The sequence below is a fragment of the Erpetoichthys calabaricus genome, chromosome 2 (genome assembly GCF_900747795.2).
Source record: "Erpetoichthys calabaricus chromosome 2, fErpCal1.3, whole genome shotgun sequence".
NCBI lineage: Eukaryota > Metazoa > Chordata > Cladistia > Polypteriformes > Polypteridae > Erpetoichthys > Erpetoichthys calabaricus.
Genome location: NC_041395.2, coordinates 64,454,316 through 64,579,634, shown reverse-complemented (window position 1 = coordinate 64,579,634; position 125,319 = coordinate 64,454,316). Strand labels below are relative to the sequence as shown.

The 125,319-nt window shown below is 40.0% G+C and overlaps 2 protein-coding genes across 5 annotated transcripts; both read right to left on the bottom strand.

The window, feature by feature from the left end:
- Positions 1-4,379: 4,379 nt before the first annotated feature.
- csrp3 (cysteine and glycine-rich protein 3 (cardiac LIM protein)) lies at positions 4,380-43,582 on the bottom strand. Of its 2 annotated transcripts, XM_028793860.2 has the most exons (6): positions 43,439-43,582; positions 28,328-28,451; positions 16,073-16,241; positions 13,754-13,883; positions 7,751-7,844; positions 4,380-4,590 (listed from the first exon to the last, which is right to left on the bottom strand). In XM_028793860.2, exons 2-6 carry the CDS (start codon positions 28,437-28,439, stop codon positions 4,517-4,519), a joined length of 579 nt encoding a protein of 192 aa, XP_028649693.1. In that variant the 5' UTR covers positions 28,440-28,451; positions 43,439-43,582; the 3' UTR covers positions 4,380-4,516. The 2 variants fall into 2 exon arrangements, with proteins under 2 accessions (XP_028649693.1, XP_028649694.1); XM_028793861.2 differs by lacking the exon at positions 43,439-43,582 and having other exon boundaries at positions 28,328-28,559.
- Positions 43,583-49,623: 6,041 nt separating this feature from the next.
- On the bottom strand, positions 49,624-62,802 carry e2f8 (E2F transcription factor 8). 3 transcript variants are annotated; one of them, XM_028793859.2, is made up of 13 exons: positions 62,543-62,802; positions 59,389-59,655; positions 57,661-57,817; positions 57,237-57,557; positions 56,435-56,596; positions 55,619-55,756; positions 55,281-55,493; positions 55,133-55,202; positions 53,839-54,355; positions 52,179-52,460; positions 51,792-51,927; positions 51,337-51,677; positions 49,624-50,665 (listed from the first exon to the last, which is right to left on the bottom strand). In XM_028793859.2, exons 2-13 carry the CDS (start codon positions 59,650-59,652, stop codon positions 50,492-50,494), a joined length of 2,775 nt encoding a protein of 924 aa, XP_028649692.1. In that variant the 5' UTR covers positions 59,653-59,655; positions 62,543-62,802; the 3' UTR covers positions 49,624-50,491. The 3 variants fall into 3 exon arrangements, with proteins under 3 accessions (XP_028649692.1, XP_051778396.1, XP_028649691.1); XM_051922436.1 differs by lacking the exon at positions 62,543-62,802 and adding an exon at positions 60,011-60,275; XM_028793858.2 differs by lacking the exon at positions 62,543-62,802 and adding an exon at positions 61,402-62,315 and having other exon boundaries at positions 49,625-50,665.
- Positions 62,803-125,319: the final 62,517 nt, after the last annotated feature.

Here is a 125,319-nt window from a genome sequence, read left to right as displayed (position 1 = left end):
CGTGTGGTTCGTTCGTTTGACAGCATGTAGATCGGGGTAATTACATTGCAGGCATTCGTAGTCTGATTCACAATCTGATTGTATGGGTGGTTACCTACCAGGTAACGCTTGTGGTTGGTGAGCAAGTCGGCTAACTTCTGCCACGGTGCCCTCTTTCAGTTGCGAGAAGCAGATCATACAATGGTTGAAATAGTTTAATATATATAGCAAAATCACCGCGCTTCGCAGGGGCGAATATGGTATTGCAAACAACAGCGTTTCTATAAACTTAATTTGAAGTTACGGTTTATACCGTGCTTTGTTTCATATTCTTTTCCTACTTTATCAATTGTGTAATGTGTTTTTTGAACAGGTTTGATTCATGGAAGTGATCACTCCTGCTGCGTTCAGTCACTTCACGTGAGCCGCTCTCTTGTGTGATGTTGCGATGTCCACGGGTTTATTTAATGTTAGCTAAGACCCGGCAGTTAAAAGTTTCTCGCTACAGCAATTTTAACTCTGTTACAAAGTGATGCAAACTCTCGTTTATACCTCGTGTCTTCTCATTAAACTTGTATCTCGCGAATATGGCATTGCAAACGGCAGCGGGAGCGTTTCTATAAAGTTAATTTAAGGTTAGGTTTATACCATGCTTTTTTATACCTTGTGTCTTCTCATTAAACTTGTATCTCGCGAATATGGTATTGCAAACGGCAGCGGGAGCGTTTCTATAAAGTAAATTTAGACTTACGGTTTACACCGTGCTTTTTTATACCTCGTGTCTTATGAAGATGCTTGTATGCGTCACTCACTCGCTTCCTATTGTTTCGCTGCCTTGTCAATTGTGTAATGAGTGTTTTTTTCAGCGCTGTTTGGGGCTCCTCCTTCTTTTCTACGTACTGAGTTCACAGTCCGTTCACGTGATTACGTGGGAGGCGTGATGACGCGACATACAACTCAGTCTCCTACGGCCATCTTGCTGCCTTCCATTACAGTATATGGACAAAAAAGAGGTTCCAGTTATGACCATTACGCGTATAATTTTGAAATGAAACCTGCCCAACTTTTGTAAGTAAGCTGTAAGGAATGAGCCTGCCAAATTTCAGCCTTCCACCTACACGGGAAGTTGGACAATTAGTGATGAGTGAGTCAGTCAGTCAGTGAGTGAGTCAGTCAGTCAGTCAGTGAGGGCTTTGCCTTTTATTAGTATAGATAGATAATAATGTATTAAAAATATAAATACAGAAAGCAAAATATAATAATTTATTTTAAAGATAAATATGTGGCTTCATAGAACAACTGCCACCACATTCCTTCCAAACTTCAGATAGCTAACAGAGACATATGGGTCAGATAAAAAGAAAAGGGGGTGCACCAATACAACAGATCAAGAGATTGTCAAATCTGTAGTTAGATACGTACAAATGTGCAAAAATAACCACACTATTCACCCCAATACCCTCATTTGTTTATACATCATGTATAATGCGACAGAATGTATGAAAGCAATAGTATAAGTGCAGACTGTGAGGATTTTAAAAGTAATTCAGATCAATTTACGTTTCATGGCCTCACATTTTGGTCTCGTGGCCTCGGGACCCCTGCAGATTTTATTTTTTTCTCCATCCGTCTGGAGTTTTTTTTTTTTTTTTTTTTTCTGTCCTCCCTGGCCATCTGACCATACTTTTATTCTATGTTAATTAATGTTCTCTAATTCTATTTCCTAATTTATTTAGTTTTTTTTCTCTTTCTTCATTATGTAAATCACTTTGAGCTACATCATTTGTATGAAAATGTGCTATATAAATAAGTGTTGCTGTTGTTGTTTTCTCACCGCCATCCACACCAAATGTCTTCATGTGGACTTATACTGTGCATAAGACCATGTTCTCATAAAAACAGGACAGACAGAAAATGGTTTTCTTACCATGAGGAAATGCACATCCTCATTACTGTGTGTGTTTAACATTTTCTATGTGTGTCAATGTATTTAGGATAGAAAAGCATGAGAGCAGCAGTGCATTTGGAGTTTCTGTGGATCATCCAGATCAAGTCTTACTTCTCTGCAGCTCTTTGATGGTATTTTAAAATTATTGTGACGTAAGGACTTAGTCACAGGCATATGCGACGAGAGAAGTTATTTTATTTGCTACTAGCTGACTGATTGTAGGTGTAGATGTGGCTTATCACTAAAAGCAGCCAGTTGAAATTGAATAAATAGTGTGACAACACTAGAGGGCATAGCAGCCACTCAGCCAGACACAGACAGAGAGACACAAGAGGCACACTTATAAAAACACAAGCTTTTTATTTGGTTTCTTCACTTGTGGGCAAAACATCTTCCCCCGTTCCCACAAGCCACAACACAGTCACAAAGCATAAACAGCACACCTTAAACACAATACTCTTTTCTTTTCTGTCTTTTTCTTTCTCCTCCCGACTCTGGCTCCTTTTTTTACATAACCCAGAAGTGCTCCACATACTTGATGACCTACGGCAGCACTTCCGGACACCCATACGGGCTCTGGAGCAGCTGCGGCACCCCCGGATCCCAACAGGACAGTATCCAAGTCCATCTCCCATGAAGCCCTACGGGAGTCCAAGGCACTGCTGCCACCCAGGGGGGCCGGGAGAGGTAACACTCTATCCACACTTGCTCCACCGGTCCTTCCAAGGAAGAGGCGACAATAGATTTTAAATTAACAAATGATCTACTGCTGTCATCGCACACCTATGCACTGGCTTGGCTCAATTGCCTTTCGCAAGGATGTGAACTTGAGAGAAGTTACAGGGAGAGCAAAGAGGATCTGAAGGCTACCTTAGTTGCAGATGTAAGAGACTCTGACAAATAAAAAGTGGGGTGTACTTGGTATTCCTGTAATCGGCTAGCACTGTGATCCTGAGTGCCTAAGCAGCTCTGTTTCACCCTGCCACAGGAACCGTTCCTTTGAAGATTAGGAAGGCAGAAAGACTGAGCACGAGTTATAGCAGGACAGGAAGGATTCATAACTGGCCTGCCATCCGCTATATCGGGCAGTGTTTGAGCGCCTCCAAATACTCAAAGTGAGTCACGGCATGCTCTGGTACTGTAGCATTCATCGTGTACATTCCGGAGCACTGGCTTGAACAGGATATATACTTTTAGTGAATTGGGGGGGGGGACTCTTGTTGTTCTTAAACAAAAAATATCAAAAAAACTAAAAATTTATGGGAAGCAATGTTTTATTACAACTGAATAAAGAAGGTTTCAGGTCGGAGGCAAAACATAACAAATGAGCCAGTAAAGCAAAAATCAAAAGACCCTTCACACCTCCCCCTGTCTACACCTTCTACCTTTCTCTCTTCCTGCACCTGTCTTCTTCTTCTTCTTCTTCTTCTTCTTCCTCCTGCTAAGCGAACTTTCATCTGCACTCCACCTGATTCCAAGTTCACTGAAGCAATGGCCACTGGCCTCCTTCATACCCGATCCCTGTATGTCCGAGGTCAGTTCTGGGCTCCTCTGAAGTACCTCTAGGTCAGGCCTAGCCCTACAGAACCCCTGGGGTAGTCTACCCAGAGCTCTCTTTGCTGGGCCCAGGTATCCCTGCCAAACTGCTGGCCATTTGTTAAACAAAAGGCTAGAAAACTCTGTAGAGGCCTCAATAGCAGCCTCCCGCTGCCAGCAACTACAGGGCTTGGGTATACTCTTTTATTGTGCATTCCCCAATGTCCTTTCACTATATTTACAAACTTTGAATAACTAAAGGGATGCTTTTTAGTGCATCTCCACCTAGTATCCCTGCCGAGGTAGGTTATGGGTGGCCTCCCATCGCCTTTACACCTTGTGCTGTTTTACTGCTTGATGGATTTCATCTGAGCAGACAGAGACCTGGAACTGAGTAGAAAAAAGATGGCCAGTTCCACTCTGGCCTATGCATGTATGGAATTGTGTAAAAGGAAGTATATTACAATTGAAATGTGAATTCTAGACATTGACATACTGGCTGTAGGCATTCCTCATTGTTACCTGCCTAGCAAGATGAGTTACATAATTCTCATTAATGTTTATATTCATCTCTCTGCAAATGAGGACTTGCCACAGAAATTATTCACTTTGTTACTCTAATGATGATTCATTCCAACACTGCAGACATAATATGTGGTGACTTCACTCATGTGACTTCCATCAGTACGTGCCATGTTCCACTTCTGGGCACAACAAGCTGGATCTGCTTTATTCAAATGCTAAAGATGCTTTTAAATGTAAACCTGTGGCACCATTTGGCAGGTCTGACCACAATCTGATCCATCGCACTCTCACTTGCAAATGGAAATCATTCTCAGTCTTTCTCATGCTTAACAGAATGACAGTCAAAAAGAACTGAAGTTCTGTGTCAAGAATCAATTCATTCACTGATGGGAATTTTTGAATCTCTTTAATAAATACTGAATGTTTATAGATGTGTATGGTTCTTACTGCATACAGAGGTTTACAGTGATACACAATTTGACTGGATTTGTACAAAACAACTTGTGGCACAACAGCACACGGAGGAGTTCAATCCTTCTGTTCAGCAGTTCCAAGATTCCCAAGACCCATTCCTTTGGGACCAAAGTTCTTTGCGTAGCAGACTGGAAAAAAAAATACATTGTTTTTCGTGATATTTTGTTATGACAAGGATATGGGCTAGGATGATGACATTCCAAATATTTCATCATCATCAGTATGGTGAACATCACACAGCACAGGAGACAGTCAAGCAGTGTGCAGGTCAAATGAGCAGAATGTCAAACCATTGTCTTTAAAGAGCTCCTTTCATTGTGAGTAGTTGGGAAAAATTCTAAGAGGAATTTATTAATTACAAGGAAAGGTGCTGCTAGACTTTAAAACACGTCCAGGCTACATACTGTGTATCTACCATTTCCATCCGCACATTTCAATTCCTTATGAATGTACTGTATCTGTGTACTTATTGAGCTGGTATTCTTTAGCCTTCTGACTATTCTTTATGTAGATACCAGCAAGCCCGCAATTCTCAAAAGAATTGCAAATCCAAGAATGGCAATCACTTTCTGTTCCCTCCGATATGTGGAGGGATGAAATATCATGGAGGGTGGGTGCGTCCTGGGAAAGTTCATTTAATTAAATAAACATATTTGTACTAAAGCGGTTTCTTTTTGGAGCTGTGACTCATCTGATTCTGGTGTTTCAGAAGCGCGTTGTAGGCGCCTTCGTTTATTGTTTTTATCCATGCAGTCTCTTTTTTTGTTTTTCTATGGCTGTGTCGTCAGCGAGAAGTCGTTTGCTGACGGCGGCGGATTCGCGTGCTGAAGTGACCATGGTGGCGGATCCGGGCATGGAGGGCTACATTACTAAACAAACGTGGTATATGCGGTGGTGTGGGCGGTCGCATTCGGGCGGCTGTACAACCTGGCGTGCACGCTTTACGTCAGGTTTAGTTCACAGGTCGTAGCCATGGTAAGGTTTTCATTTAATTAAATAAACCCATTTGTACTAAAGCGGTTTCTTTGTGTGGGCGCCTTCGTTCATTGTTTTTATCCATACGGGCTCGTTTACAGGTCGTAGCCATACGGGCTCGTGTTTGTATTACTAATCGCTGAGCTCCTTCCATTTGGAGCCGTGCCTCCTTTGCCTCTGCTGTGTCAGAAGCGCGTTGTGGGTGCGTTCGTTCGTTGTGTTTATCCATACGGGCTCATTTTGTATTTTCGTTAGTTGAGCTCTTTCATCGTGGAGCCGTGACGTCTTTGCTTCTGGTGTGTCTGTAGCGCGTTGTAGGAGCCTCCGTGTATTGTTTTTATCCATGCGGTCTCATCTTTGTTGTTCTGTGGCTGTGTCGTTAGGTGGACGTCGTTTACTGTTAGGAATCATAATTGAACTTACTTTTAATACTGAATTACCGTCATGTGATCCAAATATGCCACACTGACTGCTGGCACAGTGGATTAGAGCAAGTTTAGTTTACAGGTTGTATTGTTTGGGCGCCCCCTACTGACTCTGGGAAGCCGCTGGGTTTGACTCTGGGGCGCCGAGGCGCTGTGCGCATGCGCCTTGGTGCGTCAGCCGTGCATAAATTAAACTGTCATTTAGTAATATAGATTTTTATGTATATACATTTATAGGGTCGTTACTGACCAGTGTGCAGAGTACAGTGAAATTGTTTACTTGGTATGTCTAAATGCTGTGAATCTATCTATCAATCATAAAGCACTTTTCATGTCTGTCTGTTCATCTGTTATAAAGCACCTTCTGTGTGTGTCTGTCTAATACAGAAAATATTCACACTTATAAGAGACGGCCTGCAGCCCAACCCGTCCTGGACACCCAAGAGATGGAAGGATGGAGGAAGGCAGCTTCTTTAGGACACTGCCTCCCCCCAGAACGCTCCCCTGGATTGCAGCGGTGCCCCGGATTCCCACAGGGCACCATGGGACTTGGAGTTCTATATCTTAGCCATGTTGGGTACTGTGCGTGCCGCCGGGGGGTGCTGGGAAAGTGGAGTAGCCATATGGCATGAGGTTTCTGCCGAACCCACAAGTGCTTGCAGACCACGTGGGTGGAAGAGCAGAAGCACTTCTGGGTTGGCCAGTATAAGAGGACTTGACCAACCTCACAGGAAGGAGCCAGAGTCGGGTGGAAGGTGGATGAAGCTTGCTGGGAGGAGTGGAGGAGAAAGAATCAGAGAAAAAAGAATAGTTGTGTGCTGAGCCTGTTGTTTACTTGTGGCTTTGATGGTGGGAAATGCTTGCTGAAGAGCTTTCCCTAAAATAAATGAGATCTTTGTGCTTTTAAACTGTGCTCTGTGTCTGTTGTGATGGGTTTGAGGAGCAACAATGCCCTCTAGTGTCCACACACTACACTTTAATTGTATAATGGCTCTATATCTCGGAATCAACAGTGCTTCAGGATTCACTCCTTCTTCAACAAAAATATTTGTTGGTTTGAAATATTAAATAAATGTGCCCTTTGGACAGCAAGGTAAGACAGTGGTGTGCAGAGCTGCCTCAAAGCTCCAAGGTTCAATTCTGGGCCTGCTCACTCTCTATGTGGTCTCTATGTTCCCCCTGGTTTTGCCCGAGGTGTTCTGGCTTGTTCCCCACTTCTCAAACACATGCACTTTAGGATAATTGCTGACTTTATATTGTCTCATTGTGTGTGAGTTTGTCCTGGGATGTATTGGCATCCTGTCCAGGAGTGGTTCCTGCCTTGAGAGTCTCGAGAATGAATGCATGGAAGGCCGAGTGCATTTTACTAATTATTTGGGTAGTTTGGTTGGGGTGCTCATGCAGTTCAAAGACTCAGAATCCATCACAGTAGAAGTAAAACACAAGGCAAAACCAAACTGGTGGTATGCCAGCAAATCATTGCTGCTCAGATACTTAACACCTGGGTAACTTAGCATAACCAGTCAGTCTGTAAACGCCACTGATGAAAAAGATACGTAAACTGAGAACATTCAGCCCAAGGATTCTGAGTGGCAGCTTTTCCCCCTTTTAACTTCGGGCTGTCCCTCAAGTAGTTACTTGTGTAAAATTCCAACCCTAATAATCAAGATTTAAAATCAGATTTAAAAAGCTGAAGGGTGTATTTTCTTAATGAAGTATTGTGCAGGTTAGAAAGCTCAAAGGCAGACCTCTCGATAGCATGAATGCTAATGTCACACTTGAAACTGAGAAGGGATTTTCAAAATGAATACGTCTCCCAAACTGGTGGAACAAAGAAAAGAATCACTGATGAGATCTTAAATGTCTATGTTGAACATTTTCGACTCACCCTTACAGTAGATTTCTCCATCTTTATCTGTCACAGTTGTAGATTCCAGGCTTTTCCCACAGAGAGCACAGCGAAAGCAGCTTTTATGCCAAGGCTACAAAAGATGAATAAGAGTAACATATTGTGAGATGAGTCATGAACAACCTGTTCTTACATAGTTAAAAAAGTAAGATTCGTTTAGTGTGTGTATGTATGTATTTATTTAATTGTTTACTCACTTTATATCTGTATGTGTTTTTACATTTCATATCATGTCAGCTTTTAAAATTGATGATCCACCTCATAGATAGATAGATAGATAGATAGATAGATAGATAGATAGATAGATAGATAGATAGATAGGACTTTATTTGGGGAAAGGTGGAAAATTTTGCGAAAGAAAGTTTTCTTTCTAACTAACTAACTAACTATATTTATCCCCAGCAGGAAATTTGGCATTTTACAGGAGCTCTATTGATAGTTCGACACTATATTCTGAACACATACACCAGAATGACTAAGAAGGAAGAAAATTAAAAAGAAAGAAAACTTCTGACCTGTCAGTTTCAACAAATGCCTTCTCTGTGGCCAAGGTCTTTTACATATAAATATCTCTATATGTCTATCTCTCTCTCTCTCTCTCTATATATATATATTATATATATATATATATATATATATATATGTATATATATATGTATACACAGTATATATGTCTATATTCTCTCTATTATATAAAAAAATCTTGGGACAAGACAAGACTTTCTCAGAGAGACACTTTCACGTCCCAAAGAGTAGATGACAAAGTAGAACGTCGTAAAGAATTCAAAAACATTGGCGCAATACACATGCAGAGCAGGTTAGATATAACGGAAGTACGAAAATTTGAAAGTCTCCAAAAACTTATAGTAATCGCATTAGCGCAAACAAATGGAAATTATTACTCTGTGAAATAACGGAACAGCAAAAAGAGATTGAATATATTGTTCGGATTTAAACTTAAAGTCGGAGACTTGTAGATCGTCTAATTCATGTTCCCATCAGGAAAAGTAGTGTTTCTTCCCAATGAAGAAGCATATCCACGAGAATTAAAAGATTTGTTGTTTGCTGAAAGTGAAATCCACATACACTGTCACACTTGGGTCACAGAGTTGCACAGATACACAGGAGATTTTAGAGACAGAAACATTATTCAAACACTTCAAACAAACATAAGTCTCCTTCAGGAGTGAATTGAGCTCTGTGTGTAGTCGGAGGGGACAGTTCTGTCTCTCAATTAAAAGAATAGAAAATCTTCATCTTCATAGGGGCACATCTCGGGAGCAGGACCCCCAACAGAAGCAGAGGATGTCTGGGGGAGAAGAGAGACAAGGCAGTGAGACAGCGCAGGTCAGGTGGGATGGCAAGCAAAGCAAGCAGGGGGCAAAGCCCCCTAGTATAGACATTTTATATATATATCGTGATATATGGCCGGCCGTTCATCCTGGCCAATACCCCCAGGCCGCCAGGTGGAGCTCTCCCTGCAGCATGGAGGTACCCCAAATACCAGCAGGGAATCATGGACAGTGGAGTTTTTCTTTACAGCCCTGCTGGATACCTTGGGTATCAGTAAAGGGGCTCTCTTTAATAAATAGAGAGACTCAGACTGTGAGAAAGCCCCAGAGTAAGCAGGAGATCCCTAAAATAAAACGGGGGTCTCCTGACAAAATAGAAAAGGGAACTGAGACCTCGAGGGCGGCGGTGGAATCCGGGTAAAGGGGTGGAGCTGACATTTCCTGAATGTTTTCAGTTCCGCAGAGGGAGAATAGCAGGAGGACGGAGGCAGTGCTATGGATGCCGAAGGCCGGGCCACATTTGGCGATATTGTCCTTGGAGAAAACTCCTGGAGGAAGTCACCCTCTCGGGGCAGGCCACTCCAAATCACGATTCTTCGCTTGGGGGGGGGGGGGGAGTACTGTGATATATGGCCGACCGTTCATCCTGGCCAATACCCCCAGGCCGCCAGGTGGAGCTCTCCCTGCAGCATGGAGGTGCCCCCAAATACCAGCAGGGAATCATGGGCAGTGGAGTTTTCCTTTACAGCCCTGCTGGATACGTTAGGGGCCAACAGAGGATGCTGCAGGGAGGCCCAGAGACTCATACATGCACTATAACCCGGAAGTACGTCTTAGTCACAGCGACAGGAGGAATGACGTTCTTCCGGGATGAAGAAGAAGAATTTTTATCTGACCCGGAAGAGTTCCTAGTCACATGGACAGAGAGAGTGAAACACTTCCGGGTCAAGGACTATAAAAAGACTGTGGGAAATCCTAGACGTTGAGCTGAGCTGGGTGGAAGGGTGGCAACGCATCTGGGAGTGTGGAGGATTATTGTATTGGTTATTGTTATTGAGAATTGATTGTTTATTGAAGTATAGTGGAGGTGGAGGTGCTTTGTGCACTGTATTATTATAATAAACCATTATTTGGACTTTTATCTCGTGTCTGGCGTGGTGTCCGAGGGTTCAAGGGAGCATATATACATATATATATATATATAGAGAGAGAGACATATAGAGATATATATATATTATATTTTGGTTATTTTTTTTTTCATTTTTCATATTTAAATTGTTACTCCATCTCAAAGAGGCTATTGTGATGTGAAATATGGTAAAATAGAAATATACAGTACATTAAGCTGTCATTTGTATTTTGCATCTTTTTATATTTTGCATCATTCAGCTCATAGTTACTGTTGGAGGTCCAACCTAATTTCAGTAATTTATTTTTGTAATATACTTTTGTAAATTACTTATTAGTGCTCCTATATGTCATGAGATGGATTTATTTTTTTGCATGGTTACAATATAATGAGAGTCAGTCTTCCCGAAGAGGCAAAGCAGATCGGTTTGTTTTTTTAACAGCTGACATTATGGAAGTTTTCATCTCAGAGTTAAATAAAAGGTCTGTGGTATCGTGACTTGCACTGGTCTCTTTTTAAGCAGGTTCACAGTTAAGTAGGACCCCCATCTTCACTTTGTTAAAATAGGATGATGCTGATGTTGCCAGTATAGGTTTTGAATCTCCATGAGCCTTTTATTGGAATAAAACTGAATTCGTAAAGTGCACACGGGGGCTGATGTTTTTGTGAAAATAAAGTTTTGGCGAGAGTGTAAGCATGACATCATACACATAGCCAAATTCTGAGTCAGTGCTCCAGTGAGTGTCTGCGTGAGTCAGTCTCACTCGGTCTCAAGACTTCATTCAACATAGGAGCTGCGATAAGGGTAACCATCCTGCTTTAGCTCCCATCTTCAGATCAGAACAACACCAGTGGCTTGGAATCATCGCTGTGGTAGACCAGGAGAGTATGAGGAAGAGCAAGTCAAAGCCCGGGGTTAAACGTTCTAAACATCATGTGACAAGCACGTTACGTGGTAACCCTCATTCTGCACAGGATAACCAGTTACTTTGCCCTTTGTTTACTGTTTACCAGACACAGCAGAGCAGCTATGGAGCTGTCCTTGTGCCACTGCCATTAGAGATGGTGAATTGCCGGCGACCCTGCTCACAATGGTATATGTATTTTTCCCATATTTGTTATGATAAAATTTCTGTTATAACAAAATATTTTTATGGTCCCATCAGTTTCGTTATAATAGGATTCCACCTGTAATATGTTTTATAACATGGCAGTTGTTGACATCTGCTTATATTGGATGCTCAGTGTTTAAAGTATTATTTATCAGCATAAATATTTTGTAAACCAGTGTTACCATAGATTTCATGTGATAAGGAGACATCTTGTTTTTGATGTTCCAGTCCTAGCAATAAACATGCAGTGGTTATAAAAAGTATTCACCTTGGAAGTTTCACATATTATTGATTACATTTAAATCACATTGGATTTAATTTGAAACTGATCAGCCGAAAAAGCCATCTAAATTAATGATTTGTTTGATCTATCACATAAATATTCACTTCTCCCTAATATGACAGCCCTAAACCTTCACTGGGACTGCCAATGAGTTTTAGAAGTCACAGAATTAGTTAATGGCGATCACCTGTCCAAAGTGTCTGTCGAGTGCGGTATAAATGCCCCTATATCTGCATAATGGCCTAACCTACACAATGGAGACAAAGAAAAGTTGAATCTCATGGACTGGAGACAAAAATATCCACTGAATATCCCTTGGAGTTTAGATGAATCAACCATTGAGAAATGGAAAGAGTATGGCACAGCTATAAATGTGATAGAGCAGGCCGTCCACAAAAACTGAAGAAGCTGAGTGAGGAAGACCACCAAGAGACCTCTGAGAAGGAGTTCCAACCTACAGTGGACAAGACTAGAGAGAGAAAACAACTGTTGGGTGCTTCACCAGTTGCAGCCTTATGGGAGTGTGGCAAAGAGAAAAAAAACACATGTGACATATCGACTAGAGCAGGGGTTCTTAACCTGAGGTCCGTAGACCCCTAGGGGGTCCATGGATGGGTTTCAGTGGGTCTGTGAGGGTCAGATAAAAATTAACATTTACTGTATATTCACTATACAGCCCAGTACTGTTGATTTAGAGTAGTTGGAATAGTAGTAGTAGTAATGGTGGTAGCATTAGTAGATCTGTTTTAATTTGCACAAGAGGATTGTATTTCATAATTATAAATAGCGGCCATTACTTTTTGCATAAAAAAACAAGTGTTTTTTTCGATTGTTCACTTTAAAGTTTAATAATACTTTGTGTATGTCATGTATGTATGAGACAATCAAATCTCGATAAAGCACATTATATTTGTTGTATGTAAAGTTGTGTTTATGTGAATATTTCTGGGGAAGGGGGTCCATAGCTTTCATCAGATTCTTAAAGGGGTCCATGACTCAAAAACAGGTTAAGAATCATCGGACTAGAGTTTGCCAGGAGGCACACAAAGTCATCTGACAGCACAATTGAGCTTTTTCCCCATCAGAACAGACTCCACGTTGGGTTAAGCCAAACACTGCACATCATCAAAAACACACCATCCTCACTGTGACACATCACGCTGTGGAGATGGCTCTCTGCAAGGCTTGTGAGGTCGGAGGGGAACATGAATGCAGTAAAATGCGGGCAAATCCTGGAGGAAGACCTGATGCAGTCTGCAAGAAACCCGCACCTTGGGAGACGATTTCATTTGTAACAAGGCAACGACCATAAGCATAAAGTCAAAGCTAAACAAGCATGGCTTAAAAATAGCAATGTTAATGTCCTGCAGTGGCTGACTCAGAGTCCGGATCTCAATCCAATTCAGAATTTATGACTTGAGGAAAGCCTTTCACTCGCGATCAGCATGACACGTGATCGAAAAATGGAAAAAAAATGTCAGTACCCAAATGTGCAAAGCTGAGCACACAGACTGAAGGCTGTCATCTACTAAATTCGGACTCGGAGGAAATGAATACTTATGGGGTCAATTATTTGGTGTTTTATACTCGTAAGTAATTTAGACCCCTTTACAGAGACATTGAAGAGTCTTTTTCTGTTGCTCGGTGTCACAAAAGTCAATTTAAATCCAATGTGATTCAATGTTGTATAACAATAAAATGTAAAAACTTTAAGTGGTGAATATATTTTATAGGCACTATAGACTATTACAGGTCTCTTTTTTCAAAACAATATATATATTTTTTTGATTTCTAGTTTTTGTTCTGTGTATTACTGTATATTACTCCTGGGTCAATCAATCCTTGTTTTTTTGCAATAGTCCTTGTTGATTTTCTTGTTTGTGTATCCCGAGCATTTAAATTATTGCAGTGCTAGAATCTTTTATTTGTTCTTTGCTTTATACTCAACGTAGGATTCATTTTTACTGAATTACACATTTTAAGAAGGTTACTTGCTTAAGCACGTGTTAAATTGGACTGCAAAATTCTTACAGTTTTTAGGTCGCTGGAAACAATACTGTTACAATTGCAACTTCTACAACCTCCTTGAACAATTTCTCACGCTAGATGTGTAACCCCAAGGTCCACTGCAAGTTGGGTTCACGTAACTGGCTACTTCATACAAACCTTCCCACCTCCAATGACTCTCTCAGCAGCGTAGACGGATTTGGAGCACCGAGAACATCTCTCTGCACCGCCGAACTTCTGCGCAAATTTGCCCGATGTTGGGTTGCTGGTGGGTTTCTGAGGCTTTAATCTAATAGTGAACAGAATGAAAGCACAAAAACAGTTTCCAGTGATATTTTCTAACTGCATTGCTCGTGTGGTATTTCTGTTTATAATAGTTTTGTTGTAGCCAGATTTGAAGAAGACCCTGGACTACAGACTACCAAACGCTCAGTTCAGTTGCCATCTATGTGTGACACTGAGCAGTCACTTACCTTCCTGTGATGAAAATGTAGATGGTGGAGTCCTACCCTCCACCGCCCTACTTGGTAATTTATTCCATGTCCATGTGGTTCTCTTTGAAAAGGAAAACCTTCTAATGTTTGTGAAAAATTTACGTGTAACAATATTCCATCTTTGTTTTCTTTTGAATAGTTTATTTTAGAGTAACGGCCTGGATTCGCTGTACTAACTCCATTCCTAATGTTAAACTCTTCAGCCATGTCAGCACTAAATTTGTGTTTGCAGCCCCTTCAGTCTCTCCTCATAGCTCATACCACTTATTCCCAGAATCAGCCAAGTCACTCTTCTTTGGACTTTCTCAAGCGCTGCTATGTCTTTTTTTGTAATATGGAGACCAAAACCTCAGTGATTAACAAAGTATATCAAACAAAATAAAATAAAAACTGTACACAGTGCTCCAGGTGAGGCCTCACTAGTGTATTATAACTTAGACATAACCATCCTCGACTTGTACTCCACACATCATGCTATAGAACATAACGTCCTATTAGCCTTTGTAATGGCTTCTGTACACTGTGGATGTTGATAGTGACAAGTCCACTATGACTTCCAGGTCCTTCTTATGAGGCGTGTTTTCAACTTTCAGTCTCCCATTGTGTATTCAAATCTAACATTTCTAATAGCTATTTGTAGTTTTATTTAATGTTTTCTTACAGTACAATAACAAATTTGTCCAATTCTATATGTTCCACAAATCCCATTTTAAGGATTCATCTGATTCTGCATTATCTGACCTTCTTGTTAGTTTAGTATAATCTAAAAACTCGGCCAGCTTTTTCTTTGTATTCTTCTACGGATCGTTTATGTATTATTAGAGCCAGGCAGGATTGTCTGACATCCCGGCCAGGATGAGTATGGGACTCTTACCCAAATGTGAGGACAAGATGAAGGAGCAGTAGGGGAAAGCTCCAATTTTGTGTATTTTTATCCCCCATCAGCTAGATAGCAGTATCCCAGGACCATGGTAGCCATGTGGAGTCCTGCCAGGCATGATGGGAGTTGTAGTGCCAAGAGTCAGCCCTGCTATCCCAGGGTTGCCACCAGGGGGTACTACAGTAATTCACAATCCTTACTTTTCGGGACTTCTTTTTTTTTTTTTTAGGTTTTGGGTAGCCACCCCCTTATACTTGAAAATCTATCAATGAGAGTACAAAAATAATGTGTTTTCAGACCAAGCTCAATACAGAACTGTATAACAGACATGATGGATGCTATATATGGTCTGGACAGGAAATTTGGTTAGGAGAGCCAGGACTGGAAGTGAGGATGAGGTCATCAGGTGGGACTTCCTTCAGATAGTCTTTTCCATTTTTCCTACTTCTGTTAAATATGGCCCATTTTTACTCAGCATAATGACATACTGCTTTGCAACTGAAGGAAAGTGACAGCCAGTGAACTTTTCAGGACTTCTGCTTAACCCATAAATGCTTCCATCAGGCTTTGCTTCTGGCACCAAAGGTATTCCCAGATCCAACATATAAAAGGAAGCTGTCCAGCCCCCTTCAGAGAGTCAGAGTTGGGCAGAAGGAAGGCAAAACTCATCTACACATCCACCCATCCATTATCCAACCTGCTATATCCTAACTTACAGGGTCACGGGGGTCTGCTGGAGCCAATCCCAGCCAACACAGGGCGCAAGGCAGGAAACAAACCCCGGGCAGGACGCCAGCCCACCGCACTCATTTACACATCAGGCCTTAAATTCCTCTTAACTTCCAGTTTTTATATATTGGGATAATACTTGCTAGCTTGCAATCATGAATTTCTCCAGTGTGTAGAAATGTTTCTAAAATACTTATCAATGATTTATAGACTAGCTAAACTCCTTAAGCACTTCAGCGTAAACATGCCATTATGACATAATTATATGATAATTGTCTATTTACTTATTGGGATTTATTGTTACCACAAATAAATGCACTTAACTAAAATAAGCACAAACTGAAAGTTTAATATTAATTTTTTAAGTCTGCTTACCCTTGAGGATCGATGCCCAGGTGCTCCCCAGTATCCGAGCTGAGTACTCCAGCGCCCTGTCCGTAGCCATAGCCTTTTGGACCGTACTTCTTACCATAGCAGGTCTTACAGTAAATCTCAGACTCGTGTGCCGCCACCGTGGTACTGTCCAGACCCTTCCTGCAGGCCACTGGGACAAAGAGATCACACGCTGAACCGTTAAATGGAAATGTTAACAGCATAAAGAAGACCATACAGTTTATGTATGAAAACCATTTTGACAAATGTAACGAGTGTTGGCAGCAATGAAGTTCAATCAAAATATCACTGTGTGCTGTGTATTCAGTAGGCCTTGTGCACATTTACTGTACATTGTCTGCTTATGAAATATTATTCTTCATATACAGTATTTGTCTTGTTTCATTTCTTATTATTATTATGTTACATGATTTTTTTTCGTATGTTACACATTCTTGTTTTATAAAATAATATGTAGACATGAAAGGCATCCATCCATCCATTTTCCAACCCGCTGAATCCGAACGCAGGGTCACGGAGGTCTGCTGGAGCCAATCCCAGCCAACACAGGGCACAAGGCAGGAACCAATCCCGGGCAGGGTGCCAACCCACCGCAATGACATGGAAGGCAATATATGATAAATACTTGAACTAAAAGGTGTTATAAAGGATAGATAGATAGATAGATGCTTCTTCTTCTCCTTTGTCCCGTCACATCACATTTTTTAAAATGATCTGAAACTGCTGTCTGTAACTGTTTCTAAAAATACTGGTGAAGTAAATGAAATGGAAAGGACAAATGCGGCTGTTAAAGGTAATGGCTTATCTCAAAGTGCTGCTGATAATGCTCTAAGCTGTTCACTACTGCCTCACGTAAATGTGATGCCATCATTCCTTTTTCCACTCCATCTCCGTCTCCGTTTGCATGTCCATTGTCCCTGCTGCTAGGGTAAGATTTGGATAACCCAAACCCAGATGTGTGCAAGTGAAATCATAAAATGGATGAATGGAATATTTAAGGGATGGCAGAATTGTACGCTGGTTTGTACTGCTGCTGCACAGTTCCAAAGTGTCATCACCGTCACTGTCTATCTGGAGTCTGCATGTTCTCCACATGTCTAGATGACTTTCCTTCTAGTAAGGCACCACCAACCCCAACCCAAAATCATCCCGAAGGCTTTTAGGTATGGTTAACTTAGAGCAGAAAATGAACTCAGCCTAGCTGGGTTTGACCTACTGCCCCTGATTATAGAATATTGGCGTTTTCTATTTAAAGTTCATATAAAATTTTATTTTTAACCCTTTTGTCCTTTGACATAACTAGATATTCATTTTTCTGAGCCTGAACAATAGAACATTACAAACATGTTGACAAGAACAGGCCATTCAGCCCAGCAGAGCTCACCAGTCCTATTGATCAGCACAAGTGAAGAGCTCTGAACAAAATATGAGCGAGTTACAGTTCCATTTCCTAGGTTACAAAACAACAGCAGCTAACATCACACACACTTCTGTGTAAAGAAGAACTTCCTAATGTCTGCAAAATTTACCCTTAACAAGTTTCCAACTGTGTCCCCGTGTTCTTGATGAGCTCATTTTAAAATAACAGTCTCGAGCCACTGTACTGATTCCCTTCATACTTTTAAACACTTCAATCATGTCACCTCTAGATCTTCTTTTGCTTAAACTGAAAAGGCTCAGCTCTTGTCCTCTTTCCTCATAACGCATCCTCTGTAACCCTGGAATCAGCCTGCAGAAACTGAATGTAGTGCCTCATCAGTCATTTATGGCTTCCAGCACAGCAGGCATGACGCTTGCCTGAGATATTCCTGACCTTTTAGCAATTCCCTCTGGTAGGTGCCCATTGCCAGAAAGCCAACCGTTGAATATGAACAGGTGTAGCCTGATTTTGGGCACTCTGTCCTGCTAATGCCAAGTCCAACTCAGCGCAGAGTTCCTAGAGGAGGTCTCTTGACAGTCTAAATCGACACGTAATCCTGTCATCACCATGGGCAAAAGAAATCTGACCGGTCCCTAAAAGTTTGTTTTCTTCATATATGACCATCTCTAAATAAGCCATGTTAGGGCTACAGAGATTTACAGCTTTCTACACACAGGGAGTAAGTCACGCCAGTGTTTTTACAGCCCTTTGGTTTCTAATCCTTAGAAGTGACACCTGAACTGTAAACTGATGAAAAAAAAACTTCTTCAGTGCCAATACGCAGCACTGGCCCTCTTAAAAAGAGTCAGCACATCATATTCATCAGTTTTAAGGTTTAATATGTCTGCCACGTTAACACATTTTATAATAACTGCTCAGTGAATATGAATCACTGTATGTGTAGCTCCCTACTTGATCAAGGGTGTCCACATTTCCCAGTTCCTCTGAACTGTTACATACGAATGGGTCAGAGGTGCCGTAAATCCTGACGTTTGTATGGGACATTCCATATACACATTTGAGCATATGCAAGTTTTATAAATCAGACCCCAGGATTTGAAGGTAATTGACACAGGAACAGGAACTCACCGTAGATGGGATGCCAGTCCAGCACAAGATACGCTTACACAAACACCTACGCTTTTACATCCCAAGGCAGCCTCACAGTGCTGACTGAATTCCTCACTGCAGTGCCTTCTGTGTGTAGCTTTAATGTTCTCCTTATGTTCTTTGGATGCATACTCGTATATCTACTAGTTTAATTAAGGTAATATTTATTAGTTAATGTGATGCAGATTTCTTTGTATTTCTTTTATGATGTCCACGCACCCATTTTCAAATGTAGCCTGCTGTGGCACATAAAGAGTATTACTCACTTAAGGCTGCCCTTCTACTCCAAGGCCCAGGCACTTATAGCTACCCAAGAGTAAGGATATTGTAGGACCACGTGGTCTACAAACGTGCAGTACTGAATTACAGTGCTATTCTCAGTCTGATTACTACTGCAGGCAACTCCATGCCACAGGCACACAAAGACACCTAACGTTCAACACACAGTACCACCAGAGTCTTACCAGACCTGCGCACACACGACTGTTACAAGGTGGCTGCTTGTTCAAACACCCAACTTAAAGCTCACCTCCACACAGGCTCCAGTACATCTCACTGAAATAGGGCCTCAACCTGTTTAAACGTAGACTTCACAAGGCCCGTTAAAATTCCAGACCTTCAAAATCGACATATTCTTAAACTCTCCTCACCCAATACCCAAATACAGGTCTGCACACCAAAAAGAACGGACTACTAATCTGTAAATTTAAGGCCTGTGCTAACATAAAGGCCCTAAGTTAAACAAGACCCCCTCACTTCCAACTTCTACAATGCCTATAGCTGTAAACCAGACACAACTTCAATATCCTTCACCTCCAAACTTAAGGTCTGTAGCAGCACAAAATCCTTTAGGCCTGCAAATACCCAAACTACACAGGCCCAGCATCAAATCCATCCCTACTGTGTCTGCACAGACTAACTCTGCAAATCCTCAAGCTTATGTTCTAGACCTGCATGAGCCTCAAAGCCACCCCATTGACACTAAACAAGGCTGCCGTCAAATCAATCACCAAACCCGAAGTTTGTGTCTGCACAAAGCTGCTAACTCCCAAACCACTAACTGCACAAGGTCTTTATACACTCACAATCCAACTCCATGAGTCCAACTATAGTTCTACAGAGTGTACACGTACACTAGTCAGCCAGTCTCCATACTAAAGGTCTATGCCAGCGCAAACTCCATAAAATTAAACAACACCTTCAAATCTCCCAAACTCTCAACTCCACCAGCCTAAACCTGCTCACCCAATATCCAAGTTCATGACCTTTACCTGACTAATTGTAAAGTGTGCATGACATTTCCATTCTTGATCATCATGTAAATGTTTAACAATATCCTAAGAATGGGTGATTATTCCAGTTTCCTACCACTTAATGTTCTGGAATTCAGATTCAAGACGATACCCTACTTGTGATTAGCACGTCAAAGTCCCACTTACTCCATCATGATAACAGTGACCCTGTTTATGTGGGTAATGATACCTTTTCATACACCAGGCTTTCATTTCTTCAGTGTCCTGTTTATCTTCCTTTTCAAGGGTTTAGGGTTTTTCATCTAAAATCACGTCCTTGAGGACACCAGTGGGAAAGTGCATTTAGGACTGAAGTCAGGAAGCCCTTCTCTACACAAAGAGTTGCGGAAACACGGAACAAACTACCGAGACATGTAGTAGAAGCAGAAACCTGAACAACATGTAAGAAGAATCTGGATGAGATATTGAGACAGCTTAGTTGTTAGCTAAACAAATGTTACACTATCAATCACTCAAACTCTGAACTCCACCAGCCTGCACATCTAAACTAAACAAAGCCTCAAGCCATCTAGTCTCCAAACTTGGGCTTTCTCCAAATCTAACTCAATAAAGTTTTAACATAAAAACTAAGTAAGATTTCTACATACCCAAACCTGAAGGTCTTCACACTGAAACTAAACACAGAGTTTTGACTTAGCAAACTCTAAAATTAAAGCTGCAACTTCTAGCCATGGGATTTGCCCCTTCTTGTGACAGCCAATAGCATGCTGCCTAACAGACCCACAGATGTACAAAGGGTTATCAGGTATGGCGAGTTCAGCCGCAGTCCTCGCTATTTTTTTTCATTCTGTTGTAGCACGTAAAAGAGGTGTCATCAGGCAGACGAGCCTTGTGATGCCTGGGTTGCCCGCAGCTGGCATACTCCTCTTGAAGCTGGGTCATTGATAGTCATGAATCGGTGCAAGAAGGACATGTAGCAAGCAAGAAGAAATGGTGCAAAGTGCATTGTGCAAATGTATTTAACAATGAAGTGTTGAAACAAAGTGTGGTGTTGTCTTCCATTAATAAAAAAAATAAATAATCTGCTAAAGACAATGTTCAGGTGGAGGTTAAAATCCAATAATAAATACGATCCCTAAACATTTTAAAATCAAGAATAAAATCACAGGATCCTTTCATTAAAAAAAGAAAACCATGAGCCACAGTACTCCTTCCACTACCACATTTCTGCTGCTCACCCTCAGGGTCTGCTAAGCTCACAGAGATACACTCTGCCAAGTGTGGTCGACCCTTTTCAGCTCATGTCCCCACCACCATCCCACAAGACCTGCTTTCTTCTCCCACTGCTGTTCCTTGAAGTCCATGAGACTTCTCAGTGTGCTCAGATGCTTCTGCTCCACTCCATTGCTCACGCAGGACTGTTGCTTTACTGGGGTGTTCGAAAAATTAAGCATTTTCTATAAATTTTCAAAAATATCTTTACCATAAAGGATAATTGGGAATGGGGCACCACTGAAACATAAAAGCCTAAGGCCGGGTTTATACTTCACGCGACACAACAGCAGTGGACGTTCCTGCTGCGCAAGCATTGTACTGTTTATACTTGTGCGTGTACTTTACGCAAATCTGGAGGAATCTGCCAGGTGGCAGTGCGAGATATTATCACGGTCAGAACATGTTCGGCTTCTCTGTGTTGTGAATTGCCAAGAGCACCCATTAAATTCCAATGACACCTTACCGCAATATCTCTGAAAAGGATGTTTTTTTGATTAAATCCTGAGATGTGTCCATGAGATGTGTCCATTCCAGCAAGCATTGTGCACAAGTGAGAAACAATCCCTGGACGAGGCCTCAGTTCATCGCAAGGTGAGTACAAGCACACACATACACTAGCGTCATTTTAGCGGCACCAAATCCCAAAATCTGCATATCTTTGGAAGGAAACTGGAGCACACTGAGGAAACCCAGCAGGAAAACATGTAAACTCCAGGCAGGGAATATCAATGACGTGACTCCCTGCAAAACAGCAGCACTAACACTCCGCCACTGTGTCACCCCCATGTGTGTAATTATTAACAGTATTCATTATTTAAACGAAATTATCGATTTATCTGTAAAATGTAATATACATATTTTAATGCTTTTCATCATGAAAGTGATATCAAGTATAAATCTAAGGATTCTAAATGTGCAGAGAGTTGAATATCATACATTTAATGTGCTCAGTGTGGCGATCTATTGCTGGCAATCCGCTGTTGTCAGGACCGGATGGAAGCCCTAGAAAAAAAGACGGCACAGAAGACGGTATGTGAGACTTTTAAAACATATCGTGTCATTACCATCGGGAATATGCGATGCTTGAATATAAAAGCACCACGAATGCATCTGTATGTCTGCATTTTGGTTCACCACATCGAACCATTCATCAAACATCAAAGCACACACACCGATCTCATAGGATCCGCAAAGCGGCTTTCTGTCATATGTAGATAGTAAACAGAGACTCTGACGTCACATTTCAACTTTTAGCACTCTGCGGCCCCCGACTTTTTGCTGGTACTGCAACTCGCGCACGCGTCGCGTTAATTTCTGAGGACCTGCTCAGAGGACGCATCAAATGAACGCTGAGAATGCGTGGCAGCCGTGATGCAGGCGTGTACACGTTCTGAGCGTAAAGTATAAACAAGCCCTAAAAGTGAAGTGGCAAAAGTTTCAATATAAGAAAACATGCCCTCCATGTTTCCAACACATGTTTGTGACAGCAAAAGGGATCTGAAGATAATCATTTTATTGCATATTCCTGGTACTGTTTCTCTACGTTTTCTATTTGCTTGTTTGAGTTCTCACATAGATGTGGTAGTATGTCAAAACAAAACCAACCATGTGGCACAAAAAGTTTACTGTGATTTGGTCTTTCAAAAGGAAACCAGGCCTGCGGGTGGGGGTGTAAGATTATTGCACAAGAAGATAAATGTTGAGATGGCCTGCACACAGGTCTTCATGCAAAATGGCTGAAACTCATAATATTGGTATTTTGTTGTTCAAAAATGACATGTGTAGGCTATTTTATTGTACAATGTGTGTGTAATCGTGATCAATGCTCAACAACTGTCTTGGACTTTTCAAGTAAGATTTTTAGCTTATGCCCCATAAGCCTCTATTGTGAAGCACCAGTGAGGACAAGGTACTTTTTGAAATTTATAGGAAAAGCTTAACTTCAGAACACAATTTTGTGTGGCAAATGCATATACTGTGTTTGTGTAGAAATAACTTGGCCCTGAAACATACCAAACTTATCCTTTAAGTTGAGATCTTTGATACTTGCCTACAGAGTAGTCAGTGGGTCTGCACCCATACATATGGAGACACTTGTGAGGTCCTACGCTCCTTCTCATCCACTCAGAACTGCCGATTATCTACATGGTATCGAGTTGTAGCGGTCCGGTGCTGCTCAGATACCAGGAATGCACCTAGCCTTGACTCGACCCACACACACTCACAGAGACACGAAACAAACGAATAAATAATAAATTAAATGGAAAATCAAATACAAACAACAAAAAGTAGACAACCCTCCCCTTCGGCGATACAATTTTAACACGACAGTCAACCACAACAATAAACACTCACGACAATGTCCTTATACAGTTCAAATGCAGCAGAAACGGATGAAATGTTATGGAGTAAAGATGATGATGACAGTCCCAGGAACAGCTTCCATAATAAATTAAATAAACAGTCCCACCGGTAGTCCTAAGCGGCAAGGGGTGAGATTTGCGGAAGCGACTAATCCACCACTATTCACACGACGAGCCAGTCCATTCATCCTTGTGAGAAACGATCCAGGGAACAAATGATGTTGCAGTGGTTACGTAGGACAGGACACATGGGCTACACAGAACACAGATCTCCTTCTTGCTGCTTCGCTGGTCCCTTTTCAAGTTTCCCACTGGCCCTTCTTGTCCCTAGCAGCCCCTGTGCCCATTTCAGACGTCCAGTGAGGGCAATCCCCATTGGGGCTGCTGGGAAATAGAGTCCCTCCAGCGATAGCACTGCCACAAAGTCTCAGTCCAGAATCTTTTCGTGTGTAGTTCCTGGCTGATGGAACAAGCTTCTCACCTCCATAAGAAATTCTGACCACCAGTGGGAGCTCCAGCTCTTCAATACCCGATACAACAGACACCAGGCAAAAGTTCAAGCACAACACACATTTTATTTTCAGGTGGGAAACGCTTCCCAAACCGTTCCAACAAGCAACACCGTACAATAAGTACAGCACAATAAAAGAAGCATGCCGTAATTCTTCTCTCTTTCCTTCCACCTCCATTCCTCCTCAGGCAAGCGTCGTCCTCACCCTTCCAATTCTGGCTCCCTGAATGAAGAAAGGTGGCTCCTCATATTCAGAATCCTGGGAATACTTCCGGTGTTGCATAATTGTGGCCTAGGAGCACTTCACAGTAAGGTGGGAGCCCCATGTGAAAGGGCTCAGCAGTTCCTACAGTACTAATTCCCATATACCCCTGTGGGAATCTGAGGTTCTGTTGCAACCCACGGGGGGCTGCCAAATAGCAGTCTGGGGAGATAGCACCCTTCATAAGCCATCTCCCCCCCGTCCTTCCATTAAGGAGGCGTCCTGGCCAGGTAATGCTCCCCATCGTCCCTCACAGTGTTTAAGAAGCGTTTGAAGACTTGATATTTGGAGAGTTTTCTTTTAACTTAGCTGTTAGGTCTTTGCAACTTAAGCATTGTAACTCGCTTGTATTTTGTTCTGAGCTCTTCACTTGTGATAGTCATTTTTTGTGCCCTTGTCCCATAACATTTGTTCCCAAACGGTCCCTCCAGATTGATATTTACTTGAATATGTTCACCTCTTTTGTAAGTCACTTTGGATAAAAGTGCCTGCTAACAAAAACATATACTGTAATTGTAAATGATCAATTTTCTAGTTAATGTTCTCAATATTCTAATCCACTGCCTGTCTTCTCACTTCTCATGTCATGTCCTTGCTGGTTACTCATTTCCATTTTTCAGCATTGGGTATACTCCTCTCCATCTTGTACATAATAACTGATACTTTATAGTTTGGAAGAGAATTTCGCTTTCAGAATTTGAAACCCCTGAAATCTGTGCTCCACGGGTTTAATTTCTCACCACCCTGAGCAGCTGCCAGTATCTAACTGATAACCGCGGAATAAATCAAAGTGCCGTGGCGTGCTTCCCATGAGGTGCAGCTTTCTATTTCGGTCAGAGTGCGTTGTGTGATGGGCTGACAGCAGGATTCACTTAATGCAGTAGATGGAATTCCACACAATACTTTCCATAGTGACGCTTCATAAAGACCAGATGTGCATGACGACGGTTCGTGAAAGGCAGCCATCTTCTGACAACAATAGAAAGCCATTTTATTGATTTATTGCTCGACTGTACAGTGATTTGTTTTTCCTTCAGTAAATAGGAAATAAAAATCAGCTGTCATTTTCTTTTTATTTCAGCACAGGTGCAGTGTTTCACCAGTTTATAGTGAGTTCAAACGGAGATCATGTGGCATTTCTCCACCAGACACGACTTTACTAAAAATACTTTTTGATATTTTTTTTTCTATAACACATTTAGAAGAAGAATTACTTTAATGTTCTTTTATTACTTAATATTTACTATCTGTTTTCTTCCAACTAACTTTTGTAAAAGGTCTTGACTTTGTAGATGCCACATGGGCTGGACGGACATCCAGGCCGGGAGAGGGGATGGTTCCTTTCCCAGACATGAGGCCCAAAAAGGGATGGACAGACATCTCACTAGGAAAGAAGGACATCGATGGAAGCTTTTTATTCCCCCAGCACACTAGATGGCAGCAGCTCCAGATGTCAGTGCCCCCTAGGAAACCAGCAAGGCATTCCGGGAGATGCAGTTCGGCAGAGCAAACCTGCTGGAGTCACTGGGGGCCATGAGAGGGTGTTGCAGGGAGACAAGCTCCCTGTTATGATGGACTTCCATGTGACCCAGAAGTGCTTCCTTCGGGCAATCGGAAGTACTCTTGGGTCTGTAATAAAAGGGGCCGCACTCCGTTATCCAAGCGAGTCGTTGCTGGGAGGTAGTGGAGCAATGCTTGAGTGGAGGAGGGTTATGCGGTAGGAAGAAAGTATTGGGGAGAGAAAACTTGTGTTTTGTGCTTGTGGTGACATATGGGAGAGGATTTGATTCATAAATCAACTTTTATTTGAACCTGGGACTGTGCTTGTGTGTTCATGTTACGGTTTGGGCTGGCTGACACCCGGGGGTCGGTCCATTACATGATCACAGTCTCACTAGATATACAGTGTTTTCAGAAAGTATTCAGACCCCTTTCATATTTTTCACATTTTGTTATGTTGCAGCCTTGTGCTAAAATCATTCATTTTTTCCCTAATCAAACAACTCTCAATACCCTGGGATGACAAAGCGAAAACAGGACTTATTATTGAAAATGAAAAATTGAAATATCACATTGACACAAATATTCAGACCCTTTGCTATGACACTTTGCATCCCATTCTGTTAATCATCAGTGAGATGTTTCTACACTTTGTTTGGAGTCTACCTGTGGTCAGTTCTATTGATTGGACATCATTAGCAAAAAGCAAACACCTCTCTATAGAAGGTCCCATACCTGACAATGTGTATCAAAGCAAAAACCAAACCATGAGGTCAAAGAAACTGCCTACAGAGTTTAGAGGAAGGATTGTGTCAAGGCAGAGAACTGGGACAGGCTACAAAAAATTCTTGTAAGAACACACTGGACTCCATAATTCTTAAATTGAAGAAGTTTGGACTACTCGTCCTAGAGCTGGCCGAACATCCAAACTGAGCGATTGTGGGAGAAGGCCAAAATTAAGAGAGGTGACAAAGAACCTGATGGTTACACTGAGCTCCAGAGAACCTGTGTGACGATGGGAGAAACCTACAGAAGGACCACCACCACTGCAACACTCTACTAGTCTGGGTTTTATTGCAGAGTGGCCAGACAACACATGAAAACCTGCTGGGAGTTTCCATAAAGGCACCTTAGGGACCCTCAAACAATGAGATACAAGATTCATTGATGTGGTTAAACCAAAACTGAACTTTTTAGCCTTAATTGTAAGCACCAAGTCTGGAAGAAACCAGGCAGCTCTCATCACCTGTGTAGTACCATTCCAATAGTGAAGTATGGTGGTGACAGCATCATGCTACAGGATTGTTTTTAAGCACTTTGGACATCTTGAGAAGATCTGTAGAGATGAATGGTAGAAGTCCCCCAAATCCAGATGTGCACAGCTTGTCATGTCACACCTAAGAAGACTCAGGCTGTCAATGCTGCCAAAGGGGCTTCAGCTAAGTACGGAGTAAATGGTCTCAACACCTGTGTCAGCGTGATATTTGTTTTTTTATTTTAAATAAATTTGCAGAAATTTTTAAAATCCTGTTTTCACTTTGTTCTATTGAGGTATTGAGTGTTACTTGATGTTTATGGAAAAAGATGATCCGCTGTGGCAATCCCAAAAGGGAGCAGCCGAAAGAAGAAGAAGAAGAAAAAGAGTGTTACTTGATGTTGCAAAAAAAAAATTAATTTAAATGATTTTAGCATAAGGCTGTAACATAACAAAATGTGAAAAAAGTGAAGGGGTCTGAGTACTTTCTAGAGGCACTGCATTCTGGGAAATGTGGCCTGGTAATGTGGTTCACATAGCGATTTACTCTGATTAGCCACAGCATTCAGATCACTGACAGGTGAAGTGAAGAGCATTGATTATCTCGTTACAATGGCGCAGCAAGTGAACAGTCAGTTCTTCAAGGTGGTGTGTTGGAAGCAGCAAAAACAGGCATGCGTAAGGATCTGTGCGACATTGACCAGGGTCAGAACATCTCTAAAATGGCAGGTCTTGTGGTGGGTTCTGAAGTTGCCCAAGGAAAGACAATTAGTGAGCTGGTGACAGGTTGTGAGCACCCAAGGCTCATTGAAATAGCAGGGTTGTGACAAAAAGATCCAAGAATTTACTATATAATAAAACACTAAGGTCTGTGTGTTCTGTCACTCTGAGCCATCTGATCGGTCAGTTTGGCTTTGGTGTGTTGGGTGAATTTGGCTTTGTCAACACAACAAAAGAAGAAGTGTGTGTGTTAAACGTGAGTAATAGTAAAAGCGTATAAGGCATGCTGGGAAAGTTGCCTTCAAAGACGGCAAGTATAAAACCATCTGAGAAGCAGGCTTTACATGAATGCGCTCAAGAGAGGGAGCGCCAGTGAAGATACGTATGTGTGTGTGTGTGTTCACCCTGTGATGGACTGATATCCCATCCATTGTTTGTTTCTGCCTTGAGCCCTGTGCTAGCTGGGATAGGCCCAACCCCGAAGACACTGGTCTGGATAAAGCAGGCTAAATAAATGACGTGATTTTAAGTGTTTTTTTAAGAGAAAAGCAGATTGGATAAAACTCACTGCAGATGAAGCACGTTTTGTGGAAGCTTCTCCCGTTGCACTGCATTTCTTCTGCATGGTAAACAGTCTTCTCGCAGGCTGCACATTTCGCTCCTCCTCCCCAGTTCGGCATGCTGGACTGTGTCTGCTGTGAACAAATAAATTAGTAAATACAAAGCAGACTACCGACGAGGCCACTTGACGTTATTAAGCAGGATAAACTCAACAATCTGTGTAGCTATTTAAGCCGTTCAGTACAGACTAATGTGGTCGGCTCAGCTTTAACGTGTATGATGATTATTAGAATGTTCTTAGCTGTACTCCAATTTTTCACCTTCTTATAACACTTTTTACTGTTATTTTATTTTGTTATTTTGCATGCACCTTTTTATCACTTGCAATGCCATTTTGGTTTTCACTCGGGTCTTACTGGCCACACTGTGCATAGCAGTATGCTACTACGTGTTATCAGGAAGTCCTTGTCATCTTGCAGAAAGTATTTAAGGTGGCATCCAAGATTCTGGACACAAAGTGATTAAGCTTTCTCGCCGTTTTTTAAAGAATTCAGGGTTTAGTAATTAGTTCATACTTTTTCAAGTTCATCTTTGCTTTAAAATATTGAACTTCAATATTTGTTAGTATTATCTGCATTTTATAACGAGTACAAGTCTTGCCTCTTTCATCTTCTGGCCTTTTCTTAAATACATAAGAATGTCAGTTGTGGCCAGGAGTGTGAGCCCCAAATCTCTGACACAATTGCACCAGTTCAGTCACGAGTTCAAATCAAAGGGCTTTTATTATAAACAGTTTCTTATAACAAATATGTACATTATCATCCTATATTCCCTCTTCCTTTATGCCTTCCTTTACTCCTCCAGCATGTGTTGTCCTCTTCCACCCAATTCCAACCTTCTCAGTGAGGTAAGTGGCTTCTTTTATTCTTCCAGTGCCATAACATTAAAACCAAGAAGCACTTCTGGGCCAGCCTGAAGCTCCATGGACAGTGAAGTTCTCTTCTGGCAACACCCAAGGAAACCAACAGGGGTGCAAGTCCCATGTAGTCCTATGGAGGTCCAAACTGGAGGCAGTCTAGGTGAACACTGCACTAAATGTACTTAGGGAATGACTGTTTTTTGCTGGCCGTGTCCCCCTGACTAGGAAAGACACCAGGAACTACCTTGGTTGAGATGTGCCTCCACCCAAGATGTCCTTCCATAATGGCCTCCACCCTCCATCCCAGTCAGAATGCCAGTCCATCCACTGTGGCATTCACAAAGTACAACATGTGTTTTGTCACAATCAGTCTAAAAAGTTAGGTCAGATTCAGTGTGAATTTTCCAGTTTTGAGAATGTTTGGATAGTGTTGAATGAACCAAAAAAATCATACCAGTGTGTAACATAACTGTTAGGAAGTTGTGTTGCTGTTTTGTTACCATATGTTGCAAAGATAACAGAGTTGTTTTTCACCTTGACAAGCATGGTCATATATTGGGCTGCCTTTTCACCTTCTAGAGGTCAGATCGTAGTCTAACAAGTCCTGGATCGTCTGCTGTTCTGCACGAGTCTCATATCTCACAGTAATAAAAGTCTTCAGAAGTGATTGATTGCCTAATGCAAGCAGCTCTTCCCCAGGCTGGGATCCTTGAGTCTTGCAGACCACTTATGGAGCTTGTGAACCCAATCCTCTGCAGTTTAACATCTTTAAGGGAGACAATTTTGACTCCTTTAAATTCCAAGAAGACAATCACAAAGTCAAACATCTCTGAAAGTTTGTTACGATTGGTGTCTGCTTTTTGAAAGACTCCAACGTTGTTTCTACAATTCCAAAAATATAGTGTATTTAAAAGGACCATTCTGAACCCAAAATGCAACAAGTATGTTCTCTCTGGAACTGAACCGGCTTTAAAAACGAAAAAGCAATTCTGGTACGTGGCAGCATACATCATGACAGGATGAATGTCAGAGCACATCCTGGTCATCCGAGATTACAGATAGAACCTTTGAGGTTTGGAAATCTGTTTCGGGTTTTGTTCCTCGTTTAAAGAATTTTTGACTTTGACTTTAGACAACATATTTAGGGTATTGTTCTGGACTTGATGACAGATCAGTTTGAATTTTTGGTTAATCAGCATGGCTTGCCTTTAGATTAATGTTTCGTTTTCTGGTTCCTTGCTTAAAATTCCATCTGCCATTGTCCTTAGTATAAATAATAGCTTCCAGAACATACTATGCACAACAGTACAGTACTGAAATTAATCCATACGTTATTCAGCAGTCCATCGGTACTAACTTTGATGTTACCTGTCAGTTGAGGTCCAGCACAACCTCAAATGACAAAAGACAATACCTTATGATGGTTCCCGTGACAGCAGGAGCCAATATGCTGAGACGGAAAAGTAACAAGACGAGGACACAAATAGGACCTAAAGGGTTAAAGGTTATCTCCATGCTGGAAAGTCAAGAACTTTAAAGACATTAGGTGTTTTAACTAAAAAGGGAAGAGCAGGTAATATATATAGGAGGGGAAGGAGGGAACAAAGCCAGGATAGACAAAGGAGAAAAATGAGAATAGGTGAGAAAAAGCTGCCATTAAAGAAGATAAAGGGAGAGGTTAAAATATTAGGTGGTCATTAAGACCTGGAGAAATATGTGATCTTAGGGTGAGAAGGAGCTCAGCTTCTTCTGATTTTCTTTTTCAGAAGTGTATTTGAAGTCCTGTGAAATAATACAAACAGAAAGATCAGTGTGACGATGATCAAGGGATGTGGGCGGAATAAGAAAGGGAGGAATCAAAAATGACACCAAGATTCCTTGCATCAGAAGAAGGTCTGATGAGATCACTGCCAAGATGGACTGAAAAGGAGCTCATTTTCTTAAGTAGCACTTTAGTGCCAATTTGCAGGAGTTCAGTTTTGTTGCAATTTAATTTTAAAGAGTTCTGTTTCATCCAGGTTTTAATTTCACTGAGGCAAGTTGTGAGCTGAGAAAACTCTGATGAAGTTGCACTTTTGACATTGAAATAAAGTTGAATATCGTCTGCATAAAAATGATAACCCAGTCCATAGCTATGAATAATATGGTCAAGGGGAAGCATGTAAATACAGAAGAGAAGAGGGCAGAGGACAGAGCCCTGAGGAACTCCTTGTGTGACAGTCCAATGCATGTAAAATTGATTCATTGTCACACATGCGTGCATAGGAGACGGCTATTTCTCAGTCGGACCGGGGGCTGGTGCTGTCACCTGATCCTTTCTCCTTTTGTCCCTCTGCAGACCAGCCAAAGAACCTGACTCCCAAAGACATCACCACCTGTCCAGCCCCTGTTGACGTCACTTCCAGCCCCCTCCGATGATGTGATACCCAGCGCTCAGAACCCCTCTTCCTGCTATGTCAGTTCCTGTTCCTTCCTTCCTGATGCCACCTCTTCCTCCGTTCAGCCACATTTACAGACAGCTTTTCAACCTGTTAGTCTGTTCTGTTTTGGACTCCAGTCTGTAAAGACGTGTTTATTTTTTTTCCTGCCAGTTTCTTCAAGTATACGGGGTGGCCATCCCCAAACCTTTTTGTGACTCCATTTGTCCTTATTACATCATATAAATGCTTCAAGTTGAGAAGTAAATGCCATTCCTCTTGCGTCAATTGTACAAATTTTGCTGGAAGCGAAACAAAATTTTGAATTTTTTTGCCAAGTCAGAACACAGATCAAAGCAGCACCTGCACACTGGCATTCATTCCTTAGGACAGTAGTGACCACCACAGCTGTGTGAGGCCTGCCATTGTGCTGCGGCCGTAGAGTTGGGCATCTAGGAAGTGTGAGAGAATGGCCTCTGACAGGTTGGCCAGCAGGATGGAGCCTACACCTCACTGTTCTGTCATTAATACAGTTATTGCATCTGCCTGCTAGTTCAGCAACACTTTGATCTCACAGATCAGCCAGTCTGATGAGTCACCTCAGGGCCAGTCGAGCATGGACGGTCATTTGTCCTGCTGGTTTGCTGAAACATTACCTGCAGTCAGCACACAACATCTTAATCTATGGTTACTGGCAGTGCTGGCACACGGCATGTTTACCCGCAGTATTCCAATGGCCCTTTCCATTCCTTCTGAGGACGTCTGAGGCACACAGTGACATGATGAGGATATTGTTCTTTGTCTTCTCTAGTGCTTTCAACACCTTAGAGCTCAAACTGCTGGAAGAGAAGCTCCAGTCAATGATGGCTGATGCTGCCACCATGTCCTGTGTAATGGACTACCAAACTGGTAGGCCACAGTTTGTGCAGCACTCTGGTAACATTTTAGTGTAGGTACTGCACAAATGCATCTATCAATCATTTAGTATTATGTAACAAGGCCTTAACAAACTCTTCTTTGGGTCTTCATAAAACTTATAAAGCATCAGTGAAGTGTTTATTCATCTCTGTATTGTGACCTACTAAGAAAACTTCACTTTGGAGTGGTCTATGGTGGCTTCACTGAAATTACACATATAGTGTGAAACCTTCTTATTAATAAGTAGCTTTACTGTCATGTCAATATGCCACACTGCACAGAGACGAAGAACCGATCTACTGATGTTTTATAAGTGTTATGAAGACCAAAAGAAGCCATTGCTATGGTCTTGTCTCTCTATTATAAAAGAAAATCTTGAGACGAGACAAGAGATTTTTTCAAGTCCCGCCCTCCTCTCAACCATTTACGGTTAACGGCCCACGCCCGAGATCCTTTCACCTCTCATTCGTGTGAATGCTTTTGACAGACACAGTTCCTACGCTCTCAGCTCTTATTAATTTTTATGTTTTCCTCATTTTAAGTTCCCAATAAAAGAAGACTTATTATGTCCAAACCTTATTGAAGAATTTCACCACAAAGGGTTATCAACAGAAGAAATGAGTACATGGGCAATCCTAGCACCGAGAAACGATGAAGTCAAACGTATTAATGTAAAAATTGATGATCAGTTACACTGCAAATTGATTAATTGCGTATCAATAGACTATGCTGAAACAGTTGGTGGTGATGGTGTGGAAGATGAAAACATCAACTTACAATATCCCGTATAATATCTACAACTGTTAACACCATCCGGTCTTCCACCGGCCGAATTACCATTGAAAGAAGGATGTATCATAATGTTATTGCATAATTTATGTATGAGTGATGGGCTATGCAATAGGACAAGATTAGTTGTATTCAAAATTGGTCAAAAAATTTTGTCATATAAAATTTTAACAGGCGACAAGAAATGTAATGTAATACTTCTTCCGCGGATAACATTAGACACCAAAGGAGATCTTGCTATGCCATTCGTATTAAAACGTTTACAGTTTCCCGTGAGAATAGCTTTTGCTATGACAATTAACAAATCACAGGGACAAACATTCGAAAAAGTCGGTTCATTTATTTGAGAGAACGAAACGATATTCACTCACGGGCAGTTATACGTTGCATTGTCACGATGTAAGTCCAAACACGAAATTCAATTCGATATTAACGAAAATTTAATTCCAAATATTGTTTTTACTGAAGTTTTACAGTAAAAGTGTAAGATTAAAAAGAATTTGCGTGTTAATTTCAAAGCCAAATTGAATGAAAATGTATAACGCAACGAATACCTCTAACGCAACATGAAACATAATTTTCTTTCAATTTATTACGTTTTACTATTTTTAACTATGGTTAATTACTCGCTGTGATATAAAATAGTTAGTTCTATTATGCATATGTAACAATTCCCATGAAAATAACAATCTGTTTAAATTGTACATCCACTTCCCCATTCGCGAGCGGCAGAGCTGTGAAGTGGCTGGCACATGGCGTCCACATGGGGGTTGGCAAGTGAAGCGAGCAGGGGGCAGAGCCCCCTAGTTACATAAAAGTAAATGAGTAGTAGATGCATTTTTTGCAGTACTTAAGCTAAAGTGTTACCAGAACCGTGTACCAGGAATGGTCACGAGCAGCACACAGGGCTTCAACAGGGAACTGTGTCAGCTCCATTCCTGTTTACCCTGTAAATCTCACGCTTCAGATACAATAGTGAATCTGGTCATCTGCAGAAGTTTTCCAACAATGACACAGCCATAGTGGGGTGTATCAACAGGGGGCAGAAGAACAAATGCAGGACACGAGTGAAAGACTTGGTACAAACTGAACTACCTGAAGCTGAATATCAGTAAGACAATAGGAGAATATCACAGACTTCAGGAAGGTCAAACCCACTCTTCCCCCGGTTCACATTGATGGTGAAGATGTGGAGTTGGTGAGGAGATACAAATACCATGAGGTGTATCTGAACGGCAGGCTTGAGAAGACTATCAACACAGAGGCTGAATAAAAGAAGGGTCAGAATGGCTTCTATTTCCAGAGAAGGCTGAGCTCACTTGATGTATGCAGGCTGTTCTTACACATTTTCTACCCATCTACAATGGCCAGTGCAGTTGTCTCTGCAGAAATGTGTTGAGGAAATGGCATTAGTGCAGGTGATACCAGCAGACTAACAAACTTTTTTAAAATGCCAGTTCAATCTTTGGAATCATGTTGGACTGAACATATCATTTAGCGAGCTGCTTACCATCCCAGACAATGACTCACACCCCCTATGAGGCTTCGGCTAAACAGAGGAGCACAATTAGTAACAGACTGAGACAACTGTGCTGCTCCAAGGAGTGCTACGTGAGGTCACTTCTACCCTCGGCTGTCAGGATCTATGAGTCACCCGTCCGTCCTCCTAAAGAGGTGTTATTCCCTGTGCTGAAGGGTACTGAGCTGGTCTAGCAGACAGCTTAACAGACAATGACGCCATGTGCAATATACAGTGGAATTGGAGGACACCCTGTGCTGTGAATTTGTAACTTACAAGGATGTGCGATTCTAATAACACTTAGTGAATACTGCACCTACATTTGGTTAATCTATTTCTAGAAAATTCATGTTGTATGTGTATTTCTTTCTTCTACCTTATTAGCATTCCTAAGACTATTATTCTTGTTTACAATGCAACCAGTAGAGGGCACTGCTGAGCCCCAAACCTCAAATCACAATTGCTCCCAAATTAGTCACGGGTTCAGATAAAGTCGCTTTTGATTAACACATGTTATCTAACAGACAGACTACCACTGTCAAAGTACAAAGAGCACAGGACGAACACAATCCTCTTCCTCCACACTCCCCTCACCAAGCCTCATCCACATCCTCCGGACTCTGACTGCCTGGTCAAGATGACGCGGCTCCTTTTAACTTTGGCCCAGTAGTACTTGGGCTAGGAGATGGTCTGTTGGAAGCACTTCTGGGTCAGACAGGAGTCCCACAAAGTAGGGGCCGTATCTCCCTGCAGCCCCCATTGGTGGCACCCACAGAACACAACAGGACTGTAATCTGGGACTCCAATTCCCATGATGTCCTGTTGGTATCTGAAGGGGACCCGAATCCCAGGGATGCTGCCCCCTAGTGTATCAGGAGACATAGTACATGTTTGCTGGTGTCTCTCCCAGTCCTCCCAACATACTGGATTCCTATTCTCCTCTGGTCAGAGAGCCTGTCCTTTCATTTTCTTTTACCATGGTGTCCCTTCTGGGAAAGAAATCTGTCTCTGGGATGCCCATCCATGCCCTGTGGTATTCACAATGTATATTCATGCATTTTTACTTTCTAGTATACAAAGTACTGTAATTGTCCAAAGATGTCAAGGTTTTGATGAATCTTGACATTTTAGACCGGAGTCTGAAAATAGCATTTTTGGAATTATGTCTGTGTGTGTGTCTGAGTGTCTGTGTGTGTAAACATGATATGCTTTCACTTTGGTCAACCAAAGTTTGCATACAAGTATTAGGTGCAAAACGTAGATTTCTGTCAACGTTTGGGCTATTTCCGTTAACTGGAAGTGGTACTTTACCTTTTATTCATGCAGCTGCAGAGTCCAATTTATTCAACTTTACTTCTATAATAATTGTTCAATATATTATTCATGTGATTTGATTTGTTGTTGATGATTCTTTAATGTACAAAATATAAACATATAATCATTCTCTTGCAGTTTAATACTCAAATATCCATCCCCATATCCGAGTATATGAGAATGTCTAGGGGAGACCACTCCCAATTTTTTTTATCTTTCATTTGGGATTAAAGTTGGGATTAGACAGATAGAATAACGTTTCTGTTTATCTGTTTCTCATTGTCCCCTGAGGCTTCGCCGGCATAGAAGTGAAACAGGCCAGTGAGGAGGACCCCGCCTGGCACCCCACTCCTGACGTCACGCTTCCCCCTCCCCTCGGCCCGTAGCCTCTGTCTCGGATTAGCGTGAATATATCACTCCTGCAAGCCAACTATGATACTTATCGTGATGAGAGAAGTCGCAAAATCAACCGGAATGTTCAAGCAAATTATGGAAAAAGCCAGATCTAAATCCGTAGTGGTTCTCACGTGAAAAGTGGACAGACATATAGACAGACTGACATTGGATTTTATATATATACCAGTAACGACACACTGCACGATAACGTGCAGTGAATACACTTGACTTGAGCATTCATATAGGGTGTCCCAAAATTCACACAAGATTTGAATTTGGCGCCATTTATGCGGTAAAGTGTTGCCAACGAAAAAAAAAGACAGCGTGACAGCTCACAGTTCAGGGTTATTAAAAATGGAGCGCTACAGGAAAGAACAACGCGTTTTCATTGTTGAGCAATATTTTAAAAATAATGAAGGTTTGGCAGCTACAGTTCGCAATTTTCGTACAAAATATGGTCGGAATAGTGAATTAACTTCATCAACTGTGAAGAGATTAATTAAAGAATTCAGGGAGATTGGATCAATTAGTGATCTTAGACACTCTGGCCGTCCTTCAACAAGTCGATCAACACAAAACATCGAAGCAGTTCGTGAGAGTGATGCTGAGAGTCCAGGAACATCAATTCAGCACCGTGCTCAAGAATTGAACATTTCCAGAAGCTCTCTACAGCGTATTCTCACGCAAGATTTGCATCTTCATGCTTACAAAGTTCAACTGAGTCAAGCACTGAAGCCTACTGACCACGCACAGCGAAGAGAGTTCGTTGAATGGATTTTGGAACAACAAGTGAATGCCGATTTTTCGAACAAAATCATCTTCAGTGATGAGGCTCATTTTCATCTTGATGGCTTCGTTAATCGTAAAAATTGTTGCATTTGGGGTTCAGAAAATCCACGAGTGATTGTTTGAAGTCTAAGGTTTATGCCATCAAGCCCACGACCACCCATGCCTTGAAGGAGGAAATTGAGCGCTGTAGCAACGAAATTCAGCTACATTTATGCAAAACGGTCATGGAAAATTTCGACAAAAGACTGCGTATGTGCCAGCAAAACCGTGGAGGCCATTTACCCGATATGCTATTCCATACATAATCCTATACTGTATACTTTATGAATCAATTAAAAATTTACAATTTTTAATTAAAAACCTGTGTTCTCTATCAAAATTACTTCTTGTGTGAACTTTGGGACACCCTTTTCAGTATTCATCCTCTTTCTCTATACGTTTATCATTCGTTTGCTCAGAGGTTGATGTGCTGGCTGCTTCCCGAGCAGCTCTTCTTTACTCCACCCTAGCGGCCAGCTGCTTCTCTTCTTTCGTCGGCAACTTTTTGTGTTAAAACTGATTAAGTTAGTTTTTGTGTTGCAATTACTTAGTACGTTTTCTTTAATCTTTCACTTAATCTGGCACTTAAGTCTTCAATCTGCCTCAAGAATGATTAGTGAAAGTGGTGGGGAATGAAAACGGCGCCCGTGCGCATGCGCCGCACGGCAGGCCTGCTGAGAGCTGATTCTACAATAAAATAAAATAAAAATAAAAAGTAAAAGAATCTCATCACCCCGAAAGCGGATAGTAGACGTCACGTAGTATATGTGTACTAAATTTCAAGTCAATAGGTGAAACGGTTTGCGAGCTACAGGTGATTTAAAATCCTGGACAGACAAAGGAACAGCCATGGTAGCGTATTATAGAAGAATATATATATATATATATATATATATATATATATATATATATATATATATTCATGGCATTCGTAGTCTGAATCACAATCTGATTGTATGGGTGGTTACCTACCAGGTAACGCTTGTGGTTGGTCAGCAAGTCGGCTAACATCCGCCACAGTGTCCTCTTTCAGTTGCGAGAAGCAGATCATAGAATGGTTGAAATAGTTTTACTGTCAAATAATGCAAAGAGTACGCGACACGTGTTTCGCCCTAATTCTAGGCTCATCAGGCATACACACTCACTGCATCCCCTCTCGGGAATCGAACCTTGAACGTCAGCGCCAGAGGCAAGCCCCTAACGTTGCACCATGGCGTGTGGTTTGTTCATTTGACAGCATGTAGATCGGGGTAATTACATTCATGGCATTCTATGATCTGCTTCTCTCAACTGAAAGAGGGCACCGTGGCGGATGTTAGCTGACTTGCTGACCAACCACAAGCGTTACCTGGTAGGTAACCACCCATACAATCAGATTGTGATTCACACTACGAATGCCATGAATGTAATTACCCCTATCTACATGCTGTCAAATAAACGAACCACACGCCGTAGCGCAGCCCAGAATTAGGGCGAAACACGTGTCGCGTACTCTTTGCATTATTTGACAGTAAAACTATTTCAACAATATTATATATATATATATATATATATATATATATATATATATATATATATATATATAGAGAGAGAGAGAGAGAGAGAGAGAGAGAATATGACCTGGTGACCTGGTTGAGGACTATTGGATACCTCATTAGGTGAAAGTCCGCGCGGTGAGCTTGTGTGTCTTTGGCAGGTTGCACTGTTTCACTGTATTTTCTTTCTTGAGAGTCAGAGGGTCTAACGGAGACTGACAACTAAGCTAACACTAGAATTTTACCGTCTCAGAAGAGTTTTCTACTTCCTGTTTGCTTTACCCATGAAGTTGTCTCACTTATAAGAAATCTGCTTTTATTGCATTTCTCTTCATTTACATTAATACACTTTTGCTTAAAGAAATACAGTTCACAGATTTCAGAAGAGGGGGGTTTTGACACCGGGTCTGTCATTTAACTTTCTGATTAGTTATTTTTATTGTTCTGCCATAAATCAGTCCAGCTAATTGCCAACTTAAAATGTTTTATTGGAGATAACATATCAGACTGCAGACCAAAGAGAAGTAACTCACAGAGCTGACAACTGTTTGGAAGAGCATGATAAGAGTCCAGGAATAGCTGGTGCCCACCGTGCTGCTATGTGCTCCCACACTCGCTCGCTCCCGCAGACCGGACTCATATTTTCCACTTTGGTAACCCTTGAGCTGCTCATGAGTAATTTGTGAAATGCATCAAGCCTAACAATGATACAATGTTCAAAGGGACTTTCACTTGCATTAGTGAGCTAACCGATGCATGGAGCCCCTGGCTCAGTGGGGGTCCCTGTAACACACAGAGGAAAGACAGGTGGGCAGCACTTCATCACCCACACAAGCATACAGTACTACTTAGGGCCAGAAAACGTAGAAATGCCATTCAGCGTAGGACACGAGGCCAGTCCATCAAAGAGCACTGTCACACACAAACTGCCACACAAGGGGAGGACGATCAAACCACAGACAGCCATAGACTCAAACCCAGGGTGCTGGATCTGTGAGGCAGCAATGAGAACAAACATCTAATTAGGTGGGCTAGTGAGGGAATCACACACCGGGAAACCCATCTGGAGACGTGCAGTGAGTCCCAGCACCGAGTCGCTGGATTTTATAATGTAATGTCCAGTTTGGCTGCCATTTAAACTGCACTGTGTAGCAAGAATAAAAAAAAAAAAAAGAGTTTCTGCCAGTTGCTAACCTCTGCACCACCCTACTGTCTAAATATCTTTCTATAAAACCCCTTTCATTTGGCGGGCTTACAAACTGGAAAGAACCACAATAAAGAAAACAAATAAATAAACTGCAGTATACGCATGTGTAGATCTTGTACCTGCTTTTCTTTTATCCACACAATGCAAAAATAAAACAAAAGAAGTCTGAGACACAAAGTTTACTTTTATCTGGTGAGTGAGTCGGAGCAAGAAAAACATGCTTAGCGGCCTTTTTAGGCTTCTTGGTTCTTTATATTCTTCAAGGTGGGAGAGAAAAGCAAACATCTAGTTGATAATGATCTGTGAGAAAATAGAAACAACCCCCAGGGACACTTTATGTTTCCGATCGATTTTCAAGAAAGTATCCATGTTTTGTCAAATTTGGAACGTTTATTTTCTTACCCATGTTATCTATCTGTAGATATATCTACCTTAATAAAAGGGTGCCTGTGAGTCTGGATATCGGAGAGTCCATCAGGTTTCTATGTCTCTGTCATTCCAACAGATGGCGCATCACAAACATTTGTAGTAACGCATTTTATTGCTACAAATGTTTGTGATGCTCCATCAGCTGGAATGACAAATGTAATGCACTTTATTAATAGATGAAATACAAAAGAATTTTTAACCGATGCTGCAATGCAAACTTTAATGCAGAGGTCTATGTTTATTATTTAGATTTCAACCCATCTTAGGATACACACGCACATGCACCTTTTACAATTATCATTAAATTGATTTAAAAATACAGCCGAGACATTACTAGTATCTATAATGACCATTACTGCTTGAAATGACGGCTTTTTAATTTATTATTCACATATGTCTGCAAAGCCCGATTTTCGGTCTCCTTTCCTTGAAGTGTCCTAATGGTAAACTCCCTGAGCTGATCTTTAAGGTGTCATTTTAAATGCTGCTTGGTTATTAGAGAAACCTTTGCAATTGCATTAGCAACACTGAAACCTGTTATGGTGTTCACTTGGGCTGCAAGGTCCTGGCGTTCCTAAAGTTCAGCTCTCTGTTCAGATGTGGCCAAATTTCAACAACAAACATGTCAGTCAATTGCTTGTTTTTCACAGGTGACTGACTGCCAAGAAACCAAAGGTTTCATATAAAGGTGTCTGCTACTGTCTTAAGCGAAGACAGCACACTGGATCTACAATTAATATAGCCATATAAATAAATGATTATTACTCCACAGTTTAATGGATACATTTTATAATATAGCAATATAATAATATGGTACTATATTATTAATTCATATTGTTACTTTGTATTGTATTATTATATTTTACATATGCAGCACACACCCGTACTGTATATATAAATATGTATACTATATAAATAATTTCATAAAACATTTTCAAACCAGCTTCTAAAAGCCTACATTTCCTTGAATGTTGACTGACTGACAAGAAAAAAAAATCTTTTCACGAACGAATCGATCTCCCGAGGTCCAGAAAAATTCAGCTACACCGAAAGGTTACCTTAATTATGACAAAAATGGGAGAAAACCGTAATGACGTGTGGCGTATTCAGAGATGGAAAGGCGGCTCTTGGTGTCAGTCTGTGCCCGCAAGTCAGCGAGCGGCGTTGTGGCTCGAGTCCTGCCGGCGAGTTTGGGTTTATTCTTGATTCTAAGCTTGATTGGTATGCAAAAATATATACAGATAACAGGAGAATAATTGTCAGCATTATGTAAATGGTTTTAAAAAATTGTGTATTGTTATGAAATTCATCTATCATAGAACAACCAAGTTGTTCTAAAACCTTTCAGCTATTTCACGCTCTACTTTTACTAATTTACTATATATTACGATGTGCATATATTTTATATTATTTTATTGCTGGCATTAATATAATAAGAATGTGATTCCGTTTGATTTTCCCTGGTTGTCCTATGTATTTTGTAATTTCTCAACAGCTAGGCTGCTGTTCTGACGATCGCGCTTGTTCCCCCCAAATCCCCAGGACAATTGCGTTTAATTCACCAAGTGGGTGACCCCATGTCACGAAGACCTTTATTTGGGAAAACGTGGATCGCCATGCCAGAAAGCTTGAGAAACACCGATTTAAACTGATTACATTACCAGCGGGGCGGCACGGTGGCGCAGTGGGTAGCGCTGCTGCCTCGCAGTTGGGAGACCTGGGGTCGATTCCCGGGTCCTCCCTGCGTGGAGTTTGCATGTTCTCCCCGTGTCTGCGTGGGTTTCCTCCGGGCGCTCCGGTTTCCTCCCACAATCCAAAGACATGCAGGTTAGGTGGATTGGCGATTCTAAATTGGCCCTAGTGTGTGCTTGGTGTGTGGGTGTGTTTGTGTGTGTCCTGCGGTGGGTTGGCACCCTGCCTGGGATTGGTTCCCTGCCTTGTGCCCTGTGTTGGCTGGGATTGGCTCCAGCAGACCCCCGTGACCCTGTTTGGATTCAGCGGGTTGGAAAATGGATGGATATTACCAGCGTCCCCTTAAACAATCACCGTCTTACACCGTCATCTGTCTTGCACTGTTTTTCCTTACTTCTCACGTCTGACGTTAAGGTGACCATCCGTCCCCGTTTTCCGGGGACAGTCCCCTTTTTCGGACAACTGTCCCCACTCAGAAACATGTCCCCGGTTTAAGATTTGCCCACATTTCCAGTCCTTGCACGATCTTGAGTTAAGTTTTGCTTGTTCGTGTACGCTAGCACGTCGTAATGAATTTGCATTTTCACAACCAGGCATGAATTCTTCTCGAGACGTATGTAGTCTACGCTCCTCTAGCCCCCCCCCCCCCCCCCCCCCATGTTCCCGGATTGGCCCAAAAAATTCTGGTCACCTTACTGACGTGACTCTGCACAATTATTTAGCTTGGAATTTTAACTTATCCGTCAAGTTTAGACGCGAGGATCTGGCTCGTATTCGTATTTGAGAAACGTCTCTGTTCCTGAATGTACTATCAGAACTGACTCTGTGATTCATCGACAACTAAACCGACAGCTTTAATCACTTCAATTACTTCAAGTATAGGCTATGCATGCAATCACATTCACGCATTTTAATCATATGATTTTTTCAAATAAAGTGCAGCAGCCGTTTTCTGTAGATGCAGCTCAAGAAGACAAATTATTTTTTATTAGTCAGTTTGTTCATTATTATTTGGTAAAAAAAAAAAAACGAGTAAGCACGCACAAGGTACTGACTAAATTCATTATATGAATAATCAAACAGAAGTACCCAAATGTTGTAACAGAGCCCAGATCGTCCTTACAAGGCGGAGCCATTCCAGTTCTACACACGTACCTTGGAAAAATTCGGCAGCCCTTGGCGTCCCGTCCCGTCTCACCTCCTGAAGCAGCAGCAGTGCGGATTGTCCTGGACAACGCGGCTTTAAATCCTGGAGCACTTCCATGTACAAGCCAGCGGGTGAGGTAAATCTTCCCAGAATAACTTGTGACAAAAGACACATCTGCAAGGAGGGTTTGTCTTACACCAGACAGCAGCCCGGACAGCGCGAAGCAGACATGTGCTGCCTGCTCACCAGCGGAGAACGGCAGCTGGCCTTTCTGGTGGATTTGTATATTTAGCTTTAAGTGCCGGCATCGAACAGATGCTGTCGAGGCAAAGCCATGCAATTATTAGAATCCACAGTCTCAAATTAAAGTTCTAAAAATTGTTTTATTTTTTTATACTTGAGGGTGCCTGTCAAACATGGCCTCGGGGTATTTCCTTCTCCCCAGTTTTGAACCAGAAATGATTTTTTTGCCATTAATTATGATTAGGGTCACCAGTGGGATGGAAATGAAGCTGCAGCCCTGCGACTTCCAGTGCACAGTGCAAATGTTACATTTTGTTTGAACTCTTATTTTCTTGTGGAGGTGCCAACTGAGAACGGACAGTCTGTTCAGACGTTAAGAGGCAGTGCAGTTCTGCTTTCTGTCCGCGTGCTCGCCCCTCCGGGCAGATCCTCTTATTCTCCGTTAGATTGGATGGGAAGTGTTGGTAAACTGCCATCTTCAGGCCTCTCCACAGATGGTCAATGGGGTTTAAGTGTGGCCCCTCATGGACAGTCAGCCCTGTCCCAAAGGCATTCCAGCGTTGTCTTGGCTATGTGCGTCAGGCCAGTATTGAGCTGAAAGGAGAAGAGTCAGCCCGGTCTGAGGCAGTGTGCACTCTGGAGCAGGTTTTCTTCACGGACTTCTCTGAATTCATCCTCCCCACAATTCAGAGCCAACTCCCTGGCCCTACCATTGAGAAGTGCCCTCGTAGCATAGTGCAGACACCATCATGCTTCAACACAGGAATAGTATTACGTACTTGATGAGCAGTGCCTGGTCTTTGCCAGACAGGGTGCTTAGAGTTCTGCTCAAAGAGCTGAATGTGTGCATCAACACACCAGATAGTCTTTCCTTGTGCTCTCAGAGTCCTTTAAATGTGGTTTGGCAAACTCTCATCATATGCTTTTTACTCAAGGGTGGTTTTCATCTGGCCCAGGGGTGCTTAACTCGAGGTCCATGAGGGTCAGATAAAAATTAACATTTATATTCACTATACAGCCAGTAGCTGTAGGAGTAGGAGTAATAGCAATGGCAGTAGAAAATGTAGTAGTAGTAGTAGATCATCTGTTTTAATTTGCACAAGAGGATTGTATTTCATACTTAAAATGAGTGGCCATTACGTTTTGCATAAAAAGGAGCATTTTTTTTTTTAGATTGTTTACTTTCAAGTTCAATAATAATTTGTGTGTCATATACAGCATGTATGAGACAATCACATCTTGATAAATAAAAAGTACATTACATTCATTGCATGTGAATGTTACTGAGGAAGGGGGTCCATAGCTTTCATCAGATTCTTAAAAGGGGTCCGTGACTGAAAAAGGGTTAAGAATCACTGATCTAGCCACTCTACCATACATACCTGACTGATGGCACGCTGCTGAGAGAGTCGTCCTTCTGACATGTCCTGCCAGCCCAGCAGATGACTTCTGAAGCTCCCTTAGAGTGACTATTGGATTCTTGGTCACCTCCCCTACCATGACCCTTCTTGCCCAGCCCAGTTCCGCAGTTTGGCCAGACTGCCAACTCTAGGGAAGAGTTCTGATGGTTTTAAACCTGATGGGGACACCCAACGCCGTAGAAATGATTTTACAGTTAGGTCCATAAATATTTGGACAGAGAACTTTTTTCTAATTTTGGTTCTGTACATTACCACAATGAATTTTAAATGAAACAACTCCGATGCAGTTGAAGTGCAGACTTTCAGCTTTAATTCAGTGGGGTGAACAAAACAATTGCATAAAAATATGATGCAACTAACGCATTTTTTTAACACAATCCCTTCATTTCAGGTGCACAAAAGTAATTGGACTATTGACTCAAATGCAATTTCATGGGCAGGTGTGGACAAGTCCGTTGTTATGTCATTATCAATTAAGCAGATAAAAGGCCTGGAGTTGATTTGAGGTGTGGTGCTTGCATGTGGAAGATTTTGCTGTGAACAGACAACATGCGGTCAAAGGAGCTCTCCATGCAGGTGAAAGAAGCCATCCTTAAGCTGCGAAAACAGAAAAAACCCATCCAAGAAATTGCTACAATATTACGAGTGGCAAAATCTACAGTTTGGTACATCCTGAGAAAGAAAGCAAGCACTGGTGAACTCAGCAACGCCAAAAGACCTGGATGTCCACAGAAGACAACAGTGGTGGATGATCGCAGAATCATTTCCATGGTGAAGAGAAACCCCTTCACAACAGCCAACCAAGTGAACAACACTCTCCAGGAGGTAGGTGTATCGATATCCAAGTCTACCATAAAGAGAAGACTGCATGAAAGTAAATACAGAGGGTGCACTGCAAGGTGCAAGCCACTCGTAAGCCTCAAGAATAGAAAGGCTAGATTGGACTTTGCTAAAGAACATCTAAAAAAGCCAGCACAGTTCTGGAAAAACATTCTTTGGACAGATGAAACCAAGATCAACCTCTACCAGAATGATGGCAAGAAAAGTATGGAGAAGGCGTGGAACAGCTCATTATCCAAAGCATACCACATCATCTGTAAAACGCGGTGGAGGCAGTGTGATGGCTTGGGCGTGCATGGCTGCCAGTGGCACTGGGACACTAGTGTTTATTGATGATGTGACACAGGACAGAAGCAGCCGAATGAATTCTGAGGTATTCAGAGACATACTGTCTGCTCAAATCCAGCTAAATGCAGTCAAATTGATTGGGCGGCGTTTCATGATACAGATGGACAATCACAAGAAAACATACAGCCAAAGCAACCGAGGAGATTATTAAAGCAAAGAAGTGGAAAATTCTTGAATGGCCAAGTCAGTCACCTGATCTTAACCCAATTGAGCATGCATTTCACTTGTTGAAGACTAAACTTCAGACAGAAAGGCCCACAAACAAACAAACTGAAAGCCGCTGCAGTAAAGGCCTGGCAGAGCATTAAAAAGGAGGAAACCCAGCATCTGGTGATGTCCATGAGTTCAAGACTTCAGGCTGTCATTGGCAGCAAAGGGTTTTCAACCAAGTATTAGAAATGAACATTTTATTTCCAGTTATTTAATTTGTCCAATTACTTTTGAGCCCCTGAAATGAAGGGATTGTGTTCAAAAAATGCTTTAGTTGCCTCACATTTTTATGCAATCGTTTTGTTCATCCCACTGAATTAAAGCTGAAAGTCTGCACTTCAACTGCATCTGAGTTGTTTCATTTCAAATTCATTGTGGTAATGTACAGAACCAAAATTAGAAAAAAGTTGTCTGTCCAAATATTTATGGACCTAACTGTATATCCTGATCACAAAGGTCTACAGAAAATTCATTGGACTTCAAGGGTTGCTTTTTGTCCCGACATACTGCGTGGGACCCTCTTATACACACAGGCGTGTGCCTATCTAAACCATGTCCCCTCATTTCAATTTGCCACAGGTGGACCCCAGTCGAGTTCTAGATACATCAAGGAGAATTAAAGCAAATAAGATAGACCTGACCACAATTTGGAGTGCTACAGCAAAGGCTTTGAATACTTACATAAATGAGACTGATTTTTAATGAATTTGCAAACCTTTACTAAAACATGCTCTCTTTGTCATTGTGGGTTCAGTATAAATTGATGAACAAAGTAACACATTGATCCATTTGAAATTAAGTCTAAACACAATAAAAAGAGATGGGAGTCCACTGTATGACCGCCACTGCTACTCATGTTATATAAAAGGCTCAATAATTAAGGTGTTGCCAGCTGACTCAGAGAGGCGGGGCTAAGAGGTCACATGTAAAGGGTATTGAAGGTGACAGGGCAAACTACTTACACTCATGAAAAATACGGTTTATATAAACGGTGCATTACTGGGGTGGGAGATTCAAAGACCCATTTAATTCTAAGAAGGGGTCTTTGAAATGGCTCCTGATACGTGAAAAAAAATAGAAGTCTAATGTCTAATTGGCTCACTAGTTAATGAGAACAGATCCATAAAACCGGAGTTTAGTCTGTGTTTTTGTATACAGCAAGAGTCCCTTTAAAATCATGAACCCATTGGTATTTCATAGCCCGTTTTCATCGAGGTTAATGAAGCCTTTATGGATCCAAATAAATTATGGTTCTTCATTCAGATGGTACTTCTGGGAACTAAAAATGTTTCCTGGTGTTGCAGGTTTTTGTTCCAACCCAATTTACAAGCGGTAGTAATAACTGGTCATAATTCATCTAATTTAATTAGCTGGTCTCTTTTCCCTCTCTCATTCTTCACTCAGAAAAGCCCCACACTAGGATTTTTATATTTAATAGATAAATATTTTTGTGGGATTAATGAAGTTTTATGCAACAGCTTTAAATGCTTAATTCTCTTTTGACGTTCTCTTATAAATTTGGTGTTTTCTGTGCAGTTTGCTCCCGTCACTGTATCCTAATAATGACAATTAAAAGAAGCAGAACAGACACCCGGGCAAACAACAGACCCTCTAATTAGTAAAGACTGGATTAAATAACCAGAACACCTAGAACAACAAAATAAAAAAACACTGCATTATCTCCATATAATTGCTTATTACATTTTAATATACAAGAGACATTCAAGAACTTTAAGCACTTTTATATTTTCGTTAGAAACAGTAAAGGCGGGAAGACTAGTAAATCGAGGCATTAAAATGTTGGTACGACGCTGGGAAAATTGCATCGCAAACGATGGTGACTATCATAGAAAAGTTATGTTATTTGTTTTTAAACAATTTCAAAAAGTGCAAAAATGTTCTGAACATCCCTCTTACATTTACCAAACTTTGGGGTCAATGTAGACATAAAAAAAAAAAAAAAAAAAAAAAACACAATAAAAACAAAAACAACAACTCCCTTGATTTGACTGCAAAGCAAAAGTTGACTGAAACAAAAACCTGCAGCCACCGCGGGTCCCCAGGAGCGAGTCTGGGCAGCACTGCTCAATGGTACGACTCTTAAGAAGCACTTCAGCACTGTGTAGAGTGTAGACATGATCACGGCGCTCCTCGATCACCACATGCACACAATAACTCAAAGACCTCCCGGCTCTCTTCTGCACTGGCATTCTCGCCTGGATTCTCTGGAGTGGACTGCGTTGTGCAGCTTCATTTTGCATTGTTCTGGTACTGGGGTCGCCACTATTGTGTTACTGACACACAACGTCTTGCAGTAGTTACTCAAAAATGTTGGATTTATGAATATCAGTCTTAACTTATTCTGCACAACACCTTTGATAGCACAAAGATTGATAGAATTGTGTTGAAATGCTCAGAGGGAAGCCCACAATTATCAGAAGGCTATCTGGGTAAAGGATAACCACTTGGGAGAAGGATCTCCATCTGCAAGGCAGACACTAACTCCTCAATTACTAGTCAACACTGCTTTAAAAGTAGAAAGTAGAAGATTAGCCTTTTCAAATATTTAGAGGCAATATTTATACAGCACAAAATGTCTTTTTACAGTCATAAAATATAAAATTGACACAAAGGATTAATTTGATCAAAGTTAATATACAGAAACAAAATGAAAAACTATTTTCCTTACAGATTACTCTTGCTCAGGGTCACAGTAACGGGATAGAATGCCAGCTCATCACAGACCACCCCCAACCCATGTTAGTGGGGCACATTGGAGCCAAGATGGACTCGACATGACATGATTGGGCTGGAACTGGGCCTGAACACATGGAGCCTACAGAAACAGGAGTCTTTTATAAATTAAAAACCTCATTTTCTTTCAGTAATAACTTAAATGGCATGAAATGTGGTACAGTGGGCAAAACTAGATGGTTTGCTGTGTGATCCTGATGAGCAGCCACAACTAAAGGGGTGCAATAAAAATGAATGGACAGTTTTAAGAGGTACTTAAACCCACAGTTCTGAATTTGTCAATGGAAGTGCATGCTATTAGCAAATGAATTTATAAATACTAATCAGTGTGAATCTTATTCTAGCCGATTAAAAGAACAAAATGATAAACACAAATATATATATATATAAAAAAAATTGTATTTTCCCCAAATAATGAACACCTGTGATAAATTAATGAAAATACAAAGAGCTGGACCAGGCTAATCAAGAAAATACTTTACATAAATACATTTTGTACAGCAACATCAAAAGTTTACATGAAAAAAATATAATTGTGCAATGTTTTACAGTTAAATAGCTACAGATTTGTAAAAAGTTACAATACTTATGGCTCTTTTCATAAATGTTTATTTAATACACAGTATAAATCAAGCCTCCATTGCCAAAGCAATGAATTACTGGAGGTAAATTAATTACTCTATAGTGTACCAAAAAGGATTACCAACAGCAAGAGAACGTCTGAGTAATCCTTGGAGCTCACGGCTTTGCTCACTACACAGATGTATGTAGGTATCTAAAGGGTACAATTAAACACTGTTGCATGCTTTTGTTTTAACTTCCAAGAACATATCCAATTATAAAATGTGTTTTTAGTTGCAACATTCTGGAAATATTCTTAAAACATTACTCGAAAATGGCAAAATTACTAATAAAAACTAAAAACTACATAGCCTCTGAAAAAGTTCTTCGCTGAAATAAATTAAGTTTGTCAATTAATTCATTTTTTAAAATGTATATTATCTCTCGGAGGATGGCACTTTAAAGTCATTTTGTAATAGTGTACTTTACAAGTTTTTTTAAATAGATTGTATAAATCACTTTGGAGCTCAGTTTGCTCTCCAGTTCTATAAGGCACAGCTCCAAGTTCAAATTATCTCAACAAAAAAGTGTGAAACACTGCGGCTCAGGAAGATGACAAACAGAAGGTATTTAGTGAGCAAGCAAGCACAAGTCTGCTGCTACTGCCACTAACTAACTAACTAACTATCTATCTTCAGAACTAACTTCAAGTTTCCTTTGTGGTACATAAGAAGGCCGAGATATCCGAGGGACAGAAGAACTCACGGTTGCGAGCTGACATGCTGCAGAAACTGGCGTGTGAAAAAAGGTTTCCTTCTGTAAGGATGGCATTCCTTTAGGTGCTGCCAGCACTGGAGACTGTAAAGAAAACAGAATGCTATTAGTTAAACTTTAATAAAGGATGAAAAATGCTTTTAAAGTAGGATAGTTGTGCTTTCACCAAATCCAGGAAGGCTTTTCATGTACTCCAACAGTCTTCACAGTTGACGTTAATGGGAATAATCCTAATGTTAATATTTATTTCTTAGTAATATTGGAGCACAGAACTTTATAACAAAGCTTACAACTAAATCCTATTTCTGGAAATGTATGATACAGATTAGGATTTGATGTATTAGTATAGCAGTCCATCCAATAAAATTAACTAAACATTCACAATATCACTTTCCAGGGCAAGAAGCTCTTTCAGATATTCTTTGTAAATTACAACCTAGATTAAATAAACACAGAGTAAAACTGAATAATTCAAAACATAAGGACTCAAGCCAAGGTGGAGTCTATCCTGCCATGCATAAGGCAGGCACTACTCTACATGCGACACCAGCTCATTGTATCGCACACTCACACCAACCCTCATGCAGAATTAGTCAAATTACACCAATCTTAGACATCTCACGGCTACTCAAACTCAATATTCTTAGTCTTGTGATTTTAAATAAATGTATGACCGTAATTCAAACAAACACTAAACCATGAAGGTAACACAGACAGCTAAAAACTAAAAGATCTCAAAGACATTCAATCCTTACCTGCTGTAAACTCAATAATGTAACAGGCTGCGCAGAAATCTGATGCTGAATAGGTACAGGAGACACTGGCTTAACAAAGATCATCCCTCCTTGCTGAAAACCAAAATGATTTGGAATAGGGCTCACATGCTCTACAGGTGCCTGAATTCCCGGGGAAATTAATCCTAAATTCTGTAGTGTGAAGTTTAGTATAGCTGGACTAGGACTATTAAGGTGATGGTTTGAAGCCATGGATGGGCTAGACTGGTTCATTCGTGGAAATGAAGAAACAGAGGCTTTAGATAAAGCAGCACCAATTGGAGAAGTAAATCTGGGACAATCCGGAGACACTGATGCCATTCCTGCACAGATAAAGGATAAGATGATTTTAGTTTTTTTCTATAAAACTATTCAGTAAAATGAATCTGTGGTAAGACTCAAAACCTCAAATCTGTGGTAAGACTCAAAACAAATACCTGTAGTTGGTGATGAGAAAGCTCCGGGGTATACAACTGAATTGTGTTCAGCTTTTCTTTCTGGATCTAAATCTCCTGAACAACCAAGGACTGACTGTGATGTTAAAGGAATAAGATAGCCAGTAGGTATTAATGTCTATATTTAAAAAAAAAAAAAAAAAAAAAAAGAATTTTAGTTAATACTGATGAAGCAGTGTTTCATTGTAATAGTAGTATTCTCACATGTAAAGAATACAGTGAAATATTTACTTGCCTGTCCAACCAACATTCAACACGTCACCAGTCTCCATTTAATGTAACATAGAGAGTATGTAATGTACTGTCTAAGCAGCTTAATATCATCAAAAAACAAAATTAGTAAAGAAACCGTATAGCTGTAGCACTTACTTCAGCCTGAAGGTGGGCAGGAATTGTGAATGCTGGTATTGAGAGAGTTCTCAGAGGAGTAAGCCCTGCTTCAGCTATGCTGCCTTTCTCTTCATTAGCCAGTAAATATTCCACACTTTTTCCAGCATTCCCTGAAAAATTGTCCTTCACTTCTGGAGTATTAATAAATTCTGGCTCTAAATGCAGAGCTCTAGAAGTAGGCCTGTTTGTTACAAGACCTTTATGTAATGCAGGATTCTTTTGGTAAGTGTTGTGTTGCTGCTTTTCAGTAGATGACATATCCTGGGAGAAGAGGAGATGTGAAAAATGATATATAAATGACGACTTCTTACAGGAGCAACCAAAAAAATTCCTTCAATCTAATAGATCAATCAAAACCACCATAATGATATTTCCCCGGATTTAATTCTACAGCCAGCAGCCATTCCACCTGCACTTCAGAACATGTAATGCACCTGAATCTAAGCATGTTTGGATGGCAGACCAACCAGGAAAGTTTGGGTTGCTGTTGGAAGAGGTGTTGGCGAGGCCACCTGGCTGTGCTTGTCGTGTAGTCTGTGTGTGAATCTTTATAGATACATGAACACTGTGCTGTAAAAAGTGGTGCAGTCTAATGTGAAGTGCTTTAAGTAGCAAGAAAATTACATAAATGTAATAAATTACTACTACAGTACTTCCATTTTTTTTTTTTTAAAAAACCACAGGAAAGGAAGTAAAAGAATTAGGTGGACAATTGCAGGACACATTCATGTACACACAAACACACACCCACACACACACAGGCCACACAGCAGTAGACAAAGACCCTAACATGCTGGTCTCAGAGGTTGAACAAAAATAAAAGCCATTGGCAATGGTGCAAATACAACTGTGGATAATGCAGCAGCCCTTTCAATAATCACTTGTGTTTTACCCTTTTGTGACAATGCACAATACAAGTCATCAACCACAAAAAAAAACTCTGCATAGTATTTCCTTTGATGACAACACTGGCCAGTATTGGATGCCATACTGTAAGAAAATGAATGGCTTGAAGCACTCAAGACTGTATTCATCTTGTGGTGTTTGCAGACATCCTGCAGTTAAAACAATACAAACTAGGCAACACTTAACTATGGTTTCAGTCTTCCACCCAGTGATGTTGACGATGAAAGGGCTGTGTCATATTTAAGAATTAGTAATCGGACTTGCTGCTAAGCATTCTTTTAGCAAAAGTCATTTTACAGTATACGTATATGTGCTATTGTTATGTACAAGAGTACTGTGCACAAGGGGAAAAAAAACATTTTTGAAAAAACACTTGCACATTTGCACACTTTTTAAACCTCCAATTAAATCGACCAACTAATCAATTAACAAAATGGTCAGCTAAAGCCCTATTTCACATAATTATGATTTTTCAATCTACTTTCATTTTATGAACAGCTGGTCTGCAGTATGAAGGTACATTTAGACCATCTTGCAAGTGTCAGTCAGAAAATAGGAACCAGCCCTACATGGGATACCACATCAGGGCACACTTGCTCACTATTCACAGCAAGAAAATATACAATAAAAACTAATTAATCCAACAGTTTTTTATATGCAAGAACAAACCACATTATCCTAAGACAGATTTCATCTTTCATTACTACTTAAAATAAACATTTCATATAATTACCCTATAAGCTGCTGATGTTTGAATTTGAACTTTGGCTCGTTTTGGAGAACTATCTTCTGGACTCTTCTCAGCAAGAACACGTTTTAAATTTTTTTCTGGCGTGCCAATGTTTTGAAACTGATTTGCACCTTCTGTGTTGATTTCTTTTTCATTGGCAGGTGAAGCAGATGTCATGGTTCCACTACATCTGTGAGATGGACTTTCAGAATTTGACAAGATTTCTCCAAATGTCATTGATCGCACAGCTAAGCTAGATGGATTGGCCATTGGCCGTACTGATGGAGCATGAAAATAGATGGCATAAGGGCCATTGTTATGGCTTTGAGGTAACAACATTGGAATAAGAGAAGACTGGGCTATAGGTAATGCAGTTTTTAGCTGAAAAGAGTCTGTTGGTGAAGCTATTGTACCACGGAATTCGGACGTTAACACTGGCTTCACTGTACCTATCCCGTTGTTTCCTTTTGTCTGTAGCTGATGTTCTACATTTTGTACATCCAATTTTTGCTTGTCAGACCTAAAAATAGAGGGGAAAAAAAAAAGTCCATATTAACAAATAAGATCTTTGAACAATCAATACAAAAAAAAAAAATCACTACAAACATAGTACACTATTTTAATGTGGTGCAGTATTGGATTCTGTTTTTAACCAGTTTAACTTCTAAACCATGAATATTAAAGTAGTTTATTAAAACACATTACAGTTTTAACAATAGTGACCTATTTCTCAATTCTTAACCCTTACAGAGATGGTATTTTCTACATCTACAAGCACTAATGTTTTCAATATCTTTAATAGCACTATAGTAACCTGCATACAATAAAAATATAAAAAACGGAAAGGTAAGCACTCTTAGGACGTTTACTTATTCAATTAAATAATCACAAAGAAATATATGGAATCAAAATTTGATATTGGAATAATAAATAATTAATAAATTCTAGTTTTAAAATTAAATAGTTTTCATGGTATGCTGCATCTAAACAAAATGAAAAGCACTAGCACTAATGCTGGCAAAACACATAACATTTCCATAGTTACATTTTAAAATGTTTGCATTTTACTCTGAAAAGAAATCAAGTCCACGTACAAGCGGTATATACTTTTATGCAACAGGAACATCAGATTTCTACATTTCATAGCACATTTAAAGCTGTCAGTGTTTTGTGGACTTGATAAGTACTTATTAATAAGTTACAAAAGAATCGTCTTGTATTACAATTCGTACACTTAAGATAGCAAAGTATAAAATTTAAATAAAAAAAGTTGAAACATTAAATGAAATCAAAATACTTTGTGTATTCTTCAAGTTGAGATTTGCAGACTAAGGGTATTTGGCCAGTGCTGTTCTCTGATGAACATCCTACAAGAAAGAAAAACAAATTGGTTATAAAATGACATCAGAAATAAAGAGTAAAGGCTAAACGTTTGCAGTACTCACTGCAGGTTTTCTTCAAAGGTGTGCTGGGTGCAGAATTTATTTTTCTTCTGTCATCATCAATACTTTTGGCCAATTTAATAAGAGATGGATGTCGAGTAAAGGATTGCTTAGCATTGGAATCAGGAAAAAGATTTTTAGTGCAATTCTCAATTGAGGATCGAGAATTTAAAGGAGTTGGGTTAACAGAGGTAGTAGCGATCAGAGGATTTGAATCTGCAAAAAAACAAAAACACAGACACTTTATTTTTAAACCAGGTTTGTCCTATTTAGTAGTAATCACTGCTACAAAATAAAAATAATGAAATGTACAGTGTTCCCTTTGTATTTTCAAAACATACCCTGTAAACTGGGGAAAGTCTCTGGTCCTGTCCACTTAAATGCTGGCTTCCGTCCCCTCTCCTCTGTAACATGGACCTTTTTTATCAGCTGAAGGCTACTTAATACATTAGCAATGTCATACAGTCTTCTGATTTTAGCTAAAAAGAAGCACATTTTTAAAGTCAATCATCTTTCTTGACAAATAAAAAAAACTTGCTTTGATAAAATTAAAAGCTTTAAATTGTATAATGTCACAGTGATCAACACTACCATCTCACAGTTTCAAGAAAAATGTTTTTTTATTCACAGCATGGTTTGGTTTTTCTCCCACATACCAAGACATAAAGGTTTGAGTTTTAAATGGGTTACCCCATATACAGTATGTGAGGGTGGCCAGAATGTCACCGTGTTTATCTTTATTTCCCATTTGCCAAGATCGACAGAAATTCATTAAACAAGACAAGGGTATGCCTCAAATTTAAAAAACAATAAAAAAGCACAATACTAAAGAGCCCAGTCAACTTTTTACTTGCATGTTTGAATAGCATGCAATACGTCACCACTCTTTAGTGCCAGGATAAACAAAACATTAAAAAAAACAAAAAAACAGCTTAACTGCATTTTAGTTAATGGCTAGGTTTACTAATACTAATATAGTTTCTTTCCCAGTAAACATAAAATATGTATAACTGGCTCTTTAAAATTGTGTTACTTTGAAAAGAAGAGAACACAAAACTAAAAGATCAGAAAAACAAGAAAACACACCTTTTATGTATAGTACAAAATCCAATAACAAACAGCAGTGATCATGGTTAACAGTTAGAAAGGTCACTTACTTTTAAATTTACTCTTATCTAAATCCACCACCTGATCTTCCCCAATAAGAATTTTGGCTGCAACTTCTAAGCTTACAATACGAGGCGTCGACACCAGAAAGAGCATTACAAATTTCTGACTCATGACTCTCAAGGATTTGTCCTTCCTGCCATTTACAGAAGCTAAAAAGAAAGATTATACAGTTAACAGAAGCCACAAACTGACCGATATTTACAATTAACATCAAACCAAACAGGCTAAAGGCAGATTTTAATTCGATTACGATGTCCACACCACTCCAGTTGCAGAGTAGCTAGCCATTTTACAGAACTTGGATTCAAGTTCATCTTCCAGCTATGGTGCCTCCTATATGCAATTTGCATATTTTTGTTTCCTCCAACAGTACAAAGATGTGCAGTTATGACAGCTATAAAAGAATGGATGTGTGCGTGGGAATGTACCCTGATGGAAAGGTACCCCACATAGATTGGCTATGTATCAAATGTACTGGGGAAAATTCTAGCCTCCTACTATTCAGCCCAGAATAAGCAGGGTAAGAAAATTTATTCATGGGCCATTTTTTGTATAAACAGAATTAAGTTTCTCTTTTATGTTTGAAGATTGTATTTATGTTGCAATTCTTTTTTACACTATATTTTTCACCCATCTGTAGAGCACTGAGCTTATCAGTGGAAACATGTTCAACAACAAACTGAATTAAATTTGAAAAATGGTACCCCAATTATATTTCCACAATTAAATTGTTCCAACGCACTTAAGGATTATATAAACAGTGTTTAACACGGGGAGAGTTTTACTCACCTGCTTTAAATTCCATTCCAGGAAGTTCTACAAAACACATCTCTTTATGTCCAAAATCACTCTCGTTCCGTTTAGTTTTATGGGACACCTTGTTTTCTTTTTCTTCATTATCAGACTCAAATTCTTTCTCAAAATCTTTCTGTTTTATCTGCTGCATTTGTTCTGCATATTGATGCTCCTCGCCAACCTTCTTCAAGGCTGCTAGAGTTTCAATCAAGTTACAACGCCCATGCCAGGTGTAACGGTTTTTAGCAAGCCGGCTCACCATATGCAAACTTTCAAGTACATTTACAATATCATAGATTCGTCTTCTTTCTACACCTGTAAGAGACCAAAAATAACTAAATATAATAAAATGACAAAAGACATTGTGTTCCTTTTAGAAATGGATTTATATAAAGATATAACAATAGAAGCAACTTACTTAGCTCTCCTGCTACTTCATCAAGGCAAATATTGTTATTTAGTGCAGGGTTGGGATAATCAGGGTAGCGTGCAAGGAATTTATGACAGAGCAAACCTAAACTCTTTTCTTTTCTACTTGGCTGAAGTTTATCTGGATCATCTTCCATCAGGTTTTCCTAAATAAAGGTAAAAATCAAATAAAACTAATACTTCAAATGTCAAAACCTATTTTCAGAAAATTGAAAATACAGTATCTAAAATAAAATAACTATATAATGCTAATATAACACTGATAATGCTTTAACATTAACCATATACTGTACCTACATAACTGAAAAATCTGCATTCATGAAACAGCTTAATAAGACACACACTGTTTAATACATGGAAAAATAACTGCAACAGCTTCACTGGCATTACAACCATTATGATTTGCTTTCTAACTAAAATTTTACTACACCTCCAGGCTGGAAACGTTAAAACAAACAGATCATACTGATCTTTAAACTCTTATACATTCATTGTTATCTCCATGTTTAGCAGAAAGCACTCTCACTGCTGAAACTGTATGCCACTGAAGTCCAGTTTCAAATTGGACTTGAAATCGTGCAACGCACAGTTAGAGGACAAACAGACTCAAGTAATGCAATCAAGTGCAAACAATAAGAGTTGAAAAACCTGGGCAAATAAATCTAAGAATGTAGACAAATTAAACAAGATAAAAGGCAGAGGGGTCAACCGAAGGACAAAGTGAAAACTTGTAGTGCAAGAGATCCAAAACACAGGAAAGAAGAAAGCAAAATCTAGCACAAAGGAGACAGATTATCAGTCATACATGTCTCTTCATGAATAATTTTTTTTGTAACATGAATGATGCATGGCTGCAAAGTACCTAGCTTACCATGCTAAAGTTAGTGATTATAATGCCTATTTTTCCAGTGAACAAAATACTGTAAAGCACCTTGAACAATGGAAAGGTGCTGATAAATTACTGTAAGTCACTAAACCTCAGAAAGTAAACTGAAATTTGGCATGATGTATGAAACAGTATTTTTGACATGACAATGTTGCTCCACTGTGACAAGAGTCTACACTGTCTTTGGAAACACTCAATTACACATCATTTATTTCTATTTGTATAAAAAGGTGTATGACATGGATCAAACTCCTCTACAAACAATAAAATTACAATTATAACATGCACACCCAATAAAAAGTTTGAACCCCCATGCTGGAAACATTTATTCCTCAGCCATATGTGAATCTGTCTATCTTTTTTTTTCCTAACTGGCTTATACAGAGCCGTGCTGTGAGCAAACTAAGCCTATCCCCAGCAAGCATCTTGCGCAAGGACAGGGCACCAGCCCAGTGCAATGTGAAATCACACAAACACACAGGTGTCCATTTAACAAAGCCAATTCACCCAGCCTGTAAGGCTTCAGACGGCGGGAGGAGGCCAGCGCACCCACAGGGATCTGACACCGACAAAGGGAGAACATGGGATGTGAACCCCGGTACCTTGTTACAAGGCAGCAGAAATATTAAAGTGACTCATTGTATCATATGATCCCAAATTATACAAAAAATTAAGTCCAATGTTTCTTAGATTCAAATAAATGTTGTAGGCCATACAAAAAACAAACATGAAAAAAAAACAGCCAATGCATAGCATTTATCACATCCCAGTAAGAAACTTACAATTCCAACATAAAGATTATACACTCAAGGTAAAATTTCAAAAAGATACCTGTGAAACATCTATGGAACCTGCAACTTCCCGATCATCTGTACCCAGTTCCATTTCCCTGTTTCTGATCTCTGGGCTTGCTGCACTGATGAGCATTTTGAGATTTGCTGTGGGAGTCCATGGTTCACAAACAAGAGATTCTTTTCCTTTTGTGGGTGTTGTCAAAGAATTCATATCTTGATTGATTTCTCCAGATACTAAAAGCGAAGAAGATATCTTCAGGGGAGTTCTTTCTGCCCTTGAATGCGGCTCTAAAAATACCATTTCCTGTGTGAAAAAGTTTAACAAAATTATTAACGATCATAGGGCAGCTTTTAAACAAACTAAATCATGAAAAGTAGCAAAGCAGGACGGGACAATCTGGGGAGGTCAATGGTCTCTCTCAAACTCTGAACCTGCGGTTTGTTTAAAATCGTAGGGTGCTTCACTTCACAAAAAATGGACAATGGTAAAATTTTAAAAATAAGGTGCAGCATTGCACAACACTGTTCAATAATATAGGATACCCATATCACGACTGAATAATTATCCATTTTCTGAATCACCTTACTACAAAGGAATAATCGTAATTCAGCATAGAGGAGGAACTGTGCTTCCTTTAATGAATTCCAAAGAGCATTACCTTTTCATTTGCACTGCACTGGCCTATGGGATGCGATGTGCTGTCCTGTTTTTCACTGAAACTCTCCAAACTAAGTACTGTAGTAGTCATTTTATTTTACCTGTAAAGTAAAAAAGCTAATTGCTGGAAAATGCATTTGAAGTACTGTTATTTACCTGTAAAACGTATTACAAATAGCCTTCAACTATGCAATCTTTATGGATTACGACAAAATAAAAATCAATTCCTCCTTTACATTCACGCATTTTGTCTTTATGTACACTAAACAAACAAGTGAAATTCAAGTAATACAAATATTTTACTATTTTTATCACACTGATAGCTCTTAGTCAGCAATTACTGACTAATCTACTAAGCGTTTGCATATCGATTGAAAAACAGGCAAACTAGAAAATACATCGGCAAACATATTTTTAACGTGGGTTTAGAAGATACGATTTGCAACTTGAAGAAATCAAACTAATCAAAATGAAGGGTGTGCCATATAAATACACAGAATTAGATTTGAGAGAGTCCGCTCGCGAACCCCAAGAATATACGGTCAACTAAGGAGGAGTCCATCAAACACACAGAGCCGGCGCCCATTGGGGCGTGGGAACCAATGAAGAAGGAGCAGGAATTGCGCTCTAAACAAATGAGGCTGTCCCGCGTAGGTAACCCCGTGTTCGAAATATTGGCGCGTAATCCACAATTCACAACAAAATGTCAAAGCGAATACCTGATCGTTTAGTGAAAACTGGTGACTCGTAAGTTTACACGCGATCAACGCTATGGAATGGCAGCTCCTGTGGGTGTTATTTTTAATTAAATTATACACCTTTCCTTACTCGATCCGGCTGTTCACTGGCATGTAATGGCACGTTATACGTACTGTAGGAATGTGAAAGTTTTGCTTTATACAGCTATTTTACTAGAGAACGGACACTTGAGCGGCGTTGAATTAAGACGAGCGGTGTTTGAAGTCTGCAACTTGTGAGCAATTTTAAACAGCCGCCGCCATGCAAGCTGTCTGTGTGAGAGAGAGAGCGCGCGCGCTGTAGGGTGGGCAGTCGCGACTTCAGACTCACTGCCACATTTAACTCTACCCTTTTATCGGGTTAAATAAATCGTTCCACTCTCCGAAGTACATTACAAGAATAAAACACCAATTATATTTAAAAGTGCGAACAAAACATATAACGTGGTTTTTCAGACGAGTCAAACGCATGCGTGACGTCAATACAAAGTTAGAATTAAACTCACGCTTGCTGAGACGGATGCTGTATTATAATTTAAGTTACAAACTTGCTTAAGTAAACAAAAAACTATAATCAGGAACAAATACACCTCAATATAGTATTTCCTAGGCCCACTGCGGGACACAAATATTGTTAAACATATAAGCAACTTACCCACTGTAACTGCGGAACTCCTTAGAATACCTCCAAAGGATCGGTGTCCTTTTCACTAGTCAGACCTCTCACGATCTCCACCGTTCAGAAAAACCAAACACAATCGATCCTCAACAGGAACACAAAATGCGCCCGTTTTCTCATACTAGAGACGGCTTATCGATAAATTCTGTAATAGGCAGACGAACCCCGGAGACATACGAAAAAGTCTTGTTGAAATATACACCATTATATATTTTATCGGCGTTTAAAAGTTACCGTCAAGAAATAGTATTAATATCATCCCGCTTGTTGGATGACTATAACTAATCGATAAACTCGCTTGCTTAATCCGGCGGAACTCAAGAAAGTGTTTAAATTTTGGTAAGTAAAAGGATAGCTCCCGCCTTACGTAATTCATTCTGCGCGCGCTGCGCTCCGCCTCTAGACACCGACCAATTCGACCAACAACCGCGAGTGCAGCCAACCAATTAGAGTCGACGAGGAACTTAAACGGATGGAGGGGGTAGTGATTCAAACCCGATTGATCAACCCTACGGACTCCCCCAGCAACCTTTTCTTTTGTATCAAATTAAACCTTTCTCCTCCTTATCAATTAATCGTTTGCTTTTCAGATTGATAAGCTGAAAGTTATTTTGTAAAGTGGATGGCACATGCTGTAAACAAATGGTTTAAAAAGGTACAAATTAACCACTTTCCTATTGCCCCCAAACTTTCATAATGGTCGACAAAAGGTTTAAAAATCTGTATCATCCATTTCTCCAACCTCTTGATGGACAATGTTTTCTATAATGTAACTGCGCACGTACAACACACAAACAGTAATACTTTTGGCTATGATTTAACATTTTCAAACTTTCTCTATACTGCGTTTATAGGGTCATTATTGCTACGTGTGCTCGGATTCAGCGGGTTGGGAAATGGATGGATGGATGGATTTTATAAATTAAATTTATCAACAGTATCAGTCATCCTGTAATCAACATTATGGAACCTTTTTTTCACTTCCCCATCACTCTAACTGTAAAATATTATTCGAAATTACAAATGGCATAATGCCTTTCTAAAACAATAGTATATCATTATACAGTCATAATTCAGGCTTCTAAAGCTACACAATGGCAGCAGGTTTAACACTCACGCCGTCAGTGCCGATGGTTGGGTTTAAACACAGTCTTCGTGGACTTTGCACGTTCTTTCCTTATTCGAGTCGGTCCTCCTGTCCCAAAAGCCCATGACTCATTCGGGACTGGTTAACGTGGGACCATAAATTATCCCAAGTATACGTGAATGGGAGCTGCGTTGTACTGGCGTCCCGTCCAGGTCTGGTGCCTGCCTCGCGCTCCATTCTGTGTTAAAACTTGGACTTGGCGCATATTCCAGATCCTATTAAAAACTGAAAGGATAACCGCTTTACGTTGGGTCCACGGAGGTTCCCCCAATTTCTGCATATAATATACCCTTTTTATGCATGCTGCAGCATGACAAAATGGCATGGCCTTTCCTTAAGTCGTACATGACTAAACAATTATCTCCGCCTGGGGACTTCTGCATACATCACCAATTAATCCTTTATACTATTTGGGGGCCTTCTGCTTCACAGCTTCAGAAACTACTCCAGAGTTGTTAGTTTATCTCGGCACCGACTATCAAGCACGAAATACTGAAGCATGCCATGTTTCCCCTTTGCAGTTTGTCCTTTCAGCCTCCACCGTTTCATCGTGTAACCATGGCGAACAGTGCATCGTTTCACGTCAGTACGTTTCGAGTATCTGAGTCGTATTTTCTATGAAGCGTAATCAGAATTCCTTAAATTGCCCAGATTTTCAGGCCTTCTGCCTACAAAACTTTTAAAGCCAAAATGGACGGGCTCGTGACGTAACGCGGAGGGCAAGGCTTATAAATAGGCGTGGTTTAAGAAAGTCTTCGTTTTGTCACGTGCACAGAATATTGCGAAATTCTTCCTTATCTGTGAGAACAATGTAATGCAACCACCTCGATTGTCTCTGGCGTCATGATAAATACAGGATTCGATTTTAATTAATACGGATGTTAAATCGCCTCACGTGACGTACCCCTAATATTGAGTAAGATGGTCTGGGAGAACTTCAGGGACATATGAATGACTGCGCAATAAAGGCAGGGGCTACCCCACATGTAAAGATGTAATGTGCCAAAAAGTGTAAACCCCTATTCAACAAAGGGCCCTAAATGAGATTCTGTGTGGTTCCTCATTTTCCTCCATATATGGACTCTTCTATACACAAGTGAGGTCAGTGTTACTGCAGGGACACAACTACAGCTCTATATTCATAAATTGATGATATGGTAGGATAAGATTATATGTAACATTTTTTAAACAGGCATATTACAGAATTAACTGTTTTACACTTTTTCAGCTATAGGTTATGGCACCCCACAGGCTATTCCAAGTCTTGCAGCCTATACAAGTGCATATACTCATTCTGTTGAGTCTTACCCTTTAACCCATTAAGGGATATCTTGGGGGGCTGGGGGTTTGTGGACATTGAGAAGGCAAAATGGTTTCATCATCTGATCTTCTATAGAACAGGTACAGATTTCTTAAGTGTAGAGAAACATTGGTTCTTATAGGACCAACTGTCTTCTCTGCCATACCATATAAATACTGTGGAGGTTCATTTATAGGCAGTGTCAGTGCTGGGTTATTTTACACCCTAGGCCAAGCTTATTTAGTGGGCCAACCGAATGTTCGTTAGCTAACCCTTGTGGCTGGGTTTTTCCCCTTAATGGTGGCGCCGGCCCTGGCTATAGGATATTCTTTGTTTTATCACAAAGCACTATATGTAAGTATAACATCCTATTTAAACTGAAACAATGATTGGAAACTGTATATATTTTAATAATCAGGTTTGGGTGACATGGTGGTGTGACATTTAGTGCTGCTGCCTCAAAGATCCACAACTGGTCTGTACTGTATAGGACTTTTCATGATCTACCAATGTCTTTGTAGATGTTTCTCAGGGTATGCATGTATGGTTCATTGATGACTATGTGTTTTTTAGTAGGCATCAAGCACAATGGACTGACACCCTGTCCAGGGATGGTTACTGCTGGGCACACAATGCTTCCAGTATAGGTTCCAGTCCTCCAAGATTATGAATTGGACTTAGCAGTGTAGGAGGAGAATGGGCACCCCGGGTGAGACGAAGAGAAATACATTACCTGGACAGAAGGCCAGTGTGACCATGCAGACCAATTTTATACCGGCCGGTATAAAATAATGGACAGACTAGCTGAATCCGGGAGTCGGGAGCATTCAATCCCCCATACATCAGGTGGCAGTCGTCATCACATGGGAACCCAGTTGGGACACCCACAGGGGTGCTTGGGATAAGAAGTCTGTAAGGGCAGCCTTGTCGGGGTCCCAACATTCCCATAGAGGGTGCTGTTGGTGGAAGACCTCTCTACTTTTACTATAACCCAGAAGTGTTTCCCAGAAGACGTGGTATGGCCCTGGAAAGCATTGCCGCGTCAGAGTCGGGAGGCAGCATGCAAAACTAAACTGGAGTATGGAAGGAGAAAGATTTAGTGGTTCATTGTGATTATAACTGTATATGTGGCTGATTGTTGGAAGAGGTCTGTGAGAAGGTGCTTAAGAAGGAATAAACCCCCTTGTTTTATTCATATAATGTGTGCTGTACTACTGTGTCTGTGGTTTGGCGCTCTCTGGTGCCCCTTGTGGTTACAGCAGGTAAGAGAATATTATGGTAATAGAATTTCCTACAGAATACATACACATATCTAATGCAGTTCAGGGTTCTGGGCTTTGCAGCCTTCATCGGCAGCACTAGGAGCTAGGTAAGAACCAGCCTCAATCAGGGCAGCAGCCAATTTCAGGGCACACATGCACATACAAACTCATGTGATCCAGTTACAGACATTGATTACCTAATATCTACATTCCTCAAAAGTGTAAAAATTGAGAAGAAAATCAAGTAGACACTCAGAGAGGCAAGTAGCTCTGATACTGAGAACTATAACCCTCTGTTTTGTGGCACCTCCTTTCATTTGTGTCCTTGGCCCAAAACAGTAAATCATACAAAAGACAGCATATGCATTCATCCAATCATCCATCCGTATTTCATTCCTCAGTGACATTTATCCTGGCAGTTACAGCAGGGAACATCTCTGTGTACACTCACTCAGGCCACTTGAGATTCACAGTTCAGCTTAATTGTATTCCTGTGGACTATGGGAAGACATGTTCACTGACACAGGGGAAACATCACAATTTAACACAGAAAGCATGAAACAACGTGATGAACTCATGGAAGCATCAGGGTTGCAGTTATTTCCTCTGTTTGTTTTTTTTTTGTGTGGTTTGCTCTCTCAGCAAAGTCTTTTTGGGCTTCTTTACCTTCTTTTTGGGTTCACGAGATGGCTTGTTATAATCCTCCTCGGTCTGCAACAGGTTAGAGGATGAGTAGAAAATGCTGTTTAATGTGATTACAGGCAATTTGGTATTGCATTTCGCAGCCATTTGTCTACCACTTAGGAAATTAATGAATATAATCACTGAAGCTACTGGAAATTTATTATAGACAATATAAGAACAAATATGGGAAGGCACCACAGATTTACATAAGCAGATGCTGGTTATGTTGGCAACTCTGGCTGTGGATTTGGCTTTAAGAAGAGATGTGGCCAAGTACCCGTTAAGAGCTCTACAAAGAGCTGCTACTTTATAAAACAGACTGTAAACTGGCTACTGGCATGTTATAGTAAGGTGGCCAATGTAATCAAAATGCACACCTGGGAAACCAGGACTAAAACATATGGTGAAAACTGAAGGGATTAGTAATGTCAATAGACAGAGAAGTGCACAAAAAATGTAGTAGAAGAATTAAGGACAACATGGGTTCAGATGCAGAAAAAAGTATGAAGGACTGGGATAAAACAAAAGGGTGGAAAATGGTCTTGAGGTTTACCGATTAAAGTAGAAATGTATAAAAGATGCAGAGCTAATGACCAAAAAGGTCCAAATGAGGAAAGTTTTGGCATTCTTCGGTGTAGAATGGCAGTGGAGGTAAGGGAATTGGCATAAAAGGGGAGACAAAATCATTAAAGAAAAGGAAATAGCAATATATGAAGTTCAAACATGGAATAAAATAATGAAAATTAGGAATAAGTACTGAAGGTTACTACATACACGTACTGAGAGAATTTTGGAAAAAAGGTAAGTGCAGAAAGAAAGATGCCTCCATTTCCAAGGATCATTGATGACTTATATGACTATGTAATACAGGAGCCTAGATATTCAAAATGGAGGATGATAAAAGATAAGTGAGTACCGAGGGATCACCAAATGGGAGTTGTGGATTGAAGTTAGCCACCATGAGTAGAAATTGAAAACCTGAAGAAGACAAAAGGTAAGGGCAGTGTTGTCATTTTAAACTGTGATATAACTGCAGTGGTTTCTTTTGAAATTGGCCTGTGCTACTAGGAATTGGGGTTGGATTTGCTGAATAGATATACACGTTATTTTGTGCCATTGTCCATTAAAGCACTAACCCAGGGGAAATGTCAGAGGTAAGTTAATGATTTTTGATTTGTATCTGTTTATAGCATAATATTCACAAACATACGTATTTCAGTTCAACATCATAGGTTTATTTGTGCATTTTATGCAATAGTTTTATACTTCTCTGGTATTGTGGTACAAGACATTTTTATGGAGCTGAAGCTATAAAATTAATTCCCTCCTCCTTGAAAGAGTAAAACTAATATTAGCTTTTTCATCAGTTCATTTTTATGATTAAGACAACAAAATGAAAAAAAAAACAATGAGATGCTCTGAACCTTAAAAGTTAATTAAAACTATGGGGCTCTGTGCCCTGCTCGCTTTCCTCGCCAACATCCACGGGCGCTCGTCCATTAGAGAAAGCAATTGTATTTAAAGAAATGGTATATAAAAGAGTATGCCGGGCGCCGGAGAAAGACTGTTTGGTCCTTAATTATTACAGATAGAAAATCAGCTACTTAAATATTTCACTACAACTGTCTATTTTAAATACAAATGAATAATACAACATAGTAAAAAGTAAAAGTAGAAGTAAAAAAGTAAAACGTAATAAAAAGTAGATAAAACATTTTATTACATTAATACCACGTCAAAAATAATATTATGAATTATTTTATCCTCTAACTTACATTCTATAAACGTTGCTTTTTTGCATATTGTTCAGGATATTTTTCTCATTTTCTTGATTTTTCTTATATGTGCCTCTTTTTTGTTCATTTTCTTTTTTCAACATTCAATATCAGCTTTTTTTCTAACGCAATCTAAAATTCAACATTCTTAAATAGATAATTTGCTTTTCTGCCTTGCCATTATAACCGACTGCTTTGAAGGGTGAGTTAGCAGTACTGAGAGTGTCACGGGGTGGTACTAAAAGAGGATGTGCGCAGTAGGAGTAATGATTGGACGAGCGGTGTGGAGGGGCGTGGTCAAAGATGAATAACGCGGACACAACGGAAAACCATTTTAATATACTCAAGCGATTACTTCAGCTTACTTTTTTGGCTAAGCAGGATTAATCAGTTACTAATTATGAAAGTGACTAAAGTTTGAAACTACTGCCTTAGTAGGTGGTAATTCAGTAAATAGTCTCGCAATCCTGATTCCTCTTGATTCAAAAGGCTCAAAATTAAATTAAGTTGAATCCATCTGTGGCTGAGGCGTTACCTTTGACAAGGATTTAACCTTCAATCCTCACATTTGTGAATTTTGTAAAATCTGCTTTCTCCAGGTAAGAACGCTTACAAAAATAAGATGGCTTCTTAAGATGCAAGTTTTTGAAAAGCGTTTTTTTTGTCTCAAGCAGAATTGACATTGCGATGCCTCATGGTTATAATATTTGAATTGCACACAAATTACTGTACTTTTAATATAAAACATGATAAGAAGTACGATCATATAACTGGCTTACAGTTATCTTTAGAGGTAATTTTAAACTCACATATGAAACCATAAACAGCTTAACACCTATTTAACTTATAGACCTCATTAGCGCCTTATACTCCAGGATGTACCTTGAGATTTCAAGATGCAGACCTTAATAAGACGTTGAGGATAAATTAAAAGAGAAGCCTTTAGCGAGCAGCCCAACTGTAAAATAACCTGCCTATTAAACCAGAGCTGAGCATGCTTTACTCTTAGGACAGCTGCTACTCCTGATGTTTTACGTTTTTTTTTGTAATGCTTTTTAATTGTAATAAACTGATTTTGTTTTGCTATTGTTAATTGTTTTCCATTTCTTTCTTTTCTCAGTGTCCATGGGGGCACTTTGTCTGCCTTGGAATAGACACTATAAATGATGATATGCATCCCAGCAGGGGTAGATAGTCCTCTCTTGTCTGGCTGTAAGGCCATAATAATGGATGGACAATACAGACAGAAGGACAGCCTGCCCATTGGGAATTACTGCTACCTTTTCCAGCAGGAATTCCAACATAACAGAAGGCCACTAGGTATGGCATCCCTCTGGCATCGCCCCTGTTTGAACACCCATAAGGCAGTATGGGAGTTGTAGTTCTAGAGGGTCTTGATGGAGAGGTCCACAGGTGCCACTAGGTGGAGGATCCACTGTCAGCTAAAGGTTTCACCTGAAACCAAAGTGCTTCCTGGGTATGGCATTGATTACTCAGGTGAGTCAGTGTCAGGAGTGGAGAAGGACAAGGCTAACTGCAATGGAGGCTTTGTGGAAGAGGCATAGTTCTTAATAAAAGACTACTTCTAAACCTGGGAATTATGTCTGAAGCAGTTGTGTATGGTGTTTGTGGTCTGAGGTGCCCCCTACAGAATGCAATCCATTATCACATTGACATCTTGGACATCTTCTGTACAAATGAAATTGTAATTGCCTATGAAATTCTTCTTTTCAGAATTTTTTATTGACAATTTACTGTAGATTTAAAAGCAGATTATATAGTCTATATGACTATATGTATTTGTGTATATATTGCATTTTGTTCCTCTGTTTATGTGTCATGTATGTTTAACATGTGTGCTGTATTTATTTTTTAACATAAAACAGCATTCTCATACCAACTTCCTACTATATTTCTAATTATGGAATAACATACTGAGACCACAAGTGGGCATAAGTTTAATAGGAATAAACTGAATAATGTGAATGAAAACCTCTACTTCAGCTCAGTCCCAGACGCCTGACGTCTATTATTGCTTCTATTACTGATGTACAGTAACATGCTTTTTAGGCTACATTTTGTTTCCTTTACCAGTTAACTACAGGGTGGGCCATAAGTTTCCATACATAGGAAAATAAACATTTTTTTTATGAAAAACCATTTTTATTTATATAATATACTCTACATGACTGCCATTGTTTTGAAAACACATTTCAATACGTGTCCGCCACTGCTGATGAACACATATTAGCACAGCTGGAGTTATGCTTGTAATAGATAGATAGATAGATAGATAGATAGATAGATAGATAGATAGATAGATAGATAGATAGATAGATAGATAGATAGATAGATAGATACTTTATTAATCCCAAGGGGAAATTCACATACTCTAGTAGCAGCATACTGATAAAGAAAATATTAAATTAAAGAGTGATAACAATGCAGGTATACAGACAATAACTTTGTATAATGTTAACGTTTACCACCACCGGGTGGAATTGAAGAGTCGCATAGTGTGGGGGAGGAACGATCTCCTCAGTCTGTCAGTGGAGCAGGACAGTGACAGCAGTCTGTCGCTGAAGCTGCTCCTCTGTCTGGAGATGATACTGTTCAGTGGATGCAGCGGATTCTCCATGATTGACAGGAGCCTGCTCAGTGCCCGTCGCTCTGCCACGGATGTCAGACTGTCTAGCTCCGTGCCTACAATAGAGCCTGGCGTTGGTGATACGTTCCCTAAGATGATTTATGTTTCGTATCTTTTCCTGATACACCTTGGCCTTCAAATGCCCCCAAAGATAAAAATCAAGTGGGCCATCAGTATGATTTCAAATCGTTGCTCTTTATTCAAACGCATTTTTTAGGGTATCTGAAATATAAAAAATAAAATGTTAAAAACCATATGTATGGAAACTTATGGCCCACCTTTGTATAATATGAAAATATCAAGAAAACAAACAGCCGACCAGCTAACATGGTTCCAAGTGCGTCTTCATAATAAGGTAACCAATTCATTAAAGCATTTGGGAGGAAATAAGCAAGAAAAGTAAAAGGAAGAGAAGTTCTAATCTGCTTTGATGCATTTCTGTGATGTTGACAAAAAAGTAACGTCTACTGTGTTAGAAATGTGTGACGAGGCAGAAGAACAGCATTGAGGGTCTCTGCTGGAATAAAATACCCGGCGTTAAAAAAAATGAAAGTTATTAGAAGGTTATATTTGGATAAAAGCCACCTGTGCCCACTAGAGGTCAGTAGCTACAAGCCTTTAGTAAAATCCTAAAGCTTCCATTTTTCATTTGTATTTCTAATAACGGCCTGATGTAATGATAAATTGTTTATATTATTACAGATAGCAGAACTTTATAGTACAATAATTAATTCAAAGACATGCACAAATCAGTTTATTTTTATATTTGATGTAAATAGTACACAGTGGCAGCATGGCGGCACAGTGGTTGGTGTTCCAGTGTCATCACTCCCAGCTCCTTTGTTTGAAATTTTGGCACTGTCAGTGTAAAGACTGCACATTCTCTCTGTTGTCTCCCTTATGCCTGGTATTAATGTATGATTAGTGTCCCCAATATAATTTAGCTGGATTACATTTACATCTGGCACTGAAATGAGTCTCCAGTGTCTGGAGACTGATCAGATATTATGTTTCTAGCACAAAATTCAAAACACCTTCCATATAGGTGGTTGTTGTATGCAGACAGAAACTGCATTTTCATGAACACTTGTGTTAAATGTGGCTGACTGTCTGTTGCTGACCACCTCCGAATGTGGCCTCAATGATCCAATCAGAAGTGCACTTTCACCTGTTTTGTAGTTTGGTCAGTTGTCATTGGATTAAAGATATGTCTATGCCCTGTCTAAAGGGGCCTCAGTATGTGTGCATTTGGTTAATTAGTGGCTCTTGACTGGCCCTGTATGAATGAGTATGCCTCACGATACACAGGCACTCGGTCCAAGGCTGGATCCTGCCTTGCACCTTATAATTCCAGATAGGCTCCTACTCCCTGTGACCTTAAACTACACAAGCAAGTGCAGAAAATTGATGTGTGGTTGTTACATGATTCTCTTTCAGGAGATGAAATCCCATTTCTTGTTTATGAACCGGTCGGGCAATCTTTCAACATTTAATGATGTAAAATCACACAGCAAGGGTCCACACTGTAAAATGAAACTAAGGTTCAGCACAATAAAGCCCTGTCACATTTACAAAATCAAAGCAATTTACAATTCTAATTCATTCAAACTGTGCACACTGGTCTGAATTATTTATAGATGTCATAAAAAAGTGCCGGCCTTGTGCAATTCATGGGAAACTCCAATATTCAGGCCCTGTTACTAAAATCCATTGCTTTTGTAGTCTACTAACAAATAAAACATTTTCAGCCTGTTTTTCTCATTTTCCGATTAATAATTTGGTCATGCTTTGGTTCTCAGGGGAACACTCTGAACCTGCATTTCCACCTTATGTTCAAACGTGGCTTCCATTCAGCAGCAGAATTGGCAAATATATATTCACTGCTGCACTGTATACATGTGTATTGAAAAATGCATTTTATAAATAGAGTTGCATGTGCAATATGTATATGAGATAATTTTATAATAATGCACAGTGTATATTTTGAAATACATTTGATAATTAGAGTAATTCACTGCATTTCATGCCTTCAGCCCAACGTGTTCTCACATTCACGGTGTTTTCAAGCACAGGCTTACTCAAACCAGCCACAATGGACTCAAGGAGTCATCCTTCAGAATTCCTCTTGCTTGATGCTGGGGACAAAGGATTTGGTCAAAACCACTTCATTTTCCTCATGTTGTCTGTTTAAAAGGCATCTTCATGCTTTAATGTCAGAATGATGTGTAGTGATGTGAATATTTTAGACTTTGTCTCTATGTGTTTTTATTTCTGTCTGTTATTGGATGCAGCTGAGAAGGCAAATATCAAATTTTCTTGTATAAACATAACTAAATAAAAACCCTGAACCTTAAAATAAAGATCCCACATTTGCAGAAATGCCTTTTTTAAAGTGTCAATAATTCCTAGAGTACAATAATCCTGGTGTCATTTTATAAAAATATGTCCTGCCATTCTGAAGTGTACATATTTATTTCCATAATTTTAGATGTACTTATCTCAGCATTCTGAAGCCTGCATAATCCATTTGGTGTGCCTTAGCTTCTACATTTATGGTAATTACTAAAAAAACAGAAATTTGTCCACTGTATATACAGTCATTTCAATAAAATACTATATTGTGTAATTTAATAAAACATAATACATTTTATAATACAATAAGTTAATTTGAACTGCTGCCACCATTTGTGCCATTGTGCAACCTCTCTCTTTGTATTGTCCAAACTAGGAGCATAGGAAAAAGATGAGGGACTTGAGATACCTCAAAGCATGTTCTCTTCTCTTTTCAGATAGACTGGTAGCTATCAAAAATGAATATGCCCAGTAAGGAAGCCTGAATGTACCTGGGAGCAGAGACCGCCCAGTGAGGTCAAACCTACATATTGAAGCCACACCCTTTCTAGGCCTACCGTATGTTGCCAGGATCCACTGTAAAAGAAGGAGCTCCACCTTATATCAAGTGTAATTGCTATAAGAAGCTCCCTAGTCGATAGGTAAATGAAATAGACACCCTGCAAACCTGTGTAAGGGACAATTCGACTGGACCTTTAAAGAGACTTGGGCCCTGCAGCCCTTAGCACAACCTCTGTGCCAATGCTGACTGAACACTGAGCTCTTCCTCAGGTATAGTGGAATATACTTTACTGTAAGTTACCTATGTAGAATGCTTTCAGCTAGTATATGTCTTATAGTAAGTATTTGAATTGCATTATGCATCGATAAGCTATCTACAAAGAAAAGCTACAGCACCTTGTGCTTCTGACCAGCATCACACAGAACAGCCACGTTTCACGTCACATGCGCACATTGGTGATGTCTGTGCAATGATAAAAAACCATACCATTAATGAACTTGCCAGCTTGTCTCACAGCTCTAGAGCAGGGAGGGCAGAAGTATGCCATGTTAAAGATAAAGCAATGTTTTTTCTGCAGGTGGCAACTGTATGTATCATGGAATCAGCAGTCTCCATCCCCTTTTGCTATTACACTCTTCATCACTTAATAAAGGGATAGCACCTATGGCTACATGGGGCTCTTATATACTGCATATTGTTTCATTAAAAGACTCAGCTCTTTTTCTTCAGCTCTCTTGATGCTTGTCAAAGTTGGTGCTTTTCTTCCATGCAGGTCAGGCTGCTGTCACTCAAGCGTGTAGCCCCACCTAGCCTATCATGTGCTTGCAGACAGTTGACTTCCCACCCTGGTTATGAAGAGCTGTCTGCTAACAGATAGTGGGCAATGAATGATTTAGAACAGCATGACACATTTTTGAAAAAATTTTTTTCAGAAACACACAATTTTTATTTTCAGGCTGTCAGGAGAGGTCCAAATGGTTAATTAGAAGGGTGTCAGGTGCTGCCAGGAACCTGTACATTTCACACCTTGCCAACAGTAGAACTGTTGTTTGTTGAACTTTCTTGTTGTGGACAGATGTTTAGTGGTTTAAGAAAATAAAATCTCTGGGAGATGAAAAACCTTTTCCAAAAATTTCTATTTTGGTTATGTAATTGCCCCCCAGATTGCCCAATAATGCATGCACATGGTTGGCAACACCTTGTACAATGTTACCTATTGTCACACATGCAAGCCATAGGAGAACTCTACTGCCTCTGACCAAGTAGGAATAATGCGGAAGGCTGGAACTGAGGCCTCTTTTCCCTGAGAATTGAGGACAAAACTCCAGACAAACACTGACTTCACTTCCACCATGCTCCTGGAAGCCGGCCATTTTCCTATTTAAGAAGAAGCAGACGCTCATTTTGGACCCTGCTCCCAAAGAGGGCAGATCCTTTGCAGTGGAAGCCTTATTTGAGACAAGTTGTTGTCACAACAATCAACAGTCAATTGTCTTTGTCCTTTTTAATAGCAAACTGCCTCATATTAGACAGGGTTACCGACCTGGTACCCCAAATGTTTGACTCTATCAGCTTTGTCTTATTGCACTATTTAGATAAAATATTATTACTTTAGCTTGTTGTATATAATTGGAGTGGCTCATTGATGCAGTGACAATTACTGCTATCTCACAGCTCAGATGATTGTTAGCACTTCCTCCCTCTTGCCAGTGGGCACTTTAGTTTCTTCTTGAATCTCAAAGATGTTCATTTTAGATTCAAAAAAGTCCCTAAATTGTGACATGCAAAACAATGAAAAGGAAATGTTAATGCTAATTTGTGAATTTCTGTGAATTTCCCATTGGGATTAATAAAGTATCTATCTATCTATCTATCTATCTAATGTCAAAAGCATATTTTTCTTGAAAGTGTTGATCTGAATCACCATCAGTGCAGCATGAGGGTGCCCTGGCACACCTTCCAGGGCTTGTCCCAACTTTGTGTCTGATGCTACCATAACAGGCATTGGCACTTCAGTGAACTTGAAATGGATCTGTGTATTGGAACACGTTTGATAAACAGGCATGGATGTATGCATTTAAATGAACATAGAAGAGCAATTGCAGGTTAAGGGCCTTGCTCAAGGGCACAACAGAGCAGAGCCCCTATTGGCATTTACGGGATTCGAACCAGCAACCTTCTGATTGCCAGAGCAGAGCCCTAGCCTCAGAGCCACCATTCCACCTCCGAGATATGTAGCCTCTCCAGGACCACTGGACATTAGGCAGGAACCAGTCTTGGATAGGATGCTAAGGCAATACAGAACAAATTATTGCAAACACCTATGAAATGGGAAATATTAGTCAGGGAGCCTCAAGCACAAATCTTTTGACTGTGGGAGGACTTTGACAAACATGGAGAAAATACAGACAAGTTTTGGAAGGATGTGCAGCCTCAACAGAGACAGCAGCTGAGGAGGGGGCTGATCCCAGGCTCACTGGTCACTCTTCCATTCTGTAGTGGAACAAAGTGGATATTTTTGAAACGTTACAAAGAATTATATAAGGTCTTTATTAACTATAGCTAATAACCAAACAACTGAAAGATATGAAAATGTTTAACCCAAAACTGATTATCATGATGCAGAAAATTTTGGCAAAGCTGTGTCTCCTTAAATTACATTACTTTGTTTCTGAGAACAAATGTGGTAGAATGATTGAGGCCACTAAATGAGCATAACACCTAACTTGATGAAGAAATGTAATACAGGTACTGTAACTCCATATAGAAATTATCCATTGTAATGGATGGCATTCATGAACTGGCATATCTACCGGAATCGAACAATGAAGCTTACCCGACCAGAAGGCCAGTGCAATGGAAGGACTGGGGAGATGAGTACGGCTGAACATTTTCTCCTCCAATACACCAGATGATAGTGTCCCTGGGTTGGGACTCCAACACAGACACCTGCAGGGCATGCTGGGATGTGTAGTCCCATGGGGCAGCCCTGTTGAGTTCCATGGGGGCCATTAGGGGGAGCTGCTGGGATTCATAGCTTACCTGGAGGAGCCTGGAGGAGTGGAAGGTGAAGGAAATCGATTGGTGTGAGAATTGCAAAAGCCTTTGTAACATATTTAAATGCAAATAAGCCCTTCTATTATATTGGGACTTGTCCTTGGGCAATTGAGTCTGGGGTTTGGGGTGCTGCAACGTCCCCTAGTGGTCACACCTTCCATTATCAGACTTACTTTATCCAGATCAGGGGCTCCCAGCAATAGTGGATTGGGAGCCAGTCCATCACACAGAACACATATATTCATCCGCACAATTTAGGGATACCAAGCAACCCAAACTTTTACATGTGGGTGGAAAACCAGAACATCTGGAGAAAAACTGAGTCATACACAGGGATAACATACAAAATCCACAAAGTCAGTCTTGGCTGGACTTCAAACATGGGTCTTCTGAGCTGAAAAGCAACAGGACCACCTGCTGTCTAAGGCTACATTATTATATCCATTGCTAGCATTATGCTTCCCTTTAATCTGATCATAGTGACCTTATTATCCCCCTCAAGTTCTGTTTACACTTCTGCATACCAACTGCCAGTGTCTCTGTCTTCCTGAACCAGCTACAATGACTTACACCCACCATTCTGCCAGCCTCTCAGCTACCAGGGACTGACCTTCAAAGTAGAGCCAAGAAAGAGCCGTGGAAACCCAATCATCACAAAGCTGCTGGACCTGATGGTGTTAATTCTAAGGTACTAAGGAGTGTGCTGGACAACAGTCTGTAGTGTTTCAGTATCTTCAATCTGAGTCTGATCCTACAAAGAGTTTCAGCTGTATGGAATACATCTTGTGTGGTACATGTGACTAAGATAGTTCAGCCGAAAATCTTAAATGATTATCAACTGGTGGCTCTTACCTCTCACATTACAAAGACCTTGGAAACACTAATATTGGGTCATTTGCAATCCCTTGTCAAAACATCACTGATCCCTCTGCAGTATGCCTATCAGGACCACTTGGATGATGCTGTCACCTGTCTGCTGAAAAGAACCTACTGTCTTCTGGAGAAACAGGGTAGCATGGTGAAGATACTGAATTTGACTTCTCTAGAGCATTCAACATCATACAGCCCAAAATGCTCAGGCAGACGATCTGGTCAATGTTGGTTGATTTTACAACTTTATGATGAATTTTATTCATTATCTGAGATTCCAAAAGTGTCTCTCAAAATTTCCCAAGATAATTGAGAGGTACACTCTTTGAGATAAGATGTCTACATGTATCTTCCTCATTCCTGCATACTACAGTATGACTACAGGTACTGACAGAAGAATTGAAAAATTGGCCAAAGTTTCTGACTCTCACATGGAAAAAGTATTGCTTTTTGCCGTATTTTTAAACCTACCCATATGCAAAGTGTGACTTTTAATGCTAACACATGATGGCCGATTCTGTATATTTAGAACACTTTGTGTGAATGTGTTATCTGACATCTGTACAAAAGCCATTCAACTCTTGATTATTTGTGCCATGTGTATTTCTAGAAATACTGATTTTAACCACCAGCTGTCATTAGTCTCACCATCTCTTCTCTGCTGTGTCAGGCTCCTCACATACAATCTTTAAATTGGGCCTGAAAGTCCACCCTTTTCTTCCTGTTTTACATCTGCCTTTCCTTACATTGTAATATTTTATAATTGGTTTATGCCACATGGCTGTCTGTTCCATAAATTCTGACATGATGTCATGTTCTTGTTTAAAAGTAAAAATATGGAATCAATGCAGGGTACATTTCAATGTAGAAGGGCTTTTATCTGTTGCTCCTATCCATGATAATCACCTTTTTCCATCTTCTCAGAACACATTCAGTGTTTAACTTATGGACAATGTTATCAGGCAGTGTGTTGTCCTGGTTAAAGCTTTGGAATTCAAATTCTGAGGTTGTGGGTTCAAATCCCAATACTGACACTGTGTGACCCTGAGCAAAACACTTCAGCCTGTCTGTGATCCACAAGGAAAAGCTAATGAAATAAAACGAATTGCATCTCAAATGCTGCAAGCTGACTTGGATAAAGGCATCGATCAAGTATTACTAACAATAGGGTTAGGTCTTTCTCTTGAACATGCTATACTGTACTTAATTGTCCAGAAGTAAAACATTCCTGCATTAGATCAAGTCCTGCTTTTCCTAGTGACTTGGCTTTTGTTGATGGTAATTGCAAAGCAAATTGTTTAGGAAAGTGCATTGTTTTGAATTGAAACAGGTAATCAGTAGGGATAATTTGAAATTTGAGTTTATATTATTAACATTATTCGATGTTTATGATTTTCATTTGTCTATGCCGTTCACTCAAGTTCAGTATTTCCTTTTGTGTTTTTTTGTCAGATGTACTGTACATAGACCCCATTTAAAGTAAGCATATGTGAATGTATATTCAAAGAAGTGCTTGAAGTGGATATCTGGTGTAGTGGTAGCACTGCTACCTTGCAGTAAAGAGATCATAGATTCACATCCCAGGTCCACCATGCGTGAGGAGCACTTTGAGTAGTGAGAAAAGTGCTATATAAATGTATAACATTATTATACTGGAATCCTATGTGTTACACTGGTGTATTCACGTGAAGAGTGAGTAGCATGGAGTAGCAGCTTTGAGTGTCAAAACATGATTTACATGGTTCCCTTATTAGAAATTCATGTGTGTAAATCTAAGACTGATGTTTCTCCCTTGGAGTGTGCAGGGTCGCGATTAAAGAGAAATTTTGCTGTTGGGGGCTCTCCCTTAATGTTGTAAGCACTATGATTGAAGACCTTTTGGTTGGTTTTCAGTGCTGCAGCACTGGGGCTTGAGCTCAACGGGGCAGAACAGATAACCAAGATGAGAGCTGGTATGCACTTAACAGTGTTAGTAGAACGGTGCTTGCTAACCATTGAGCTTTGCATCTTCCTTAAGCTTCGCCAGACTTTCTCTTTCCATTTCACACTGTGGTCAGGTCTCTTTTTTCCTGGCCAGGACACCATCCCATCTTCAGGCCTCTGCCGACCCCATTGGGTAGCAGTGCTTCTTGTGTGGCCCAGCAATCACTTCTGCTGCATCCTTTGTTTGCATAACTCACACCCTCAGAGTAGCACACAGCATGTAAGTTAATCTAACATTAGTAAATATCGACAAATAAACAGTATACGTTGACTAATTTTCTTTTTTTCTTTAACGGCACTACATTTCAATAAAATCCATCGAGGCATTTTGAGATTTTGGGTTATTTAGTTTATCAATTGTGGCAGAAAATGTACTCCTAAACATTAATATGTGTTATGGAAATGTCCTTTCTTAGTGGATATGTGCTGCCCTAGATATACCATCCTGCCAAATTTCGGCTTTTTAACTAAACGGGATTACGAAACACAGAATGAGATGTTACTATCCTTGTGCAAGCATGTACAATAGGTTCTGTTATGCTTGTCGGTGAATGGTGAATGGTAGACTCGGAGAAGTTTGTAGAATATTGGGCCGCATCATCAGTAGTTTTCCTCTGGCTCATGGGGTGTTTCGGCCTTTCACACTATACACCCTCACCAGAGGCGGCCAGCTATAGGGTGATCAGCCCTAAGCTTGCGTCCCATACCCAATTAGTCTTGAGAGTCGCTTTAGTGTCAAATGACTGACATCTCATGAACCTATGTATGGCAGCCTAAGCTTGTTACTTGGTGGCACAGCAGGGGGCATTCCTCTTTATCCAAAGCCACTGGCTACTTCTCTGCTGCCTCTGATGCAGCTTTGATGGCTATGTACTGGCTCTGGCCCCTAATTCCCAGGTCTGTTAGCAGTTTGATGGCAGATGTTGCCACAAACCCTCTGCATCCAACTTCCAGTGGGCGAACTTCCATGGTCCAGCCACGATGTTGTGCTTCAGCAGCTAACTCAGCATAGCGTAGATATTTCCGCTCATATGCCTCATCTACAAAATCCTCCCAGGGTACTGTGAGCTCGATAATGTAACCCTTCCTTAAGGAAGGGGACCAGAGCACCATGTCAGGTCTCAAGGTAGTAGTGGCAATCTCCCGAGGAAACACTAACTGTTGGCCAATATCTACCAGCAGTTTCCAGTTGTGTGCTAAGCACAGCTGGCCTCTCTCCGATAGTGTGGAATTGCTCCTGGTAACTGAAATAATGTTTTTGTTGATGATTGAGTGAATGAGTCAGTTGACTTTGCATTTTATATACTGTATATATAAATATGCATATATTACATGTTTGATTGAGTAGAAAGCCATTGTAATAAATTCTGTTTTTGACAAATCAATTTATCTTTGCATAATCCTGAATATATAGAACAGTTACACAATGCTTAGTGCTGTTCTCTAAAGGTTCCAGAATACTGGGATCCAGGCACTACCTGTATGGAGAATCAATAGCAGCGTTTGGGAGTGGCAAGTAGGGCGACCACCCCAGGCCCCATGCCTAAGGGGACCCCCCTTTTGCGCTCCGCGTGTCCCATTTGAGTGGATTTGTCAAGTTATATTCTCCAGTTATATTTTAATAAAGTCCGTGTATTATCTTGCAAAAATTTAGCTGAATACTGTAATGAGAAAATCCGGCATGTGTTAACATTATTTTTATTAAATTTGCGCGCAAGTTTATACAGTCCACACATACCCATAACAGCGTTTGACATAACAGGTCCTACATGGGGTTGGTCAGCCCTAGGCCCCACACACCCCTACGGCCGCCCCTGTGGAGAATGCAAGTTCTCTCCATGTGTTTTAGAGTCCCTCCTATAAACCACTGAAACACATTTAAAAAGGCTTGGCACAGAGTGAAAACAAACAAGAGTGCACACGGATGAACTGGTGCCCGATCCAGACCTATTTCCTGCCTTGTGTCCAGTATTGCTTTAATAGTCACCCTTGAAGTGGATTAGCCAGTTAGAAAATGGACAGATGTGTTATCTTAAAAAATATTTTTATCTCGAATCTTTTACCGGTTCTTTGCTCAGCCTGAGAAAACCAAGCAGGGCTAGTCCCGTTACTCAGTACCTCTCTTAACCCGGGACGATCTTTTTTCCTGTCGCTAGAGGGAAGCAGACGCGTGGTGTTCACTGACTGGTGTCCATGGAAACGAACACCGCTGGAAAACCGGGAAGAGGAGAGGCGCGCGAAACGATGACGTAATGGGATCGATCCGAAAGGGGGGTCCGCGCTGTGCAATAATGCACCGGCTGCAAGTAGGCAGGGAGAAAAGAGACCGCATGTGCTTGGAAAGGAGCCTCAGTGCAACGAGGGGTTTTGTTTCGTCGGGTGAGTGCCGTTTTATTCTATTGCATGTTACATGCAGACATTTACTTTTCTTAAATAAATAAAACTGCATATTTTTAAAAATTGTTTTAATGTTTCTTTTTTTTCGTATTGAGAGTGATTTCTAATAACGTGTATCAGCTTGTGTACACTTCTGAGATAAATGGTAAGATGTAGTTACCTTAAAGGCACTTAATCGATCTGTGGTGCTGGCGACTCCATGCAGGGCGCTATATGAATGGCATTGCACGTTTTGCTTTGTTTAAGTTGGATAATAAATTCATTATTGGATTTGTAACAAGTTGCGCAGGTGATGCGCTTGCTTGGGCTCGAGTCCCGTCTTCAGCAGCGTGAGTGAAACTGAAACCGTTTTGCAATCTGCGTTTGTCGGGGGAATTCCAGCATCATTTGACACATTCTTATTAGTGGGGTTTTCAAGGAATTTGTTAGATTTCGTAGAAAAAAAAACCAACAACGAGATTTTAATTTTCTACATGATTTCCACGAGTTTTGCAAACTGATTGAATAGCTTTAGTGGGGTATTTATTTAAACGTGATTTTAGATTTGACTTGAAGGAAACATCCAGTTTGTATCTCCATAATTTTAGATACGATTTGGATTTGACTTCAAGGAGACGTGTTTTATATTGTTAGGCACAAACTTCAATTTGCAAAACAGTTTTCAACATAAAGTGTGCAAAGAAAAAACCCGTAAATTATTTATGCACCTGTTTTATAGTTGATAATTGCTTAAAAAACCTAAATGCAGAAAATAGCAAATGAGGTCGAGTAGTGGGACCCCCTTCCACCCTCATCGCGAGTTTAATGAGCGATTCTGAATTGGCCCTCCGAGAGACCGAGTGTTGGTGTGGCACCCGTCGCGCGCCACATCCAGGTGACATTAGCGGCAGTTTCCCATGACCCTGTAGTACATGAGAGGATTTCATATGTGGATGGATACGTGCATTAAGTATTTGCAACGGTAACGCGCTCTAATATGCTCCTTGCACTTTATTTTATACTATGACGTTTTCAACAGGGTATGAAAATCTGAAATTTAAGATGAAACTTAAAACCGACGATTATTAAACGCGTGTTTTTCCATTGTAAGAGATTTTGACGACAGCCTAATGACTCGAGGTGCTTGTCTCGGGTCCGACACAGGTAGCTGTGTAAGACGTAAGAAGATGTAAGATACCGTTATTGTCACTGGACAATACAATGAAATGCCGTTGGGAGCAAATCTATAGATACATTAGATAATGGTATATGAGTAGACATTAAACAATACGAAGCACAGATTAAAAAATAAACATTCAAACACAGTTACTATTAATAGTTTCAAATATACACAAAGTAAAAGTAAAGGTAAACATGTAAGCATAAATAGATAAATAATAAATGAAGTCACAGTGAAGATTTCAGTCAATGCAATATGAGTTCCATATGGGTCATTTATATACTGTAGTACTGTATGTGTGGTTGATGTAGAAGTTTGATTCAATCAGTGTTGGTTCAATATAGGAATGGCCAGGGCTCACTGTGCATTTAATAGGCTGATTGGTTTGGGGTGAAAGATGTTCTTCAGGGTGGTAATGTGGGCATCCAGGACTCTGAAGCACCTGCCAGAGGGCAGAGGAATAAAAATACTGTGGCCGGGGTGGGTTGGATCTCTACAAATGTTCTTTGCTTCTCTGCTGCAGCAGGTAGTGAAGATATCTTCCAGTGAAGGTAGCTGAGCACCAGTAATTCTCTGAGTCATTTTGATGATGTGCTAGAGGGTCTTCTTGTCCAGAGTACCACACTGTAATACAGTGTGTGATGACAGACTCTGTAGTGCACATGTAGAAGTTAACCAGCAGCTGCTGTGGGGGTTTATCTTTCATCAGGCTCCTAAGAAAGTGAAGCCTTGAAGACCTTTCTTGGCCGTTGCTGGTGTGTTTGTTGTCCATGATTGAGTCCTGGCTGATGTAGACTCCTAAGAATCTGAAACTCTGGACTGTCACAACTCCTCTTTCTGTTAATGCTGATGGGATGGTGACTGCTGTGGTTCAGTCTCCTGAAGTCCAAATTCAGTTCCTTTATTTTCCTGGAATTGAGTGCAAAGTTGTTTTTGTGGCTCCAATTCCCCAGATTCTCAACCTCTTCTCTATAGGCTGCTTCATCATTATTGGAGATCAGGCCTATCACAGTGGTGTCGTCGTTAAGCTTTTTTATGATGTTAGTATCAATTTTCATGTCCAGGATGTGTGCTTTAGTCTCAGTGGGTTCTGCGATGGACTTCAGGATTAGTTCCAGTTTTGTGAGTAGTGCTACGGAGAAGCATCTTGGATAATGTGTGCAAGTGTTTAACGTTAGAACATAATTGTGAAAACAAAGTTGTTCATAGTTTTAGGCTTGGTGTAAGTACTTTTATTCATTAGATGTTAGGATTGTTACTTTTTCCTGAGGGGAACACCTATATTTTAGCACCTACTGTAAGTCTTTAATTCACTTCCACTGCAAGGACACAAGAAAGCATGGTGTAGCCACTGTCTGTGAATCCAGCAGCGTCTTATTCCTGTTTATTCAAAGAATTGAATTTTACTTGGCTATGAAGGAAAAAAAGGATGATGAGCAAGAGTGGTCTTTATTTCGTTAACAGAAAGACAATAAATACAATATGATTTTCATTCCAACCGAGTTCTCCTTCATCCCTACCTCTGTTTCCAGGGAAACAACAATGCTAGTCACAAATACATTGTAAAGTGCAGCTTTAATCAGGGTTAAGCAAAAATAATGTGACAATCAGGGTTTACTGCAATTGAGCTAATGGCCAGTTTATTCAGGACAGGAAATGAAAAGAAAATGAAGCAAGAATTCTGAGCTACAGTATGCAAAATTAGCTTCTGCCTTCCATTATAATGGCAAAGGAATGCATGCCTAGCTTAGCTCTGGCATTTAAGGCCACAAGACATGTCCATGGCTTATGATACTCTGGTGTTTAAGGCCTGGAAGCACCCATTACTGTCCTTACGAGCTGCTTCAGTGTTCTGGCACCCGGGAACGCCCTCAGTCTACATAGAAATGCCCTCAGCTTTCTAACACTTTACACATGAAGAGGTGCCTCCTGTTACAGTCCACTTGGGCACAGCCCCCTTACCACAGAGACAGGAGGCTTCACAGTCCTCCCCCCATTTAAATAGTCTCCTCCATGGGTTGCTGCCCCTAAAACTTTTCGGATGCCTGAATTGGTATACTGCCATACCCCATACAGCCCCCTCTTATAGAACTGCACCAAGTCTTATTCTGTAGTGCATCCAACCCCTTCTTTTTCTGTCCTAGTTAGGTCCAGTTTGCTTTCATTTCTGAAGACAGTAATAGACGACTTTGTATAAAACCTTTAGTTTTTTGCCTGTTTGTCGTATGGAAAAACCTTCATTCTGTAAAAGGGAAAAAAATACACTGGCACGGTTCTTGACAAAGTTGTTTCATTTTGGCCATTTTTGAACCACGAACCTTAGGTATGGCGCTGCCTTGCAACCCAAGTGAGCAGAACAACAGGTTTAAGTGATGCTAAAGCAATTCAAAGGTTTCTCTAATAACCATTGTGGCACCCGGCTGGGGGTGGTACCCAGCCGGGATGCCCAGGAAGACCAGAGGAGGGCTTGTGCCTCCTCCAGACCACGAGGGGGCGACCGCCCTGGTTCCTTTGGGGGCCACGGGTATGGAGCTGGGAAGCTCAACCCTGTAGGGGCCCGTGGTCATTGCCAGGGGGTGCCCCCATGCCTGGAGAACCCTGGACCTCAGCACTTCCGCCACACCCGGAAGTGCTGGGGGGAAGAGAAGCGGGGACACCCGGAGTGCTTCCGGGTACGCAGCTGGCACTTCTGCCACACTGGGGAGTGCCGGTGGAAGATTGCCGGGAAGCACCTGGAGCACATCCGGGGCCGCCTCCCTTCATAGAGTGGCTAGAGTCAGGTGGAAGAGGACAAGGTCTGAGAAGAAAGAGAAGGAGGTGGTCTGAAGGAAAAAGGCATACTGTGGTGTTGGCCTGGACTGGGGTGATTGGTGCTGTGGCACTGGGGTTTGTGCAATTTAATATTTGTAAATATTGTAAATAAACGTGTGTTGGGTGCAAACATGATGTCCGTCTGTGTGTGTCCGGGGCTCGTTCCACACCATTTAGAATGTATGCCTGACTAATTAGGGGTAAGCTGAGGGAACTGACCATTAGTAAGGAATGGCTGCGGAAATCATATGTGAATAATTCAACTCAAGCAGTAATAGCCAGTATACACATTACTCATGCCTTGGCTATATTTTAAAATTGATGTCATGGTATCTCTCTATTATATTAAAAGTTTTCCGTTGTGTTCTGCAATATTCAGCCATGACCACGCCCCTCCACACCACTCGTCCAATCATTACTCCTACTGCGCACATCCACTCTTTGTACCATCCCATGACACACTCAGTGCTAACTCACCCTTCAATGCAGTCGGCTATAATGGCAAGGCAGAAAAGCAAATTATCTATTCTAGAACATCGAATTTTAGACCAATGAAAAAGTGCGGAGAGAGCTGATTAAGAACATTGGAATTAAGAAAATGAACAAAAAGAGCTGCATATAATAAAAATCAAGAATAAAGAGAATCGTCCAATAAACGAAAAAGAGAAAAATATTGCAAACAATATGCAAACAGAAATGCAAAAAAGCAACATTTATAGCATGTAAGTTAGAGGATGAAGTAATTCATAATATTGTTTTTGATGAGGTGTTAATGTAATTTTTTATTTACTTTTTATTATGTTTTACTTTTTTACTTCTACTTTTACTTTTTACTTTTATTTTTTATTATGTTTTATTATTCTTTGGTATCTAAAACAGACAACTGTAGTGAAATACTGAAGTAACTGATTTTCTATCTATAATAACTAAACACCAAACTGTCTTCCTCCCGCGCCCCACATACTCTTCTACTGTATGTGTGTATGTGGTGTGTATATATACTGCTGCCTCACAGTGATGAGACCTAGGTTCACATCCTGGGTCCTCCCTGTGTGGAGTTTGCATGTTCTCTCCATGTTTTTGTTTGGTTCCTCCAGGTGCTCCAGTTTCCTTCCATACTCCAAAGACATGCAGGTTAGGTGGACTGGTAATTCTAAATTGGCCGTAGTGTTTGGCTGTTGTGTGTGTGTGTGTGTTCTCCCTGCGATGGACTGGCGCTCTGTGTAGGGTTTGTTCCTGCCTTGCACCCTATGCTAACTGGGATAGGTTCAAGCAGACCTCCATGACCCTGTTCAAGACTAAGTGGGTTAGAAAATTACTGTGGTAGGGCGAGGGAATGATCAAGTCCAAAAAGAAATGTTGGGGTGCCAACCAGGTCATTAATTTTAATAAGCAGTGATCTCAATAGCAAAACAGTTGCCCATTGGCTTGGAACAGAAACAAATAAAACAAATAGAAAAATGTAGCCTTTCGGTTGTGAGTGTCTGTACGTTATATATACTCTGCATAGGGTAGCCAACTCCTGGCGCTAGCATCCAGGGTTCATCCTTAACCTGGATATTGTAGAGCTGCATGGCTCCAATCTGTATTTATATGAATCTGCCCCCCCAAACAGACACTCCAGTCATGGAGCAAGCAGACACTTGTGCTATCCCAGAAAATGGAAGAAGTCAGGCAGCCACTGAAGCCCATGACATTTGCAGCCACAAGCCACAAGCCACAAAATGATAGGGCACCATCTCCAGGGAGGCCAACTGAATTGCTCATTACTGAGTATACATGATTGTGTTTGTGTGCCCATCTCAGCTTTGTGCCTTTTCCTGTTTAGATGGACTTCACATTACCCAGAATTGGACAAAGCAGTTCTGTAAATATGGTGAATATTGTGAACTTCTTTATTATTTTTTTAAAGATTTCCTCCTTCCCCATTTCTGCATCAAATTTGAAGTCACAAAATCGCATTTTCTTTTTAATGCTTGCACCAGTCTTTATATGATAGTCAAAATGTTATTTGAAAAAAAACACCTTACTTGCTTTCTCGATTATGAATACCATTGTCTAGTTTTTGCTTTGTGATCCATTCAATGTACAACTTTGGTAACATTTTAAAGTCGTTTTTTGGTGCTGAGTAATGCACTGACCTGCCATCCAAGGTTTGTTTCCCAGTTCCTGTGACTTTGAACAGAAAGCAGGAGATATAAAAAACGATTGACGGGTAACCTGTGGGCACCGGAATGTCATCCTAACTCTCTGTTTACTTCTGCACATTTAAGTCCAAACAATGGTATGAATCTGGGTACTTGGCTTTAGTCTTTTATGTAGTGCTGGCTGTTATGGCCACCTTTTATCATTATGTTGACCCACTGTTGGTCTGATCACTGTCACTGTGACGTTACTATTTACATTTATTGACCCGTGTATTAATGAATGTGTAGCATCAATAAGGTGCTATGTAAATACTATCCATCCATCCATCCATTATCCAACCCGCTATATCCTAACTACAGGGTCACAGGGGTCTGCTGGAGCCAATCCCAGCCAACACAGGGTGCAAGGCAGGAAACAAACTCCGGGCAGGGTGCCAGCCCACCGCAGGTAAATACTATGTATTATTATTATTATTATTTATTGACTGAGAGTAGTACATCCCATCACCACCAAAATGAGCAAGAAACTAACTGGCTGACTTTAAAGCATTATATCTGCAAACTGTCAGATGTTTGTTTTTAGTCACATATTGGAGTGCCAAGAGCTTTTTGATGTGAATGTGAGAAGTATCTTAAAATGAATTCCCACTTGAGTCCCTAATTATAATAGAGGATGACATAGCGTTTAAAAAAGCTCAAGCACTGACTGTCAATAGTTCTTTTGGTTTTTTTACAAGAACCTTTGATAGGAAGTATAACATAAAACCCACAAAATCAAATAATGTGTATAATATCTACTTATCAATAACAAAAGATAATTCTGACTTTTATGGTAATGAATGAAGATTTTGTTTTTTTATTTACTTATCATTGCTAATGTACATACTGTTTAGAAGCACAGTGACCCAGTGATTAATGATGCTGTCTCAGCCCCTGAAGATTGTGTTTGAACCCCAGGCCAACCGGCCATTTTCCCTGTGTATAGTCTGCATGGACGTTTCAATTGGTACTCTTCTGACAAAACATGACAAAACATGCAGGTTAGATTATTACGCAAATTTATTTTTTTTGAGAAATCAAGTGAATAATTTACAGTAATAGAAATTATTTTGCCAACAATACACAACTGATTGTCTATCCATCCATCCATTATCCAACCCGCTATATCCTAACACAGGGTCACGGGAGTCTGCTGGAGCCAATCCCAGCCAACACAGGGCGCAAGGCAGGAAACAAACCCCAGGCAGGGCACCAGCCCACAGCAGGGCACACACACTCACACACCAAGAACACACTAGGGATAATTTAGGATCGCTAATGCACCTAACCTGCATGTCTTTGGACTGTGGGAGGAAACCCACGCAGACACAGGGAGAACATGCAAACTCCACGCAGGGAGGACCCAGGAAGCAAACCACTGTGTCACCATGCTGCACAACTGATTGTATTAGAGATATTTTTTTCATTTCCTGACTAATGACAGTGTTATCCACAGTAACCATTTGTACAGTATGAGCTCAAATTCATGACTGATAAGCCTTATTATTTAATTTAAAAAGCTTGTGTTACAGATGACTAAGACATTCAGTGCTCCATTTACTTCAGGCCAGGTACCTCCTCCACCCCCACACCTGAAGAGTGGAGAAATAAAGGATTAAATATGAAGTAATCACTGAAAGAAATAGCCAGAATGTCAGCAGTGATTCAGCATGGAGGGCAGCATTGACAAATAAGGGCCAGTTGGGCAGTAATGTTGGACTCTTCCATATAAATTTAATTACTGAACAAAATAAAAACAGTATTCTAGGGTTCAGTGTAAGTTCTTGCAATAAGTGGTAATGGTCCATCAGGTGGTCATCCGAATGGAGCTGTTAGAGGATTTGCGATTATTGTGATTCTAAGAGTGTCAGACAAATAAGCAAAGATTTTATTCCAATTTTGTTCCAGTAAAATAACTGACTGAGTGAAGCAGACACCTGACAACCTCAGTCACAAGTAGAATCTTGATTGGGATACACTTTGGGTTGACTGAGTAGAGAGAAATGTGTGTGATGCTCAGCTTTGAGAGTTGAAAGTTATAAATAAGGAAAAAGATTAAAGGCTGAAAAAAGAAGGTTAAAGGCACGATATTTTGGCTGTACAGTCCGGTAACATATATAGGAGAGGAAGGAGGGAACAAAGTCATGGCAGATGAAAGGAGAAAAGGTGAGAATAAGCTGGCATTAGAGAAGATGAAGAGAGAAATTAAAAAGTTAGTCAGACATTAAGACCTGGAAACATATGTGATCCCAGATTGAGACTAAGCTTAGCTTCTTTTGTTTTTCTTTGAAGAGTGTCTTGGATATCAGTGTGGCTGTGATGAAGGGATGTGTGGAGTTCTACAGTAGGCTTTGTAAGGTTTTTGGTTTTAACTACTCAAACGTGCTCCCTGTTTCACATACATAGATGACTGGACATTAAATCCATATAAATATATTTATATCTTATATATAAACGTCTACGCGTGGAAGTGTGTGTGTCTGTCCGTCCCGGAAGTGAGAGGTGGAGTTGGGGTAAGGGCTCCAACTCCGAGGATACGCAAGTAAGGCCAGCACGTTGGCAAAACAAAACCTCTAAAGAAAGTCACTCGCTTAGCTGCTAATACAGAAGCAAGGCGAGCACATCGGCAAAACGGTATCCCTTTTACATTTCCTCCCCCTGCTAAAACACAAGTGAGGTGAGCACATCGGCAAAAGGAAACCTCTGGCGAAAGTCACTCACTTAGCTGCTAATGCACAAGCAATGTGAGCACGTCAGCTACACGAATACTCCGAGGAGAGAGATGCCCAGAGTAGTTCCTTTCAATTACCTGACATCTCTCCATTTCAGTTTTTTTTCTGACGATTTCATTAGTTTCTAGGACCCTGGGCTTACACAGCTAGTATATATATAAATGCACATTGTGATAGTAGTTCTCTTTGTTTTGTGCATGTAAAACAGTCATGCATTGTGCTTAGAAAGGTATTAAATTAGTTTCTTGTTGCTGATATATTTTGAAATGCACCATTATTGAATTATGTATGGCAGTTACCAGTTTTTGCCAGCTTATTTCATTTTGTCTCCGTTTTTTAAATATCTGCTGACCTCAAGTTAAAAAAGAGGCATTTGGGTATTAAAGTTTCTAACAGTATGATCATGACAAAATTAATTGATACAATATGTCTACCAGACTTGACTCTAAACACAAAGATTCCAGTTTGTGAGACTGTTCTTGTGTCTGTAATGCAGCCTTCCCATTTTACACAAACACTTAAACTCGTAACCCCTTTCTTCCTCTAGTACTCTAAACATCCATTTGAAATCTCGATTAACTGGAAGAATATGAAAGCCATGGCTACAATAGCTTGATGTCCCCACCAGGGCCGGTTGCTGCCTTGCAGTGAATGACTGGAGAGCGATGGGTTAAAGGCTACAGTAAGCGGAGTAGAGATTAAGTGACTAAGGTGGGCTGTTGTAAAGCACACGGTTAATGCTTCATTACTCGACCCCGGAGCAAGTCACTTAACCTGCTGGTGCAATAAATACAGTTATAAGCAAGAAAATGACTACTATATGGATATGCTGTGTAGGATTTGAATATATATGTGTGCATACTGAATGGAACTTTTTGTGTTAATTTGATATTTAGATAAAAACTGAGTAAACTGAGGAACAATACATAAATTGAAGTGAATTAAAGCTAGATGGCATGGTGGCACAGTGGTTAGTGTAGCTGACGTGCAGATTCTGAGTCCTGGCTTCAGATCACAGCCCAGTCATATTCTCTTTGGGATTTGCACTTTGTTCCTGTATCTCAGTGGGTTGTCTGCACATCTAATTTTTTGTTTCTCATCCCAAAGACGTGCTGGTGAGTTTGGTTTATAAATCTAACTTTGCCTGGTGCGTGTAATAAGCACCATACTGTTGATTGCTTAGAGTACTGCCTTGGGCCCAGTATTGAAGAGCTAGGTTGTAGCTTTCCAATGCCAATGATTGTTTATTGGAAGAAGTGGATTTATTAAAGAAGTGTAAACAATTGTACTACAGTTGTGTATTTGTAGTGCCTTGAGATTTTATTCTGTCTAGAGTGGTGCTGTTTAACACAGGTAAGTGCTATCGTAATCACCAATTCCTGTGATTGCCAGTGTGACCAAGCTGAAGATGGAAAAATGCTGCTGTTGCACAAGGGTCCTAAAAGTATACACTATACTGTGATGAAGCGTTACGATTTTTATTCCAGAAAGTCCATGGGGGGCCCTGAGGCTGAGCAGACCAGAAATCCCAGGTTTTATAAGTTGAAATCGTGCCCCCTAAGTAAGTGAAATCAGCTAACCTGCCTGAGCTCTAACCATATAAAAAATATGTACAGTGTGTTTCTAGTTTGCCCTTTTGTCAGAGTTGCTTGGGATAGCGAGGTGGCTACCTAAAGTTATGATTGATTGCATAATATAAAGAGAGGAAACTTGCCTAAGTACAGTGTATTATAAGTTGTAGAGTGTTATTCAGCAGTAAAGATTTTTTTTTGTTCTTTATTTCACCTTATACAATTTCTTGTATTAGGAATTTGTTAGTTTTCGCCTACCCCTTGGGGTCGGAGCGCAGGGTCAGCCATTGTACAGCGCCCCTGGAGCAATTACAGGTTAAGGGTCTTGCTCAAGGGCCCAGCAGAGTAGGATCTCTTTTGGCAGGTACAGCTGACAAACACATTTTTAAATGTAATAATACCAAAATGGCAGTGGACATCTTATCATAAAACATCTGAACAGTCAATTAATTCTAATGGTTTATTATAAAAGAAATGACTCCTTAGGCTTCTGATGGGAAGGAACTGTTGAAAATGCTAAACTGGTATGAGACTCCTTAGATTGCCCTTTTCATTTTTAAATGAGTGGTAGACACAGTGTTGTTGTTTCTTATGACTGATTTTGTTTTTCTCCTTGTATTTCAGATGGGCTCGATGAAGATAGCCTTGCATGGAGAAGTGCAATTTTGAGCCCCGTTTCAGGAGTTACAAAGGCAATTATCAGCCGTCATCTCAGATTTATTGATGTGCACGGAGAGCTTGGTGTCTCTGTAAAAAGCTATGCTTATTATATCAACCCAGTGGATTAAATGCACATTTACAACTTTATTGACATATAAATTACACGAAGCATGAAAGCTAGGGGATGTGCACTGCTTTAGCAATAATGAAGCAAAAACCACCGGCCCTCGCTAACCTGGTGCTTTTCTGCATTGCTGAACGTGTTGCTCCTTCAGGAATTAAGCACAAATAGATAATGTTGGTGGAGATGACTTGTCAATAAACCAAGCAACAAGGAAAATGCTACTTTTTTGTCCAGCGATGGAATGAATTCGAAAAAGAGGATTACTTTGGATGGAATATTTCCAGGGTTACAAAAGAAGGCAAGAGAGAGACTGAGTGGCTGTGTTCCTCCCTTTCTGGATTTGTTGGATATTTGTATTTTTTTTCTTTTTTGGTGGGCACTGGAAATGGAACCAGGACCCGAGTCGAACCAGCATCAGAGGAGAAAGCCAGTGACACACGGATTAGAGGATCAGAAACGGGTAAGCGACACTTTTATGGATGGGCTGCCCAGCTGAAGGGGAGTGTCAGTTGTCACTTGCACTTTGTAGTGGGAAAAGTGGCACGGCCAGCCCCGCGATCGCTGTCTTCTAAGCCTTGGGATGAACTGCATGTCAGCCTGATTTATGTGAACGCCTGAGTCTCGCTTATCTCTGTTGTCGTTTTGGAAACTCGGTGTGGCTGTATTTGTCTGTGCTCTCTGGTTCAAGCAGAAAATATTACAGTTGGAAAGAGGCTGGTGTTCGCAAATGCTGGGTTAGTCAAGTTTTGGTTTGTTACACTTTTTCACTTGCTCTGGTAAGACTACCTGGGGTGCGTTGGCATGATTTCCTGAGGCTAATGTTATTAAGCTGCTGGGAAGAAGAGTTCAACCATATTTGCTTATAACATAAGCAGAATGAACAATAGTGATTCATAACAGTTAATCATAAACGCATCCACGTGAGATAAGGAAAATGTATGGTGGCCATTTGTTAGATGTTGAGTTTGCTAATGTTGCATTTGGGAAGCTGTCATCTGCTGCTTTCATGTAACTGAGGTGTGTTTGATTAATTAGTTACTTGTAATGTTTGGGTGCTGACTTATTTTAAAGCACACACACAGTAAGCCGAACTGTCATAATTTGAGCTGTGATCGGAATGATCCCCACCAGACACCCCAGCCCCCAGCGCTTAGTCAAGTGTTAGTTAAACTAGATAGACCTTGGCTTGCTTACAAATGCTGACAAGGTTAGAATGTATTATTCTGGTAACACAATTAATATGCAGTTAGGGCTGTCTGCTGGCGTTGTTGACGGCTATGTGAGGCTACGGTTCCCATCTGTTCGTTTTTTTTTTTTTTTTGTTGACCATAGGGTGCACTTGCATGGTATCAGGCATCTAAAAGTCTAATCTAACCTTGTGTGAGGAAGCATTGGCAGCTGGGGTAATATCAATTGGTTACGGTTTGATGAGTCTTGTTTTAACTTGAACTCCCGGCTTCACGGAGATTATTACATTTATAATGATATATGTATGGTGTATTTTAATGACACTTTACGCATGGCTTGTCTCATTCGCTTGTTTGCTGACTAAATAAATCTCAATGTAAAACCACATTTTCATTTCGTGTGACCTTTTTTGAGGCAAAACAAATGGTTGAGTTCACACTTGTGCAGGAGCGTCAGAAGCACGGCTAGCTTTTTTATGCTGTGATCAGTATTTTCTTCTTAAATTTAAAACATGACTTACAAATAGAGACAAAAATCTACACACTGCATTGTCACCAACACCATATATGAATTTAGGTCCAGTGAACCCCTCACGGGCTTCCAATCAGCCATTCTTAAAGAATGCTTTAGTAGTTCAAATGGCTTAAACTTGTATATGTGAGGCTCGGATTGTGTGCACGTCACTTATGCTACTAATGTCACTTTTTGATTTACTCCCAGTGTTTTTCGTTTCAGACTGACATTTGACGAGCATGACATTGGTGTCTGTTCTCTGTGCACCTATGGTACCAATGGCTTTGGAAAAGTTAAATGAGTGAATGAATGATACAGCAATTCAATGCAATAACCTGAAACCTGTTGAAAGATAAAACTTTCTCTTCATCACATTGATTAAATTATCTGCCTTTGATGAGTATATGTGTTTGGCTGTTGGCAGTGTTTTGCTTCCTTGGTGCAACTATATCTGAAAATCTAGCAGTAACACAATGCTGTTTTCATAAATAGTATTTTAGGAATGTGAATATTATCACCTAAAAAAGATTACTTAAAACACACCAACATCTCTAATTTATTTATTTATTTGTTTTGTTCTTTATTTCGCCTTATACAATTTCTTGTATTAGGAATTTGTTAGTTTTCGCATACCCCTTGGGGTCAGAGCGCAGGGTCAGCCATTGTACAGCGCCCCTAGAGCAATTACAGGTTAAGGGTCTTGCTCAAAGACCCAGTAGAGTAGGATCTCGTTTGGCATTGAAGTGGATTCGAACCGGCAACCTTTGGGATACCAGCACAGATCCTTAGCCTCAGAGCCAAGTGTTAAGAGTGATAAGAGTGTAATTTACTCAAGCTGTCAAATTTAAGATCCGGAATCTTTATGTTGGAAAGCCCAATTTTAGGTCAGGTCAGGTCAAGTTGGGGAGCATCCACTGGTACAGTGCATTGCCTCACCCACCACATGACAAAACAGCTCGGGATCCTGGTTGGTAAACCCTCAGGCAGACATGAGGTTGAGCCTCACCCTCCAGAAATGATCATCTATCTGCCATAACCAGGTGTTACGTGGATGTCCCCTTGGCCTGGTCCAGCTGCTCAGGTCCTCAACAGTGAGGATGCTGTGAGCCCGATCACCCTTGCGGAATTGTGCCACACGGCCATAGTGTCGTAACTGACGTTCCCTCACAATGCAGGTAATGTGCCTCATTCGAGACTCTGTGAGGAACCTCTCATTCTACTCAAAGTCAAACCAGCTGTACCCAAGGATTCTCTGAAGAGACACACTACCAACGGAGTCCAGTCTTCATCTCAGGTCCATGTCTTGAACCCCCCATGCTCTCCCAATCCGTCTACTGACTTCATGGGAAGAGTCACCAGAGACATAAATGTTACTGCCTGCCGAGGTAAGTAAACCTCTTGACAAGGCCGACAAGCGGTCATTAAAGGCCTGGCCAATTTCTCATTCCTTCATTTTTATTTCATGTAGTGGCACTGACCGCATGCACCTTTACAAGGCACTTCACAGGGCTGATGATGATAAAACATACAGTACCAATCTTAAAAACTGAACTGTAGGAATACTTCCATCGCAGAGTTAAGAAATGCACTACTGGTTTTATTAAAAAGTGTTTGTGTGAGTTTAAAACATTATTGAAAGAAATTAAACAGTTCTATAAGCTTAATACTGTTTCTTCATCCCGTACTTATTCATGGGGAGATGTACAATTTTCAGACCCTGTGAAAGTCATTACTACTGTATGTAAGTTGCTCCTACTGTATTTAGACACCATGTACCCAGCAGTCCTCCTCATCAGTGCCCTCCTCTGTCTTAAGGCAAGTTAAAAGTTAGGTATTTGGATTTTTGTAGAACTGGTAATATTTAACCGTAACAGTAGGTGTGGGTGCCTAACCAGTCTGGAATGGAGGCCATTTTTTTATGTAGATATGAACATCAGCACACTGGAGTACCCGGATGGTGGTGGGTTTGGAGGGAAGAGATACTCCTTGACCAGTGGGATTGAAGTCAAAGGCCACAATATACATGAAGGGCTCCTTTACTAGCTATACCACCAGACTACCTGAAGCTGTCGTGTTCATTGCAATCAACCTCAACCTCTGAATTGTTCTCCTTATCAGTGTTAGATGTTCATTAGAAAAAACACATCATTATTATTCAGCAAGTCTTCATTTCACCATACAGAGGTTAGTCCAATACATTTGCAGTCAGGAAATGCTAACGAGTTTCCACCACGGTCTCCACTATCAAGTTTCTCCAGAGTGATAGCGGTTTCATTTGTATGTATGATGGTGTTTCCTGTTTTGCAGGTTTGTAATTGAAATATGCAAAACTATAGGTAATCTTTTATTGGATGTTCTCAAGTTCAGTCCTGGAGGGCAGCGGTGGCTGCAGGCGTTATTTTTTTTTTTTACTCAGTTTCTTAACTAGAAGCCAAACCTTGCTGATAACAGAATGTGTTATTTAATTTTGCCAGATCAGGTCATTCTTATATTGTACGTTTTTCCTTGCCGGGGGTATCATCCAAATAATTTATTGATTGAGTAGTCAGTCCTCAGTCCTACACTGTTCTTCTCTTGCACTTCTTTCGAAACATTTTGTTAAAGAATACCTTTCATTATGAGCACACACGGTTGTGAATGGGACCAAGTGAGATGCTGAACTGCTAGTTCTTTTGTCATTTGCTGCCTTTCGTGAAGTGGCAGCTGGCTAAAAACAAAAATAGTTTTTGAAAACAAGGAACACAACTGTTTAAAGGTAAATGGAACAAATAAGGATTGGAAGTCTTACCAATCATATTCATGAAAATATGACACAGAAATATTACTTGAGCATTAATTTCTTCAAACAGCAAAAATTGGCTTCCAATTTAGAAAAAACCTGCCGCTATTGTGACCCTCCAGGACTGAACATGATGACCCCTGCTTTAAACTATAATGCTTGGTTAATTGATATTTGTGTCATTTGACAATCTTCTCCATGCTGTGCAAGTGTTATGTTCTTTATGCTTTGGCTATAAACCAAACCTGCTGCGAGGCAAATAAAGCTGTACATGTTATGGGTAATAATAGCAGTTGTAGCACCATATATACAGAGTGCCATGAAATTCTTACTTGCATGTCCGATCAACATACAACACATCACCACTTCCAAAGACCAAGCTTAAAAAAACGCATTAAAACGCATGCCATGTTTATTTAATAGAAACACAAAAATGTATGTTATGAACCGCTAAACATTTTAGAAATTACACTATAAGCTAAAGACAACATTTCTGAAATGTTATTTATCATCTTTCTTCATTGTAAAGTGACACCTTTTATTGGCTAACTGAACCGATTACAATATGCAAGCCTTCGAGGCAACTGAGGCCTCTTCTTCAGGCAGGTCATAGTACAGAAAGTGGAGTTCCCTGTGTTTATATAGACTCCATGACAGATACAACATTGGAAAACCTTTAAGTGAGACATCTTAAATGTAAAAAAATTAATAGACCTCTTTAGTCTTAGATTCATTTAGCAAGAGAGGAGAACAATGTATAGTCAAGATCTTCTGATAAGATAACTGTCCAACAAGTCTTTTGAAGATTTTGATGAGTTTTCCATACAATGTGGACCTGTAGTCAAGCTGTCTGGGTCAGTCAGAGTGATGTAAACAATCTTCAGATCTGGTCATAAAACTCTCATCTCTATTTAAACATGTTGTAATGTGTTCAATTCTATAATCAGTTTAACTTCCCATTCCTTTCTCTCTTGTTGTCCATTATCAGTCCTTCTCACAGTGTCCATCGCTGTTGAAATGAGCTCTTACAGGAACACCCCTCTTGCCATTCTTCAACTGGAAACTGTGTACATTTATTCTTTGGCGGGGTGTTAAATACTAAAAAACAAACATGTGCTTTTCACTTAATAATATTTTCATAGAAACCATACAGTAATACAGACATTGTGTTCCAAAAAATTCCAAGAAACTCAAAGCACACCCTCCATTCCCTACCCAGTTCAGAGAACTATATGATTAGAGAGTCCTGCTCAATGTGATTTGTCAAGTAAATTAAAACCGCAAAAAATGGTTTGGCAAAGACCCAGTACTAAGGCACCAATGTAACTAATGCATCTTCATAAGCAAAAATTGTATAAAAGTATTATGTGTAAAACTCAATAAGACAGTGAATAATTGGAACAGCCTTCAGGCTTCACATAAAGGCCGGGAGGATGTTGCTTGACATGTCTCTCCTGCCTCCTTTCCTCTGGAGCACACTGCAACTGTCTTATTTAGTGTTTTCGAGAAGGAGGATCTCTCGGAGGCAAGTCATTTTTGTTTATGGCAACTGCAGGACCAATACTGACTTTCATGATAGCTCTTGAATAATTTTGGCAGGCCTGGTATGTCAGTTGGGTTGACTGCTGATAACGATGCAGCAATCCAATTCTTCATTGTATTTGTATTGCTTACTGTCTCTAACAAATTTATTTGTGTGTCATAAAACAAGGGAACTGGCTGCTGAGATTACTTGATTTATATATTTTTGCAGTAACTACTAGCTATTTGAAAAATGTGCTTTTTTTTCCCCTCACTTCTCTGTGAAAGATGCCGTCCAGGCTGTTCATCACTTTTTCTTTAAACTTTGACTGCTCTTGGCCAGCTGCTATGTGCTGATGTCTATTAGTGTGCTCCCACGTAGCTAGCAATTAGTGGATTTTTGTTAAAATAGAATGTGTCAACTGCAAGTGTGAATTTCAAATAATTAGACATTTCAGTATTCACTGATTAAAAATGACAAGTATTCAATCTTTAATTAGCATTATTGGCCTTCTACCTATTATGTGTTTTCCAAAATTGGCAGTTACTGTGCAGGGTTGTTGTGAAGTCCCATGGTGCCATTTCACTTCATCACTACTCAGTCAGTCAGTCTTATAACAATGTCAATGAGTATGACAACTAAAATATTTTATTAAAATATATTATATAGAACAAATATATCGTATAGAACCCTCAATCAAAGTTCTAGACCATTTTCATTGCAATTGGAGACCACTTACAGCCTTTTGGTGGGCTGTGTGGTTGAATAGTTTTCTTGCTAACCCTATTTTGGACAATTTAATAGTAGCTTACAGTTTAAGATCCACAGTGATGTAAAATGCTATAAAGCAATTCAATTGCACTGTTTGTCTTCTAGATTTGGTTTATTGTTTTGTGTGCTGCTTGTATGTAACGAGGGTGTGAGAGACGGAGGAATGGAATAAGCCTCTTAGCCCCCATTGCTGGTGAGTGGCCCAGTAAAGGACTGTTGGCATCTTCAGTGCTGCTCTGGTATTCAGAGGCGCTCCCACGTTCTTATCCCTTTGTTCCTTCATGCATGTTACTCTGCTCCACCTTACCTGGGGTCAGTGGCAACACACTGTTCCCCTGGCACTCTGCTAGCCAACTCAAGTTCAGGGTCCAAACCAAGGTTTTCCAGTGATAAAACCTCAGAATCAAAGGGCTTCAGCAGCTGGGAAACACATCCAATCAAGGTGCTCTTCAAAGTGCTGTGCCCCTTAACTGTGGCACACAGGCTGCTTTACAGCCACCTCAAACAGTACGTAACCACCTGAGAAGCATGTCCCACTAAGGTTTGGTCGCAGAGCTCATTACATGTATATACATTTATGAGTTTCCTCACACAATTTTGTGTGGTGCCGGTGCCTATGCCAGCAGCACTTAGCACAAGGCAGGAGAAAGCCCTGGGCAGGGTGGCACACTCCCTGTTACACCCATACTCTTACTTAAATGCTGAAGAAAACTCACTTGGACATGGGGAGAATGAGCAAACTCCTCATGGTCAATGTTCAGCAGAGAGATTGGCACCCCAGATGCTGCCAGTAATCCCTTCAAGGTGTCATGTCATATTCTAAATATGAAGTGCTGGGATGTGCGTGTTTGTGACTCTGATGTGTGACCTGTAAGTGACTGGTATACCATCTGGTGAGTTTTTCTGTTGTGTAAACCATTTTAATCAAGACAGGCATATGGATAAGTTGCATTGCACCTCTCGAACTACTTGGTAATGCTTTTCAGACGATTGAGAATTTTAATCTTAACAACATCCTCCAAGCACTTGAGTGAGGCTTCACCCAGTTGGCCATGGCAGTTATACACTGCATAAAGTGAAATCTAAGCAAGTGAAAAGTATTTGTATCATGGCATTAAATCTTGTTTCCCGTATCGTAAGAATTATTGACTTATCAAAAAATTTGTATTTACGATTATTTAGCTTACTTTAAAAAAATCTTGTTAGGTAAATTTTGCTTACACCATTGGCAGATTGACATGAAGACTGAGCCCAGCCACCCTGCACAGGAACTTCATGCTGGCTGTTTGTACTCCCCAGAGTTCACTATTTGCTGCAGCTGAAAAATGCCTTCCAGAAACAACAGGGACTCTTGCTTTGAACCTCTTCAAAGTGTTAGCTGTCTTTTACCAGCCATTAGCATCCATTGCCTTCAATATTCACTCAACTACTTCCATGACTGAGAGCCATAGGAACTTTGTCATCATAGCCATCATCATTAGTCTTAATACTGTCCCCAGTAGATCAATAAAATATTAACAATTCCTGAGTTATTGAAAGGTGGCAAAAACTACCTAAAATGTAATTGCCATTGCTTCATAAGATTTTCAGAACAGGACCTTTATTTTAACTTAAACTGACGCCTCCTAAGTTAGTCTTCTTGGTCACATGGGAATGCTACTGTAATTGATGGGATAGCTAAAATCGAAATCAAAATTATTTAATTTGACCAGAAGACTAATGCTGGAGGATGAATATATACATTTTAGGAACCGAAGGTCTTCACATGAACTGTGCATCACAAGAATAAGTTTGCATCTGTTGTTGTTATACTAAAAAAAAAATGAACAGACGTTTATATCCCATTGTCTCTGGGACAAGGAGGGAGCACTTGAGTGGGGTGTAAGGTCATTCTGGGAAGATCGGTATCCCAGTGGTTACATGTAGATTTTAAAAAGTCTGGAACAAGTCCAGTTAGAAGCTGATCTTGACGCTGGTGTGAAAGATTTGTTCCTGCTGGTTACGATCTTTAAGTGAATGTTCACATCAGTAGTTGATATTATTAGATTCTCTATTTGTTCTCCTTCAGTGACACCTTTTCAGACAGTTTTAACAATGGCATTACATTTTCCATGATTTGTTATGGCAAACACTGCCAGGGTACTGTGTTATGCCAATGATTGAGTATTTTGCCCTTACAGCCTAAAAAACTTAAAATCACTTGCTGCACTTAATAAGCGGAAGGGACAATGTTTTTTTCATTAGTAGCACAATACATCTTTTTGGATAATGATATATTTGGGTTTTTATAAAATGGGATTTCCTCAAAGCCATGTTGAGCACAATGACATGTAACTCTAGATTGATGTGATCTTTAATGGACCAGCACCCCATTTAGGGCTAGTTCTTGCCTTGCCCATTTTTGGTTGTGGTAGATTCTGGCCACTATAATTCTGTCTTAGATATAAAAAAATAAGCAGGCAGAACTGACATAGTGATAACAGCCCATTTAATGTAGTTAAGGCTTTTTGGAATAGTAGGTGTCTGAGAAAACTGCTGGTATTGCCAGTTGCACAATACTTTTGCTGACAGAAGTCCTCCTCTATCCGGCTGGCTATGAAACAACTGTTGAATGTCGAAGTGAGCCTATTAAATGGAACCAGTAGTGGCAGTGGTCATAGAGCCATTTGGGGTTCATAGTTCTTCTGGTTTGGTGACCTCATAGTTGTGAAGGCAGCAGGCTGATGTGTGACTTGTCGTCTAATTGAAAACTTTCTTCTGTGGTCTCTTTAATTCAGGCCTGGTAAACTCAATCTGATTATTAAGCTCTACCGAGCCATACAGTTAAAGTGGAAACGTTGACAACTTCAGCAAAGTATCTGAATAAGATCCTGGGACAAGTTAGCTAACCAAACAAGCTTGATGTTTTTCTTTTCTGCTTATGGATCCATGTTATGTTACTTTTCATACTTTGTATGAAGGTAATGTAAGGTTTAGTAGTACTGTATTGTTTACTTGGTCTTGTTTCACATCCAGGTGAAGTATGGCCAAACTATGTGTGCGCTTTCATGCCTTACTTTACAAAACATTTAAGATGTTTAATGCAAACTGCATTAGTAATCCAAATATAACCTTAGTGTCAGCATGAAGTGGATGCTTGAATATAGAGTGTTAGTTGTTTCCTGCAGGCACGCAGAACAGCCTGCATTTCAATAAAACTAGCAACAAATGTGTAGGTCAGAAGGGCTAATGAACAACCAACATATATACATTCAAAAAGGAATCTCGTTTGTTTATGTACCTCACGGTGCAGTGCTCCCATGACCCCTCCTGCTTTCTGAAACTGGGAGCCTGTCTGTGCCAGTAACTCACTTGGAAGACAGTGCAATTAATCACGGGACAAGACGACTACAAAAATAAACGGTGTTGTGACAGCACTGTTAAACAGCTCTTGTCTGTGGTGATGCACAATATAACCACAACCAGCACCAAGGCCTTCATACACAAACCAACAAGTCATACTTGCTACAGTGAACCTGCTAGAAGGCTTTATTAAAGTGAAAGCAGATGCTTGTGGCGCTCAGATGGTACTGGTGACTGTCGATTACACAGGAGACTCATTCTTTATCGTTTAGTAAGGTAAGGCTAGTTGTAATAAAATATATTTTGATAAATATTGTTTAATTTCTTTTAAAGCAGACTTTGGGATGATTCGAGTGACTGAGAGAAGGGTTGTTGTCTTCTGGGGATACACCAAAGGGATCATTGGCAGGCAAAGGTCTAATTCTTTAGAATTCGTTTTTTTTCCTTTGCTTTTGGTAGCAAATATTATTGGCATCAACAACATAACAGTGCCCTTGAAAATAACACACAAAAAAGGCTGGCACCTCTCAAGAAACACTCCAAACAAATTGGTGTTGTATAACATCATGGAAACAAAAATTACATTTTATAACAACCAAAATACAAATGGCAACAATTCACAAAATTACCTGAAATTAAACGGGATGTTCTCAAATGAGTTTCTGAGAAATAACTGAAAAAATAGAGCAGGACATCTTCTAATAATATACTGAAAATACACAGTTAGGTGAAAAGCAAATTGATGGAGTAGAATCACTCAGGCCCAGTCCTAATACACAGGTAGGCAAAAAGGGAATTGATGGCGCACAGACATTTAGGTCCAGTCCCAGGATGGAAGAGAGATGTTACTGTGGGCCCTGTTTCTTTGTTCTTCTTTGCTGTGCCTGTATTCTTATACATATAAAATAGCATATAGACATTATCCCTGAATCCAGACATTTGAGGAAGAGTTTGGAGACAGAAATGGTCCCCAAGGTGCATATTCTTTACAAGCAGGACTCATCTGCACATCAAGTTGATGGCCCCCCGAACTTATCTGTACAGAGAACAGGGATGGTGGTGAGAGTCAGATTTCAGTAACCTTTTAAAATGAGTGACTGGATTTAAAGTAAAAAAAAACCATGGTAAATGGCAAGTAACAGTTCCTCTTCAAAAGTCAAAGTTTAGCAACGATAGAAATGAAACTTGTTCAACACCAAAATAAAATTCAAGCTAAGGTGTCACTATATTGGAGGATAAAAAAGTTAGGTGGTAGAGGGCCTTTGTTCAGAAAAGTGTTAGCAGGAAAGCTGAGGCCTGACCTGAGCTGATCGCTTCATGTATGGTGACCTCTTATTCATTAGCCTTCCTTTCCTTGATTTGCTGTACTGGCTGTATTCTTGGGTTCTTAAAGAATCTCACTCTTGTTTAGCATCTCTTACATTCCACTTAATCCTGAACCAAGTTCTTAGTGGCAAAGCTATTTGTATTATTTACATACAGGAACATAAGGTGCACCTTCGTATTTTAAATCATTGTGTTGGCTTCCTTCTTTCAACTCACTGTGTAAGACTACTCAGCACTTTTAATATGCCTGTGCCCCAGTTAGTAAAAAAAAAAATTAATTAATTGTAATTAATCCTGATCTAATTTCCCTTTAACAAATGCAGCTGGCCAAATGTGCAGTAATCATAATAATATTATAAGGCTTGTGGAAAATTAATGGAGCTTTTTTTTTAACATCTATTCATTTTCTGAGTCCAGTGAGGAAATGAAGTGCAGCAGGTGTCAATTTATGTACCAAGCCTAAAACCATTAGGTCATGGGTTCAGCTAGGGGTCAAAAGTGTGGTACAGTAGTGCAGTTCATGCTTTTTTCTGTAGTGTCTCATGGCGGTTGGCAGGTAGCTGAGAGTAGAGCTCCCGTCCAGACTGCTTCATGGATAACATCCAGCAGGAGCTCCGCTGCACTTAGAAATGTGGAATGAGGAGAGACCTCTGCATTCCTTTGAACTCCTGGCCGTGTTTCTGGGACCGCTCCACAGCTTTCCTATTCTCTTATAGTATGAAGTGTTATGAAGGTGGTTTGCTCATAGGTGTCATGAGGTGATACACCTAAATGGCAAATGTCTTCAGGTATTCAGGTATTGTTTCATTCAAATGTCAATCAAGGGACCCAATGTATGAATATTATGTCACTCTATACAGGGTGGATCCATGGGATTTTCACCATTTAAATAAACTCCTGTTAGCAGAAATTGGCAGGCACTGTGAGTCTTTAGATCAGGTGATATTTAGCAAATAATTAAGTGTTTGTGTTTCTCAGTTCAGTGCAACTGCACTTTCGTATGTCCCACATGGAGTATCTGAGCTTTGTTGCCGTTCTGCATCCTTGAATAGTTTCTGAAGTTGTGTGTTATGAACTGCCTTTATTCTGCTGTATTGAACCCTGCTGTTAGTTGACTGACTATAGCTTCTGCTACTTACAAGAATTGTGAAAGCCTCTGTCAGCACCCTTCATCAGTGTGTCATGTCCGAATGTAGCACTAGTCATTGGACTGATATTTCTATGGCAATGTCCATTTCTTAATACTGTTTATGAAAATCCATCAAGGCGCGTGTTTGTGGTGGATGCATGGGCATCTACTAAAGTGTCATTTTCAAAGCCACTTAAATATTTAGACTTGTCCAATCTTCCTCTTGATTGTTCTCATATACTTGATCCATTCACACTTGCCCACCTGCTTTGAACAACATTGTAGATTGATAAAGGGTTATTAGATGATATCAATTGTTCTGTGTAGTCCAGTGGTTAAGCTGTGTGATGCACTTGTGAGGCCTTTTTGGGAATGCTGGGTCAAGTTTTGTCCTCCATATTATAAGAAAGAGAAGTCCAGAGAATAGCTATTAGAGTTATGAGCTATGAGGAAAGATTGAAGAGGCTGAGTTCTCTTTATCAGGCAAAATGAGATTAGAAGTTTTGATAAATTTTCAGGTAAAATACAAGTATAGATTCCGCTAATCTGCGGTGGGTTGGCACCCTGCCCAGGATTGGTTCCCTGCCTTGTGCCCTGTGTTGGCTGGGATTGGCTCCAGCAGACCCCTGTGACCCTGTGTTCGGATTCAGCGGGTTGGAAAATGGATGGATGGATGGATTACGCTAATTGCTAAATGCACATGAAAAGTTGCAGATTTGTTAAAACACACAGAAAACAAAGTAGAAAGTGATTAATATAAGTGGAAACAACAGTATCTGTCCATGAATTAATTGTTGAATTATGGCTAAATGGAGGCGATGAAACTGTAAGAGAGAAAATCAGAGATAATGACAGACAAAGTCATATTCAATATCAATGTCAATTAATTTATATAGCACATTTTAAAACAACTGCTGTTGAGCCAAAGTGATAGAATATATAATAGAAGCGGAAAATGCCATTGAATAAAAATGAGTTTTAAACTTCTCTTAAACACAGTCAGAGATAATAATGTTCTTATGCTAAGAGGTAAGCTGTTCCATTATTTCGGAGCAACACTGGCAAAAGATCGATCATCCCTCAGCTTTAACCAAGTGACAAGCAAGAGCTGGTCGGCAGATCTGAGGGCATGGGTGGGAGTATAAGGTACTAAAAGATCAACCATGTAGGCAGGAGCACATCCATTTAGAGTCTTATAAACTACATTGAAATTTTAAAATCAATGTGATAGTGGGTGGGAAGCCAGTGTAGGGCAGCTAATACTAACAAAATGTGCTCACGTTTGCAAATACCAATGAGAATCCAAACAGCAGCATTCTGCATTAGCTATAGTCGAGAAAGGGCTTTCTGACTAATTCTATAATATAGGGAATTGCAGTAATCAAGTCTTGAGGAAATAAAAGCATGAATAACTGTTTCCACTTTACTCCAAATTGCAGTCCTTCAGACCTTGACCAACTAGCCGTCCACCCGCTCCGGGTCATTCTATGGTAGAGTCTGAGCTGTGCTGTCCAATACGATGAGAGAATCTTTCTGTCCAGTGATTTCAATGCTCCCAGTATATGAGTTGAGTTTTCAATAGGCAAAAGAGCAGCTTGCCAGTACAGCCACATCAAGATATCAAGAAGAGAAAAATTAAAGAGAAGGGTCAGTAACAGTTCATAAAAATTGCATTGCTTGTATTTCTGTACAAATGACTAATAAATAGAGATGCAGTATGCACAGCTAATCAGCAGCTCTAGTCAGGGTGTGCTAGACTAAAGTAAGCCTGGATTTAAAAGCGAATGATGAAGGGGTATCTCTTATATTAGCAGGCAGATCATTCCATAGCTTTGGGGCCCAGTAAATAAAAGCTCGACCTCTCACTGTTACTTTATTAAACCTTGGAATCCTAAGTTTCCTGCATCTTGCGATCTTAATGTGCACTCTGGTTTGGAAGTAATGATAAGTTCAGAATATTAAAGTATTAATAAAGGTTTTTTGACAAAGAAATGGGGTATGATACCAGGGAGTGTATTGGTTGTGTAACCTTGGGAGCCCTCAAAAGTCAACTCCATGATATTTTGAAAAAACCGAGGTAAATAGGAAAGGATGAGCTGAGGTAGACTGATTGGCTGATATCCTTCTGAAGAATTCTATTCCTATGCACTTACAGCACATGATTCCATTGCTTAAGTGACCATTCAGTTCTAATAAAATGGCCATTCAGTGTATATGTAAACATTTATGTACGACATGACATAGAGTGCCTGTGGATTGGCACTAACAGTTAACAAAAGGGAATCTAAAGAGGACGGCTGCTTGAACTTTAGCACTGGTTCCATTCTCATTTTATTTCCTTTCATTTACAATATATTTTGAAGAGGCTACACCCCATTCTTGGCTTTTTAGGGGATAAACAATTATAGGAAACTTACTTTCTTTGCTTTGTATTCTTTTGGGGTTTCATCCGTGTGCTAGAGCAGTCTGACATTATACCTGTCACTTCTTTTTAAGACACCAGATTAAAAACGGGAACTGCTGTGCTGCCTGCCACGGCTCAAATGAAAGCTCCTTTTCTGAATATCATTATCTTGTGCAATTGAATTCTGATTACTGATGGAAGAAACCAGTTTGTCTTATTAAATCAATATCTGGGTGGGAAATGTCCCAACCCCCCACTCCACTTGCCCCTTTGCCCTGGGGTGACATTGCCGATTTGACCTTTGACAAAGAGAGGTCAGTACTTGAATTTTAAACAACAGTGAAAAGTACTTGGTGTCTTTTGGCTGTTATAAACTCTATCAGTTCTATTGACATGCTAATTGGGCGTTTTCTAAAGGGGTTGAGGGGGTGGGAGCCCAACACACATAGCCATGAAAAATTATAGCAGTGAGTTGTGCAGATGAGATGTTGGTGGGTTATATTTCAAAATGTAAAGGAGCTTCTCCATTTAATCTACATCTTCGCTTAACGATGGCTGGGGTTTTTACATCATTTTGGATTTCCAATATTAAGAGTCTGAAAAGTAACAATGGCGTTTGCACTATGAACTTTTGGGTTTACCTTTGGGAGTTTTGTTTCATAAATAGCCTGCTTGTGCATTTTTTTTATTGACCCAAATTAGATTTTTCTATGCTGATAATTACATTGAGTTAAAGAAAGACTATAAATAAAGATTCCCTATGCATGCCTTGCACTGTCCCCATTTTGACTGTATTCTCAATTTATTATGTAGTCATCTAGCTGTCATTGACACTTTACTGCATATCGATCTATGTGACTGATTTAATGTTTTGTCTATAAAACAACTTGGTGGATATTCCAGGCTAATGGGACTGGAATTACTGTTAATGGGATCCAAATTTTGAGAGGTTTCAGTTCAGAACTGACAAACATCCTCATGTTACTAGTGTTGAAGACCATTAAAGTGTCCTTCCACTTGTTTTGCAGCCATCTAACTTTGTTTTCCTACAATTACTATGAAACTGCTTGCCTAAAAGTTGCTTTTATTAATATTCATGTCTTCAGCTAATCGTTTTCTCTAAAGTGATGTGCCAGTCACATCTACATAATATAATCTGGAAAAGAATGTTATTGATAAGTAAGTTGTACATCATTAAGAAATACGCTACTACATCTTACTTAAAGAAGAGGAAACATCCTGCCCTGATTATCTAGAGATCAGTGATCCAGCATTCTCATTTAATTCTGGACACTATTAATTCCTGCTAGGTTATAAAGAATTTTTGCAATGTTTGTCATAGTGAATTTAATTTTTAAGGTAAATTATCATATTCTTGTTGTCTTATGGCAGGTGTGTTAGGTTATTTCCATTTGTGCAAGATAGGACGGTTTGCTAGAATTGTAGTACAGTTATCTGAATAAAATGTTCATTGAGCTGTAATGTCCCTTACAGGATAAGTGACCGTTATGATTCCAAGTCTGCCTATGGTACGTGGCACAGTTGGTTGCATATTCACATACGTGGAGAACCGCAGGGATAAATGACTTGCATAGACTCACATCGTCACTCATCAGACCTGAACATGCAGCCTTATGTTTTACAGTTCTTTGAGTTAACACAAATTAACTAATCATAGCCTGATACGGCACAGCGCAAACAGACTAGGAGTGTGAATACACCTTAACTTTAATAATACATGAGGACCGAACAACAGCAAAGGCTGCAGCTCTTAAGGACCCTGATATCTTTTTAGTGTTGATTTATTCTGTCCTTTTGGGTGTTGCTTTCCTTTTATTCTGTCTGAAAGAACGCACTTGTTTACCAAAGTAGAACTGCCTATGCTCAGTAAATAATAAATTGGCCAAATGTCAGACTGGTGTCAGCTCCAGGAAGTGATTTGCTCTGCTATCTCTGACTTTGACTTTGAACTTTTACTGTGAATGAATTGGACTTGCAGAATATTTGTACTAAAAAATCCAGAGAGGAGCAGCAATCATAAATAGTTAAATACAGACATATGCATAAAGTGAGAAGAGCCCTCCGAGTTCTCACTGTGTTCATTTTGGATTCATCTGAAGAACCTTTTGTTTTTCTTCTGGTGTCCAAATGACTTGCTGTCAGGTTCATTTCATTGCCCTCATTCATCCAAGTGCATGTGTGCCAATGTGCACTTCCATAAATAGACTTGTGGCCCATTGGGATGAAATTCTGTCCATCTATCCACTGCTGCTGCTGGGATATCCCTAGGAATTACTGCAACTGTGAAATAAAATAAATACATCTAGGAAAGTGGCGATTAGAAGATGAATATAATATACACGCATTGCAGTTAGGCAATACTACTTTCTTCTTTGCGTCAAATTGTAGGCTGGCTTGTATAAAACAAATATAGGAGAGCCCTGTCCAGAAATTGCAAGTAAGGAACTCCTTGGGGATTCACAGCACTTAAATACAGGGCTGCTTAAAACAAAATGTATTCATGCTTGAGCTACCCAGTGCCTTTCAGTAAAACTGATCCAGCTGCCTCAAATCTACAAGGCTTCCACAAACAGTGCCTTGAATACCACATTCTCTATGTTTTGTGAGCTCTTAGCAGTGAGTATGTATTTTTTTTCAAGAAAAGGAAATGTTTGGCATTATTAATGAGATGAAGTGGATGAGTCATAAAGAGAAATGAAATGAAAGAAGCAGCGATGAGAGGAGTGTGATTAAGTGGATTATCTGCGGTTCTCCTTGTGTTAATACTTTGTTTTATGGTCATTGCAAATTATTTAAAACTGTATCTGTTAATAGTTTGTAGTCGTTTGTCAGAACAGGGGAGTCTGCAATTAATAGTTGGGGTACCAACCTGGTGGGCCCTTTTATAAGTAAGTGCGAAAAGAAAATGGGTGCATCATGGCACAATTGAACCGCTATAACAGCTACAACATCCTAAAAAACGATTTCCAACACTGGAAACATTTTTAACACATGGGCGCACCTGTGTTCTCTCTTTGTGAAAGTCTTTTTTTTTTATATATATATTTTATCTTATTAAAATCCAAAAATATTCCATACATGCAAATCAAGTTTAACAAAACTGGTTTGAAACAAATCGACTCCCACCCATGAGAAAGAGAGCTAGGTCAGCAGAGTAGCACTTTAATAATAGTAAAAATACGTAAATAAATAAATAAATAAAAATAGAATAGAAAAAGAAGGGAGATAATCCACTTCCTCAATTTAAATGCTTATTCTAAAATGTTATTTATCAGATCCTGCCAAAGTCAAAGTCTGAGATGTTTTCTTCTGGGGCTGTCTGGTTTTATGGAGCCCCAAACAGAAGGGGCAGGGCCTGTTCTGGGTATGGTGGGCGGGGTTAGGTGGCCTCACTGGGGGTTTTCTCAGAGCTGCAGGTGGAAGAGACGAAACAGTTAGCATTAGTGCCCCCTCTTGTTCCGTAGCGGTACTGCTTACCTTACTTAAGCCAGGAAGGTAATCCAGGTTATATTAAAGATTTTAATATCTATCCATATTTAAAGATCAAAGAGAAGAGTACTAATTATTAGTTATTTAAGCACTGACCTGCTTCTTTTCTACACAATGATGACAATCTGTTTATTTTTTCCTTAATTTTCATTGTTAATTAGTTGCACAAAAAGCTGTGATTAAAGTTTAGTTTACCTCCACACATTGTAAGCAGCCCAGTCATCAGTCCTGTTTATCAGAATACAACGATGCACCCTTTGACAGAAAGGCAGGCAGGCAGACAACTCCTTAAAGTTTATACCATCTGCCATCTAAGAGAAATGCTGAACTGTTGGGAGAAAGAGTTGCTTGGACTTGAATCTGAGGCAGTGAGTTCCCCAGAAGAGCATAGCTTCAAGGGATCATACAGAGAAATTATAATTCTGAGATGAGATCTGCAGAGATACCCACGTTCTGAAACCCATTTCCGCCAAGATAGTTCTGTTCTGTTTTAAATTTGAAGATAAGACATTACATGCTAGAGTTATTTGGAGAGAATCCAGGTATCTGGGTTTAAGCTTAGGTCATATTGGATTTTTGGGAAAAACAAAATCTCCAACAATCTGCAGCCAACAAGGCTGAGAAATTGACTAACTTGTGTCACCATTGAATGCTTGTGCTGTCACTCTTCTTGACTCCCTCTGATTCCATTTTCTCCTCCTATCCATATTCTCAATCTTCAGAGAAACCCTCAAAGCATGTAAATAATGGGTCTATATCACCAAATGATCATAACATCAAAACTATTTTATATGGATTATTTAAAAACTGATGTCCTCAGAATGTGTTTAAAGCAGTAAAATTACAACATACATTTTAACTTCATGTGTACAGTTTTTTGTTCAGTCATTCGTCACCCTTTCTAAATATCTGTCATTAGTTGTGCTTTACTACAAATGCTCTACTGTGTAATTATATCAATTTTTAAACTTCTTCATATAAATCTTTATTCAGCTGTCCATATCTGAATTTTGCCATGATCCTTTAGAGTATTTGTTTGTTTAGTGTGATCTGAAAATGTAACTGTCTTGCTAATTTCCATTATTATTAAAATTATTTGTATGAATTAAAAAGAGCAGAAGCCTCAGAATGGTCCATTGTGGAAGCCCATCTTTAACATAATTCAGCAAAAAAGCTATAGCCGTTCTATATCCACAATCAAATAGCCCCTCTTGTACTTGACGACTAGCCTGTCATAGAGCAACACGTGAAAACCTTTTTGAAATATTGTATGCCATTCTGTAATCAAATGCATATGCTGCCTTCTTATAACATTTCAGCTTATATTGAAATGCAATCCTTCAGTCTAAATTCTCATTGACTGTCCACTAACACATTGGTGCCACTTCCATTAAGTTTCCAGTGATGCATGTTCAGATAATTGTCTTACAGTTACTAAGCTCGTCTCGGGAATTTTCTCTGTGAATAAGAGCTTCTGAAATATTTCCCATAATAAGGGTATGTATGCATAATTACTAGCTTCTGTGACTTCTCTTGGGTAAATGATATCTTATCTCCATGATTTTATTTATGCTATTTTTACCTTTTTAGTCCTAGTAGCTGTTCACTGTCTATATTATCAGCATATTTAATTATTCTATTAATACTTCCTGATAAAACGGACATATTACTGATGAAAACTTCTGAAAGTTAATTACCTACTATTCATATTTCTCGCCTTATATTTTCTTTCTTTCTTTCTTTCTTTCTTTCTGGTGGCATTATGGTGCTGTGATTTGTGCTACTGCGTCACAGCTCTACATTTGTGGGTTCTAATCTCTACCAGAGGTGCTTACTATTACAAATTCCCATATTTCTCCTGTGTCTGTTTGGATTTTCTTGCCCTATATGAAAGACATGCTTGGGAGGTTGATGGGTTACCCTAAATTGTCCAGGCAAGAATGAGTGTGGAAGTGATTGTACCCTGTGGTAGACTGGTGTCCCATCTGGGATTTACTTCTGTTTTGTGTCAAAGCTGTCAGGATAGATTCCTACCCCTTACCACACTCAGTTTTATTTAGTGAGTTTGATAAAGACAGGGATTTTTGATGCATTCTGACACTACCTTGTAGTGTCAGTTCTTTTATTACTTTCAACATTTTTTGACAGCTATCTTTACTCTAAAAACTTTTTATAGGTGCAATTGAAGAGACAATATATTAAGCAATGTATAATACATTTCCTGAAACCCAACTTGTTTGCTCAGATGTAAATGACCAACATCACTTGTTCTTCTTCTTCTTCTTTTGGCTGCCCCCGTTAGGGGTTGCCACAGCAGATCATATTTTTCCATATCTTCCTATCCTCTACATCTTGCTCTGTCACACCCATCATCACATCCATAGACCTTCTCTTAGGCCTTCCTCTTTTCCTCTTGTCTGGCAGCTCCATCCTTAACATCTAAAGTCACCAACATCACTCCATCTGAAAATAAAGTGCAAACAGTATTGTATGTTTTTTTATAAATTGATGGTTTCATTAATTAAGAGTTTTCCCGGAGCTGTTAGACAGTAACCTGAGTGCTTAGGTTCTGATTCTATTGTACCACACATCCTTCATATCCAGTTTGTCTTGACTGTTGTGATATTGGTTTTCTTTCTGTTCAGAAAAATAAATATGAAGTTTATCCTTTAAGTTGTGAAAGAAGAAATCAAAAGGATTATAGATGAGTTTTTGACTTTTACTGAAAATAAGTACCTGGGATATTATTGAGGGATGTTACTTCGACAGGGGCTGTTCCTTAAACTGAACATTTATTCTGTTCCTTAAAGTAAAGTCTCTTTCTGAGAACATTATTATTCCTTTTGATATACTTGTGTCTGCTGTACAGTATGAGTCTATGCATAAATGTGTGTACACACACTACCTGTCAAAAGCAGCTTATAGAAAAATTGAAAAATATTTGATATCTCTTGCCCTACATGCACCTTTAGCACCTCTCCTCTGTATCTACTTGTGTCTGAATCTCACCTGACTGATGCTCCCTCTCTCAAGCGGATTCCTGTAAAGCCTCCTTCTCAGATTCTATCATAATTTTAAAGGCACTTTTCTCATCTCCTGTCTGCTTTTATAATTCCCATCTTTAAAGGCGACTTTGTCAGTGTGCCTCCAATGCCGGTTCTCCTCCTCGTCTGCATTACACTCGCACTTCCTCTTTTAATCACATCACCAAAGCCAAACTGACCAATCATATTGCTTTAAGGGACAGGACACATACACACAGAGTTTAGTGTTTTATTATATGGTAGATATCTGTGTATGTGTGTCTACTTATACGTATTGTGATGTTCAGGAAGCGTCAGTGGATTGTGATGGGACAGATAAGATACCTGGAGGGAGTTTTCAGAGTGCGTGTGGACTTTTCTCTATGCTATCCAGTTTTCTTTCTTCATCTGACAATCTGAACTTGCTTGCGTTCTAAGCTTCCAAGATAATCTCCAGCCTTCTGCAATCTTGAATTGGATTTAATTATTATGTTTCATGTACAGAAATAAAATATATATATAAGGAAGTGGCAAGACAAGAGGTTGGAAAGAGTCAGCTATGGTTGTGTAAAGAAAGTATATCCCCCCATACACAAATGGAACAGCAGTTTTACAAAATATAGCTAAAGCAAAAAAAATAAAAGCTCTGATTGTGATTGTGCATTATAATGGACCGTACACATGGACTCTCATCCCGGCCAGGATTGAACAAATGGCCGGAAGGCCAGTGCAATGGAAGGACCAGGGGGGAGATTAGCATGGATGAATATTTTCTCCCCCAGTACGCTAGGTGGCAGCTCTCTGGGTAAGGATTCCCACACAGTCACCTGCAAGGCATACTGGGACCTATAGTCCCACTATGCAGCCCTGTTGGGTTCCGTGGGGGCCACCAGGGGGAGCTGATGGGATTCTTAATCCTAACTCTGTGGGACTTCTGCTATACCCAGAAGTACTTCCATGGGGCTATGCCCTAACATCGGAAGTACTCCTGGGTCCACGATAAAAGAGACCACTTGACCTCCAAAACTCGTTAGGGAGGTATGGAGAAGAAAAAGAGAAAGAAGTATTGTGTTGTGGTTGGTTCATACCTTGTTTAAAGCCTTTGTGCGAGGTATACCAGAACTTGTGTCTGAAAGATTGAGTTTTTTGAGGTGCTGCAATGCCCCCCCTGATGGGCACAGTAAATATACTGTAATATGAATAATATGTAAAAATGCACATCTATCTATCTATCTATCTATCTATCTATCTATCTATCTATCTATCTATCTATCTATCTATCTATCTATCTATCTATCTATCTATCTATCTATCTATCTATCTATCTTATCTAGATGGTTCCGATTATCTCACTGTGTCACTCTGTCTATATGGCTGTATGCAGTTTATTTATATCTACAGTGATCCCCCAACTATCGTGGAAGTTACGTTCCAGACCCATCAGCGATAGGTGAAAATCCGCGATATAGAAATACCTTATAAATAAACATTTTTTTATAGTTTAAGCCTTAAAATACCCCTCCCACACGCTTTAAACACATGTAAACTTGTAATGGCGAGCGACGTCTGCGTAGCGCTTTCCTTCCTGAAGCATATCCAGGAGTTTTACCTTCTCCTGAATGGTCAAGGTCTTCCTCTGGTGCTTAGGCTCACTACTACCAGAAGGCTTAGAAGGTGCAGGATGCTTGGGAGCCATAGTAGGGCTTAAAACAAAATGACAATTGGACCACAGGCAAGGTATGCGATACGCAGAGAACTGAGATGTGTCGGGGACCAACGCTCACTGTTCTTGCAAGATTACACCACATTAGCAGCAGCCAATCAGAGCCCAAGAGAATGAAAATCCTGCTCTGATTGGTTGAGTCTCCTCTTTCAGCCAATAATGGGCCTTGTAAGAAATCATCTGGGTACTGAAACGTGAAACTCTTTGTCTACCGTAGTGTACAATGTACATATATTTAATGATTTACTGTACTGTATTGCTTAAATGTTCATTATTTTATATACATACTGACTTTTTACTGCATTTTAGTCAATATTTACAGTTATGTTATAGTTATGATAAATTATAATACGTATTGTTCTAATGAACTCTTGTCTAGCACGCATAGTGACAAATGAAAAGCGTATGCTTTATTATGAATTGGCTGAAAAGTACACTACAGGAAGGATGTACTTATTGAATTTTTACTCCATTTTTGTTTATGTAAAGTACAGGTATATATATGTTATAATTACAGTAATACATTGTTGTTATTAATAGTTTAGTATAAAATTGTCAAAAACCCATAAAAAACGATCACTATAAAACTGCAGATTTCCACGATAGAAAATTAGATATGTTCCACAGAAAATAGTGGGGCTGCGATAGCTGAACCGCAATATAGTGGAGGATCACTGTATTCAATTTCTAATCCACATATCCTCAGTTTAGGGTTGCAGGTAGGTGGTGTCTGTATTGGCAGCATCAGGTGTCTGTATTGGCAGCATCAGGCACAAAGTATCATGGATAGACCGAATACCAGGCCAATACAGGGCACCCTTATTTATGTATATATAAATGTCTATATACTGCATATATATCCTGAATTGGTATGTATATGCATGACTATATAAGCATTTATGTTTAATATTGACCCCCACTCTGCATTCCAAGTCCGAATTGTTCAGTGTTCCTAGAGAAGTTCTTTTCCTTTCTTGTCATGTTTAGTTCTTTATTTTTTCTCTATTTAGTCCAATATGGATACCTTCACTGGTGTCTGCATCTTTAGATTCACGAACTTCTCACCATTTTCTAGTATGCTGTACTGGTCATTTGTTTCAAGATTGTAGCAAATAGACTGTATTATTATTATTCTTTTCACATTCAAACATGTTGTAGACTTTTTTTCACAGGGAGGTGGGTAAAAAGCCTTATTATTTTTTTTCTATAACATACTAGGTGTTCAGCCTGTCATTCTGCACAGTGGAGCTTAAAATCTAAAGACTAAATTGTTAAGTCATTCACAGGTATATTCCTGCAGAAAATTGAAAAAAAAAAATTGATGTAATTTGGGAAAAATATGAGACTTCCCCTTCAGTTGGGTAACTGAAGCGTAGCATGGGGGCTTTTAATATAGACTTTAAGTGCCTAGTCAGTCATTTTTATAAGTAGTTGCATGGTAATTACGGTTACTGTGCATTTTTGAGAACAGCTGGTTCACTGGTTTGCTGATGGCAGAGTTGTTCTTTACGCTTAGTCGTAGTAATTTAACAGGGTAGATGGTGACCCGTGAGCAGAATGAAGCTGAATGATTTTCAGCTTTGTCACAGAGGCGTCGTGGCTCTTCGAACAGGTGCAGGGGACTGCTGTCCGCTTGGCTTGACTAAGCTGCCTCTTGTGTGGGGCCTCCCTTGGCAGACTGTTGCTGCGCTCTCATTATTGTGTCCACTTGAGGCTGTTAGCCACATCATTTATCACAGGCCGTTCTTCCCTGCTTCTTGTCAGCACAATTTCCAGACCAGCCCAGCCTTCTTGAGCCTTAAAGGGTGTGAGTTCTCCTGACCTTTGCCAGAAGACGATTTGTCTATTGTTTCATAATGAAATCCCACAGCTTAGGCTTTTTCTGTTTATATTTTGTCCTACTAGAATAAAAAGAAATAAGTGTACTGGTAGACTGTCAGTATCCTTGCTACTGTGCTGTTTGCTTGTTGTGTGAGTGATGAACAATAATTTTGAATTCTCTTTGTTATTTGCTTATTTCCCTGATTATAGCAGAGTATTCCCTTAGGTTTGCTGTGGTTTAGCCTTGAATTGCTTCCCTGACTATTCATGGAATTCACGGCCAGAACTCGAAAGGCCTGGCTATTCTCTTGAAATAGATGAATTGTTTAATTCTCATTGGGTGTAATACTCAACGCAATCCTCAGTGAGCTTTCTTTTTATGTTTTATTGGTGCAAGGCTTTTGCAGTGAAAAAAAATCTACACAAAGTGGATTTTCATTTTTTTGTGATTAGAAATCAAATTCTGCCCCAGTTCATGGACTGATTACTGTCATTAATTAATTAGGTGATGGCAGTTCTCACTTGGGTGAACAGAGAACCCGCTGCTGTTCCTTTGAAATCAAATATTAAAGTAGGAAGTACAGTGTGTATCATTTAATTAGAGAACACCTCACATTACCTTTGCCTTATTCGGCTTCCTAAACCGCAAAGCATTTTCTGGCTGACGTTTCTAGACCATATGGCAAAGAATGCTGTGCTGACCTCCAAAGGCAGAACTATCAATCAATACTGAAATTAATGCACACACAAAATGAGGAAATTACAAAGATTTATCAAATGCCAAAAGCTTGGTGGCAATGCAGGAAAGCTTTTGTTGTTTCACATTATAACAGAAGGGGGCACTCTCATGATGTCCATCCACAAATGAAATGACACCAAAGAATGTATGTATATAACAAAAAGGTGCTCTTGTATTTGTAAAAGAAGAAATACCAACCAACCGAGTAAATACAGGGAACCTGACACCTCCCAGGGTCTTGCTAAACAGGCTTGAACCTCTGCTGCCTATCTAGTGGCTTAACTTGGCCCCTTGCATACCTCACAAATATTTTTCCAATCTCCACTCTCTCTCTCATAAACCCCAACTCCATACTCATTCATTTCTTTGGCGCTGACCAGCCTGGGTTTACCTCCGCGGATCAAAGATGGCCCTACTTTGGTTACAAAGACAGATGGCTAAAACTTCTCTAGCGGCCATGGTGTCCTTATACAGCTGAGCGTTCAGCAGCCTTAAGTGGTGCATCTTCAACGTAGCTCTCGATCACCTTCTCCCTTTAAAGTGGTAACATGGTTCTGAGCATTTGTCACCTTCTACTCTTGGCACATTGGTCCCTCACTTTTCAAGAAAGCAGCCACCTCAGCATTTGAGAGGTCTTACAATGTCTCGCCAACCTCCATGGCCTCTCATTCTAAGAAGAACATTGTGCATCGTTGCCACTTGTTGGGTCAATTAACATCTAATAGTTGGAGAAGTATTACATGATTCCTTTCAGGGCAAGACTATTCAGTTATGGTGTTCAAATTCATTTTTATGTCTTTTTTGTTTATGTTTGATTAATTCATTTGTGTTAATATTGTTATTTATGTTAATTGTTGGGGAGGCACGGTGGCACAGTGGTAGCGCTGCTGCCTTGCAGTTAAGAGACCCGGGTTCGCTTCCTGGGTCCTCCCTGAGTGGAGTTTGCATGTTCTTCCCGTATCTGCGTGGATTTCCTCCGGGTGCTCCGGTTTCCTCCCACAGTCCAAAAACATGCAGGTTAGGTGGACTGGCGATTCAAAATTGGCCCTAGTGTGTGTGTGGGTGTGTTTGTGTGTGTCCTGCGGTGGGTTGGCACCCTGCCCGGGATTGGTTCCTGCCGTGTGTTGGCTGGGATTGGCTCCAGCAGACCCCCGTGACCCTGTGTTTGGATTCAGCGGGTTGGAAAATGGATGGATGTTAATTGTTTCATTTTCACTTTGCGCTCTCCCCGACTATAACCTATCGTCTATGGGAGAGGAGTGAAAGCTTTAGATTGGTCAAAAATTTCAATCTCCGGTTTTCAACGAATCTTGACGTTTTAGGGTCTCCTGATACCAAAAACATTGATATCTTGACGATGGGTGTGTGTGGGTGTGTGTCTGTGTGTCACAGTTTCTTCGGGACGTTCTAGAGCTAAAACTCCAGGATGGAAAAATACCAAACTCGAAACTTAATCCCTGTTACGAGATGAAGATGTGCTGATTTGTTTTTGAGCTAAATCGTGCAAGAGAAAGAGGCACTCTAGAGGAACCCTCAAATACCGTAATTCTGCAATTAATTATGAATTCTTTTCATCAATTGCTATCGTAATGAGAGTGGTAATAAATTACTGAAATATTAAAGAATAGTTCGGGTAGCTTGGTTCCTAGGGTGCAAAGCCTACTGATGCTTTCATTTGAATTTTATGTATTTTGTATTAGTTTTTTGTGTATCATTTAATTTCTGTGTTTCCATGCTTCTGCTGTGTTCCATGTCTTTTGTGGGAGGTTCTTTAAGAGGCTTGGCCACCTGTCCATCTCCATCATGTTACTGCCCTCAACCACATAAAGGCTGAGGAAATGCAGGACATTGTATTTGCTGGATTCTGGTTAGTTATTTTAATTATTGTTGTTTACTGGATTTTGACTGATTCTTTTATTTTGACCTGTCTTATTGTGTTTTTTAGGACTTGTTTGTCATTGGATTATTTGTTTTTGCAGGCAATTCCCTCTGTGCTCTTTGTGCTTTGTTGAACTTATTTTGCTACAGAGCATTTGTGTGTAAAAAAACTTTCATTTTTATTAAGATTCTTTGTTTGTCATTTTTGTCATACAAACTAAGATTTGATAGACCATTCCTCTTGTGGGGCTTTTTGCAAACATGTAAGCTTGTGACAAAAACCACCACTGGCACTTCTGGAAGGCCTTACATGACAGGGTCAAGTGGCCTCTGTCTTCAAAAACTGACACCTACTGATTGTTTCCAATCTTCAGTGCAGCTCTCTTTATATTCTGGAGACTCTATACTTGACTTTCCTTTTTACTGTGCCATCTTAGTGACACCCCAGCAATGTCTTGATGACACCCTCTTTCAATCTGTTGTTTTAAAATGGGAAATAGAGGGACGACTATGGTTAGCATCTATATCTTCTGTATTGTCAATTTTTGCTGTATTTCTCCCTGAGGACAAATAAAGATTGATCAATCTATATATGAAAACTATTTACTGTACTAGAACAGCCTGAATTTGTAAATGATTAAATTATGCCATTAATAACCTAGGAGATTACATTCATCGAGACGTTCATCTAAGCCAGGGCTACTAAACTCCGGTACTGGAGGCGGGTGAAGGTTTTAAGCCAGGCCTAGCAAATAATGAAACTGAGTGTTTAATTATATGGCCTGTTAGTGCTTTTATTCTTTCAAGACAAATGTTTATCAGCTTGTAGATTTTTCATTTTCTGAGACCTTTATCCATATGTTTTGTGATCTGGAACAAACTTGGTATCTCTTGGTCCTTCCCTACTCTCTCATTTATTTCAAAACTTTGTATCAACATGGATACTTCATGATGCATATGCTCAGGTTCAAATGGAAGCATGTTAGTTGGAGAGCCAGTGGTGCCTTTGTCATTTGCACCTCATTATTAACCGATGGCTGGCTAAGAAAACGGGAAACAATTAAAACCTAAATGTAGCTGTTTAAAACTAAACTAGATAATTAAGGTTTCTGAATTGTAACAAGCAAGTTAACTAAAATAAGCCCCCCCCCCCCCCCCCCCCCCCCAAAAAGCATATTGCTTTAGTAGTAAACAAATGGATTCTAATTAAAAATTTGGTTAAAGCAAAGACCTGCAGCCACTGTGGACCTCCAGGACCAGCGCTTGGCTGTGTTTAATGGCACCACTTGGCTGTGTTTAATGCTGTTCTTGTCACATCTCCCAAAACCTGAGTTTAGTCAGACAAAGTCGGCATTTACATGGTGTCTGCCCATTCTTTTGTCCACGTTGGTTTTCTCTCTTTTTCTCTATGAACATGTGGGTTTATGGTTAACTGGCAATACTAAATTTGGCCCAGTGTGGGTATTTGCACAAGAATGCCCTGTTTTGAATTGTTCTTTTCTGGGTGGGATGCCACTTTGAGCTCAGAAATCTGTAATGGAGAAATTGAATGGATGGATGCGATAGTGACAAATTACTGTAGCAGCGGCATTAGGCAGGTTTCTATAAAACGATGGTTAAACTGAGTGGCAGAAGTAAAATCTAAACCTTACAGAATAACTTGTTTGGTTTACCTAAGGGCATAAAGGGTGGAAACGTTGCAGCTGTCAACAGTTCCATTTTCTTCAAGGCTGGAGTGATTTATAAGATACACCTACAGGTCAGATCATGGGAGTGCGCCTCGTCTTATAACTGATTCTTACAGGTCGGCCCCTGTGCACCTCATGGACCTGGCTTGAGAATGGATATTCAAGTATATTTCACCACAGCGAGTATTTATTTTTCTTTCAAACTGGCTCTGATGTACACGCAGGAAATGGAATAAAGAAAAAATGAACGAATGTTCCAATTTTAGTCCACTGGGCTCTGGCTAAGCAGTTGCTGGCAGTACCTTTCTGTGTGCTTGGTTCTCAGCATTTAACCACCACTCACCTCTGGTCACCCCCCCTGAAACAGAGACTCTCCAATACTGGCCTACTGGGCCATGTGATCAGACACCTAAAGAGACACCTCAGGACCACAATGTTCTGCCCATCAAGCCCAGCTTCTCTGCTGTGCAGCATGGGTCCCCTTGAGTGGTGCATATAAAAGTGGCGCAGTGGTAGTTCTACTGCCTCGCAGTAAGGGGATTATGGGTTTGTGTCCTGGGTCCTCCATGTGTGGTAGTGCTTTGAGTAGTGAGAAAAGCACTATATAAATGTAATGAATTACTATTATTGTTATTAAATGATGGATTGTGTAGCTGCCATTCATCTTGTCAGACCTTTAAGTTCATTGGCAGAGAGCACACATTGCCTACATTGTGTTTTCCATACAAATTCCAAAGAAGTTCATATTAATTGGATCCCCATGATAGTGTGGCCCGGAAAAGGCCCTTGTCACACATGATACCAAACTCATTTAGATGGTTTGAAAATTACTGGATTAATTTCAGTGACTAATGAATAGCAATGGACTGACATCCCATCCATTGTTGGTTACTACCTTGCGCCTTGAAGCCCTCCTAAGACTGAAATGAAAAAGGGCCCAGAATACGGATAGACCTTGAGTGAAGAGAAGCAGAACAGCAATCTCTTCACTCCAAACGTCATTTATCATTCTAAATCAGCCTTCATGGATATCACTGCTGTTTTCATCAATCGAATTAGCAGAACCTATTAGAATTTAAATACTCCTGCACCAACGATAGTCCCCTATTTTTTTTTTACATAGAAGCAATTAATCTTGATTTGAGCCCAACACTGAAGATAGTGTCACATTATTTTTTTCCCGAGCAGTAGATGAAGGAAGTTCATGCAATAAATTATACATTTCATTTTGATTCTTGTTTCTGATATCCAGCCTTGTGTTCTCTATACACAATGCACCAAAAATTGAATTTTACACTTCAGGAATTTTCCCAGAGAAAATGAAACGTTATGTGTAAATTGTTTCCAGACATCCCCTTAAGTGCTTATTTAAATTTTCTAGTTTGTCTGATTTGCTAGGCGGCGGATGCTGTTTTAATTTCTATTATCACTCAGTCTGCAGACCTTGCCCCGACAATGAGTTGCAAAAATCCGTAAACCATGCCATATTCGTATGTGAACTGTGTGAGGGAGGTTAATGGGAATTTCTGAACCACTTCCCTGTGTGATATATGAAGTGTAATAGAAATCCTCAAATTATTGTCTGGCTGCAGTGCGCCGTGCGCAATCAAAGCAGCCACAAAATGAATGTAATGTAGAAGATTTTCAGGGACAGTTTGTGAGCTTAAACATATCCCCCCCCCCTTGACCATTTATGTGGACACGCCAACAACACTTGTGCTATCTGTCGCTCCAAAATACCTGCAAATCAACTCAGTATTGAATTGTGCAGATTCCTCTGAGAATGCTGAGATTCTCATTTTATGATGGTCATGAAAAAACTTGGATTTTCTAAATCCTCATATTCTTTTACGGGGTGGTGGAGTGCTGGAGCTTATCCTAGCATCGGCCTTCATAAAGCTGTGCTGCCAACCCATCCACCCACACACTTTCGCACTGGGCTAATTTAGACTTGTCACTCAACCTAACCTACACATCTTTTTTTGGAGGGGAAGAACCTAAAGGAAGCCAGGGAGGTAGGGAATAATAACACAAAAAGAAGGGCAGTTAAGACGTTTGGCTCTTAGAGTTGTGAAGAAGCAGCGCCAACCACTGCACTGCTACAATTCCAGGAACTTCTTAATATCATCTGATGAGCCTGAAGTGCAGTAGATTCTGATAAAGAGTTGGACGGGTGGAAGAGTGGTGCCTGGAACAGGACTCACCTTTAGGCTGGAGCGTCTTGTATGTTTAGCTGATGTGCACTCCTCTGACTCCTGTAGATTTTCCAGCCACAACCTGAAGATGAAGTGTTGGGCGTCTTTGAGTCACACTCTTTCAAGGAGGTGTGTGATGTACTGAGGCATCTAATGCAGGGTGAATTGATGTCAGATTATGTTCCTGCGCTCTCTAGTAACTACCAGAATATATACTGTGTATATATATATATCAATATTGTAGGGTCTTTTATTGTTGAGAGTAATTCACCTACTGTGTGACTCTCCCGCTGAAGATAATTGACAAATGCATCTGCAGTATTGAGCACAGCAAGACACATAATAATATTTAGAAAATCAGAACAATAAACAGTAGAAAGATAGATAAGCCGAAGGTGTATGAACATAAGGCAATGGTGTGTAGCACAGCCTTGCCTGTTCTAAGGCTTAAACACAATTTTCAAAACTCTGGTCAACAAATCTGATAGTATGTGAAGTGGTCATAAAGTGGGACGTGCTTCATACCTTCAACTAAAGCGGTTATTTGACTGTGTTACATGCACATTCCAGCCCTCTGCTGTTTTATTCCATGCTTCTTCTTTCTTCCATGCACTGATTTATTTGCTTTTGTATCTTTTCATTAATTTTAATAACATCAAACTATTTCTACTCAATGGCTCATATGCCTAGGTAAAATTTTTTATATATATTAATTAGATCTGGTTGCTCTGTTGTCGACCTTAATGTATAAAAGTTTTAATTAGAAAACCTTTTTATGATAAGTGTAAAGGTTTGTTTTGCATTATAGTCGTTAGATTTTGCTTAACAATACCTAGTTGATTTTGTATTTAGTATACTTACATTTACAGTGGAACCTCGGTTTGAGAGCATAATTCATTCCGGAAACGTGCTCGCAGTCCAAAGCACTCGTATATCAAATTGAATTTTCCCATAAGAAATAATGGAAACTCAGATAATTTGTTCCACAACCCAAAACTATTCATATAAAAATGATTAATACAAAATATAAAGTAAAAATACATACATGTAAAACAAATTAACCTGCACTTTACCTTTGAAAAGAATCATGGCTGGTGTGAGTGAGTTTCTAAACTCTTGTGGGA

What these genes read in the sequence shown, in the direction of transcription:
- csrp3 (XM_028793860.2), bottom strand. Translation starts at nt 28,439, where the DNA reads ATGCCGAACTGGGGAGGAGGAGCGAAATGTGCAGCCTGCGAGAAGACT. An exon ending in CTGGGCATCGATCCTCAAGG is followed by an intron (nt 13,884 to 16,072) that starts GTAAGCAGACTT and finishes GTTCACTATTAG; the next exon opens with ATTAAAGCCTCAGAAACCCA. An exon ending in TGGAGAAATCTACTGTAAGG is followed by an intron (nt 4,591 to 7,750) that starts GTGAGTCGAAAA and finishes TTTTTTTTCCAG; the next exon opens with TCTGCTACGCAAAGAACTTT.
- e2f8 (XM_051922436.1), bottom strand. Translation starts at nt 60,100, where the DNA reads ATGACTACTACAGTACTTAGTTTGGAGAGTTTCAGTGAAAAACAGGAC. An exon ending in AGTGCAGTGCAAATGAAAAG is followed by an intron (nt 59,656 to 60,010) that starts GTAATGCTCTTT and finishes TTTTTCACACAG; the next exon opens with GAAATGGTATTTTTAGAGCC. An exon ending in TGAAGTAGCAGGAGAGCTAA is followed by an intron (nt 57,558 to 57,660) that starts GTAAGTTGCTTC and finishes GGTCTCTTACAG; the next exon opens with GTGTAGAAAGAAGACGAATC.